We start from the raw sequence: 123,692 nt of genomic DNA on the forward strand, positions 1-123,692 counted from the left end.
TTTTATTCCTTTGATCACTGGTTTCATGTACTGAAAAAGACACGTATTGCAATACATGAAAGCTGTCAGATTACACTACCTGTCAGCGTAATCTGATCTAACAGGCCACCATACCTGGCACAGTAGAAGGTCATTTTTGACCTCAGGGTGCCATGACAACCATTTGCTCCCCGTGATTTTGTCACAAGGGGCCGAAGAATGTCAGAGACAAAGCCTCCTTCCACAACCTTCTAAGTGCTACGACTATAGCATCTAGATGGTAAAGCACAATGATGCTGTGACTGGAAAGTCAGATTCACTGACCGACATGGGTCTCCACACCTCTTCCTGTGCCAGTCAGCTGTCAGTGACCGCTGTCAGTACGGACCTGTCACTGTGTGTTTACAGGCACTGACAGTTTAAATCCATGATGGAGATAACACGTCATGGTGCAGAAACTGACACCTGCTCATAGCGTTCTATGTCCGTCATTGGTCAATAAGGGGTTAAACAGGACCTGTCATGTAAAAAGTTTCTAATAACCTGGAGGTGTGGGGTTAATCTGCAGATTAATAATGTTCTGATGCTGTGCGGCTGCTGCACCGAGAGCCGTGCTGCCAAGGGGAAATGAACATTATTCCTCCTGGCAAACTTCACTTTTAAGTCATTGAGGCACCACCGATGCGGCTTCAGTACAATAGCTGTAACTTTGTACCAGTGCTGAATGACAGAATGCGTAGCATTGCATCAGTACAAAGCCAGCTGTCAGTCACTGCCCAGATTGTGGTTATAGCTGCTGTTCACACGTTGCTTCTTTTTTTCTTGCAGTTTTTAGCGCAGCAAAAAGCAGCAAGTCAAGTATTAGTCTGTTTTTTTCCTGCGTTTTTTAATGCGTTTTATGGCCACAAGGTGCATTTTCTTTTGTGCAGAAAATTTCTGCAGCATGCGCAGCGTACGTGCCCACAATCAGGGTTCACAGAGTTTTGGTCGCAGAGTGTTTTCGCTGTGTCTAAAGTGCTGCGTTGTACACAAGCACAGTGGATGGGATTTCTAGAAATCCTATGCCCACTGTGCTTATTTTTCCCGCAGCGAAAACTGACCTGAGGTGCAGCTTCTCGAGACGCAGTATGTATAATTTTTGCTGAAGTGACACAAGCATTCTCCGCTGGGAGAACAGAGAGAGAGACTGCAACTGCCCGAGAACGGATCATGAGCACGAGCAGCTGCGGTCTCCTGCAGAGGAGACTTGCGGTCCCACAGGTTAGGACTTGCCATGTCCAGGGTCCTGATTGTGTGCACATACCCTTAAATTGTGGGTGTCACATCTCCACTAGGGCCTAGTCTGGGGACGTCTGCCTCGGTCACCAGGCGCCGCTCTACTGTCACGTCTCTATCAGGGCCTGCTCCGGTGATGTCTGCCTCGGTCACCAGGCGCCGCTCTACTGTCACGTCTCTATCAGGGCCTGCTCCGGTGATGTCTGCCTCGGTCACCAGGCGCCGCTCTACTGTCACGTCTCTACCAGGGCCTGCTCCGGTGACGTCAGCCTCGGTCACAAGGCGCCGCTCTACTGTCATGTCTCCACCAGGGCCTGCTCTGGTAACTTCTACCTCAGTCACCAGGCACCGCTCTACTGTCACGTCTCCACCAGGGCCTGCTCCGGTGTCATCTGCCTCGGTCACCAGGCACCGCCGTACTGTCACGTCTCCAAAAGGGCCTGCTCCGGTGACATCTGCCTCGGTCACCAGGCACCACTCTACTGTCACGTCTCCACCAGAGCCTGCTCCGGTGATATCTGCCCAGGTCACCAGGCGCTGCTCTGCTCACACTGTAGGCAGTGCTGGTGATGGGGTGAGAGGTCAGTTCCAGGGGCTCTGGTGAGCAGAGAAGCCCCATACTCACTAGACTTGGTCTGGCTGCAACATGCAGTACTGCTGACTGACTGTAGGGGTGTGTGCCTTCCAGCTGGTATCAGCTCCTACTCCAGCCTATGGGAAGGCACCACACCCCTTTTATAGCCTTCATTTTTCCTGGATCTTTGCCAGATATAGTCTTGTGTTGCTGTGAGCCATATCCTCCCTGGTACTGTGCACCTTGCGTTATGTCTCGCATGAACTCGGCTTTGTTTATTGATGTCTCTCCTGCCTGCTCTTTTGTACCTTGCCTGACATCTCTGTTTGACCTTGGCCTGTTTATCTGGACATTCCCCCTGCCTTCCCATTTTTGTACCTTGCTACGTTCTGGTTTAGACCTTGCCTGGAGACTATCCCCATCTCTGGACTGCAGCCTACCTTAGGCAGTAAACTCCTAGACCCTGCAATAATTCCAGATTCCTGTATAGAGGTTAAAGGGTTTCGGGGTACTTCGGTGTCCTGCTTACTGGGTGGCTTGCTGTTACAGTGGGGCAGTTTTATAGATTGTTCCGGATGTGGTGACACCAAATATGTGTAACTTTTATTCTTTTGATCACTGGTCTCATGTATTACAATAGACATGTACTGCAATACATAAGAGCGGTCAGATTCCATTGACAGAACGCCTGCTAATGTATGTTCTGATCGGTGAATGAAGCAGCGCCGTCCACATCTCAAGGACTGAAAGCTGGAGCTGCTGAGAGGCATAAAGATTATTTCCTCCGGGCAGCCGGGCTCAGTGAGGTGGCAGCATAGCACTATTAGGCTCTGTGCCAACGTTGCGTATTTGCATGCAGATACGCTGCGTATTGCACTGCAGCATAACTGCATGTGTCCTGCATCCCCAGCACAATCTATGAAGATTATGCATAATCCATGCGCACGTTGGGTTTTAGAACGCAGCGATTTGCATGCTGCCAAATCGCTGCATTCTAAAAATCAACATATCACTTATCCCGTGCGCTTTGGATGCAGCTCTCACTCTGTCTGTAGAGGGGGCTGCATCCAGAACGCATGAAATCGGCTTCATTACGCAGTGTTTCTGCAGTGATTTGACGCGCACATGTGCTGTTCCAATCGCTGCAGAAATTTCTACAGGGACACAGCTTCTAGTACCAGCAGTGGCGTAACTACCGCGGTCGCAGCGGTCGCGATAGTGAACGGGCCCGGGAGGTTAGGGGCCCGGCGGCCGCCAGGCAGATCAGCAGCCAGCTCCTGTCAGTGTGAGAGTAGCCGCGCTGATCTGTCACAGACCATGCGGCCGCTATTTGACCCGCTGCTGACAACGACACCGGGCCCCCCTGCCTGGTGTCAGCAGCGGCACTGGGGCCCCCTACCTGGTGTCAGCGGCTGCGGCGTCTCCCCCGTCACCGCGCACAGTAATGATGAAGCATAGCGCGGCCGGTGCCGCGCTATGCATCACCTTCCCCCCCCCCCCCTGTGCGGTGACGTCACTCCCAAGCGACTGCTGTGTTGAGTGCAGGATGGGAGGACGCCGACCACAGCACCGGGAGAACGAGCAGCGGGGAGAACGAGCAGCGGGGAGAACGAGCAGCGGGGAGGACAGCAGCGGGGAGGACAGCAGCGGTGGAAGGAAGAGAGAAGGTGAGAACTTGTTGTTTTTTTTGTTTGTTTTTTTTTAATATAAGTGAGTAAACGGTGGCCAGAGGCTTGGGAAGGCAGTTCTGGGGAAGCTGCATTATTATACATGGAGGCCTGGAGAGGCTGCTTTATACATGGAGGTCTGAGGAGGTTGCTTTATACATGGAGGTCTGGAGAGGCTGCATTATTATACACGGAGGCCTGGAGAGGCTGCTTTATACATGGAGGCCTGGAGAGGCTGCTTTATACATGGAGGTCTGGGGAGTCTGCATTATATATGGAGACCTGGGGAGGCTGCATTATTATACATGGAGGCTTGGAGAGGCTGCTTTATACATGGAGGTCTGGGGAAGCTGCATTATTATACATGGAGGCCTGGAGAGGCTGCATTATACATGGAGGTCTGGGGAGGCTGCATTATTATACATGGAGGTCTGGGGAGGCTGCATTATTATACATGGAGGTCTGGAGAGGCTGCATTATTATACATGGAGGCCTGGAGAGGCTGCATTATACAGGGAGGCCTGCAGAGGCTGCATTATACATGGAGGCCTGGAGATACTGCATTATACATGGAGGCCTGAGGAGGCTGGGTGCATTGTTATACATGGAGGCCTGGGGAGGTTGGCTGCTACATTATGCATGGAGGCCTGAGGAGGCTGGCTGCATTATTATACATGGAGGCCTGGAGAGGCTGGCTGCATTAATATATATGGAGGTCTGGGGGGCTGCATAATACAAAATGAAGGACACCTTATACATGGAATATAGGGGTGCATTATGCATGGAGGAGTATGGGGCTGCATAATGCAATATGAAGTTTTATGGGGTTGCGTTATATTACATATAGAACTATGGGGGCTACATTATAATATATGGAGGACTATGGAGGCTACTTTATACATGGACTATGGGGGTGCATTATAAAACATTGGGGACTATGTGGTGCAGTATAATATATGGAGAACTATGGGGTGAATTATAATATATAGAGAACTATGAGAAATTCATTATAATAATTGGAGGGCTACTTTATACATGGAGGATTATGGGGGTGCATTATAATATATGGAGGACTATGTGGTGCAGTATTATATATTGAGTACTATGTGGTGAATTATAATGCACGGAGAACTATGGGAAATGCATTATAATACATGGAGGACTATGGAAGTGTATTCTAATATATGAAGGGTTACTATTTGGAAGTCTATGTGGGTGCCATTATTGTATTTGGAAAACTATATACAAGGGGGGACAAAGATACAAGCAGGGGATGGAAACGTTTTGTGCTGAGGGAAAAGGGCTCTTTTCCCTCAGCACCCAGCTTTCCCATGCTCTGCTATACATCTTCTCTCAGCGCCCAGCTTTCCCATGCTCTGCTATACATCTCTCAGCACCCAGCTTTCCCATGCTCTGCTATACATCTTCTCTCAGCACCCAGCTTTCCCATGCTCTGCTATACATCTTCTCTCAGCACCCAGCTTTCCCATGCTCTGCTATACATCTCTCAGCACCCAGCTTTCTCCCACGCTCTGATATGGGAAAGCTAGGTGCTGAGGGAAAGATGTATAGCAGAGCATGGGGAAGCAGTGTGCCGAGGACAAGATGGATATCAGAACATAGGAAAGCTGGGTGCTGATAGAGGGATTTCAGATCATGGGAAATCTGGGTGCTGTAAGAGCCAAGTGTCAGCGTCAATATCCTGTACCCAGAGTGTCAGTGTCATTATCGTGTAGGGGGGGGGGGGCAGGTCTGAACTTTGCACCGGGGCCCATCAAGCTCTAGTTACGCCACTGAGTACCCGCCTCCCAAAAATACCTAACACAAATGCCAGGCGTGCAAATCTAGCACTGTGTCTTCTGATATCTTTATAGGCAGGTACGATAATGTCATCTATTCCCCAGCACAGCCCGTCACTAGTGTGATCCCAAATACACTGAGTCCACACAGCCGAGGAAAGAATGTGAGGAGAAAAAGCTCGCGGCCAATGAGCTGTCTGCAAGGTTCCCGCCCTCCGCCGCCATTGGCTGGCTGCTAGCTGGAGTCCCCCGTGAGGCGGGGCCGGCAGGTGGCTGTAGTTCCTGGTCTCCCACAGATCCTGGTTCTTTTCCAGTCAGTGGCTGCCGCGGACATTGCAGCGTCTCTGTCACAGGTCAGTAATTGCCTCTGCTTTTCTATCGAGATTGCGGGAGCAGGGAGAGTACAGAGAGTCACCCGAGCCCCGGACGGACCGGCGCTTCCCGGGCGTGCTCCTGGCATTTGTCATGTTTCTGACTAGATGACGTTAGTCACTTTCTGCAGCTAATGGTGGATCCGCCAGTACTACTGGTGTAAGCACTAATAGTCTGCCTGCTGCTGTTAGTGGGGCACCAGTCCTCCCTGACAGGCACCGGTACATACCAGCCACTGCTAAGCTCATATTTATGAGGAAACATTAGGTAATCACTATGTCCTCGTCATAGGAGCAGAGACTGCAGTGATTATAGCTGCAGGACCTATGAGGGTTTGGGAAGGAGCCTTCACTGGATGATTTACCTGAACACCTCCTCTAAGTGCTGCTGTTTCACTTCTTATGGAACAAGTTCCTGTTTTCCCCTTTTCTCTTCAGTTCCAAAGTTTTGCCACTGGGTGTTTGCCTCAGACATTCTCTGTGGGCATTTTCTTTATACCCTCTATGACAGTGTGCAATCAAAACACAGCTGTGCTGTAGAGGGGAATAAGCAAATGCCCACCGAGAAGGTGAGAACTACAGCCTGGCTCTGCTGTCTTCCTCAGATGAGATTTGTCTCACGTGACCGCTCCGTACACTGCTGCGTACACAGTCAATACTAAAGTTCTGCCTCTTGGTAATCGCCACCAAAATGAATATTTGCTATTCATCCATGTAGGCATATACCAAAAACGTTCTCTGTAGGCGCCTGCTTTTTCTCTATGATGCTGACAAATCAAAACACGGTTGTCATACAGTGAAAAGGCAAACGCTATTGTAATAACGAACCACAAAAGAGCCTGATCACTGGTCCCATGTGTGTTAGGCCTCTTTCACACCAGTGTTTTTTTGCTTTGTTTTTTGCATCAATCCGTCTTATGACTGAAGAGAGACTTTTCCCGACCATCCTGGAATTAACACATCTGAGCATGCTCGGTCACAAAAAGACAGATCCGTCGCTGGAATCCGTCATTTGACGGTTTGCGACGGATCCTGCGCCCATAGGCGTCCATTACAACAAAGGATCTGTTGCTGTTCGTTTTTCGACGCACATAAAAAACGTTCATATGGACATCGGCTCTGTCGGCCAGACAAACATTTTTTTGACGGATCCGTCACACAACAGATGAAACATGAGGCCATCCATCACTAATACAAGTCAATGAGAAAAAAACGGATCCAGCGCTTGATCGTTTTTTTTTTCCAAAAAACGATGGATTGCGACTGGTAGCAAAACTGATGTGTGAAAGAGGCAGCGATGCTGCTCAGCTCTGCTTCTCTCTGCTCCATGCTCCAGATAGGGACACGGTGACCACAGAGGTCTCATTGTGTTCATGTGAAATAATTCTCGTCTGAGGAGGATAGGCTGAGCCAGGCTACAACTTTTACAGTGACCTTCTCTGTGGGAATTTGCTTTCTCCCCTGTATGATGTGACTATGTGTTGATTGGCTACCATCATAGAGGAGAAAAAGTAAATTCTGTGGTATATGTCCAGTTGGGACTAGGTAAAATGTTCATATTGGATGTTCTTTATTGTTGAGGGGCATAACTTTCGAACAGAAGCGCACAGAAGAGAAATAAGGCTACTTTCACACTTGCGTTGAACGGTATCGGTTGCATTGCGTTGTATGACTGATGCAACGGATGTGTTGCATATAGTGGCACAACGGATGCTGCAAAACAACGCAATCCCTTTTCGTTTTTTTGTTTTTTTTACAGTTTTACCGTCGGCAGACTTTTGTGAACGATCAGCCGACGGTACTCACAGTAGCCGGCCGCCGGTGGTGATCAGCCGATCACTCACAGTAGCCGGCCGCCGGTGGTGATCAGCCGATCACTCACAGTAGCCGGCCGCCGGTGGTGATCAGCTGATCGTTCGGTCGTCGACAATGTGTGCGGGGGGCGGAGTGCGAAGTGAGTGGAGCCGAGTGGGGCCATGGCTGAGGACGTCAGTGCCGCGGGGACTGTATCGCTGGGGGACAGGTGAGAGAGTGTGTGTGTGTGCTCGCGCGATTGTGTGTGTGTATACATACGGAGTGCGGGAGGGGGCGGAGCTGAGCGGGGAAGTGTCGGGCTCCCAGCACACGTAACCAGGGTTCCTTGGTTACCCGATGTGTACCCTGGTTACGGGTGGAGGGAGCCAGAGAGAGCATGCGCAGTGAAATCCAAAGGATTCCGCTGCTCAAAAAAAGTTACATGCTGCGTTCCTTCCGCCCGACGCAGCGTCAAAATAACGACGCTGCGTCGTCCGGCGGATGCAACGCTGACACTTGCGTTACAGTGCGTCATCCATACAAGTCTATGGAGAATAGCGCAGTGCGTTAACGGACTGCACTATTCTCCATAGTGACGGACTCCGCTGAACGCAAGTGTGAAAGTAGCCTAAGAACTGTTCCAGAATCTGGTGCAGTTGGAGGAGGTACTCGAACTAAGTTAAAACCTTTATTGAGAAGTCATTTTTAAAGGAGTTTTACAAGGTATTTTCTCTTCTCCCTCACGTTTTTCAGCCGAACTGTATTGACTAGTATATGAAACATCACTACTGACACAAGTATATGGGCAATGCTTTAATTTTGGTATCGCCCATGTGCGATCCATGATTTCTCTTGCACATCCATCCATGTACAAGCTGGCTCTCTCATGCTTGATCCCTTCTGTCTCCTTACTCAGTCTGAGGTCGTTTTGTGGGGATTGCGCATGAATAAGTGAGGAATGTGATCACCACATTTCTTAGTGTGCTCAGGACTCCGAGAGTTAGCGGGGCTCTTGCTGCTCAGACTGGAAAGAGTGATGTGCTGAAGGATGGAGCTGTTTATTTTGGGAGCCAAAAGGAACTGATGGGAGCAGTATACTTCACGAGAAGGCTGTATATAGACAGAAATGATTGGAGCAGTATACAGCAGGCGCACGCTGGGGTGAGAATAATAATATACTGCAAGAGGGGACAAATGACATAGTGGGACAAAAGAAGCAATGTATTGCCAGAAGAGGCTAGATGTAGATGGACTGAGGATCAATGTACTGCAAGAGGAGGCTGTATATAAAGGGATGAGCTGTATAAAAAGGGATGAGAAGCAATGTACTGCAGGTTGGTGCTGTGTGTACTGGTTCGGAGAGGAGTAAAATATTAAGGGAATGACAACATGCACTTGTCTGTTCTGTATTTCTGGAAAGACCCATTCAAGTCTATGGGGCCGAATCATTAGAGTACATTTCTGGAGTAGGCTACCACTCTAAACTGGCATATCTTTTTATGTATTTGATGGGCGGCCGTAGTCACACCAATCCTGCACATTCACACCTCATATTGGTAACATGATTTACAAGTTTTATAAATATTCAAAATTAAACTGCTTATGAATGCTACAGGTATTTTGGAGGAGTTCAGGAAACTCTTTAACTTTGAATCACATATATCTAGAGTTGTTTTGTCATGTTGTGATTCTGAAAATAATATAAACAGAAACATTTTATAACAATTACCACTGAATCCAAGATTGATAAACCCTGCTATATGTTTGAACACTAAATATTTTACTGTACTTAAAGGGAACTTGTCAGGTGCAGTATGCTCCCAGAACCACAAGCAGTATTTCTAAAGATCAGTTATGATATGCTTATGAGCGTAAGGACTAGTTGCAAGGGCGTTAGTTCCTACGTTCATTCCACTCTCTTAGCATGTCCTTAGGGGCATGCTAACATGATATTCAGTACCCATTGCCCATCGTCATCAACGGTGACGTGCATACCTGTGTTCGTTGTCACTGCACCAGACACCGGCCAGTCCGTACGATCAGAGGTCCCAGCACTTTCGATCATGCACACTAGACCTCTCTGAAGCCATGACGCATACACCCAGCTTCATAATACGCATGACCGGAAGTGCGGGGCATTCTGATCATGCGCACTGCCTGGCGTCTAATACGGTGACTACGGACACAGGTGCACGTGTCACCGGTGATGACGCTAGGCTATGGGCATTGAATATCATGTTAGTACACGACTAGTCCCTGCTCTGATTTAGCATATTATAAAGGATCTTTAGAAATACTTTTTCTAACGGTCTCTTTATGTATGCTACTAGATGCAGGGACTGTTAGGCAGGGATTAGAAATATGCACCCAGTTCTGGGTGCACATTGCACCTCAAAGGTTCACTTTAATATACAGTATAAGTGAAACAAAAGATGTTCAAAAACCCTTTAAAGGGTACAAGATTTCGAAAGCTAAAGCGGGGTTTACACGCTATGCTATATCTAACGAGATGTCGGCGGGGTCACGTCTTAAGTGACGCACACCCGGCATCGTTAGTGATATCGTCGCGTGTGACAGCTATGAACGAGCAGAAATACTCACCTTCTCGTTCATCGTTGACACGTCGCTCATTTTCTAAAAATCGAACGTCCGGTTGTTCAATGTTCCCGAGGCAGCTCACATCGCTCCGTGTGACACCCCGGGAACGATAAACTGCAGCTTACCTGCGGCCGCCGGCAATGCTGAAGGAAGGAGGTGGGCGGGATGTTTACGTTCCGCTCATCTCCGCCCCTCCACTTCTATTGGGCAGCCGCTTTGTGACGCCGAACGTCCCTCCCCCTTCAGGAAGTGGATGTTCACCGCCCACAGCGAGGTCGTTCGGGAGGTAAGTGCGTGTGACCAGGGGGGTTACAGCATTGTGCGACACGGGCAAGAAATTGCCCATGCCGCACAAACGATGGGGGCGGGTGCGATCGCAAGATACATTTTTTTAACGTGTAAAGCAGCCTTAAAGATCAATTTATATGCAATAGATTAAGAAATACATTGTTATACCGTGGACTTTAAGTGTTAACAAATGATCAAATCTTGCAGCAAATCAAAGAATATACTTAAAGCTTCTATATAGTTGAAAAATCACATCTTCCAATATCTGTTTTCCACTGCAGTTTAACCCTTTAGTGACGGAGCTAATTTTCACCTTAATGACCAGACCAAATTTTGCAATTCTGACCAGTGTCACTTCATGAGGTTATAACTCTGGAACGCTTCAACGGATCCCGGTGATTCTGAGATTGTTTTTTCGTCACATATTGGACTTCATGTTAGTACCAAATTTAGGACAATATTTTTTGTGTTTATTTATGAAAAAAATTGAATATTGGCAAAAATTTTGAAAATTTAGCAATTTTCAACTTTTGAATTTTTATACCGTTAAACCAGAGATTTGTGACACAAAATAGTTAATAAATAACATTTCCCACATGTCTACTTTACATCAGCACAATTTTGGAAACAAAATTTTTTTTTGTTAGGAAGTTAGAAGAGTTCAAAGTTTATCAGCGATTTCTCATTTTTACATCAAAATTTACAAAACCAGTTTTTTAGGGACCACATCACATTTGAAGTGACTTCAATAGGCCTAGATGACAGAAAATACCCAAAAGTGACACCATTCTAAAAACTGCACCCCCCAAAGTACTCAAAACCACATTCAAGAAGTTTATTAACCCTTCAGGTGCTTCACATGAACAAAAGCAATGTGGAATGAAAAAAAGCAAAAATTAAATTTTACCTAAAAATGTTGCTCTAACCCAAATTTATTCACTTTTAGAAGAAATAACACAACAAAATGGACCTCAAAACTTGTTCCCCACTTTCTTATGAGCGCGCCGATACCCCACATGTGGTCAGAAACCTCTGTTTGGACAAATGGGAGGGCTCGGAACAGAAGGAGCAATATTTGAATTTTGGAAAGCAAATTTGGCTGAAATAGATTGCGGGCACCATGTTGCATTTACAGGTCCGCTAAGGTACCTAAACAGAAGAAATCCCTCACAAGTGACACCATTTTGGAAACTAGACCCCTCAAGGCTTCTATCTAGGGGTATAGTGAGCATTTTAGATCCACAGGTACTTCACAGATTTTGTTAACGTTACGTTGTCATATTGAAAATTTTAATAATTTTCTCAAAAATGTTGCTTTAGCATCAATTTTCTCACTTTTTCAAGAGGTAATTCCAAAAATTTGACCTCAAGGTTTGTTAACCACTTTTTTATGAGCGCGGTGATACCTCACATGTGGTCTGAAACCTTTGTTTGGACAAATGGGAGGGCTTGGAACGAAAGGAGCAATATTTGAATTTTAGAAAGGAAATTTGGCTGAAAAAGATTGCGGGCACCATGTCGCATTTGGAGGTCCCCTAAGGTACCTAAACAGCAGAAACCCCGCACAAGTGGCCCCATTTTGGAAACTAGGCCCCTCAAGGAATTTATCTAGATGTTTGGTGAGTACCCTGAACCCTCAGGTGCTTCGCAGAATTTTATAACGTTGAGCCATGAAAAAAAAAAAATAAAATTTTACCACAAAATTGTTATTTCAACCAGGTAGCTTTTTTTTTTACAAGAGTAAAAGGAAAAAATTCAGCATAACATTTATTGTGCAATTTCTCCTGAGTTTGGCGATACCTTATATGTGGTGGAAATCAACTGTTTGGGCGCATGGCAGGGCTCGGAAGGGAAGGAGTGCCATTTGACTGCAAAATTGGCTGGAATCAATAGCGGACGCCAGGTTGCATTTGGAGAGCCCCTGAGGTGCCTAAACAGTGGCGGTCCCCCACAAGTGACTTCATTCTGGAAACAAGACACCTCAAGGCTTTTATCAAGGTGTATAGTGAGCAGTTTGAATCCACGAGTACTTCACAGAATTTGATAAGCTTAGGTTGCCATATTGAAAATTTTCATTTTTTTCACAAAACTGTTGCTTTAGCATCAAATTTCTCACTTTTTCAAGAGACAACAACAAACCGTGGACCCCACAGGTTGTTATCCAATGTCTTATGAGCACAGGGATACCCCACATGTGGCCAAAAACCTCTGTTTGGATAAATGGGAGGGCTTGGAATGGAAGGAGCACCATTTGAATTCTGGAAAAGTTGAAATAAATTGCGCGCACCATGTCACATTAGCAGGGCCCCTTGGGTACCTATACATCAGAAAACCCCCACAAGTGACCCCATTTTGGAAACTGGATTTTATTCATGAGTATAGTAAGCATTTTGAATCCACAGGTACTTCACAAAAATGTTGCTGTAGCAACAAATGTCTCACTGTTGGGCTCTGTGGCCATGATCCAGCGACACGGCATCTAGTACACAGTGTCAGCCTCCTGCAGAGATGTGAGTGTTGTCCACGGGAGAACGCAGCTGCCCAAGCCCACGATTTGGGTTCAGGCCGCTGTGGAGCTCTATGCTACCTGCAGAGAACACTCTTATCTCCGCAGCATAAATTGACATGCTGAGGCTCGGGAAGCTGCGCCACAGGTCGGTTTATGCTGCGGAGAAAAGAAGCACATTGGGCATGGGATTTCTAAAAATCCTTCCACTGTGCTTCTACTGCACAACGCAGCATTATGGACACAGGGAAAACACTCTGCGCCCAAAACGCTGCAAACCCTGATTGTGGGCACACAGCGTAAAATGCTACAATGGATGAATGGATAGATGTCAAACAAATATAACGTCCCATTCCCCTGCATATTCTAAGCTGGCGCCCTTTAGTGCCTTTCATGTGGCACTAAAGGGTGCCTAGCCTTGTATTTAGCCCCCCAAAAAATTAATAATTAAAATAAACGACGTGGGGTCCCCCCTATTTTTGATAGCCAGCTAGGGTAAAGCAGACAGCTGTAGCCTGCAAACCACAGCTGACAGCTTCACCTTGGCTGGTGATCAATTTGGAGGGCTCCCCAGGCGTTTTTTAAAAAAAAAAAAAAACGTGGGGTCCCCCCCAAATTAGATCACCAGCCAAGGTGAAGCGGACAGCTGGGGTCTGGTATTCTCAGGGTGGGAAGAGCCATGGTTATTGGACTCTTCCCAGCCTAAAAATAGCAGGCCGCAGCCGCCCCAGAAGTGGCGCATCCATTAGATGCGCCAATCCTGGCGCTTCGCCCCAGCTCATCCCGCGCCCTGGTGCGGTGGCAGACGGGGTAATATATGGGGTTGATACCAGCTGTAATGTCACCTGGCATCAAGCCCTGGGGTTAGTGATGTCACGGCATCTGAACAGATACCCGACATCACTAACCCAGTCAGTAATAGAAAAAAAAAAAGACAAAAAAAAAATTTATTTGAAAAAAACACTCCCCGAAACATTCCTCTTTTACCAATTTATTGAAAATAAAGAAATTCCGGTCGCTGTAATCCATTTTGGAGGTCCCACGCCGACTCTGGATCTTCTAGAATATGGGGGGCACGTTCAGGGAACGTATCCCCCATTTTCTGGAAGAGCAAGCTCTCCATGAGCAGTGTGGGTGCAGTAATCTGAGAATACTGCACTCACACTGCCCCGGTCCAACCTAGGGCAGAGTGACCTGCAGTAACCTCATTCCAGAATATGAGGGGCACGCTCACAGAACGTACCCCCCATTTTCTGGAACAGCAGCCTCTCCATGTGAGGAGTGTGGCTGCAGATCACTGCACTCACCCTCCCCCGGTCCACAGTGGAGCCTGTGCATCAGCGACGTCAGCAGGATCCCTGCTTGCAGGGATCCAGCTGACAGCCGCTGTCTGCGCATGCGCCGCCAGCATTGAAGAAGGAGGCGGCGATCGCGGGCCCGGAGCGGCAGACAGGTAACGTATAACCGGGGGCTTGTGGGGGGGGGTGACCTAGTGGGACCTGGGGACACCTTTCTGCCGCATGTGACGTGTCACATGCGGCAGAAAGAGCAGAATGAAGGCGGCCGCGCGCTGTGCGCCGCCATCTTCCACGCTCCGGAGGGGGGAGGGGGGTGGTGGCTCTGGAGAACCGGAGGGGGCTCCGGTGACCAGAGGGCTCCGGTGGACCGGAGGAGGGGTCAAGGGGAGGACATTTCCCTCCGATCTGAAATGTTTGATCATTTCAGATCGGAGGGAAATGACTGCAGAGCCGGCGCCGGCGGCAGTTTTCTGTGCGCTTCGGCGCCATTTTGGATGTCCGGTGGGGGTAGGGGTGGGGGTGGGGGGACTCTCCGGTACCGGGGGCTTTGGGGGCACTAGGGGGTTAGATTTCTTTCTCATCTGACATGTTTGATCATGTCAGATGAAAAAGAAATCAGTTTTACCGGCCATTTCTTTTTTTTTCATGTGTTCGTCGGTATACGGTGTATACCGCCGATCACATGATCGGGGTCCAAAAAAAACACCCCGATTCATAATCTGGGGGGTCTCAGCTACCCCCGGTAGCTGAAACCCCCGAGATTTTCGGTCGCTGGGGGGCGCTACAGGGTTTTTTCGGGCCGCCGCTTTAAAGCGGCGGAACAGAATAAGTACCCTGTTTTGCCGCCGCTTTAAGTCGTACGGCCGTCGTTATGAGGTTAAGAAGATGTAAAACACTTAGCACACACAGTCTTTGTTTACTGAGGCACTTTCTAGGGTATTTTTGTGGCGTAGAACGGTTGTACAAAATATGTATGGATAATGAAAATATTAGGTGAAAAAAAAAAAAAAAGTTGAGTGCAAGACAAACTAAAATTCCACAACTGTAATTGGTGATGTTTAAGCATGCTAGTGACCAGTGATAAAGGGCAACAACCACCAGTATTTTGCTATATAGTAAAGGCAGTGCAATACTGGCACTAGGATGCTGTATCCAAGCATACCTTTGTTGATAGATCTGATGCTCGATTACTGAAATATCTGTAATCAAAGTTACAGAAATGCACTGCCCCTTTGATTGGCATGTGCAGCGGTGTGGACCTTTGCTGGTCGGGTCCTTGTATATTCCTTCTCCTGTGTTCTCTATGGTGTGCACTCTTTTCTTTATTTAAATATTGGGTTGCACCACCATTGCTGCTGTTGACGGCACATGTGCAGTGCCATAGTGATGATGTCTTCAATAAAATGGCACCGTAGTCTGCGCATGCATGTACTATAATCTTCAGCACCATTTTATTAAAGACACTGCAGAGAAGTTTTAGCGGCAGGAGATGTAAAAATAAAACTCTACACACTGGTTGATGCCACTCAACAGTGTCTTCAATAAAATGGTGCTGGAGATTGCAGCACGCAATGGTGGCGCAATATTTAAATAAAGAGAAGAGGGCAAGCTATAGAAGACACAGGAGGAGGAATTTACAGCAAGGACCCAACCCACAAGGGTCCGCCCCCGATGCACACGTCAATCAAAGGTGCAGTGCATTTCTGTAGCTATGATTACAGATATTTCAACAAACAGGCATCCGATCTTTCAACAAAATGTGTGCTCGGATACAGCATCTAGCAATATCCTGGTGGTTAGTTCCCTTTAAAGAGGTTGTCATTCCCTCATCTTGACCAGTCACGAGAGCGTGTGGTGTGCTTGTTGTCATGATTCCCTGTGCGTGTGAGGTCACGTGACCACATGTATGTGATTTTCATATTTGCGGTCATGTGCTGCTGACTATACTCAAGCTGGAGAGTGACTGCAGACTTTAGTCCCAAGTCCATACAACACCTTTAAATAGTTTAGAGTTTCTGCATGCATTGTCACATTTGTTTGCACTAATGCAGTACAGTTTTATATTAATGAAAACCGAACACTAATCAGTAAATCTCAAGTGCTCATAAGAATGTAACATTCATGGTATAATACTGTGGACATCAAGGGTTGTGCTACATGAATCAAAAAATGTTTGCGTGTTGCCCTATTCTGAATGAGAAGCTGTCATGAAAATTGCCTCATAAAACATCGCTGTCCTAGTTTTTAATGGGATGGGCTGTTAACTTTACTATAAAGCATGCAATTATAATAAATTAATTTCAAATATTACTATCGTCCACGACAAGCAAAGAATGTTGCTAAAAAATATATATTCTTAAAATGTCATTTTTTGGCATTTCTAACTTGGGAATACGGTAAATCAAATGTTGTTTTTATCTCGTATGTGAAAAAAAATCTGCGTTCTGTATCAGATTATTATCACTGATTGGTTTGTGTTCTTTTTTTTATTGCCATCAGTGTTTCATTAGTTTTTCTCATACGCAAAAATAAACAGCTTTTTCTCAAGCTTCTTCTGTCAAATAGTATTGTATGATGTCAATCCACTATAAGCTTTGTTCTTTATTGTATTTGTTTATAGATATCCTTGAGAAAGGCATGAGACTTTTCCGAAACGTTGGAATTTCTGTATTTCACAGAGCCAGAGTGATAAAAAAAATTTCTTTTTTTGCACATCCTCCTATGTTCAGTGCCGAAGATTTTCTAATTTTTAAATAGTTTAAACAGACAGCATTAGGATGCTATCCATATGCTGTACTAGTTTTTCACAGGATCACAGGGTTGTGTTGGTGAGTTTGACCTGTGACTTCATGAACGACACTGTCCATACAAAATAAAGACATGCACACAATCTTAGACTATAATGGGTTTGTGCTCTATCCATGAAAAATGGGGATAGAGAGTAGAGCCACACTAGCATATGACTCGCACGAGTACAGTGTCAGAAAATCTTGCACTGCACACTGCCAAATGTTAGTAAATGATGCAGGTCAGGTCTGCGATGTTTTCCTCAGCCCTAATCGGATTGAGTATAACAGCAGTAACCTGCAACCAGGTAGATAATGCCCAATAGTCCAATATATACAAGATAATAGCAGGGACTAAAACTTAACTTTTAATAATCCAGATAAAAATTGTCAATATTACAAAAGTGCAGTAAAATTGCCAAATGGCTATAAATTGAAGTGGTCTCACCCAGACGTTCTCCAGGGACAAAAGGACACACCGATCCAGGGTTGATCAGAAGCGGAAACAACCAGGGTAAAGCATTGGGAGATGGTAAGATATAAACCCTGTCGTGCCCTGTGCCAATGCTTCCGCCCTGACAAGGGCAGCGCCCAAGTGAGCTGTCTGCCCCACAACCAAACAAAGAAGCGTTCTCCCAACGCGTTTCCCTCTAAGTGAGAAGAGTTCTTCAGGGGAGATTAAAGAACCAATTGAACAGCCTGCAGTGGCAGGGTTCAAGAAACTGATCAACCTGCAGTGGCAGGGATCAAAGATACAGGCTATGTGTCCAAGTATAAGGTGGTGCATGGACATTAATGCCTGAGATCGCTATATACCCATTTATTAATGATTATTACCTTCAGCTGTGCAGGGAAACCACCCTGCATAAAACTCCGTTCGTGCTTACACTGCCGGCGTCTGAGATCACTTCCGGTCATGTGACCAGCAGACTCCTGCGCTCCAGTCTGGAACGCATGAGAAACCATTGGATGGGGGAAACATCAATCAATGAGGTCACATCCGGTTTAGCGATTACAATATTATAACCAACCAAAGCTTTCCCATCTCAACGCCCTGCACAGGGGGCATGTCGCCAACATACAGGGCAGACTCCCTGCATAATATTCAGTTCATGCTACAATTGCTGGCGTCGAACATCACATATAGTCATGTGACTAACAAACTTCCGCGCTCCAATGTGGAACGCATAGAAAATGATTGGATATGGGAGACGTCAATCAACAAGGTCATGTCCGGTTTGGCAGACCTCACTGTTATATATCACACAAGCTATCCCATCCAATCATCTTGCAATAGGGGTGTGTCGTCACAAATCATGTGACGTATGTTGTCCATATACAGTTAGTATCACCCTCAAATCGCAAACTAGTGCTAATAAGCAAAAACCTCTGATTTAATAAATGAATGATGACTCAAATATATACAGGGCACTGATGACCAGCAGATGGAGAACCTGAGGTTATTCATGAACTTACTGATTAATATAAAGATTTAGATCGTCAGCTCATCAGATCACAGACTAAAATATAGGATACTAGCAAACGACATCGCTGTAACGTCACCGGTTTTGTGACGTTATAGCGACCTCCCCAGCGACATTGCAGTGTGTGAAACACATCAGCGAACTGGCCCCTGCTGTGAAGTTGCTGATCGCTACAAATCGTTCAGGACCATTCTTTGGTCCTTTGTTTCCCGCTGTGCAGCAAAGTCTCAGTGTGTAAAAGGACTTTACAGCGACTTTGTTAGCGACTTCCCTTTCAAAAAGCTGCTTTACAACGTCCCCAAAGACTAGCTAGGTCGTTCTGCAGGTCCGGATCGCTGTTGCGTCGTTGGCCAGGTCTGCCTGTTTGACAGCTCACCAGAGACTTTATAGCGATCCTGGCCAGGTTGGGATCGTTGGTGGGATCGCTAGAAAGTCTCAGTGTGTAAAGGGGCCTTAAGGGTGCACGTGAAACATCGGACTGCGTTTGAATGACATCACTCCTATATACTTACAGACAAGGTAGTGGGGAGGAAGGAGAGCTTACTCTCTCCACCTATGATCCGATTAAAAGATCGGATCACAGTATAATGACACTTTCGGATCACAGTATAATGACGCTGTTCACGCATCGGATGCATTCGCTTATGTGACTCTGCTCTGAGACAGAATTTTTCAAGAGCCATATTTTTTACCTATCTGTAGACTGCAGTAGACCTATGGATTACACTGGTGTCCCATTGATTTCAGTGATAACAGTCTGATATTTGTTTCTTTTCGTCATTTCTTTCAGGAAAATCAAGCCAATTTTATCTACAGATTACAACTGACCATTGACAGCCGCTGCAATGGCTCAAATTTTGATCACCTTCTGGTCTAGGAACATTATAAAAAAAAAAACACACTTTAATTTAATGTACGTGTTTTTTGTGTGTTTTATAATCATGTTTTCTGACCTGCTACACCTCATTCAGAGGTCAGTTTTTCATGTATGTGTTCTATTCGTTGATTTAATGTACCTATTTTCTATTATGCTGTAAAAAACATGGAGATGCACCTGTTCTTGATCAGAGTAACAGATCAAAATCACCCCATAAAACTTAATTGGACCATGAAAATCAGAAACGGACATGACATCTATGTGCTGTCTGTAGCACTGGAATGGCTCGTTGAAGCTTCACAATTACTTTTTTTGTGAAAGGGGGGCATATGAGAAAGTCTCAGATGGATTGATTTCAGCATGTGCTGGATCAGATTTTCTGCATCTTTTGTTTTGAACAGTTTATTTCACATTCTGGAAAAATAATGGATATCTCAATGAGACCTTAATATAATATTAATTTGGGGTAGCCCCACCAATTATCTGGAAAAAAATGGTCTTTTGACTTCATTGCTTGACAGCGATAAACACTGACTTGCCTTTGTTCTGCTGATTGTTGGGTGTGGCATACACATTACATGTTAATGGCCTTTTGTTATTTTTTGTTAACAGTGAGAGGATCCCTCCTAACAAGTGATACTCCTGTACAATATATACATTATTTTGCCTTTTTGGGAGTGGAGAAAACAGTCAGTTCAACAAGCTATCTAGTTCAAGTAAAATACATTTGTGATATGAAAACTTCTTGTGTAGATTTTTTTTTTCTTTTAAGACTGTAGTATATGCAGTTGGGAGCTTTTAAAAGAATATAGATTTGTGTAAAAATTACAGTCAAAAGAATCACCTGTGACTAAATTCAATGAGGAAATATTATATAATTTTATAGTCATCACTAAGAAGCTGTGTATGTGTATACAATATTTATACAAGTAATTTTTTGTTTATGGTGCAACCAAACTACTTTTTTTTTTTTTTTACCTAGAAGTGCATTGTCTGACGTTTTCGCGCTTCAAAAGCCATTCTAGACCGAGGAGTGCACGGGATCTGCTGGGGCACCGGAAGAGGAGTGTGTTACTGTTTTTTATTCAAGCGCATCCATGTCTTAAAAAAAAAATATTTCTATGGTGTAGCAGACACCCTATTTAATAACCTTGGTTGCTCTTCTTTGCACCCACTCAGGTTCTTAGACCTGGCATAACTATTGACTCGCATCTACATCAAACCTAAATTGCCATTTCTCATCCAAAGCCTCCAGTGTCTCCAAATTCTTTTTCATTTATTTTCCTGTGTTTGTTGATTACTTTCCAGAGCTTGGTATCATCTTCAAATATTGAAATTTTACTCTGATACACTCTATAAGGTCATTAAGAAATATATTAGCGAGCTCCGTACTTACACCTTTGGCACACCACTGTTAACTTTATTCCAATTGGGGAGTGTTACATTATTAGCCACTCTGTTTTCTTATCACTGATTAAGTTGGTAAACTAATTTAACATATTTCTCCTAGTCCCAATGTTCTTATTTATGTACCAACCTTTTATGTCGCATTGTATCAAATGCAATTGAAAGGTCTGCTAGAGTGGTGCTATCCCAATATGTAGTAGGTGTAGTAATAATAGTAAATACCTCAACATAGAAATGTACTTTATTTCTCCTGATTGCTATATCGCTTACCTCATGTGCAGAGCATTGCAGTAGCTTTGGTATCCATGATTACAACCACTAGCAACTAATACTGAATATGAGTGGTCGTAACCATGGACACCTAAGCTACGGCAATGCCCTGCACATAAGGTGAGCAACATAACTAATCAATAACACATTTTTAACTGGAGGTATTTTTTTATTACTATTATTACATACTGGGATCTTTGGTGCCAGTCACTTGGTTGTGTACCAGTCATTGGACGTTAGGTGATAACTGTCCTCTAATATCAGTGGGGTTGGTTAATTCATTGTAATAAAATTTAAAGAGCTTTAGTGGCAGTTTCCACTTGAATTCACAGTGGTCTGTATATTACAGTATGCCTTTTATGTAAAGTATAAACTTAATCTAAATAGGACGGTTATACTTGGAGGGGCCGAAAGTGTGTGGAACATCAAGAAAGTAATTCTTGGTTTATGAGCCTAGTGACAGCCTCTCATTTTTCATGAGCTGAACTCTAAAATTTAATACTTTTTCCATGTATGCAAAAGGCCTTTTAGACAAATTGATGAACCGTATTTGAGAAAAAAACTGTTAAGGGTGCTTTACATGCTGTGACATTGTTAGCGATGTCGTGCGCGATAGCACCCGCCCCTGTCGTTCGTGGGATATTTGGTGAATGCTGCTGTAGCGAACATCATCTCTACGGCAGCGTCACACGCACATACCTTTTCAGCGACGTTGCTGTGACCGCCGAACAATCCCTCCTTCAAGGGGGAGGTGCGTTCGGGCGTCATAGCGACGTCACTGCGGCGTCACAAAGTGGCCGCCCAATAGCAGAGGAGGGGCGGAGATGAGCGGCCGGAACATGCCGCCCACCTCCTTCCTTCCTCATTGCCAGTGGAGGCAGGTAAGGAGATGCTCGTCGTTCCTGCGGTGTCACACATAGCGATGTATGCTGCCGCAGGAACAACTAACAACATCGTACCTGCAGCAGCAACGATATTATGAAAAGGAGCAACGTGTCAACGATTTTTGACGCTTTTGCAATCGTTGATCGTCGCTCCTTGGTGTCACACGTAGCGATGTCGCTAACTGCGCCGGATGTGCGTCACTAACGACGTAACCCCGACGATATAACATTAGCGATGTCGCAGCATGTAAAGCACCCTTTAGTGAGCGCTTTGTAGAAATAATACATCCACGTCACAGGTGTAGCACATAAATATGTTGCTTAGGCTACTCTAAAATGTGCAGTTTTATGAGGGGAGAGAAGTCCGGTAGGCGATTAGAAAACTAGTCCGTATCTGGTGTGACCACCATTTGCCTCACGCAGTACAACACATCTCCTTCGCATAGTTGATCAGGTTATTTGTGGCCTGTGGAATGTTGGTCCACTCCTCTTCAATGGCTGCACACAGTTGCTGAATATTGGCAGGAACTTGAACATGCTATTGTGTATGTCCATCCACAGCATCCCAAACACGCTCAATGGGTGGCATTTCCAGTGGGTATGCTGGCCATGCAAGAACTGGATTTAGCTTCCATTAATAGTGTACATGTAAGGAGAAGGAAGAAAGCTCAGCATGTAAACATGTGCACACCAGGAATTAGATATACCAATAAACCTTAAAATATGAAACTTTAAGTGCCAAACAAAACAAACCAGGATAAAAACATTTAAAATGACTCAAAAAGCCCCAATGTAGGACATAGTTGCCATAAGTAATAGCCACAATGGACAATGCAATTATACAGTATAGACCCCTACGACGAATAACAAGACAGCAGCAGAAAACACACATACACACATACATTATATATATATATATATATATATATATATATATATATATATATATATATATATATATATATATATATATATATATATATATATATATATTATATATAATGTCTCACAAGGGAGATAATGGCCTCAGATAACCACCATATAATAATGGAATATCACAATAGTTATGTTACGCTCACCGCCGGGGATAAGCCGGCAAGTGCATCCATAGGGTGAGGTGGACCCCCTCGACCACAGGGGGAACCCAGACAAGGGATGGGCAGTGTCCAGGGACTGTGGCAGCTCAGCCAGGGGTAGGTGACTGCAGGACAGGGGACAGACCACAATTCAGACAGGACTGGCATGGGAACACAGTACAGTTCAGGTAGGGTAGACTGTTCAGGAACAGATCAGGATCAGGCTGGTCCTGGGACACAAGAACAGACTAAGAATTCAGGCAAGACAGATCAAGGATTCAGGTTGGCCCCAGGACACAGGAACTCCTTCAGTACAGGTCAGGGATACTGACTGGTGTCAAGGCAAGGCTCCAGACATCGGGCAGAAGTGATCAGACACCGGACATCGGGTATGGCTCCAGACATCGGGTAGAGGTCATTAGCAGGACGGCACAGGCGCAATAAGCCGAGGTCGCCGCTGGGCTTTAGGTACAGAACACATGGAAATGGCTGGAGTCTCAGGACAGGCGGGTAACTGGATACGTTGGTCCCTGAATACGCAGGTATCTGAATACGCTGGATCCAAGGTTAGCCGGACTACAGACAGGATACCAGACTCAGGCAGAACATTGGGATTGGACCGCCACAGGGCAGTGCAGGCACAGGCGGGATTGGACCACAGCAAGGTGGTTCAGGCACTTCAGACTTCAGGTTCAAAACACAAACAGGACTTCATTCACAAATACAGTATACAGAAAGGTTATAGGTTCAGGACACAGCAGGATTTACAGTAACAGGATATAAACTGGTACCAGGGGAACACATGGACAGCACAGGTCCAGGGCAGACATCAGCATGCCAGAACTGGATACAAACAGGACTGGTGCAGAGCATGGGCAGACCAAAGCAACATGGCAGGACCAACACAGAGTTGGGTTTAGTAACCTAAGGCAGTTGCTCAGCGACACCCATCAGGGAAGAGAAACTTTATTATACCAGATGTCTCCCAGCCATAGGCAAGGTGCGCATGCCTCCTAATAAAAAGACAGGAAGCATGCAGGCGTGCCCCCTGCGCTGGAGGCAAGGAAACCCCACACAACATGTGCAGGGCCTGAGGCCCAGGCAGGAGATGAAAACAGCACGTGGGTATCCACGGGAGGGGTCAGCCGGGGACCGCACTACACGTGGATGGAAATGAAGGATAAGAGGATGGGCAGGGACATGGCGCAAGGGTGATGCATAGTGCCGGCATACTAGGGAAGCCGGCGCTGCAAGTTAGTGGGACTTTAGTGAGTTCTCACCTTGGGTATAGTATTTCCTAACCCTGGGCTGACTCTGGCCTCTCTACCACAACACACTATAGGTTTTTTCATACTACTTTGTAGTTGGGTTTCCCTATTCATGGTGATTTACTTCATAACTATTGTGATGTCCCATTATTATATGGGGATTATTTGAGGCCACGATCGCCTCCCTTGTGAGACATATATGTATATATGTGTTTTCTGCTGCTGTATTTTATTTATCGCTGTAGGGGTCTATACTGTATAATTGTTGTTGTCCATTGTGGCTATTACTTATGGCAACTATGTCCTACATTGGGGCTTTAGGGGGCTTTTTGTGTCATTTTAAATGTTTTTAACCTTGTTTGTTGTTTTTAACCTTGTTTGTTGTGTTTGGCACTTAATAAAGTTTTGTATTTTAAGATTTATTGGTATATCTAGTTCCTGGTGTACACATGTTTACATGCGGAGCTTTTTTCCTTCTTATATGTATTAACTTGTCTGCATGATGTGGCACCCGTGATTGTTATTGATACTATTTTGGTGCACCCCATTTCAAATATCCAGTAATAGTGTAGACATTCTTGCAACATGAGGTGATAGTCGTGAATAAATAGCACAACAATGGGTCTCGGGATCTCCTCACTGTATCTCTGTAAATTCAAAATGGCATCACTAAAATGCACCTGTGTTCGTTGTCCGTAACATACATTTGTTCATACCATAACCCCACCACCACCATGAACCACTAGATTCAAAACGCTGACATCAGCAAACTGCTCATTCACATGGTGCCATATATGCAGTCTGCCATCTGCACTGTACATTGAAAACCGGGGTTCACCTGTCCAACATACCAGATGCCATTGAATGTGCACATTTGCCCATTTAAGTCAGTTACGACAACTAACTGCAGTCAGGTGGAGACCCCGATGAGGACGACAAGCATGCCAATGAGCTTTCCTGAGATGGTGTCTGCAAAAATTCTTGGGTTACGCAATCTGATTGTTGCAGCAGCAGCAGGGTGACTGGTCTTAGACAATTTTGGAGGATAACATCTTGAATGTGGAGGCCCTGGGCCAGTGTGGTTACACGTGCTCTGCGATTTTGAGAACGGTTGGATGTTCTGCCAAATACTCTGAAACCCCTTTGTAGACATCTTATGGTAAAGAGATGAACATTCATTTCATGGGGAACAGCTCTGATGGACATTCCTGCAGTCACCATGCAAATTGCATGCTCCCCCAAAACTTGCGATATCTGTGGCATTTTGCTGCGTGATAAAACTGCACATTTTAGAGTGGCCTCAATTGTAGTCAGTATAAGGCTATGTGCGCACGTATGTGTATTGCATGCAGTTACGCTGCATTCTGCACTGCAGCGTAACTGCATGCGTCCTGCGTCCCCTGCACAATCTATGGAGATTGTGCAGGGGCCGTGCGCACGTGGCGTATTAGAACGCAGCGATTCGGCTGATGCCTGAAGCGTGCGTTCTAAGAAGTGACATGTCACTTCTTTTGTGCGCTTTGCATGCTGTCTATAGGGAGAGGCAGCATGCAGAGCGCACGAATTCTGCAGGCACCAGGCGCTTCAGAACGGAGCTTTTCAGCTGCGCTCTGAAGCAGACCTTTTGTGTGCGGTGCAGAGCGCACACGTGCACACATAGCCTTAGGCACACCTGTGCAATAATCATAAACAATCTAATCAACATACTGATATTCCACTCCGTATGAGGTAAATGGGTTATCCTGGCAAAGGAGACGTGCTCACGAACACTGATTTAGAACAAATTGTGAGCAATATTGGAGAGAACTCTTGTGTACATAGAAAGTCGTAATGTTTACGTTCAGCTCATCAAAATGGGAGCAAAAAACGTGTTTTTATATTTGTGTTCAGTGTGTATTTGAACTATTGAGCCCAGCCAAAAAAAACCATGGCAGCCCCGGTATTTCTGTATCATGAACGTTTGCAGTAGTCATCTATACTGGACAATGTGCTTTCACTGCGCTAAAGACTAGTGTGGTTTATCTTTTACACCTGTTAATTATGGGTGTGCCTGAAATGCCCTAAACCTGAAATGCGAAAAATGTCAACATTGGTTATGTATTGTTTGTTTGTGAGCCTGTGTGTCATATACAGTACAGTATAGATTTGTATGTGTCTTTCTTTTATTTGTGAACCCCTGGATATCGGCAAAACAGGATTTGTGAAGCTTCCTGAGTCAGGAAGGGAGTGTGTGCTGTCAGCAGAGAATTTAAAGGATACCCACCAGGGGAGAGTGGGTGATTGGGGGAGGTGTGTAGGATTCTGTGATGTTAAACACAGCTAATTCTGTAATAGAAGGTGTGGTATTTGAGATCAAAGTAAACTAATGACCCAAATTATACTTTTATATAATATGCCTTTTATTGCATTTGACAAACCTCATATTATGGTAAGATGCATGTAAAAGGAAAGTTTGTATGCAATGGAAAGCGCGAAAATAAGAAGAGTGCCATAGGATTTAATATATTACTCTGGTGTCTAGAAAAACGGTAAGGCTGTGTGCATACTTATTTTTATCTAGTTTTATTGCGTTTGCGTGCAGATTTGTCAAAAAACCTGAAGGGAATCCTGATGCCTGCAAAGTCAGTGAGAATCCTGGTGTGTCATGGACACGTTGCTTACTTGTGTCTTGCAGATTTGGATAAAAGTCTGCATCATGTCAATTCTGTTTTTTCACCTATTGACTTCAATGAAGTCAGTCAAAAACGCTATAAAAAAAACACAGGTATAAAAAATGATTGCGTATTTGATGCATTTCTTTTGCTTTTTTTTGCATGCATTTTTAGACAGCAGTGAATGCTATATAGAGGATTGTTATTATCTGTGTCAATATGAGTGTCAAATGTCCCCAAACCCAATTTACGCGCACAAATGTCCCCTGGGCATCCTAGGGGCACATTCATATGGTAACTATTCTGCTGCATTGTTTACAGGTATATCGAACATATTTATTTGTAGTTATTCGATTTTTGCATTTCGGTTTGCTAATTTGTTTGCACTCAACCAAGGAGAGAAAAGGAGTATCCACGCTACAAAGAGGCTTGATGTTAAAGAAAGTGGGGGTTTTATTTCTTTTTTTTTTTTTCTATGCGTTTTGGAGTCACAGCTCCATCAGGAAAATCAGATGTACATGTGTGATTTTCCTGATGGAGCTGTGATTCTAAAATCCATAGAAAAAAAAAATCACTTTCTTCCCCTTCTTCCCCTTTCTTCTTGCCTCTAGCAGCGTGGTTTAAACCCTTTCTCTCCTCTTTGGTTGGTTCGGCGGGGCCTGCAGCAGCCGTCTTCATACTATATATGCTTCTAAAGTGGTTATGACTGCTCACAAACACCCCAGGTAAACAATTTAAAGGGATTACAGATGGAAGTTCAATAATAATGTAAAAGGCCACTCAATATAGCAATACAAAAATAGAAAGGACTGAGTTTCTTATGGCCATACATAATAATGAAGAAATAAATAGTGCACCCACTAATGTGTATAAATATTTATTATAAACAGTAATCATACAAATAGGGGCACTGTCATAAGGATGAATTATAAAAATATGACAGTGGTTGGAGTACAGAACATCAGAGATATCCCATCCTAGGACCTAAACAGCACATATATCATAAAGTGTTTAAGCAGTATTAATGCACAGTACAAAGGGTTAATACAAAAGTAGAATCCTACAAGGTATATCAAGGACAAAATCCATTCCCTGTGTACAAATTAAAACAAGTGCTTACCCATATTAGCGGCTAGTGCAATCGCCGTAACAACGGTCCGGTGAGAAAGAGGGGGAAGCCCCGACGCATTTCGCTAGAGTGCTTCCTCGGGGGGCAGGTGTGACCCAGCATAGCGAACCCTATATATATATATATATATATATATATATATATATATATATATATATATATATATATATATATATATATATATATATATATATATATATATATATATATATATATATATATATATATATATATATATATATATATATATATATATATATATATATATATATATATTATATTATATTATATTATATTATATTATATTATATTATATTATATTATACCCACAGTAATCATTTGTAATTGCCGCCGTTTAAGCGCCGCATGCGCTGTGACAGTACCTGCGTCCCGTGTGTCACTTTCGGGTCTCCCGGCGGAAGTGACACTCACAAAGGGAACGTCATCTGCCGTCGGTCGGAGCTCCTCAGCACGCGCGAGATCACAAGCGGCACAGGGCATGCGAGACACGCGTGGCCATCTTGGATGCTGGCAAAAGTCATATAAGTAAGTACTAGGTAGTACTTCACTGCCCATGCCCGCGGCCAACGCCCTGACCGACCCGTTACCCCTGTCACCGGTAGCGGAGCCCGCAGTTTCTGTGGGAGAGGGCCCAGACCTGGGGCCCCCGGGCCTTACCTTTTGTCACCGCCCTGGCACCCGTCCCGGCAGTCCGCCCGGCCGCAACGGAGGCGACCCTCGCCCAGAAGTCCAGACACCCGGCCTCAGCTGAAGCACGGCGGGGACGCAGCTGCCAAGCGGCAGAGCAGGCCACGTCACAGCGGGGTCCCTCATTACTGAAGGTGCCGGTCGTAGCCGGCACAGAGGGACTCCAGCTGGACCCGTCCCCCACACAGGCTGATCCAGAGCAGGCCACTGATCGGTGGGGCCCACGGCAGTATGGGAGACCGGTCGTAGCCGGCACTGTGGGCACCCAAGTGGTCCTGGCTCCTGAGCAGGAGAGCGGATGTGCATGCCCGCGTTTATTCTGAAGAGAGTTGAATCGGTAGCGGTTCCCGGCTACCTTGCTGTCGGTCCCTGTGGGGACCCTGTTGATGTTCCAGTTGGCCCTCAAGATTAAAGAGTCCGGTCGAAGGAGCAGTCGTACCCGCACCTCCGGCGGCTGAAAATGGAGTCCAGTGGGACAGTGTTACCCCTGAGTGAGGGTGGCATTGGGGGCTCGTGCTGTCTGGTGGTGGACTGTGGGAAAGCTGCAGGAGGAAGCTGTACCGTAGTCAAGTGTTGTGGATAGCCCCTGGGACCCAAGAGTACAGTCCCCGTCGGGACCCTACAGCAAGTCCCAGTTGGGACTCTATAGTTGCTTTATTTTGTGGTAGCCCGTTGGCTATGAAGAGCCCCGTCCCTGTTGGGACATGTCCTGTCATCTTGGTCACGTTTATCACCTTGCTCCCCCTCCCTGTTTGCATGAGGAACTGCTCATGGACACGGCCGAGAACTTGCAGGCCAACCCAGAAACATTTGGGTCTGTAAATATTGTCCCTTCCTGCCCTTAGCCATACCCCTTTCCGCACTGCCAGTCTCCGGAGAGGCAGGTTGGAGGAAGGACCCGCAGCAGAGCAGGCTGGGGTCCGGTCACCACCAGGACCGGTGACCATCCTCCGGGGTCAGGGGTCCCCCTGGACATGGGGCCCCCTGAATGACATTCGGGTGCGAGATACCGTACCCGTTCCCGCTTGGGCAACGTGAACCAGGTTCTGTTTTCCGGACTGGGGAAAAGGGATGCTGCCCGAGTCTTAGGGGCAGCATCAAGGTTTAGGTTGTTTGGGTGGGGAAGCGGAAGAACTGGGACCCGTCCGTTATTAAGTGTTTTTTATTACCGTTAGTAACGTCAAAGTAACATGCCTCCCGTAAGGGAAGATTTAACAAAAAGCATTCCACTGTTTTTCTCTGTTATTTATCTTTTTCAGAAAAAAAATAAAACCGGTGATGGACGGGCAGCCCGCGGACGGTCTGCGTTTTACCAAGGGGGAGTGTGATGCCCTGGACACCAGGGGTCACAGAATAACATCACATACACCTCCCCCCCCTCCCCCGGTCAGGAACACCAGTCAAACAAAACCCTTGTTGCCTCCCTTCAGGGTCTAATGTCCACACCAGGTGGGGTGGAGCCAGGCAGTTGACCCCACCCACCGAGGAGTTCACAGGCCTGGAGGCGGGAAAAGTAGTCAGTTTTAGTGGAGGAGTTGAAGTGGAGAGGTGGTAGTGAGAGGGGGAAGTCTGTGTGTGTCTGGGTCGGAGCCCAGGCACAATCAGCAAGGTCGGCAGACGGTGGTGGCCGTCTGCAGGAGTTGGTGGAGGTCAGCGGAACCGTAGGACCGGGGTCGGGTGGTGGCCCGCCGGTACTGAATCGGGGAGCAGATTGAATCCAAGCACCAAGGCAGGGTACTCGGACCCCGACTAGGCTCGGAAGCCGCCGTAAAGGTCGAATTCTCTGATTGCGGTCTGGACCTCAGGGGTTCATTCCCAACCAAGTCCCGTCAGAAGGCAACAGCCCAACCAGTCCAACAGCCACCGCCAACGGCCAGAGATGCAAGGGCCAGCGCCTGCGGGCAAAACGGGCTCTCCCGACACGTACAAGCCGGGGAGCGGACTACCCGTGGAAAGCCATAGGAGTCAAACACTTACACATAGGTGCAGGGAATGACAGCCACCATCAACCCGTCCGGGAAGAGTGAAGACACTGCAGCCGACTGCGGGCCCATCCATCTAGCCGTTTGGATTACCAGAGACTCTGTTCTTGTCTACCTTAGTGAGTACACCAGTGCCATCTGGCACCGCGCTGCACCGCAACGTTGCCCCTGCGTCCACGCTGCCTCCCCGCACCGGCACCTGCACCTATCCCTCCTCCCTTCTCCCTAACCGGGGCCCCGGGACCAACCGCCCCTACCCACGGAGGGGTCAACACCTTAGCTGCTCTCCACCATCGCTCCTGGGATCCCCCGTCATCAGCAGCGGTGGTGCCTACCGTCACCACAACCCGTGGGTGGCGTCACAACCGACATCCCACCACAAACCTAACCTCCCCTTTTCACTCGTGGGCGAGGAGGCGCTGCTCGAGCCCCCGGGTCCGGCCCCGTGCTTGAGCCACCGAGGAGCAGAAGCACTGGACCCGAGCGCCAGCGATTCCCAGGCGAGCGGCGTTCTCAAACCCCTCTCCGCCCGTGACACAAACTGCAACCAAAACTGCAACCGAAACTGCACCTTGTCAGAGAGAGCCTGGAAATGTAAAGAAAAAACAAACCCGCTTGTAATGTAGGTGTATTTTTGATGCGTTTTTAGTCCGTTTTTGGCACGTTTTTTTTTTAAGCTGAAAATGAAGTTTTCTCAAGAAATTTCTTGAGTCTGAAAGATTAGTGCACTTGCGTTAAAATAAGGCTATGTGCGCACGTTGCGTACAGTCACTGCAGAAATTTCTGCAGCAATCTGAAGAGCACACGTGCGCTTCAAATCGCTGTAGAAAATGTCCGTAGTGAAGGAAAAAAAAAAAGTTGATTCCATGCGCTCTGACTGCAGCTCCTCCCATAGACAGAGCAGGGGCTGCAGTGCAGGCAAAGTGCACGGAAGAAGTGACATGTCACTTCTTAGAACGCGCGCTTCGGGCAGCAGCCGAAGCGCTGCGCTCTAAGACGCCATGTGCACACGGCTCCTGCATAATCTTCATAGATTATGCAGGGGACGCAGGACGCATGCAGTTACGCTGCGCTACAAAGCGCAGCGTAACTGCATGTAATTACGCAACATGCGTACATAGCCTAAAGCACCAAAAACGCATGCGTTTTACCGTGATTTGCCACATTTTTGCCTCGATTTTGTTGCGTTTTTCCACAGGTTGGTCCCTGCGGGGTTTTTTTACCATTATCTATGGCAAAAAACGCAGGTACCTGCAGACAAAGAAGTGACATGCACATTCTTTTTCTCAAGAAATTCTGTGGAAAGATTGTTCATGAGAAAAAAAACGCAGTGTGCGCACAGCTATTTTTTTTTCCCATAGGATTTGCTGGGGAATGTCTGCAGAAAGGTTGCAACCATTTTCTCAAGAAATTTCTGCAGCAAAAACGCAGGTAAAAAACGCAGTGTGCGCACAGGGCCTTATTGCGTTTTGTTTTTTTTAAAAAGAAACAAAATATGATAGGATAATACATATAGCTAGAATAGATGATAGAAAAAAATAGAATAGCTAGATGAATAGATGGATAATAAGAAAGAACAGATTGAATACATAGAAATAGCAATAGAGATAGCCAGCTTGGCTGGCTGGTTTTTTTTTTTTTTTTTTTTTGTGTGTTTGTTTTGGGGGGGCTTCATATCAAGCACAGGAACAGCTGCAGGCTGCAACCCTCAGCTGTCTGCTGTACTTTGGCTGGTCATAAAAAATAGAGGGGATCCCATGCTTTTTTTTTTTTTTTTTAATATTTGATTTATTAAAAAAAAAAAAAAAAAAAAAGACGTGGGATCCCCCCATTTTTCTAATACCAGCCAAGGTGCAGGAGACAACTGGAGGCTGATATTAATAGGGTGGGAAGGGCCATCGTTATTTGTCTCTTTCCAACCTAACAATAGCAGCCCACAGCCGTCCCAGAAGTGGCACATCCATAAGATGCGCCAATTCTGGCGCTGGACCCGGCTCTTCCCTTTGCCCTGGTGCGGTGGCAATCTGGGTAATAAGGGGTTAATGGCAGCCCAAAGTTGCTGCAACTAAGCCCTTAGTTAGTGATGTTAGGCATCTATGAGACACCCCACATCACTAATCTGTAAGTGAAGTAAATAAAGACAAATACCGAAAAATGCTTTATTTGAAATAAAAGACAAAAACACCCTTTTTCACCACTTTATTAAAATCCCCAAATACCCCTCTAGGTCCGACGTAATCTACACAAGGTCCCACGACTCTTTCAGCTCAGCTACATGAAGCTGACAGGAGCGGCCACAGACCATGACCTCTCTCTGTCAGCTCCACACAGCAACTGAAGTGAGTCGCATTGTCAGCAGTGACGTCACTCAGGTAGTGCCTCTGTGTGTGTACGGTGATGATGGGGGCGGTAGTGCCGGTGTGTGTGTGCGGTGATGATGGGGGCGGTAGTACCGGTATGTGTATGTGTTTGTGTGCGGTGATGATGAATGCGGTAGTGCCGGTGTGTGTGCGGTGATGATGTGGGCGGTAGTGCCTGCGTGTGTGCGGTGATGATGTGGGCGGTAGTGCTCACACTCACTCACTCTCTCTCACACTCACATTCCCATTGTCTGAATTACCAGTCTATCACATTCAGTTCCCCTCACTCCCGATTACATGACTCCAATACCCACCCATAATTTCAAGTGATAGAAACCTGTAAAATAACACATGCGTTTCTCTTTGGAAAAACAGGATCCGCTTTTGCAGCAAAAAAACGTTCAGGACGCATGTTAAAAAAAAGTAGTGTGAAAGCAGTCTTAATGATCGAACTGTGTGCACATTAGATGACTTGAACAACCTGCGGCCTTTCGGCTGTTGCTGTCCAGCCCACAGACGCGGGACAGCCAAAGGGCTGAAAAATTATGTGGACGCCCATCTACAAGTGGGGTCTCAATTTGACCAATATCTGCATCATTAGGATGCTGTTACTAGGGAATATAATGGTGGATGATTTAGTTGTCAGTTCAACTTTCACCTTTCATTCTTTGTGATTTGAAATTCAGTGCAGATAACTTCACAAGATCATGCCTGGTGCACAGAGCGTCAATCTGCACTCACCAAAGACTGGAACAATGCACTGGGGGAGTAGAGCAGGGGTGGGCAATTAATTTTCCCATGGGGCCGCATGAGAAATTGGGATTGGTTTAGAGGGCCGGACTAATATAATTACCTCAGTTCTACCCAATATATTACATCACTACACCCCCTCCATATACTACACCTGTAATAAACTACACCACTACACCCCTATATACTACACCTGTATTATACTACACTCCCTCCATATACCTGTATTATACTACACTCCCTCCATATACCTGTAATATACTACACCCCCATATACACCTGTATTATACTACACCACTATATAATACACCTCCGATATACTACATCATTACACCCCTATATACTACACCTGTAATATACTACATCACTACACCCCATATACTACACCTGTAATATAGTACACCCCCATATAGTACACCTGTAATATACTACACCTCCATATAGCACACCTGTAATATACTACATCACTACACCCCATATACTACACCTGTAATATAGTACACCTCCATATAGCACACCTGTAATATACTACAACTCCATATAGCACACCTGTAATATACTACATCACTACACCCCATATACTACACCTGTAATATAGTACACCCCCATATAGCACACCTGTAATATACTACAACTCCATATAGTACACCTGTAATATACTACATCACTACACCCCTATATACACCTGTAATATACACCTCCATATAGCACACCTGTAATATACTACACCTCCATATAGTACACCTGTAATATACTACCCCTCCATATAGCACACCTGTAATATACTACACCTCCATATAGTACACCTGTAATATACTACCCCTCCATATAGCACACCTGTAATATACTACACCTCCATATAGCACACCTGTAATATACTACATCACTACACCCCATATACTACACCTGTAATATAGTACACCCCCATATAGCACACCTGTAATATACTACAACTCCATATAGTACACCTGTAATATACTACATCACTACACCCCTATATACACCTGTAATATACACCTCCATATAGCACACCTGTAATATACTACACCTCCATATAGTACACCTGTAATATACTACCCCTCCATATAGCACACCTGTAATATACTACACCTCCATATAGTACACCTGTAATATACTACCCCTCCATATAGCACACCTGTAATATACTACACCTCCATATAGTACACCTGTAATATACTACCCCTCCATATAGCACACCTGTAATATACTACAACTCCATATAGTACACCTGTAATATACTACATCACTACACCCCTATATACACCTGTAATATACTACATCACTACACCCCATATACTACACCTGTAATATACTACACCTCCATATAGCACACCTGTAATATACTACACCTCCATATAGTACACCTGTAATATACTACATCACTACACCCCCTATATAGCACACCTGTATTATACTACACCCCCATATGTCACACACCCTGCTCCCCATACAGCCTGCACCCCCATATCACACACACTACACCCCCATATGTCACACACCCTGCCCACATATTTCACCCTGCCTGTACCCCAACTTACCCCTCTCAAACACTCTGCACCCCTTCACATCCTTCTGTCAGTCTGCAGCTCTCATATGCCACTCACCCTGCAACTCCATCTTCCCACATATGCCACTCACCCTGCAACTCCATCTTCCCTCATATGCCACTCACCCTGCAACTCCATCTTCCCTCATATGCACTCACCCTGCAGCTCCATCTTCCCTCATATGCACTCACCCTGCAACTCCATCTTCCCACATATGCCACTCACCCTGCAACTCCATCTTCCCTCATATGCACTCACCCTGCAGCTCCATCTTCCCTCATATGCACTCACCCTGCAACTCCATCTTCCCACATATGCCACTCACCCTGCAACTCCATCTTCCCTCATATGCACTCACCCTGCAGCTCCATCTTCCCTCATATGCACTCACCCTGCAGCTCCATCTTCCCACATATGCCACTCACCCTGCAACTCCATCTTCCCACATATGCCACTCACCCTGCAACTCCATCTTCCCTCATATGCACTCACCCTGCAGCTCCATCTTCCCACATATGCCACTCACCCTGCAACTCCATCTTCCCACATATGCCACTCACCCTGCAGCTCCATGTTCCCACATATGCACTCACCCTGCAGCTCCATGTTCCCACATATGCCACTCACCCTGCAGCTCCATGTTCCCACATATGCCACTCACCCTGCAGCTCCATCTTCCCACATATGCACTCACCCTGCAACTCCATCTTATCTTCCCACATATGCCACTCACCCTGCAACTCCATCTTCCCACATATGCCACTCACCCTGCAACTCCATCTTCCCACATATGCACTCACCCTGCAGCTCCATCTTCCCACATATGCCACTCACCCTGCAACTCCATCTTCCCACATATGCCACTCACCCTGCAACTCCATCTTCCCTCATATGCACTCACCCTGCAGCTCCATCTTCCCACATATGCCACTCACCCTGCAACTCCATCTTCCCACATATGCCACTCACCCTGCAGCTCCATGTTCCCACATATGCACTCACCCTGCAGCTCCATGTTCCCACATATGCCACTCACCCTGCAGCTCCATGTTCCCACATATGCCACTCACCCTGCAGCTCCATCTTCCCACATATGCACTCACCCTGCAACTCCATCTTATCTTCCCACATATGCCACTCACCCTGCAACTCCATCTTCCCACATATGCCACTCACCCTGCAGCTCCATGTTCCCACATATGCACTCCCCCTGCAGCTCCATGTTCCCACATATGCCACTCACCCTGCAGCTCCATGTTCCCACATATGCCACTCACCCTGCAGCTCCATGTTCCCACATATGCCACTCACCCTGCAGCTCCATGTTCCCACATATGCCACTCACCCTGCAGCTCCATCTTCCCACATATGCACTCACCCTGCAGCTCCATGTTCCCACATATGCCACTCACCCTGCAGCTCCATGTTCCCACATATGCCACTCACCCTGCAGCTCCATGTTCCCACATATGCCACTCACCCTGCAGCTCCATGTTCCCACATATGCCACTCACCCTGCAGCTCCATGTTCCCACATATGCCACTCACCCTGCAGCTCCATCTTCCCACATATGCACTCACCCTGCAGCTCCATCTTCCCACATATGCACTCACCCTGCAGCTCCATCTTCCCACATATGCACTCACCCTGCAGCTCCATGTTCCCACATATGCACTCACCCTGCAGCTCCATGTTCCCACATATGCCACTCACCCTGCAGCTCCATGTTCCCACATATGCCACTCACCCTGCAGCTCCATGTTCCCACATATGCCACTCACCCTGCAGCTCCATGTTCCCACATATGCCACTCACCCTGCAGCTCCATGTTCCCACATATGCCACTCACCCTGCAGCTCCATCTTCCCACATATGCCACTCACCCTGCAGCTCCATGTTCCCACATATGCCACTCACCCTGCAGCTCCATGTTCCCACATATGCCACTCACCCTGCAGCTCCATGTTCCCACATATGCACTCACCCTGCAGCTCCATGTTCCCACATATGCACTCACCCTGCAGCTCCATCTTCCCTCATATGCCACTCACCCTGCAGCTCCATGTTCCCACATATGCACTCACCCTGCAGCTCCATCTTCCCTCATATGCCACTCACCCTGCAGCTCCATCTTCCCTCATGTCCCCTCTTTTCTCATTACCAGTCATCATGTGTCCACATCTCCTTCAGCATTCAGCATGTCTTGCTTTCTGCCCGGCATCCTGTGTCTCCTCCCACACAGTCACATGGGCGTGACATCATCGCAGGTCCTACAGTGCAGGATGAATTATTCCGTCTGCTGTGCTTCTTCTCCTGCCCGGCGGGAAATTTTGAAATGACACACGCAGCGCAGTACTGACAACGTCAGAGCGCGCGCGTGTGTCACTGACAATTAGTGCCGGCAGGGAACAGAGGAAAGACTCCTGCGTTCCGCTGCCTGCACTGACTGTGCGGAGTGCGGACCTGCACAGGATCTCTCCTTACTCGGCACGCTGCAGCCCGGCTCCACTGCACCGGCTGAAGACGGGCGGGCCGGTCACAGAGAGCAGGCGGGCCGGATGTGGCCCGCGGGCCGCCCCTTGCCCAGGTCTGGAGTAGAGGCTAGATAAATGTGATTGTGTGTATGTTGTTTTTTTTTATTTTAGGGGAATATGTAGGAACATAAGACAATTTTGGGTGTCGTGGGGAGCATCAGATTGTGTAGGGTAGCTGTTGATCAAGGTACTAGGGCTGAATAGCAGTACCAGCTAGTCAACTTTTTTTTTCACTCAAACAAATTTTTATTAAATTGTCTTACTTTAGCGGGATACAGAAACAAGAAAATCCGGAGGCAGGGGAAACACATCACAATATTATTAGATTTTAGCAAGGAACGACCTTTCGCCACTGAGGTATACCTCTACCCACTCTCCGATCTCAGTCTCTTCGGGCTTGTAACTCCCCTTGATCTCCTCTCCCACCATACAATTCAAAACAACACAAACAGCATAAAGTCACACCCCCCCCCCTCCCCCGTGCGACACAGCCCAAACCATTGCTTCTTCCTTCTCTTAAGTCGGACCTGTTCCACCTAAGGAGGTTGTACTTTTAATTTACCTAGGGAACTCTGTAGAGCCTCCTTTTAGATACCATTCTGTAAACATGAATGGGGACACAATCTGCTTTATCTCTTCCTCCGAACACGTCGGCGTTATAAACGCTCTCCATTTTCCAAAAACTTTGCCGTCAGTTTGTCTTTGTTTCTTTCCACCTCCTAATTTTTCCAATCTCAGTACATTTTTCAATTGACTTAATAACCCCCTCCCTAGACGGTACTTCCTTTACCGACCATTTTTGAAGTCTTGCCTTTTTACCCAGCATTGCTATATAATGAAACAGGGACGGTAGCCTTTCCCCCCCATCTTCCCCTTCCTTACTGTCTCTCATGCTCTTTCACTATTACACCCAGATTATTTTGTGAGTATCTTTTTAAATCTTTATATAGTTGAAGAGTTTTCTTTGGCAACAAGGCTTTAACTCTGTGTGTTTGCTATGTTTTTTTCCACACAATTTATTTTTCTAATGATATTTTTTTTTCTATGCCTACTTTTTACCTTAAGTACTTTTAACTCCCCTCTTTGGTGATATGACATACGTATCTCTCATGAGCATATGTCACTTTGTCTTGCTTGATGGATATGTGTGTGTTATGCTGCTTGCATGGTACAGCTTCTGTACTGATGTGATCAGCTGCAGGAGCCTGACTGATACACACATCAGAGCTACTGCCATAACAGCTAGGACCAATGGTCAATCAATGATACGAGCAGTTTAATGCCTTATGTGCCATCGCTGATTAGTGCATGATGATGAGTTTAACAGGGAGAACACTCTCCATGGCACACAAAACGCAATCAGAGTACTGATGAGTTTTCTGTGACAACCAGAGGCCTAACAATGGCCTTCTTATCTACCATATGCTTTGGCTTATTGCATCATGCTGGATGTGGGGTTTGATAGGCTACCTGCTAGTCAAACATTGACAGGCTGGTTAGCGGTTGTCTACTACTCTGACAACTCTTATCAATCACGGTTTTCTCCAGCTAAAATAATATCTACAGTAGCTACGCAAAGTATTCAGACCTCTTTACAGTTTTCACTCTGTTTCATTGCAGCCATTTGGTAAATTCAAAATAGTTCATTTTTGTTTCTCATTACTGTACACTCTGCACCCCATCTTGACAGAAAAAAAAACAAATGTAGAAATTTTTGCAAATTCTTTAAACAAGAAAATCTGAAATATCATATGGTCATAAGTATTCAGACCCTTTACTTAGAAACTGATATCTAAGTTACATGCTGTCCATTTCCTTGTGATCCTCCTTGAGATGGTTCTACTCCTCATTGGAGTCCAGCTGTGTGTAATTTAAACTGATAGGACTTGATTCGGAAAGGCACACATCTGTCTATATCAGACCTCACAGCTCACAGTGCACGTCAGACCAAATGAGAATTATGAGGTCAAAGGAACTGCCCAAGGAGCTCAGAGACAGAATTGTAGCAAGGCACAGATCTGGCCAAGCTTATAAAAGAATTTTTGCAGTACTGAAGGTTCTTAAGAGCACCGTGGCCTCCATAATCCTTAAATGGCAGAAGTTTGGGACCAGCAGAATTCTTCCTAGACCTGGCCGTCCAGCCAAACTGAGCAATCGTGTGAGAAGAGCCTTTGTGGGAGAGGTAAAGAAGAACCCCCCATATCAGGCTGAGCTCCAGAGATGCAGTAGGGAGATGGGAGAAAGTTCCACAAAGTCAACTATCACTGCAGCCCTCCACCAGTCAGGCCTTTATGGCAGAGTGGCCCGACGGAAGCGTCTCCTCAGTGCAAGACATATGAAAGCCTGCATAGAGTTTGTGACGCCACCCCGGCTGCACCAGACATCTGCCCTGGTGAGAGACTTTGCAGCGGCGGCTGCTTACCTGGCCGCGTACCACAGGTGGCGTCATGATCCTAATACACTTTCCTAAAGGTACCGTCACACATAACGAGATTGCTAGCGAGATCGCAGCTGAGTCACGGTTTCCGTGACGCAGTAGCGATCCCGTTAGCGATCTTATGTGTGACACCTACCAGCGATCAGGCCCCTGCTGTGAGATCTTTAGTCGTTGCAAAATTGGTCCAGGCCATTTTCCTCAAAGACTATGTCCTGCTGGGCAGGACCCATCGCTGTGTTTGACACTGTGACAGGGTCACAGTGACTGCTGAGATCGTTATACAGGTCGCTACTGCAACCTGTATTGTTTTTGGATCGCTGGATCTGACTGTGTGACATCTCACCAGCGACTTACCTGCGATCCCTATCAGGTCGCATCGTTTTCGGGATCGCTGGTAAGTCGTTGTGTGTGACTGGGCCTTAAACCTCTGACTACTACCTCCATCCTCCCTGCCACCCTCCAATCCTCCTTTCTGTATGCCTCAGGGTAACTGAACCGGGCCAGGCCACCCCGTGACGACGCAGAGGATGTGCACCCCCTGACCGGCAACGAGTAAGTTACAACACCTGCCCAGTGGGGCGCTTCAGATCCATTCACTATAATGAGGCAACAGTTACTCTGGACAAAGTTTCACCTCTGTTCAGGTATCTCCTTCTTTTCAAAGGTGCACACAACCTGTTGTTAACCGCATTTTTGTGCATACCTAAAAAGATGGACAGTTCCGGACCACAGGCCAGATGGGAAATACCGTATTTTTCGCTTTCTAAGACGCACCTGATTATAAGACGCACCCCCAAATTTGGTGAAGGAAAAGAGAATTTTTTTTTTTTTAATGTTAAATGGGGTCAATCTTATAATGCCAGTGTCCCTCTAACAAATCATATAGAGTATATGTCCCTCATAGCCCCCCATCCTAAAATTAGCCCCCTTAATCTGGATATGGCCCCCTTATATTGAATATAGCCCCCTTGTGATGGCACACGTTCCCCTGTGCTGCCTATGGCCCCCTATGGATTGCATACATTCCCCTGTGCTGCCTATGGCCCCCTATGGATTGCATATATTCCCCTGTGCTGCCTATGGTCCCCTATGGATTGCACACGTTCCCCTGTGTTAGATAACGCCCCCATGCTGCTGCCCATGGCCCCTATAGATCGCAAAAGTCCCCCTGTGTTAGATATCGCCCCCATGGTGCTGCCCATGGCACCTATAGATCGCACAAGTCCCCCTATGTTATCGCCCTCATAGTGCTGCCCATGGCCCCTATATAGCTCGCACAAGTCCCCCTGTGTTAGATATCGCCCCCAGGGTGCTGCCCATAGTAAAATAAAACACTCTTTCCTTATCTCCTGCAGCGTTTATCTCCCTCCTGTCTCCCTCCGTGCTTCTGTTCCTTCCTGGTTCTCAGTGCGTCATGTGATTGGCACAGCAGACTGAGATCTCTGCCTGCCTGATCACAGTGGAAGCAGGGACACGGGCAGAAACGCTGGAGGGGGTAAGTAAATCTTTTTTATTTTAGAATGAGCAGCAGCCTGGGGGCCAAATCTAACACAGGGGGGCATGTGCCATCACAGGGGGGCGCAGGCTCATATAATATGCACCGCTGCCCCAGCCCATCACTGCGGTGCGATTTCAGCACCATTGGAGATGGACAGCGGCTGTGCATATTATATGAGCGGGAGGAGGAGATCAAAGGCTGCAGCCCGCAGCGTTCCCCTGCACTCCAGAGCTGCTGCCCCCACCTCCCCTGGACCCTGCAGTGTACATATATATTTACCCCCCCCCCCGTATATTCGGCTTATAAGACGCACCCCCTACTTCCCCCGAAATTTGGGGGAACAAAAGTGCGTCTTATAAAGCGAAAAATACGGTAAGTGACTCCCAACAGCCTCCTTACATAGATTTTTCCATAGGGAATTTTGTTTGAATCACATTTTTCAGAGATTTATACTTAAACCCTGATGTAAGCCCACGGCAAAGGATAAATGTGAGCCTCACCGTGCTGCGATCAATGGGGAGCAGAATCAACAGTAGTTGAAGAATTGGCTTTATTTCTTTTTCACGCCATTGACCTTAAGGTAAAATTGATTAGTCAGCTTTGAGTCAGGTCAGTACAAATAAAGCCATACCAGGTTTATTTTATTTTTTTTTTTTCAGGTTTGGCTGCTATCACACTTAAAAAAAAAAAAAAAAAAATATATTATTTTTTTTAAATGAAGGTTGTTTGAATTGCCGAATTTTGAAGGCTATAGGTTTTTTTGTTATTATTTTTCTGCTAACAGTCATGTGCCTGCTTTTTATTTTTTGTTGGAGTTTTTTATTAGTACCATTTTGGGCCACGTTAATTTTTTTTGATCGCTTCCTATTCTGCTTTTTGTAAGGCAGAATGGAGAAGAAACAGCAATTCAGGAAGTGGTTTTTATTTTATTTTTTACGCAGTTCACCATGTCATAAAATTAAAAAGACCACTTTAGTCTTCGGGTCAGTGCGAACACAGCGATACCACATTTATATTTTTGTGGTTTGGGTTTTTTTTTGTTTTTGTGTTTTTTTTTTTTGCTGCTTTTACACAATAAAAATCTTATAGAAAATAGTTTTTGCATTGCTGTATTCTCAGAGCTATAGCTTTATTGTTTTGCTGACTAAGCTGTATGGCGGCTTTTTTTTCTGCGAGACAGAAGTTTTCAGCGATCACCAGGTTATTTGCATGTGACTTTTTGATATTGTTTTATTCCATTTTTGTCAACTCTATGATGAAAAGACATGATTTTTTTTTTTTATTTTACAGTATTTACTGAAGGTTAACCATTATAATATTTATTCATTTATATAGCGCTATTAATTCCACAGCGCTTTACATACATTGGCAACTATTGTTACAGTTTTATAGATCAGCAGCAATACTGATACCAAATATTGTACTTTTTTGTTTTACATATACTCATTTATCGGTATAATGTTATTACATTTTTTCAGTTTTTAATTTTAGTCTCTCTATGGGATATTAATTTTTATTCAATTGCTGATAATGTATTACAATGCATCAGCATTGCAATACATTATACCTGTCAGTTCTGAACTGAGAGAAGCCTCTTTGGGTACGTTCCCACGATCAATGTTTGACTTTTCGGCACTGCAGAATTTCTGCACCAATTCCGCATCTTAATTTATTTGCGTTTTTAATGTGTTTTTGACTCGTGCATTGTTGTCTCGAAGTTGGTTGAAACACAAGCAGCAGAGTAAAGAGGAAGTTGCCCAAAGCAAAGAAACAAGTTTTATTATTACAGATTATAGTGATATAAAATCATGCATAATTATAACCTTCACCATCTCATAAGAAACATTATAACCATCCACATCCCAATACCCACAAAAACACATATACAGCTACAAAATAATAAAGATGTATAGCTTTATAGATATCCTGCAGATATCTAATTTCCCATTCCCCCCCCCCCCTACATATTATACACTTGCAGCATTTAGTGCCTTTCATGTGGCACAGAAGGGTGTTTAGTAGGGATGGGCGAACCCGAACTGTAAAGTTCTGGACCCGTACCGAACACAGTGTTTGTGCACAAGGTCCCGAAAATGGGTTTTCCTTGGAAACCCGTGTTACAGTTCGGGTCCAGGGGCTGTAAAAATTAAAAAAAAAAGCACATTAATAAAAAATATTATGACTATACTTACAGGTCTAGCAACGCGTCATGCAGACCCGCTATCTCCCGGCCGCTTCTGCTTCCGGGTCAGATCATTTAAATTCCAGAGGTATTCACTGCACTGCTCGTCACTCGACAGTCTTCGGCTTTTTTCAGCTGTGTTCGCAGTGACGTCAGGGTTCAACCGACTCCATGGCGTAGCCATGGACTCGATTGAACTTTCACTATCACTGTCAGAGTACGGTTCCACTAGCGTATAGCTTCCGATGCGAGTATTAGTAGTATTCTATAAACAGTAGTTTATGGAATAAAAGAACAATTTAAATTTTTTACTCCAAAAATATACCTATAAAGAGAAAAATCAGAAAAACTGAAAATTTTACAGTGGCCTCTTAATTTTTGCCAGAGGGGGGTGTGTGTGTGTGTGTGTGTGTGTGTGTGTGTGTGTGTGTGTGTATTATTTACATATATATATATATATATATATATATATATATATATATATATATATATATATATATATATATATATATAATATAAATTTTAACTTTTATTTTCCACTTTTCACAGCATTTGTTAGACCCCTTAGGGAACTGGAACCTGTAATTGCTCGATTGTTTGTGCAAAACTACTGCCTCCTATGAACACCGGCCAGGTCACATCAGTACCATCATTACAGGTATGGGGGTCTTCAGCAGACCCCCGGCTTTCATTGACGCTCTAGTATTGCATTACTTGGGCACAGGGAATGATGCCTCTGATGTGCTATAAATGCCTCTATCAGAGATTAACAGTGGCATTTAACATGTTAAGTTTTGGGGGAACCTCTGCTCCGCCCACTGGTGTTAGAGGCAGATGTTGGCTGAATATCATAGCCATCATCTGCCGGGAAAGATGCAGACTCCAAGATAAGTTATTCTTGTGGCTGTATATGATTACGCTTTCATCAGCCTATACCAGCGCGTTGTATTGATATTTTAACATAGCCCAATTAACTTACCTTGTGGTTGCATATTATCGGGCAAACTATACAGCACTATTATACTGTATTATATACCTTGGCTCTTTAACATCTTGCCATTGTATTCAACCAGGTAATATAATTCTATCCTGTTTTTTTAGATATAGCGCTCATATCAGCATATACTAGTGTGTTGTACTTCTATATCATTCAACCCATTCAATTGCCTTTGCGACCTTTATGATCGGGCAAATTATAACAATTACTTACTGCATTACACCATCTACCGTTTTGAGATCTTATCATTATATCTACATATATTAGTAGCCTTGTGAGTTCAGTGGTTTTTTAACCCTTACCTCAATCAATCCTAGTGAATTGTATAGCAATGTACTGACATAACATTTAGTCTTATATTATAAATCTGCTATGCAATAGGTTGTTTGACTAATTTGTATAATATCATACCTTGTATAATTATGGCATAATTATGGTTAGTGTGTACCCAGATACTTATGTACTTTTATGGTGTTTTAACCCTTCACTTGTTCAATAAAATAGTTTGCACATATTTTGGACAGTTTGATCGCCTTTTCTTTTCCTCTTTCTTGTTTATGTTGTTGTGATTGTCCTTTGATAGTCCAGATAGCCCACATGTTATAAATCACTCCATTGAATATGGAAATAATTATGAGAATATATGGTTAATTATGTGGTTTTTCGGTATGTCCTCAATGTATAAATACTCTGCAGGTTAGATCAGGTTTCAGATTAGTACATTCTGAATACTTGAAAGGTGACAAGCCACTGAATGTTTTGTCTTGCAGTGTCAAACTACTGTTGTCTGACACACTTTTCTGTATGTTTCTTTCAGTAGATGAGCGAGTCCTAATGGCACCAGAAACTCCAGACCAGAGTATTACATCCCCAACATCTACTGTTTCCTCTTCTGACAGCGATTCAGGCTGTGCCATGGAAGAGTATGTTGACCTTAAGGTGAGACAGGTAATGAATAGTCATGAATGAGCACTAAAATGCTTGAGTGCTCGATACTTTACTCGAGGACGTCGGATGCTTGGACGGGCTCCCTTCGATTAATGCGTATAATGAAAGTCAATGAGAGACTGGAGCTTTTTTTTTTGGAATATCCTACTTGGAGAGCTGGGGGAGGGGCAGGAAAATTGCTGAAATAGATGGAAGCAATAGTCAAATGAAATGGGAACAGCTTGGGCATATCTCTGACTTCCAGGTTGTTGCCGGGAATAATGTTGTCAGAATATTACTCCACTTTTACAGACTGACAGTAAAACATACAAAACTAAGGCTTAAATGGATTATACAGGAAAAAATGTAAGAAAACATGCTTTCCTGTATAATGGCTTGTATATAAGGCAAAATTTAAAGCGAACAAAACAACTCTGTCCCAGCCTCACACAGTGTGCCATTTGGGAATTGTAACGTCTCTGGCCACAAATACATGTTCATGGTCATTAAGTGAAACTTCCTGTAACTGCATTGGTCAGGACATGGTGATGTTATGGGACATGTGCTGGTGTAAGACTGGAACGGCTAGGGATAGAGTACCCAGGGACAGCTGCCACCATGAGGTTGAGGAAAGCCTCAGTGTCCATAAGACTAAGCGGCAACATTTCCAGGCCAAGCAGTCTGGAAATGTGACAGATTAGTGATGGGGCCTGTGAGTGGATGGCTGGGTATTTGTTTGTGATCCAAAGCTTGGGGTAGGGACAGATGAATGCTGCGCTGGGACAAAGAACCGGACGTGGTTGCTGATGGTGCTTGCTAATGTGCAACGACGGGCATCCGCTCATGTGTCCTGGACAGTGGATTGCCTAGCACTTAGCATATGGGAATAGGCAGTGGTGTCACCCGTAGACATTGATTTTGGACCCAGGTGTTTGACCCACCTAGTTAGGTGCTTTGATGACATGTGCCAAAGCATGTTGTTAGTGGTCAGGCTGGTAGTGTTGATGCCCCTGTTGATCTTGGTACAGTGAAAAAGAGGCAGACTGGGGAACATCTAACCCTTGGCCTGGAGCTTGCCGCGTGTGGGTGCTATAGGGAACAGTTGCCCACTTTCTCCCTCTGGCCACCCCACTGCTTCTTCCTGCCTTTGCAGTTCTGTATATCTCTTCTCCTCTGTCTTCGTTCTGCATGGCACCTTCCCAGGTTGGGTCAGTGACTTCATTGTCCACCACCTCATCTTTCCAATTCTCCACTCTGTTCCTGATTTGTTGACTTAACAACATCACTTGTTGGCAACTCAATCTCATAATCCTCTACCTCTAGTCCTAAAAAGGACTTTTGTTTTACTGGTGCAGTAGTATACAATTACTGCAATAGCAATTAAACACTAAAAACCTACAAAAAGGACACTGAAACACATACTGTAAAAACAATAATTTTTATTATTGAATTTTTTTTAAAAAATATTAGGAATACAGAAGAGAAATGGGGATGAAGGGGAGGAGGAAATAACAGTGATTGTACAAAATGACCCCCAGTTGGTCACCCAAAAATTGTAAAAGGGTAATATAGATAATGAATGCAAAGTATCAGTTACTATACCTATGGAGTGATATGGAATAAAACAGTCCATACAACTAGATGTAATTTAAGACATATATAAGTCAGGAAGTCCAAGTATATACCAGTAATGAGAGTAGCATGTATCGTTAATCTATAAGGTCTGAGGTTCAACAGACACGATGTCCAAAAAATTGGAATAAATACACCGAACTAGGAAATAGTGGGCTTTGTATTATACAATGAACAATAGTTCAATTATATGAGACAGAATGGAATATGAGATTATATAGAGAGTGCTCAGTGCCCTGGACTGATAAATTATACTAGTTATAGTCCTGTATGGTGGACTGAATAGAGGAAACTTGTAGGTATAAATCACATCTAAATCATTAGTGATATATGAATCAACAATATAGTCTCAATGTCTAAGGAGTAGAGATGGAGTATATCAATTATAAGTGAATTAAGTACGATTAAGGCCTAAGATGGCAAGTAAAAGACCGGTGCTTTGATGTGTGAATAATCAACCTGATTTACACAAGTATATACAGTCTAGGCAAATACATATGTGAGGACTCCATGTGTACTCCGTTTGACCAGAGAACTTGCATCAATTGTTAGAAGCAGATATGGGGTATACTCAGCAAAGGTGTTCATCCAAAGCATAGTATATAGTAATTAAGAGTAAAGGTATAAATGACCAGGTAAGTATCTAGTTAAATGTAAAGTGCCCAGTGCACCAATTATTACAAAAAAGCCTATAGCTAAAAAACACACACATATATATATCCTATAGATTATGGAGGAACAGTGTCTGAGGAGTAGAGATGGAGTACATCAAATATAAATATATTGAATACAGTTAGAGCCTAAAATAGCAAGTAAGAAGACAGTGCTTTGATATGTGAATAATCAACTAGATTTGCACAAGTATGTACAGTCTAGGCGAATACATATATGAGGACTCCATGTATACTCCGTTTGACCAGAGGACTTACATCAATCATTTACAGCAGGGAAGCGTCCCAGTGGTCCCCTGCTTGTAAGTACTTCTTATTGAATATGTGATGCATCTATACACATACGTATACCCTGGCGTGTTCTATGTATGATATTCTTACCAGCCTATCTGTTCATCCATAACCTACAGGATATATATATGTAATTCATAGTTATAGGTTTTCTTGTAACATTTGGTGCATTGGGCACTTTATATTTAACTAAATACTTACTTGGTTATATATACCTCTACTCTTAATTACTATATACCATGCTTTGGATGAGCACATATGCTGAGTATACCTCATGTCTGCTGTAAATGATTGATGTAAGTCCTCTGGTCAAACGGAGTATACATGGAGTCCTCATATATGTATTCGCCTAGACTGTACATACTTGTGCAAATCTAGTTGATTATTCACATATCAAAGCACTGTCTTCTTACTTGCTATTTTAGGCTCTAACTGTATTCAATATATTTATATTTGATGTACTCCATCTCTACTCCTCAGACACTGTTCCTCCATAATCTATAGGATATATATATGTGTGTGTTTTTTAGCTATAGGCTTTTTTGTAATAATTGGTGCACTGGGCACTTTACATTTAACTAGATACTTACCTGGTCATTTATACCTTTACTCTTAATTGCTATATACTATGCTTGCTATTTTAGGCTCTAACTGTATTCAATCTATATATATAATTGCCTTATTCTGTCTGTCTGTCTGTCATGCTCCGAAATTGTGTCCTTACGGTGACACAAAGCTGATTGGCCGCTGGGCTCGCCATGGCCCCGCCCCCCCCACGGATTGGCCTCTCGCCCCGGCTCTCTGCAGGCCCCGCCCCCCTCACGCAATGCACGCTCGCTCTGGCCCAACTGACATGGAGCTCCGATTCCCAGGTGAGTACACACACACATCAGATCACACTCACTCTCACACTCACTCTCACACACACCTCACACATCACAACATGCTGGGATATCGCTTGCTTCTACACCGGCTCCGTCAGGATCCCGGCAGCGCCAGACATAACCTTGCGATGCTGGGATCTTGACGGAGGCCGTGAAAGCTGGTAACCATTATACACATCGGGTAACTAAGGTCCCTTAGTTACCCGATGTGTATCATAGTTACCAGTGTACACCGGCTCACACTCACTCTCACACACACCTCACACACACATCACATCGCATCCACACATCAAGGTCCTGCAGCTGCGGAACATACACACACATAACAGCACACACACACATACACACACAAATCAGATCACACTCACACACACCTCACACCTCACATCGCATCCACATACTCACAGCATCCGGCGATATCGCTTGCTTCTCGGCGGCGATACTGTGCTGTTGTGAGCTTCCAGGACCTGCCGGGGGATCACATGGCCAGAAGCATGTGATATCCCCGGATGTTGTGAGTATCAGCGCGTATGTGCAATATCGTCAGTGTGTGTGTCTTTGTGTGTGAGTGTATGCGATCGGGTGTGTGTGAGTGTATGCGATCGGGTGGGTGTGTGTGGGTGTGTGTGAGTGTATGCGATCGGATCTGTGAGTGTCGGCAGAGGAGCACGGCGTGCTGGAGGAGGCTGAGAGGAGAGAGGCTGAACCTGGGGAAGGCTGGGATGGGGGGGCTGATGCTGGAGACGGAGAGGCTGATGCTGGCGCAGCATGGCGGATGGAGCACATTTGGGAGTGCGCAGCATGGCGGATGGAGCACGTTTGGGAGTGCGCAGCATGGCGGATGGAGCACGTTTGGGAGTGCGCAGCATGGCGGATGGAGCACGTTTGGGAGTGCGCAGCATGGCGGATGGAGCACGTTTGGAAATGCGCAGCATGGCGGATGGAGCACGTTTGGGAGTGCGCAGCATGGGGGATGCAGCACGATGGGGAGTGCGGAGTATGGCGGATGGAGCACGTTTGGGAGTGCGCAGCATGGAGGATGCAGCACGTTTGGGAGTGCGCAGCATGCGAGATGGAGCACGATGGGGAGTGCGCAGCATGGCGGATGGAGCACATTTGGGAGTGCGCAGCATGGGGGATGGAGCACGATGGGGAGTGCGCAGCATGGCGGATGGAGCACGTTTGGGAGTGCGCAGCATGGAGGATGCAGCACGATGGGGAGTGCGGAGTATGGCGGATGGAGCACGTTTGGGAGTGCGCAGCATGGCGGATGGAGCACGTTTGGGAGTGCGCAGCATGGCGGATGGAGCACGTTTGGGAGTGCGCAGCATGGCGGATGGAGCACGTTTGGGAGTGCGCAGCATGGGGGATGCAGCACGATGGGGAGTGCGGAGTATGGCGGATGGAGCACGTTTGGGAGTGCGCAGCATGGAGGATGCAGCACGATGGGGAGTGCGCAGCATGGGAGATGGAGCACGATGGGGAGTGCGCAGCATGGGGGATGGAGCAAGTTTGGGAGTGCGCAGCATGGCGAATGGAGCACGTTTGGGAGTGCGCAGGATGGGGGATGGAGCACGTTTGGGAGTGCGCAGCATGGCGGATGGAGCACGTTTGGGAGTGCGCAGCATGGGAGATGGAGCACGTTTGGGAGTGCGCAGCATGGCGGATGGAGCACGTTTGGGAGTGCGCAGCATGGGGGATGGAGCACGATGGGGAGTGCGCAGCATGGCGGATGGAGCACGTTTGGGAGTGCGCAGGATGGGAGATGGAGCACGATGGGGGGTGCGCAGCATACGGGATGGAGCACGATGGGGAGTGCGCTGCATGGGGGATGGAGCACGATGGGAAGTGCACACCTCCCCCCAACACACACACACACACACGCGCGCGCGCACTGCACAACACAACACACCACACCACACACACACACACTGGGAACCACAAACAACTGCCCTACACAGACACCCACATACACAGACAACGCTGCACACACAAATATACGCACATACCGCACAACACGCACATTGCACAAAACATACCTCCCCCCCAAAACACACCACACACACACAAACTGCGCAACACACACACAACGCTACAGACACACAGCGCTCCACAAACAACGCAACACACAAACAACACCGCTCTCACCCCCCGCCACACCCAGACAACGCCCAGAACATGTACAGCGGCCTACACAAACACTTGGTAACTACACACAACAACATATATATATATATATATATATATATATATAATATATATATATATATATATATATATATATATATATATATATATATATATATATATATATATATATATATATATATATATAAACAAAAATCATACATGAACTACACAATACGTAAATTCTAGAATACCCGATGCGTAGAATCGGGCCACCTTCTAGTATATTTATATTTGATGTACTCCATCTCTACTCCTCAGACACGGCTCATCCAAAATCTATAGGATATATATATGTGTGTGTTTTTGAGCTATAGGCTTTTTTGTAATAATTGTGCACTGGACACTTTACATTTAACTAGATACTTACCTGGTCATTTTATACCTTTACTCTTACTTACTATATACTATGCTTTGGATGAACACCTTTGCTGAGTATACCCCATATCTGCTTCTAACAATTGATGCAAGTTCTCTGGTCAAACAGAGTACACATGGAGTCCTCACATATGTATTTGCCTAGACTGTATATACTTGTGTAAATCAGGTTGATTATTCACACATCAAAGCACCGGCCTTTTACTTGCCATCTTAGGCCTTAATCGTACTTAATTCACTTATAATTGATATACTCCATCTCTACTCCTTAGACATTGAGACTATATTGTTGATTCATATATCACTAATGATTTAGATGTGATTTTATACCTACAAGTTTCCTCTATTCAGTCCACCATACAGGACTATAACTAGTATAATTTATCAGTCCAGGGCACTGAGCACTCTCTATGTAATCTCATATTCCATTCTGTCTCATATAATTGAACTATTGTTCATTGTATAATGCAAAGCCCACTATTTCCTAGTTAGGTGTATTTATTCCTATTTTTTTGGACATCTGTCTGTTGAACCTCAGACCTTATAGATTAACGATACATGCTACTCTCATTACTGGTATATACTTGGACTTCCTGACTTATATATGTCTTAGATTACATCTAGTTGTATGGACTGTTTTATTCCATATCACTCCATAGGTATAGTAACTTATACTTTTGCATTCATTATCTATATTGCCCTTTTCCAATTTTTGGGTGACCAACTGGGGGTCATTTTGTACAAATCACTGTTTTATTTCCTCCTCCCCTTCATCCCCATTTCTCTTCTGTATTCCTAATATTTTTAAAAAAAACTTTTTCAATAATAAAAATTATTGTTTTTACAGTGTGTGTGTTTCAGTGTCCTTTTTGTAGGTTTTTCATGTTTATGCATACTGGAACCACTAATATGTTTTCTTGTATATTGAGCAATTAAACACTGCCAAATAGGCCTGCTGTAAGGTCAGCCTTCCTCCTACATCAACCTTACCCGAACTGAATCCAGAGGACAGTGTGCCGAGTATAGTGCTACCAGGTCTTGTATAAGACTATGGCCGACCAATCACCATAATGCCAGTAGCCAACATGGCTATGGCATAATCGTGTATGGCAGGCAATCCCCAAATGTTGATTGGCTGTCTAAAAGCCATGAAACATGCAAGGCAGGGACTCGAGAGTGAAGGTTGAGCATCTGCGATGCTTGATTAACTAGCGTTCCAGAGCAACCTGATGCTTGATTATCAAGCAGTGGCGAGTACTCGCTCATCACTAGTAATTAGTGATGGGTGGACCCAGTCTGTAAAAGTCTGAATCCACGCAGTTTCAAAGGAACCCAAGTGCTGGGCCTGGAATTCTCTGGGAATTTTGGGTATTGATCTGGATCCGGCAACTCTGGAAATAAAAATAAATAAATAAATAAATGAAAATGAAGCAAGCTCTTAATACTTACTGAGTCTCCCGCACGCCTACCGTATTTTTCGCATTATAAGAAGCACTTTTGTTCCCCCGAATTTTGGGGGAAAGTAGGGGGTGCGTCTTATAATCCGAATATACTGATTATACTGCAGGGCCCGGGGGGGGGGGGAGCTCTGGAGCGGTGCTGGTGGCTGAGGCAGGCTGGTGGAGGGTGCAGGAGGCAGCGGGAGATGATCTGCTCCACTCATATAATATGCATGCTGCTGTCCATCACTGTGGTGCTGAAACCGCACCGCGGTGATGGGCTAGGGGAGCGGCGCATATTATATGTGCCTGCGCCCCCCTTTGATGGCACATGGACCCCGTGTTAGATATGGCCCCCATGCTGCTGCCCATCCTAAAATAAAAAAGCCTTACTTACCTCCTCTAGCGCTGATCTCCCGGTATCTCCCCGGTCTCCCTGCTGCCGCTGTGATCAGGCATGCTGTGCCGATCACATGACCAGAACCGAGAAGCAGGAAGTGGAGGAGCTCAGCAGCACGACTAGCGGCTAAATGATCAAGGGGCTAGAATGAGCATCGCTTACTGCGCATGCGCAGCTACCGCCTCCTCCTCTCCTGCCACGCCTCCTCTCCTGTTGATCCGCCCGCCTGCTCCTGGCCGCGTTCCCGAGCTTCGCGCACCCGCCGCCTGTCATGCACCCGCCAGGAAACCCGCCAATTTTCAAGACTGTAGTGGAGTGTCACAGAGATTAACACTTACACTGCCAGCGTGCCATAGTGATTAACCCTTACACCGCCAGACCGCCGGGAAACCCAATATTCAAGGCTGCAGTGTAGTTACATGGTGATTAACCCTTACACCCACAGCTGTATACAGCAAGCTGTATACAGATAGGGGGGCTCTATACAGTTAGGGAGGAGGAGAGCTCTGTATACTGTTGGGGAGGAGGAGAGCTCTGTATACTGTTGGGGAGGAAAAGAGCTCTGTATACTGTTGGGGAGGAGGAGAGCTCTGTATACTGTTGGGGAGGAGGAGAGCTCTGTATACTGTTGGGGAGGAGGAGAGCTCTGTATACCGTTGGGGAGGAGGAGAGCTGTATACCCTTGGGGAGGAGGAGAGCTGTATACCCTTGGGGAGGAGGAGAGCTGTATACCCTTGGGGAGGAGGAGAGCTGTATACCCTTGGGGAGGAGGAGAGCTGTATACCCTTGGGGAGGAGGAGAGCTGTATACCCTTGGGGAGGAGGAGAGCTGTATATCCTTGGGGAGGAGGAGAGCTGTATACCCTTGGGAAGGAAGGGGAACTGTGTGCATTGGGGGAGCTTCATATGGAGAAATGGGAGGACCTATATACCGACACATAAGGGCTGAATACATGGGGGGGTCACAAACATGGGAGGGTCGCATATGTGGTGTGGCTGCATACATGAGGGGCTTGTGGCCTTGTTTGTTCATGAGTGGCATAACACAGGAAATGCGACACTTGTAGCCCATGTCTGGAAAAGCGCTATGAAAAGCGCCCATGTTGCACCTAGCAAAGCGCTTGTAAAAAGTGTTCAAAAAAGCGCCGGTGAGCTTGAAGAACATGGACTTTTTTCCAGCACTTGGCAGTGGAAAATAGTGTCATGGCACAAAGATTTTTAAGTGCTAGGGCTTAAAAGGCCATAGGAAGCAATATTAAAAAAAAAAAAGCCCATTCACCAAGCGTTTTTTGCGAGCGCTAATCGCCGCTTGCAAAATCGCAGCAATTAGCACTCTGAGAAGTGCTGATGTGAAAGAGGCCTTAGTCTAATTTAACATGAGTGCTTTTTCCATCGCTATTTGCTGCACTTTGGCTGGAAAATAGAGCCCAGGAAAAGATTTTAAATTCCCGCCATGAAAAGCGGGCATTTTTACCAGCATTGAATAGTGCGGGGGCGCTCCGTGTGGAGACGTGCGGCGCTTGTGAAATAGTGCTAGTGTAAAAGCCCTCTAAGGTGGCTTTCACAGTACCGCTTTTTCATGGGTGCTTAGTGCTCGGGACAAGCACGTCGTTTGCCCGCTGGAGCGTGCTTGCTTAAGGCTACTTTCACACTTGCGTTGTGAGGCATCCGTCAGTGCTTTGTGTGACGCATGTGACGGATGCGTTGTAAATAGTGTGATAATAAAGGCAACAGATTCCTGTGAAATAACACGTTGCGTTAGTTTTCTTTAGCCGAGAGAGAGAGAGCCCCCATCATCACCGTAACACACCGGGACTACCGCCCCCATCATCATTGCACACACTCCGGCACTACCGCCCCCATCATCATTGCACACACTCCGGCACTACCGCCCCCATCATCATTGCACACACTCCGGCACTACCGCCCCCATCATAACCGCACACACTCCGGCACTACCGCCCCCATCATCACGGCACACACCCAGGCATTACCGCACCCATCATCACCGCACACACCCTGGCACTACCGCACCCATCATCATCGCACACACCCTGGCACTACCGCCCCCCATCATCATCACCGCAGACACCCCGGCACTACCGCACCCATCATCACCGTACACACCGGCACTACCTGAGTGACGTCCCCGCTGACAGCGGGATTCACTTCAGTTTCTGCGTGGAGCTCACAGTGAGCAGCAGTGTTTTACGACCGCTCCTGTCAGCTTCATGTAGCAGAGCTAAAAGCATCGTGGGACCGCGTGAGGATTACGCCGCACCTGGAGGGGTATTTGGGGATTAATAAAGTGGTGAAAGAGGGTGGTTTTTTGTCTTTTATTCCAAATAAAGGATTTTTTCGGGTTTATGTGTTTATTTACTTTCACTTACAAGTTAATCATGGGGGTGTGTCTCATAGACGCCTGCCATAATTAACCTAAGACTTAGTGGCAGCTATGGGCTGCCATTAACTCCTTATTACCTCGATTGCCACCGCACCAGGGCAATTCGGGATGAGCCACGTAGAGTCCCGGGACTGTCGCATCTAATGGATGTGGCAATTCCGGGCGGCTGCTGGCTGATATTGTTAGGCTGGGGGGCTCCCCATAATCTGGAGCTCCCCATCCTGAGAATGCCAGCCTTCAGCCATGTGGCTTTACCTTGGCTGGTATCAAATTTGGGGGGAGTAACCTCACGTTTGTTGTTTTTTTTTTAATTAATTATTTATTTATTTTGCTGCACAATATAGACCCGCCCACCGATGGCTGTGATTGGTTGCAGTGAGACAGCTGTCACTCAGCATGGGGGCGTGTCTGACTGCAACCAATTATAGGTGCCGGTGGGCGGGGAAAGCAGTGAATACGAGATGGAATAATGAGCGGCCGGCATTTTTAAAAGAGGAAAAGCCGCCAGAGAAGTGTGACAGCCATGCAGTGCCGCGCCGGTGATCGGCGAGTATTAGAGAGGGGGTGAGAGGGAGAGATCGACCAACAGAGAGAGAGAGACCAAGAGAAAAAGAGACCGAGAGAGAGACTAGGAGTGATTTTAAACGATTTAAATTGTCATGCTCAGCATGCTCAGTAGAACTTGACGGAATCCTGCACTAGAATCCGTCGCCAAATGCATGGCGACGGAATCCAGCACCATAGTAATTCATCATGCCTATTAACGGAATCCTGCGGAGTGCGGTTTTTTTTTTTTTTTTTTTTTTTTTTTTTACAGCAACAAAAAACGCTACATTCAGCGTTCCTTCCACCCGACGGTCACTGATGGTCCCCGACAAAACAACTGATGCGCCGCGGGGCGGATGCAACGCAAGACCACCCGTTGCAATCCGCCCTAAATAGAAGCCTATGAGGAATAAACAGCTTCCTTGAATGGTTACCGTAATTCCTCAAGGCAGCGGATTGCAACGGATGCCGCACAACGCAAGTGTGAAAGCAGCCTTAGTTAATGCTTCCTTCAGATTTTTTTTATTTTTATTTAAAAATCCCATGTTCTATTTTGCAGCCCCAATCGCCACTGGAAAAGCACAATGATTAGCGCTGAAAAAAAAGCACTAGTGTGAGACTGGCCTTGGGGCTCATGCGCACGTAACTGCTGAATATTCTGCAGCGATTTGACAGCACATGTGTGTGTCAAATCGCTGCAGAAAGACTGCAGAATGAATGCAGTTTTTTTGAGAAAAAAAAGCAGATTTCATGCGCTCTGGCTGCTGCCCCCACCATAGACAGAGTGGGAACTGCATCCAAAGCGCACAGATTAATTGACATGCTGCTTTTATGAACGCACGGATTTGGGTCAAAATTTTAGCACCCAAATCGCTGTGTCCATAAAAAGCAACGTGCGCACGTCTCATGCACATCTACATAGATTGTGCAGGGAACGCAGGATGCATGCATTTACGCTGCAGTGCAATATGCAGCATTAATGCATGCGAGTACGCAACGTGTGCGTGAGCCCTTAGGCTGTTTTCACAACAGCGCTTTTCAAAGCACTTTTCACAGGTGCTTTTACAGTGCCTGAAAAAAGCACTCAGGAACTGTGCTGATGTGATTGTGGTCTTAAGCGCTAGCGCTTTTAAGTCCATAGGCATTCATTGTAACAAGAAGACTATTTTCCTAGAGATGGTCTGAGCGGTTTTCCAAGTGATTTAAAATCGCACAATTTAGCAGTGAACAAGCGCTGGTGGGAAAGTCTCCTCAGGGACCATTTTAAATGCTTAGGAAGCCTTTGCAGTTGTTTGTGCTTCATTTTTCTAATTTTTTTAAATACAGTGGAACCTTGGTTTACGAGAACAATCCGTTCTGGCAGTGTGCTTGTAAACCAAGTTACTCGTCTAGCAAAGCAAGATTTCCCATAGGAAATCATTGCAATGCAGACAATTCGTTCCACAACTTGTTCAATGTCCGTAACCATCGCGATGATGAAGGAACTTCCGCTGCCAGAGCGCGGACTATAAAACACCCCCCCATGATTAACATGTAAGTGAAAGTAAATAAACAAATACACCCAAAAAAATCTTTTATTTGGAATAAAAGACAAAAAAAAACACTTTTTCACCACTTTATTAATCCCCAAATACCCCTCCAGGTCCGGCGTAATCCTCACGCGGTCCCACGACGCTTTCAGCTCTGCTACATGAAGCTGACAGGAGCGGTCGTAAAACACTGCCGCTCACTGTGAGCTCCACGCAGCAACTGAAGTGGATCACGCTGTCAGCGGGGACGTCACTAAGGTAGTGCCGGTGTGTGGTGTGTGATGATGGGTGCGGTAGTGCCGGGATGTGTGCGGTGATGATGATGGGGGCGGTAGTGTCGGGGTGTGTGCGATGATAATGATGGGGGCGGTAGTGCCGGGGTGTGTGCGGTGATGATGGGGGCGGTAGTGCCGGTGTGTTACGGTGATGATGGGTACTCTCTCTCTGCTAAAGAAAACTCACGCATCGTGTTATTTCACAGGAATCCGTTTGCCTTTACTATCACACTATTTACAACGCATCCGTCACATGCGTCACACAACGCACTGTGACGGAAGCCAAACGACGCAAGTGTGAAAGTAGCCTTAAGCAAGCACGCTCCAGCGGGCAAACGACGTGCTTGTCCCGAGCACTAAGCGCCCATTAAAAGTCGGTACTGTGAAAACCCCCTTAGGGGTACTTTGCACGTTAAAGCCTAGAAGCACCGATAAACGATCGCAAAAGCGTCGAAAATCGGTGATCTGTGTAGTGTCGGTTATTTCCATAATTTCGCTGCAGCGACGGGTACGATGTTGTTCCTCGTTCCTGCGGCAGCACACATCGCTGTGTATGAAGCCGCAGGAGCGAGGAACATTTCCTTACCTGCGTCCCGCCTGCAATGAGGAAGGAAGGAGGTGGGCGGGATGTTTACATCCCGTTCATCTCCACCCCTCTGCTTCTATTGGCCGCCTGCCGTGTCGCAGGGCAGGTAAGTGCGTGTGAAGCTACCGTAGTGATAATGTTCGCTACGGCAGCCATCACAAGATATCGCATCTGCGGCGGGGACTATCGCGCTCGGCATCGCTACAATCGGCTAGCGATGTCGCAGCGTGCAAAGTACCCCTTAGAGGGCTTTACACTAGCGCTATTTCACGAGCACCGCACTTCTCCACACGGAGCGCCCCCACATTATTCAATGCTGGTAAAAATTCCCGCTTTTCATGGCGGCAATTTAAAATCTTTTCCTGGGTTCTATTTTCCAGCCAAAGTGCAGCAATTAGCGATGGAAAAAGCGCTCATCTTAAATTAGCCTAAGGCCTCTTTCACATCAGCACTTTTCAAAGCGCTAATTGCTGCGATTTTGCAAGCGGCGATTAGTGAAATTGGTGAAAGGGCTTTTTTTTTTAATATTGCTTCCTATGGCCTTTTAAGCCCTAGCACCTAAAGATCTTTGTGCCATGACACTATTTTCCACTGCCAAGTGCTGGAAAAAAGTCCATGTTCTTCAAGCTCACCAGCGCTTTCTTGAACACTTTTTACAAGCACTTTGCTAGGTGCAACATGGGCGCTTTTCCAGACATGGGCTACAAGTGTCGCATTTCCTGTTATGCCACTCATGAACAAACCACGCCACAAGCCCCTCATGTATGCAGCCACACCACATATGCAACCCTCTCGTGTATGTGACCCCCCCCCCCATGTATTCAGCCCTTATGTGTCGGTATGTAGGTCCTCCCATTTCTCCATATGAAGCTCCCCCAATGCACACAGTTCCTCTTCCCCCCAAGGTATACAGCTCCCCTCCTCCCCAACGGTATACAGCTCCCCTTTTCCCCAACGGTATACAGCTCCCCTTTTCCCCAACGGTATACAGAGCTCTCCTCCTCCCCAACGGTATACAGAGCTCTCCTCCTCCCCAACAGTATACAGAGCTCTCCTCCTCCCCAACAGTATACAGAGCTCTCCTCATCCCCAACAGTATACATCCTCCCCACCAGTATACAGAGCTCTCCTCCTCCCCACCAGTATACAGAGCTCTCCTCCTCCCCACCAGTATACAGAGCTCTCCTCCTCCCCACCAGTATACAGAGCTCTCCTCCTCCCCAACAGTATACAGAGCTCTCCTCCTCCCCAACAGTATACAGAGCTCTCCTCCTCCCCAACAGTATACAGAGCTCTCCTCCTCCCCAACAGTATACAGAGCTCTCCTCCTCCCCAACAGTATACAGAGCTCTCCTCCTCCCCAACAGTATAGAACCGCCCGGTCTGTGTACAGTTTGGTGTATACAGCTGTGGGTGTAAGGGTTAATCACCGTGTAACTACACTGCAGAGTTGAATTTGGCGGCTTTTCCAGCGGGCTGGCGGTGTAAGGTTTAATCACTGTGGCACTCCACTGCAGCCTTGAATATTGGGTTTCCCGGCAGGCTGGCAGTGTAAGGGTTAATCACTGTGGCACGCTGGCGGTGTAAGGGTTAATCTCTGTGACACTCCACTACAGTCTTGAGAATTGGCAGGTTTCCCGGCGGGTGCATGACAGGCGGCGGGTGCGCAAAGCTCGGGAATGCGGCCAGGAGCAGGCGGGCGGATCAGCAGGAGAGGAAGCGTGGCAGGAGAGGAGGCGGCGGTAGCAGCGCATGCGCAGTGAGCGATGCTCATTCTAGCCCCTTGATCATTTAGCCACTAGTAGCAGCACGGAGGGAGATACCGGGAGGACAGCGCTGGAGCAGGTAAGTAAAGAGATTTTTATTTTACTATGGGCAGCAGAATGGGGGACATGTGCCATCCATAGGGGGCTATGGGCAGCACAGGGGGATGTGTGCCATCCATAGGGGGCCATGAGCAGCAGAGGGGGACGTGTGCCATCCATAGTGGGCCATGGGCATCACAGGGGGACGTGTGCCATCCATAAGGGGCCATGGGCAGCACAGGGGGACGTGTGCCATCCATAGGGGGCCATGGGCAGCACAGGGGGAAGTGTGCCATCCATAGGGGGCCATGGGCAGCACAGGGGGACGTGTGCCAGCTATAGGGGACGTGTGCCAGCTATAGGGGACGTGTGCCAGCACAAGGGGGCTATATTCAATATAAGGGGGCCATATCCAGATTAAGGGGGCTAATTTTAGGATGGGGGGGCTATGAGGCACATATAATCTATATGATTTGTTAGACGGACACTGGCATTATAAGACGGACCCCATTTAACATTAAAAAAAAATTATCTTTTCCTTCACCAAATTTGGGGTGCGTCTTATAATCAGGTGCGTCTTATAAAGCGAAAAATATGGTATATATATTCCCACGGCTGCTCATTCACTTCCAGGGCCGCTTATTAGCCTCATGCATATGCACTGTTTTCCCCGCCCACCGGCATCTGTGATTGGTTGCAGGCAGACGCACCCCCGCGCACCGTGACAGAATGTCTGACTCTTCCAATCACAGACACAGTCTGCAGGTCTGTCGTACAGTAAACATAAATAAAATATTTGGCATAGGGCCCCCCCATATTATGATACCCAGCACAGATAAAGCATATGGCTACAGGCTGCAGCCCCCAGCTGTGCGCTTATCTTGGCTGTGTATCAAAATAGGAGGAACTGTATGCACACACACACACACACACACACACATATATATATATATATATATATATATATATATATATATATATATATATATATATGGTATTCTTACGTGTGACACCCTGCCAACGACTAACAACATCAAAACTACCGCCTTGGTCAAACAATATATCCGCTGAACGATGTTCTGTCGTTTGTGAGATCGTTACGTGTGACCGCTAATAAACGACCTATGTGCGATCTCGGCAAATCATAACTACGATCTGGGCGTGTGACATCGCTAATGAGATCGTCAGATAAATCGTAGCGTGTAAAGCGGCCTTAAGCCCTAGATTAGTAATTGGAGATATCTTTAACACCCCCCCCCCCATTACTAATCTGTAAGTGAAAAGAAATGAACACAAACATCAAAAAAATCCTTTTTTTAAAATAAAATACAAAATAACACTTTTTTGCCAGGAGGTATAGATTGCGTGCATGAATATGGTGTAGAAATTTTATCACCGAATTTGCATCTCTTGGACCCAAAATGCAAAGAAAAAACGTTTTGGTGCTGAAGGCTGGTGCAGACATTTCAACACCAAATTTGCACCTCCTGGCAGAAAACTGCACAAACCTTTTTTTGCATCTTTTTTGGCCAATAGATGCACATTTGGTGATGAAGTTTTTATACAATATTCATGCACACAATCTACACCTCCTGGCAAAAAAAAACACATCAAAACCGCATGCGGTATGATGTGATAGTGATGCGTTTTTTTACCAGGAGCTGTAGATTGGGTGCAAGAATATGGTGTAAAGGATTTCGGCACCAAATCTACATCTCTTGGCAGAAAACATGGTTTTCTGCCAGGAGATGCTGGTCTCACCTGAGGTGAGGTCAGGTTACCTGTGGTCACAGGTGGAGGACCATGGGAACCTGCAGCTGTGCCTGCAACTAACCTGAGTGAAGTCACCGCTGATCACGCGGCTCACTCAGTTTCTGCCTCAAGCTTACAGTGTGCAGTCATGTTCTATGGCGTTTGCTGTGAATTCAGATGTAGCAGAGCTGGAATACTCATGGGACCTCATCTGGATTACATTGGACATACAGGAGTTTTTGGGAAAGAGGGTGTTTTTTTGTATTTTATTTCAAATGAAGTATTTTTCCGCAGTTTAGTAATGGGGGGTGTCATAGACACCTTGTAGTATGTTTTGCTATGTAGGGGCTTCCATAAGTTTGATATTACTGGCCTATTATTAGCCCATAATATTTTGGTGGGGTTGCAAAGTCCAGCACCTGCACTCTGTGGAACTGAAGTTGTTATATTCTGTCTATATAAGCAATGAAAAAGCAGCGTCTCGATGTAACTATGGTACTTTATCCAGATTTACAAAAGAATGTACATGAAAATGGCAGCAGTGAAAGGAAAGATTTTAGCATCCTATTTTCTTGTCTCCTCAGCCCCTTTCCAGCTGTTTAAAAGACCCATCCACCAATGACCGCGAAAAACTGAAGTTTGTCCAGACTCTGCTTCAATTGCTGCCGCCACAAGACTGTGATGTAAGTCAAGTGACATGAGAATAAAAGTACGCAATCTCGTTGATTAAATGTTTTTATAACAAACCTTTTATCACCAGGACCAAGATGCACAATGGATCCAGCTTTAATGTTTGGATTTGAAAAAAAAGATAAAGATTGTATAATTTTATCCATGTGAAATCTAATCTATTAGTAGATATTTGTGTTGGCTACTACATAACTGGGCATCATTGGAACCACATGGCTCTCCTTTGTTGTCCTGTTAACTGAAGGATCTTCATTGTACAGCAGTACAACTGTTCTTTGACTGATAAATATGGTGGCAAGGCTCCTTAGGCCCCTTTCACACTGCGTTTTTACTTACCTTCAGTGGTCCCGTCGGGGCATCCGTCCGAACCGCCCCTCCCCCAGCCAGTCGACTACGTTCGGGTGTCCATCTGCAGAAAACGTATATGTGCAAAAATGGTGCAAGACGGAGCACACGCTAACGGAGCCTGCTCCATTATAGTCAATGACCCTGTCTGCACATGCATCCGAAACACGCGGGGTGGCGGAGGGGGCGGTTCAGGTGGATGCCCCGATGGGACCACTGAACGCAAGTAAAAACGCAGTGTGAAAGTAGCCTTTAAGTGTTGATATTGACTTTTAAGGATTGCTACTACTAGGTGGCACTTTAGTTCAAGTCCTCTTCTTCCCTGAAGAGGCATTTTGCAAAATGCTAAATATCTGATCACTGGGGCTCTCTGGAACACGAGAATGTAGGAGTGAAGGAGTGTGAGATGAGCTGTGTTCACACATGTACCCCCTGCTCCACTCAGTGTCTATGGCACCAGTGCCAAAGAAAAAACTATTTTGTTTTATGTTTAAAAACTAATAACCTTGATTTTCATATATCATATACACAAATGTGCACACCACCTTTTTAATTGGTGAATTAAGGTTTTTCATTCAGTCCCATAAACAGGTATCTAAATCCATCCCTTAATTATGCAGTCTGCCTTCATAAACGTTTGAATGTTATAATTCTTTACATTCTATAATGTAAAGAATGTTGTTATGAAGAGCATATTGAATTTGAGCACTGTACTGTAATAGTATGCCCCTTTTTGTAAGTCATTTCATGAAATTTCTTTCTTTTTAAATATGACTTAAGTTGTATTACTGAAAAGTGAGCATTTAGGAAATGCAGCAACTCGCAACAGTGTTAGAATGGGGTCACTAAATGGTGAGGGGCATAGAATCTGTCAGTGCTCTGCTGATTCCATATATACACAATTCTAAACCTCCGCTGGCATTAATAGCAGCACATCTTTGCACTGAGACATTTGAGCTATGTGCACCCAGTGCGTTTTGTGATGCAGATTTGATGTGTTGTTGAGAAATCTGCACGCCTATCCTGAAACGAACAAAGTCTGAGATTTCTGAAGTGCTACTCCACGTTTTTTTTTTTGTTTATTTTGTTTTTTTTCCCACTCTGTGTCCACTTAATTCCCTTGCAAAGAATCCCTCTGACTGCCTAGAGAATGGAGGAGAGCAGCAGAGTTAGGGCTGCTTCTCACTTGCGAGTTTCTCGCAGTAGAGCAATGCGAGAAAATCTCGCATTGGAATCGGACACATGTTAGTGAATGATTCAGCTCTCATCTGCGATTTTTTTTTTCTCAGTCCGAATCGGACTGAGAAAAAATCGCAGCATGCTGCTTTTTTGCGAGTTTCTACTGCGAGTCTCTCCAATGCAAGTCTATGGGAGCGTGTAAAAAATCGGATGTCACGGGACGGCACTCACACCATCCTAGTGACATCCGATTTTCTAAATACATTTCTCGCAGGTTTCCTAAAACACTGGAAACGAGCGATGTCTCACAATGTCTGTCAATCACTATTCTCTGTCAGTCGGTCTCTCCCTCTCGGTCTCTATTCTCTCTGTCGGTCCGTCACTATCTCTGTCCCTCTCTCACAGTCTGTTGGTCATTTTCCCCTCCTCTCTCATACTCATCGATCCCCGGCGCGGCGCTGCACGGCTTTCTCACTGCTGCGGCGGCTTTTACTATTTTGAAAAAGCCGGCCGCTCATTAATCAATCTCGTATTCCCTGCTTTCCCCGCCCACAGGCGCCTATGATTGGTTGCAGTGAGACACGCCCTCACGCTGAGTGACAGGTGTCTCACTGCACCCAATCACAGCAGCCGGTGGGCGTTTTTTATACTGTGCAGTGAAATAAATAAATAATTTAAAAAAATGGCGTGCGGTCCCCCCCAATTTTAATACCAGCCAGATAAAGCCATACGGCTGAAGGCTGATATTCTCAGGATGGGGAGCTCCATGTTATGGGGAGCCCCCTAGCCTAACAATATCAGCCAGCAGCCGCCCAGAATTGCCGCATACATTATATGCGAAAGTTCTGGGACTGTACCCGGCTCTTCCCGATTTGCCCTGGTGCGTTGGCAAATCGGGGTAATAAGGAGTTAATGGCAGCCCATAGCTGCCACTAAATCCTAGATTAATCATGTCAGGCGTCTATGAGACACCCTCCATGATTAATCTGTAAGTTACAGTAAATAAACACACACACACATGAAAAAATCCTTTTTCTTTGTCGCTCCATTGGGAGACCCAGACAATTGGGTGTATAGCTATGCCTCCGGAGGCCACACAAAGTATTACACTAAAAGTGTAACGCCCCCCCCCTTCTGCCTATACACCCCCCGTGCTCACGGGCTCCTCCGTTTTTATGCTTTGTGCGAAGGAGGCAGACATGCACGCATAGCTCCACAGCTTGGTCAGCAGCAGCTGCTGACTAGGTCGGATGGAAGAAAAGAGGGCCCATAACAGGGCCCCCAGCATGCTCCCTTCTCACCCCACTTTGTCGGCGGTGTTGTCAAGGTTGAGGTACCCATTGCGGGTACACAGGCAGGAGCCACATGCTGTTTTCCTTCCCCATCCCTTAATGGGCTCTGGGCGAAGTGGGATCCGGATCGGTCTCCAGGCACTGGGACCGTGCTCCCTCCGCAGCCCCTGGGAATCTGCTGGATAGGAGCTGAGTATCGTCAGGGACAAGGCCCTGCTACTATGAGGTACTCTGTGTCCCCGTGGGGACCGCGCATGGAGCGCTTGTGCCAGACACTTTCCAGCTCTGCTGGGTGTGTTAGTGCGCCGGACATGGAGCGCTTGGGCCAGACACTTTCCAGCTCGGCTGGGTGTGTTAGTGCGCCGGACATGGGGCGCTTGTGTCAGTCACTTTCCAGCACTGCTGGGTGTGTTAGTGCGCCGGACATGGAGCGCTTGGGCCAGACACTTTCCAGCTCGGCTGGGTGTGTTAGTGCGCCGGACATGGGGCGCTTGTGCCAGACACTTTCCAGCACTGCTGGAGGTGTTAGTGCGCCGGGGGACTACGCGCGGCCGCGCTTATTGCCGGCCGCGCTTATAACTTTAGTCCCCGGCTTCTGCGGCCTAGTGTCGTTTATTCCCGTCCACAGGCCTGCCAGTCAGGGGAGGGGCGGGACGCTGCACGGATCGTCAGCGGAGGGCTGGAGCATACATTAGTATCCTCCTCCCTCCTCACTCAGTACAGTGGGGCACTGGGTTCCCGCACTTTTCTTGGGCACGCCCACGGTCTCCTCCTCCTCACAGAACGCCGGCAGCCATTCCTGTCAGCGATTCAGACGCTGGAGAGGAGAGACAACAGGGAGACCCAGGCAGGGAATTTGGTGACCACACAACCGCTCTGAGCGGTCGGTAAGCAGCACCTGTGGTGCTGGCCCCACTGAGTACCGAAGTGTGTATATATATATATATATAGGCTTATAGGCTATACATTGCACTGTACGGTCGCTCTGTTGATTCTTGGCTATATACCCTCCTGGTTGTTCTCAGAGGAGACAACATGTCATCTGCAAAAAGCAAGGGTGCCACAGCACAGGCGTATTTTGCAACCTGTACCTCATGTACAGCTGTACTACCGGCAGGTTCCACTGACCCTCATTGTGTGCAATGCTCGGCTCCTGTAGCACTTACTCAGCCGGAGCCTCTGCTACAGGTGGCCCAGGTGGATCCACCTGCTACCACTGTCCAGGTGACAGGGACGGAGTTTGCAGCCTTTGCTGACAAACTGTCTGAGACTATGGATAAATGGTCTGCTAAAATACTGGAAGCATTGCAGTCCAGACCGGTGATTCAGGCCCCGGGCTCTGTCCGATCCTTGACCCCTGGTCCCCCTCAATTGGAACGGCAAAGTGCCCCGGGGGTAAACCATAGGTCCCAGGGTGAGGTCTCTGACACGGACTGCAGTCCCAGGCCGCCCAAGCGGGGTCGCTGGGAAATTCCCTCCACTTCATCACACTGTTCAGGGTCCCAGCAGGGGGACTCTCTAGAGGATGAAGCGGAGGTATCAGATCAGGATTCTGATCCTGAAGCCGCTCTCAACCTAGATACACCTGAAGGTGACGCAGTAGTGAATGACCTTATAGCGACCATCAATCAGGTGTTGGATATTTCTCTCCCAGCTCCTCCAATTGAGGAGTCTGCTTCTCAGGAGAAATTCCGTTTCAGGTTTCCAAAGCGTACATTAAATATGTTTCTGGATCACTCTGACTTCAGAGACGCAATCCAGAAAAACCGGGACTGTCCAGACAAGCGTTTTTCCAAGCGCCTTAAGGACACACGTTATCCCTTCCCCCCCCGAGGTTGTCAAGGGCTGGACTCAGTGTCCTAAGGTGGATCCTCCAGTCTCCAGACTGGCGGCTAGATCCATAGTTGCAGTGGAAGATGGGGCTTCACTCAAAGATGCCACTGACAGACAGATGGAACTATGGTTGAAATCCATCTATGAAGCTATAGGCGCGTCTTTTGCTCCAGCATTCGCTGCCGTATGGGCACTCCAAGCTATCTCAGCTTGTCAGGCGCAGATTCATGCAGTAACACGTACATCTGTCCCGCAAGTGGTGTCCTTAACCAATCATACGCCATTAATGCTATCCTGGACTCTGCGAGCCGTACGGCGGTGGCATCCGCCAACTCGGTGGTACTCCGCAGGGCCATGTGGCTACGTGAATGGAAGGCAGACTCTGCTTCCAAAAAGTTCTTAACCGGTTTGCCATTGGCTGGCGACCGCTTGTTTGGTGAGCGATTGGATGAAATCATTAAACAATCCAAGGGAAAGGATTCATCCTTACCCCAGTCCAAACCAAACAGACCTCAACCACGGAAAGTACAATCGAGGTTTCGGTCCTTTCGGACCGCGGGCAGATCTCAATTTTCCTCGTCCAAAAGGCCTCAGAAAGATCAGAGGAACTCCGATGCATGGCGGTCTAAGTCACGTCCTAAAAAGACCGCCGGAGGCACCGCTCCCAAAGCGGCCTCCTCATGACTTTCGGCCTCCTCAAACCGCATCCTCGGTCGGTGGCAGGCTCTCCCGCTTTTGCGACGCCTGGCTGCCACAAGTAAAAGACCGATGGGTGAGAGACATTCTATCTCACGGTTACAGGATAGAGTTCAACTCTCGTCCTCCGACTCGTTTCTTCAGAACATCTCCACCCCCCGACAGAGCCGAGGCTCTTACGCAGGCGGTGGGCACCCTGAAGGCGGAAGGAGTGGTGATCCCGGTTCCTCTTCAGCAACGGGGTCACGGTTTTTACTCCAACTTGTTCGTGGTGCCAAAAAAGGACGGATCCTTCCGTCCCGTTCTGGACCTAAAGCTGCTCAACAAGCATGTGAAAACCAGGCGGTTCCGGATGGAATCGCTCCGCTCCGTCATCGCCTCAATGTCCCAAGGAGATTTCCTGGCATCAATAGACATCAAAGATGCTTATCTCCACATACCGATTGCGCCAGAGCATCAGCGCTTCTTGCGCTTCGCCATAGGGGACGAACACCTTCAGTTCGTAGCACTTCCTTTTGGCCTGGCGACAGCCCCACGGGTCTTCACTAAGGTCATGGCAACAGTGGTGGCAATCCTACACTCTCAGGGACACTCGGTGATCCCTTACTTAGACGATCTCCTTGTCAAGGCACCCTCTCAAGGGGCATGCCAACACAGCCTGAACATTGCTCAGGAAACTCTCCAGAGTTTCGGGTGGATCATCAATTTTCCAAAGTCAAATCTGACACTGGCCCAATCACTGACATATCTTGGCATGGAGTTTCATACTCTCTTAGCGATAGGGAAGCTTCCGCTGAACAAACAGCGTTCACTACAGACAGGGGTGCAGTCTCTCCTTCATGGTCAGTCACACCCCCTGAGGCGCCTCATGCACTTCCTAGGGAAGATGGTGGCAGCAATGGAGGCAGTTCCTTTTGCGCAGTTTCATCTGCGCCCACTTCAATGGGACATTCTCCGCAAATGGGACAGGAAGTCGACGTCCCTCGACAGGAACGTCTCCCTTTCTCGGGCAGCCAAAGCTTCCCTTCAGTGGTGGCTTCTTCCCACTTCTCTGTCGAAGGGGAAATCCTTCCTGCCCCCATCCTGGGCTGTGGTCACGACGGACGCGAGCCTGTCAGGGTGGGGAGCGGTCTTTCTCCACCACAGGGCTCAGGGGACTTGGACTCAGACAGAGTCTTCCCTTCAGATCAATGTTCTGGAGATAAGGGCAGTGTATCTTGCCCTAAAGGCGCTCCAGCCGTGGCTGGAAGGCAAACAGATCCGAATTCAGTCGGACAACTCCACAGCGGTGGCATACATCAACCACCAAGGCGGGACACGCAGTCGGCAAGCCTTCCAGGAAGTTCGGCGGATTCTGCGGTGGGTGGAAGCCACAGCCTCCACCATATCCGCAGTTCACATCCCGGGCGTAGAAAACTGGGAAGCGGATTTTCTCAGTCGCCAGGGCATGGACGCAGGGGAATGGTCCCTTCACCCGGACGTGTTTCAGGAGATCTGTTGCCGCTGGGGGAAGCCGGACGTCGACCTAATGGCGTCCCGGCACAACAACAAGGTCCCGACATTCATGGCACGGTCTCAAGATCACAGAGCTCTGGCGGCAGACGCCTTAGTTCAGGATTGGTCGCAGTTTCAACTCCCTTATGTGTTCCCTCCTCTGGCACTGTTGCCCAGAGTGTTACGCAAGATCAGGGCCGACTGCTGCCGCGCCATCCTCGTCGCTCCAGACTGGCCGGGGAGGTCGTGGTACCCGGATCTGTGGCATCTCACGGTCGGCCAACCGTGGGCACTACCAGACCGACCAGACTTGCTGTCTCAAGGGCCGTTTTTCCATCTGAATTCTGCGGCCCTGAACCTGACTGTGTGGCCATTGAGTCCTGGATCCTAGCGTCTTCAGGATTATCTCAAGAGGTCATTGCCACCATGAGACAGGCTAGGAAACCAACGTCCGCCAAGATCTACCACAGGACGTGGAAAATATTCCTGTCGTGGTGCTCTGCTCAGGGTGTTTCTCCCTGGCCGTTTACCTTGCCCACTTTTCTGTCCTTCCTTCAATCCGGATTAGAAAAGGGTTTGTCACTGGGCTCCCTTAAGGGACAAGTCTCTGCGCTCTCTGTCTTTTTTCAGAAGCGCCTAGCCAGACTTCCACAGGTACGCACGTTCCTGCAGGGGGTTTGTCACATCGTACCTCCTTACAAGCGTCCGTTAGAACCCTGGGATCTGAACAGGGTACTGATGGTTCTTCAGAAACCACCGTTCGAGCCAATGAGGGATATTTCTCTCTCATGCCTTTCGCAGAAGGTGGTTTTCCTAGTAGCAGTCACTTCGCTTCGGAGAGTGTCTGAGCTAGCAGCGCTGTCATGCAAAGCCCCCTTCCTGGTGTTTCACCAGGACAAGGTGGTTCTGCGTCCGGTTCCGGACTTTCTCCCTAAGGTGGTATCCCCCTTTCATCTCAATCAGGATATCTCCTTACCCTCTTTTTGTCCTCATCCAGTTCACCAATGTGAAAAGGATTTGCACTTGTTAGATCTGGTGAGAGCACTCAGATTCTACATTTCTCGTACGGCGCCCCTGCGCCGCTCGGATGCACTCTTTGTCCTTGTCGCTGGCCAGCGTAAAGGGACACAAGCTTCCAAATCAACCCTGGCTCGGTGGATCAAGGAACCAATTCTCGAGGCTTATCGTTCCTCCGGGCTTCCGGTTCCCTCAGGGCTGAAGGCCCATTCTACCAGGGCCGTGGGAGCGTCCTGGGCTTTGCGGCACCAGGCTACGGCTCAGCAGGTGTGTCAGGCGGCTACCTGGTCGAGCCTGCACACTTTCACGAAACACTATCAGGTGCATACCTATGCTTCGGCAGATGCCAGCCTAGGTAGGCGAGTCCTTCAGGCGGCGGTTGCCCACCTGTAGGACGGAGCCGGTTGCGGCTCTATTATGAGGTATTATTTACCCACCCAGGGACTGCTTTTGGACGTCCCAATTGTCTGGGTCTCCCAATGGAGCGACAAAGAAGAAGGGAATTTTGTTTACTTACCGTAAATTCCTTTTCTTCTAGCTCCAATTGGGAGACCCAGCACCCGCCCCTGTTTTTTGTGTACACATGTTGTTCATGTTGAATGGTTTCAGTTCTCCGATATTCCTTCGGATTGAATTTACTTTAAACCACTTATAATTTTTTCCTCCTTCTTGCTTTTGCACCAAAACTGAGGAGCCCGTGAGCACGGGGGGTGTATAGGCAGAAGGGGAGGGGCGTTACACTTTTAGTGTAATACTTTGTGTTGCCTCCGGAGGCATAGCTATACACCCAATTGTCTGGGTCTCCCAATTGGAGCTAGAAGAAAATGAATTTACGGTAAGTAAACAAAATTCCCTTCTATTAGAAATAAAAAACACAAACACATTCCCTCATTACCAATTTAATAAGCCCCAAAAAGCCCTCCATATCCGGCGTAATCCACGGACCTCCAGCGTCGCTTCCAGCATGAAGGTGACAGGAGCTGCAGAAGACACCGCCGCTCCGGTCACCTCCAAGCAGCAACTGAGGTGAGTAGCGCGATCGGCTGAGCTGTCACTGAGGTTACCCGCTGTCACTGTTGGAGGATCCAGCGGTGGCTGCGATTAACCTCAGTGACAGCTCAGCCAATCGCCTAACGTGAACTAAAATCAGCCGAGTTTTTTTCAGCCCAGTCGGACCGATTTTACTCGCATAGATGTGTTTCCACCCTTAAGCAGAGAATGAATCCTCTATAGCAGCGGTCTCAAACACCCTGTGACTTCTTCTTCAGGCCTGCTGGCACTTTGACCCCTTGATGATCGGGACCAGTGCATGGGACCACGGTCGCAGTCAGCGCTTTACTTCAGTTCAATGATTTACAGCGCCACACAGAGAATCTCTTTACATCTATACCAATGGCAGCTGCCGGGCAATTAGAGGCCAGCCACCGAAGTCTATGTATGACGTCAGCTGCTGGCCTCTGATAGCCCGGCGGCTGCCATTGATATAGCTCCAGAGAGCTTCTCTGCGCAGTGCCGCAAATCAGTCATCTGAAGTAAAGCGCTGACTGAGGCAGGTCCTGCACTGGCTGCGATTATCGATTTGTCTATGAGCCTGCGGGCCGCAAGAAGGAGAAAAGAGAACACCGAGGGAATGGATGACAGGTGAGAAGAATTTTTTTTTCTTTGTTGTATATATGAACAACGGCATAATAGGGGTTAGTACTATAGGATGTACACATTACTACAAGAGGACCAGCATGGGCACTTTACTACAGTATGGGGACAAGGATGGGGCACATTACTAAAAGTTTGGGGCACATTCCTAAAGGATAGCGATAAGGAGGGTCATGTTACTACAGGATGAGGACCAGTATGGGCATATTACTACAGGATGAGGACCAGGATGGGCATATTACTACATAATGCGGATCAGGATGGGAACATTACTACAGAATGAGGACCAGGATGGGAACATTGCCACAGGATGGAGACAGTGATGGGCATGTTACTACAGGATGGGATAAGGATGAGCACATTACTACAGGATGCAGACCAGGATGGGCATATTACTACAGGATGCGGACCAAGATGGGCACATAACTACACGATGGGCACATTACTACAGGATGGAGAAAATGATGGGCACAATACTACAGAATGAACACATTACTACAAGAAGGGGATAAGGGTGGTCACATTACTACAAGGGGACAAGGAACGGCACATTACTACAGGATTGGTTGGTCAAAATTATTATATGGTGCCAATAGTAATACAATATTACTTCTCAGGAGAGGATAAATTGTAAAAAAAAAATCTAAATAAAGCATGAAATTTATCTTTTTAACATTAACAATTATATAGTGTGTGTGTGTGTGTGTGTGTGTGTGTGTGTGTGTGTGTGTGTGTGAGATCCAGAGGTGTATAGAAAAAAAGATCACAAAAATGTCACTTTGTCCAGCAAAGAATGTGGTCCCCCGGATAGAAATGTTTTCTATACTCAGCCGAGTTTGAGACCCCCTGCACTATAGAGAAGCTGGTGCCACTAGCAGCTGGGTTGTGCTTCATGATGCGTTGGTTTTGAGCAGCAGCACTGTGTGTCTATGCGAGAGGAGCAGGAGCCTAGGACTCCTCACCAACCTTAGACACATACTTTACTTTTCCAAGCGAGGGCTCTTTGCTCACCATTTCCTGGAGAGAGTTCCCTTCCCCAGAGCATAAGGAGACCTCTGTGATAGCTGGAATTCCATGCTCAACCAGGACTTCAAAACGGAGAGAATCAGAGCCGGATGCTGAGAGCGGTGAACATTTTGGAGACCTCACAAGGAATCGCAATACTCTGGTTTGAGGGACTGTAGAACGACCTCTACATGAGAGAAAGGTATTCCTGTGTCTTTTTGACAGTATTGGGATAAAACTGGCCAGAAATGGAGTCTCAAGCGGGGCCCACAGTTATCCCTGATTCATCTCTCTGAATGTCCTCACTCCTCCATAGCCAGGTCACTCCACTGTGCCTAAAACCTTTGTACGGTACTGTATGTGATCTCATGCCTTGACCTTTTTCATGTCAAATTATGGAAGGGACATTTGTGCTTACTTGGATTGGCAGATGATGAGCGGTTGGTTTTTTTTTTTTTTTTTTTTTTTTTTTTTTTGGAACTGTGTAAAATTTTATTAGCACAGAGGTAAATTAACCAGTAGATTACAGAATTGGTGGAAACACACTTCTGTATTATGAGATGGCATAGTGTGGTAAATGTTCCAGCCAGACCCAAGGGTAGAATCCAACAACTAATACCAGAAGGAGCGTGCACCCTTCTACTGTGAAAATCTATGACCACCCTGGAATAGCCTTTCCTTCCATCAGAACTTATGACCCTTTCCCCAGAGCTAGTGCTAATAATCTTTCAATTTCCATACTCTACAAGCCAAGATTTAATTTCGTAAAAATATATATTTTTTTTTTTTTTCTGTTTTCTAATTTTAGATATTCTGCTGCATATTATAGTAAGAAAAAATATGGTATCTTCTCAAAGTAAATATAACCAGGTGCTGCAGAAATCTTATGGACAAGATTATGAAATCTATAAATATAACATTTTCCCCACCGCTGTGTATTTCAGGAAAGGTTCTGTACTGTTTTGGGAGAGTTTGAAAGGAAGGAACTTCGAAAATTCAGTGCACATCGGAGAGCCCATTCAATGAGACATGGGTCCATCATTCACATCACTGCAGACCTTTCTGACAGCTGTTGTATGAGGGTAAGTGCATAGTGCAAGTCTATTTGCCAGCAATAATATATTGAAACTGTTCTGAAAATAGTAATTCATAAAGAACGGTACCTATGTTTGTATGTTAGAGCAAATGTAAGTATGGTCTTGTAACTTAATTTCATGAACAAGTATAATGGAAAGAGTGCTTTACAGTATATTTAAGAAGTGATTTTATTCCTTGTAGTCAATTCAGTTTTTTTTCATAGAATTAAACAAAAAAAATTGTGGTGATTCATGACGTTCCATGACTAACAGAGCAGCTGTGGAGGTAACTCCCACTGTTGTGCTATAGATCTGCTGTATAGTGGAACACAATACAGTATGATGAGCTATAGAATCGTTTCCAAGGACGGTGCTCCATACAAACATACAAAAGCTGCACATCATTCTGTTTAGTTCATTTCCACAAACAAGTATGACTAATTATTTTTTTTTTCTAATTTAGTGAGGGTTTGGAGGCTAAGGTTAGAAAGAAGGGAATTTTGTTTACTTACCGTAAATTCCTTTTCTTCTAGCTCCAATTGGGAGACCCAGACAATTGGGTGTATAGGCTATGCCTCCGGAGGCCGCACAAAGTATTACACTAAAAGTGTAAAGCCCCTCCCCTTCTGCCTATACACCCCCCGTGCTCCCACGGGCTCCTCAGTTTTGGTGCAAAAGCAAGAAGGAGGAAAAAATTATAAACTGGTTTAAAGTAAATTCAATCCGAAGGAATATCGGAGAACTGAAACCATTCAACATGAACAACATGTGTACACAAAAAAACAGGGGCGGGTGTTGGGTCTCCCAATTGGAGCTAGAAGAAAAGGAATTTACGGTAAGTAAACAAAATTCCCTTCTTCTTTGTCACTCCATTGGGAGACCCAGACAATTGGGACGTCCAAAAGCAGTCCCTGGGTGGGTAAATAATACCTCATAATAGAGCCGTAACGGCTCCGTCCTACAGGTGGGCAACCGCCGCCTGAAGGACTCTCCTACCTAGGCTGGCATCCGCCGAAGCATAGGTATGCACCTGATAGTGTTTCGTGAAAGTGTGCAGGCTCGACCAGGTAGCCGCCTGACACACCTGCTGAGCCGTAGCCTGGTGCCTCAAAGCCCAGGACGCACCCACGGCTCTGGTAGAATGGGCCTTCAGCCCTGAGGGAACCGGAAGCCCAGCTGAACGGTAAGCTTCGAGAATTGGTTCCTTGATCCACCGAGCCAGGGTTGATTTGGAAGCCTGTGACCCTTTACGCTGGCCAGCGACAAGGACAAAGAGTGCATCCGAGCGGCGCAGGGGCGCCGTACGAGAAATGTAGAGTCCGAGTGCTCTCACCAGATCTAACAAGTGCAAATCCTTTTCACATTGGTGAATTGGATGAGGGCAAAAAGATGGTAAGGAGATATCCTGATTGAGATGAAAAGGGGATACCACCTTAGGGAGAAATTCCGGAACCGGACGCAGAACCACCTTGTCCTGGTGAAACACCAGGAAAGGGGCTTTGCATGACAATGCTGCTAGCTCAGACACTCTCCGAAGTGAAGTGACTGCTACTAGGAAAACCACTTTCTGCGAAAGGCGTGCGAGAGAAATATCCCTCATTGGCTCGAACGGTGGTTTCTGAAGAACCATCAGCACCCTGTTCAGATCCCAGGGTTCCAACGGACATTTGTAAGGAGGGACGATGTGACAAACCCCCTGCAGGAACGTGCGTACCTGTGGAAGTCTGGCCAAGCGCTTCTGAAAAAACACAGAGAGCGCAGAGACTTGTCCCTTAAGGGAGCCAAGCGACAAACCCTTTTCCAATCCGGACTGAAGAAAGGACAGAAAAGTGGGCAAGGCAAATGGCCATGGAGAAAAACCCTGATCAGAGCACCACGACAGGAATATTTTCCACGTCCTGTGGTAGATCTTGGCGGACGTTGGTTTCCTAGCCTGTCTCATAGTGGCAATGACCTCTTGAGATAATCCTGAAGACGCTAAGATCCAGGACTCAATGGCCACACAGTCAGGTTGAGGGCCGCAGAATTCAGATGGAAAAACGGCCCTTGAGACAGCAAGTCTGGTCGGTCTGGTAGTGCCCACGGTTGGCCGACCGTGAGATGCCACAGATCCGGGTACCACGACCTCCTCGGCCAGTCTGGAGCGACGAGGATGGCGCGGCGGCAGTCGGCCCTGATCTTGCGTAACACTCTGGGCAACAGTGCCAGCGGAGGAAACACATAAGGGAGTTGAAACTGCGACCAATCCTGAACTAAGGCGTCTGCCGCCAGAGCTCTGTGATCGTGAGAACGTGCCATGAATGCCGTGACCTTGTTGTTGTGCCGGGACGCCATTAGGTCGACGTCCGGCATCCCCCAGCGGCAACAGATCTCCTGAAACACGTCCGGGTGAAGGGACCATTCCCCTGCGTCCATGCCCTGGCGACTGAGAAAATCCGCTTCCCAGTTTTCCACGCCCGGGATGTGAACTGCGGAGATGGTGGAGGCCGTGGCTTCCACCCACATCAAAATCCGCCGGACTTCCTGGAAGGCTTGCCGACTGCGTCTTCCTTCTTGGTGGTTGATGTAAGCCACCGCTGTGGAGTTGTCCGGCTGAATTCGGATCTGCTTGCCTTCCAGCCACTGCTGGAACACTTTTAGGGCCAGATACACTGCCCTGATCTCCAGAACATTGATCTGAAGTGATGACTCTTGCCGAGTCCACGTACCCTGAGCCCTGTGGTGGAGAAAAACTGCTCCCCACCCTGACAGACTCGCGTCTGTCGTGACCACCGCCCAGGATGGGGGTAGGAAGGATTTCCCCTTCGATAATGAAGTGGGATGAAGCCACCACCGAAGGGAAGCTTTGGTTGCCTGAGAGAGGGAGACGCTCCTGTCGAGGGACGTCGGCTTCCTGTCCCATTTGCGTAGGATGTCCCATTGAAGAGGACGCAGGTGAAACTGCGCGAAAGGGACTGCCTCCATTGCTGCCACCATCTTCCCCAGGAAGTGCATGAGGCGCCTCAAGGGGTGTGACTGATCCTGAAGGAGAGATTGCACCCCCGTCTGTAGTGAACGCTGCTTGTTCAGCGGAAGCTTCACTATCGCTGAGAGGGTATAAAACTCCATGCCAAGATATGTCAGCGATTGGGCCGGTGTCAGATTTGACTTTGGAAAATTGATGATCCACCCGAAACTCTGGAGAGTCTCCAGAGTAGCGGTGAGGCTGTGCTGGCATGCCTCTTGAGAGGGAGCCTTGACCAGCAGATCGTCTAAGTAAGGGATCACCGAGTGACCCTGAGAGTGGAGGACCGCCACTATTGCAGCCATGACCTTAGTGAAAACCCGTGGGGCTGTCGCCAGGCCGAACGGCAGTGCCACGAACTGAAGGTGTTCGTCTCCTATGGCGAAGCGCAGGAAGCGCTGATGCTCTGGAGCAATCGGTACGTGGAGATAAGCATCTTTGATATCGATCGATGCAAGGAAATCTCCTTGGGACATTGAGGCGATGACGGAGCGGAGGGATTCCATCCGGAACCGCCTGGTCTTTACGTGTTTGTTGAGCAGTTTTAGGTCCAGGACAGGACGGAAAGACCCGTCCTTCTTTGGAACCACAAACGGGTTGGAGTAAAAACCGTGACCCTGTTGCTGAAGAGGAACGGGACCACCACTCCTTCTGCCTTCAGAGTGCCCAGCGCCTGCAGAAGAGCATCGGCTCGCTCGGGAGGCGGAGATGTTCTGAAAAATCGAGTCGGAGGACGAGAGCTGAACTCTATCCTGTAACCGTGAGACAGGATGTCTCTCACCCAACGGTCTTTTACCTGTGGCAGCCACATGTCGGAAAAGCGGGAGAGCCTGCCACCGACCGAGGATGCGGTGTGAGGAGGCTGTAAGTCATGAGGAAGCCGCCTTGGTAGCGGCACCTCCAGCGGTCTTTTTAGGGCGTGACTTAGACCGCCATGGATCGGAGTTCCTCTGATCCTTCTGAGGCCTTTTGTACGAGGAGAATTGGGACCTGCCCGCACTCCGAAAGGACCGAAACCTCGACTGTCCCCTCCTCTGTTGGGGTAATTTTGGTTTGACCTGGGGTAAGGATGTTTCCTTTCCCTTGGATTGTTTGATGATCTCATCCAGCCTCTCACCAAACAAACGGTCGCCAGAAAATGGCAAACCGGTTAAGGACTTTTTGGAAGCCGAATCTGCCTTCCATTCCCGTAGCCACAAGGCCCTGCGTATTGCCACCGAATTGTCGGCTGCAACCGCCGTACGGCTCGCAGAGTCCAGGACAGCATTAATAGCGTAGGACGCAAATGCCGACGTTTGAGAAGTTATGGACGCCACTTGCGGCGCAGACGTACGTGTGAGTGCGTCAATTTGCGCCTGACCCGCTGAAATAGCTTGGAGTGCCCATACGGCTGCGAATGCTGGAGCAAAAGACGCGCCGATAGCTTCATAAATGGATTTCAACCAGAGCTCCATCTGTCTGTCAGTGGCATCCTTGAGTGAAGCCCCATCTTCAACTGCAACTAAGGATCTAGCCGCCAGTCTGGAGATTGGAGGATCCACCTTGGGACACTGAGTCCAGCCCTTGACCACGTCAGGGGGGAAGGGATAACGTGTATCCTTAAGGTGCTTGGAAAAACGCTTATCTGGACAAACTCGGTGTTTCTGGACTGCCTCTCTGAAATCGGAGTGATCCAGAAACCTACTCGTTGTACGCTTGGGGAACCTGAAACGGAATTTCTCCTGCTGAGAGGCTGACTCCTCCACTGGAGGAGCTGAGGGAGAAATATCCAACATTTGATGTATGGACGCGATAAGATCATTCACTATGGCGTCACCATCAGGAGTATCAAGGTTGAGAGCGGCCTCAGGCTCAGAATCCTGATCAGCTACCTCCGCTTCATCATACAGAGAGTCATCCCTCTGAGACCCTGAACAATGTGATGAGGTCGAGGGGATTTCCCAGCGAGCTCGCTTAGGCGGTCTGGGGCTGCGGTCCGTGTTAGAGACCTCACCCTGGGATCTATGAGACACCCCGGGGGAACATTGTTGTTCCAACTGAGGGGAACCAGGGGGCAGTGATTCCACAGTGCCCATGGTCTGAGATACCGGTCTGGACTGCAAAGCTTCTAGAATCTTAGCCATAGTCTCAGAAAGTCCGTCAGTAAAAACTGCAAACTCCGTCCCTGTCACCTGGACAGTGTTAGCTGGTTGTTCCCCCTGGGCCCCCCTTAGCAGAGGCTCCGGCTGAGTAAGTGCCACAGGGGCCGAGCAGTAAACACAATGAGGGTCAGTGGAACCTGCCGGTAGCGAGGTTGTACATGCGGCGCAGGCAGCATAGTAAGCCTGTGTTTTGGCACCCCTGCTTCTTGTGGGCGCCATGCTGTTGTCTCCTTTGAGCAACACAACAGGGTATATAGCTAGAAATCAACTGTGCACCATACAGTGTAAAGTATAGCCTATAAACATATAATCTATAATTACACTTCTGCACAAGTGGGGCCAGCTCAGGAGCTGATTACCGCCCGCTTAAAGCGGTTGTGTGGCCACCAGAATCCCTGCCTGGGTCCCCCAGAGCTTGTCTCCCCTCTGCAGCGTCCGAGGAGCTGACAGGAATGGCTGCCGGCGTCCTGAGGAGAGGAGGGAGCCGTGGGCGTGACCCAGAAAGTGCGGGAACTGGTGCCCCACTGTGCACAGTGAGGGGGGTGGAGTATGCAAAGCATGCTCCAGCCCTCAGTGCTGCCGTGCTGTACAACGTCCCGCCCTTCCCCTGACTGGCAGGGCTGGGGGCGGGAAGAAAAAGAGACTAGGCCCAAAAGCCGGGGACTCTAGTTATAAGCGCGGCCGCCGTATAAGCGCGGTCTGCGCGGAAGTCCCCGGCGCACTAACAGTCCCAGCCGCGCCGCAGTGTTAACCATGGCAGCGGCGGTCAGCGCGGTAGTCCCCATACACAAACACACTCAGCGACGCTGCAGTGTGTAATGGCACAAACGCGGTCAGCGCCGCGGTCCCCGGTGCACTAGCACACCCAGCAATGCTGGAGTGTCGCTGTGCGCAGTCCCCACGGGGACACAGAGTACCTCAAAGTAGCAGGGCCATGTCCCTGAACGATACTCGGCTCCTATCCAGCAGAGTCCTCAGGAGCTGTGGATGGAGCACGGTCTCAGTGCCTGGAGACCGATAGGATCCCACTTCACCCAGAGCCCTAAGGGGGATGGGGAAGGAAAACAGCATGTGGGCTCCAGCCTCCGTACCCGCAATGGATACCTCAACCTTAACAACACCGCCGACAAGAGTGGGGTGAGAAGGGAGCATGCTGGGGGCCCTGTTAAGGGCCCTCTTTTCTTCCATCCGACATAGTCAGCAGCTGCTGCTGACTAATCTGTGGAGCTATGCGTGCATGTCTGCCTCCTTCGCACAAAGCAAAAAACTGAGGAGCCCGTGGGAGCACGGGGGGTGTATAGGCAGAAGGGGAGGGGCTTTACATTTTTAGTGTAATACTTTGTGCGGCCTCCGGAGGCATAGCCTATACACCCAATTGTCTGGGTCTCCCAATGGAGCGACAAAGAAAAAATGCAACATAAACTTGTAGTGTTATCATGGATAGATGGAAAAAAAGTAGATTTGAACACTTTTTAAAGAATCTGAAAGAAATAATCAAAATTGAGAAAAAAAAGCTAGAGTTTCATCAAGAGTTGTGCCTCGTCATTCATGGGCCTGTATGAATTGGCTATTTTAATAAGCTTAGTTTATATAGATAATTCATTTTAAAATGTATACACTCTGTATTTTCATATCTCTCGGTGCATACCATGTGCTGTTGCACTATGTTGTTTGTGTGTGTGTGTGTGTATATCTAATATATAAAGCTAAATGTGTGTGTGTGTGTCCGGGATTGTGGCGAATAACTGTAAAGCGCGGGGTTAAAATTTCCCCTCAAAACATTAGCCTATGATGTTCTCGGGGTCCAGACATGTGAGTGTGCAAAATTTTGTGGCTGTAGCTGCGACGGTGCAGATGCCAATCCCAGACATACATACACACCACACACACATTCAGCTTTATATATTAGATATATCTAATATATAAAGCTGAGTGTGTGTATATCCGGGATTGGCATCTGCACCGTCGCAGCTACAGCCACAAAATTTTGCACACTCACACTTCTGGACCCCAAGAGCGTCATAGGCTATGTTTTGAGGGGAAATTTTAACTAAGAGACAGACACGGAAAGAGACAGACACGGATATACAGAGCTGGAGACAGAGAATGGGAGAGAAACAGAGAGATATATACAGAGGGGGAGACAGAGAATGGGAGAGAAACAGAGAGACAGTTACTATCCTGGGCGTTACTACATTCAATTTATACATTCTATCCCGGGAATGTTAATACATTTTATTAACAACAGTTATTAACCTGGGCGAAGCCGGGTAGTACAGTGTATATATGTATGTATGTATGTATGTATATATATATAATATATATAATATATAATTATAATATATAATTATAATATATAATATATAATATGTATATAATACACACACACACACGGTACAGAAAGACAACAGAAATGTAGAAATTTTTGCAAATTTATTAAACAAGAAAACTGAAACATCACGTGGTCAGAAGTATTCAGACACTCATATTTAAGTCACATGTAATGATGAGCGAGTTTCGAAATACTCGGATTCGTAGACTATGGCACACAATATTTTTCATATTGAGTCACTGTGAAATGCTCACTGCTGACTTAATAGGCAGCTTCTTAGACCTTTTGTAATCGTATAAATTCACTCTCAAAATAATTTTGTCCTATAAAAAAAATAATGTATATTATAATTCCAGCAAGAACAGGGAACCATGTACAGTGGGGAAAATAAGTATTTGATACACTGACAATTTTGCAAGTTTTCCCACCTACAAAGAATGGAGAGCTCTGTATTTGTACACCTCACCTGTGAGACACAGAATCTAAAAAAAATCCAGAAAATCACATTGTATGTTTTTAAATACTTTGCATTTTATTGCATGAAAAAATACGTATTTGATACAATAGAAAAAAGAACTTAATATTTGGTACAGAAACCTTTGTTTGCAATTACAGAGATCAGACGTTTCCTGTAGATTCTGTTTCTCTCAGTTGAAGTGTACCTATGATAAAAATTTCAGACCTCCATTCTTTGTAGGTGGGAATCGACAGTGTATCAAATACTTATTTTCCCCACTGTATAATTTTAGATAGAAATAAAACAAACTTTGCATAAATCAATAGTTCAGATGACAAATATAAAGTTTGTAAAATATGTCATTAGATAGCTTTACATTGAATTTCCAATCTCAGGCTTTTCTTAGGTACAGCTCACTAAGGGTACTGTCTCACTAAACGACGTACCAGCGATTCCGACCACAATATGACCTGGTCAGGATCGCTGGTGCGTCGCTACATGTTTGCTGGTGAGCTGTCAATCAGGCAGATCTCACCTGCGACTCTGCACTTGGTAACCAAGGTAGATATCGGGTAACTAAGCATAACGCTTTGCTTGGTTACCCGATATTTACCTTGGTTACCAGCGTACACCGCTTAGCGCTGACCAGACTATAAGAAATAAGATTCTCTGGTCTGATGAGACGAAGATAGAACTTTTTGGGGATTAATTCTAAGCAGTATGTGTCGAGAAAACCAGGCACTGCTCATCACCTGCCCAATACAATCCCAACATTGAAACATGGTGGTGGCCGCATCATACTGTGGGGGTGTAGGGACAGGATGACTTGTTGCAATTGAAGGAAAGATGAATGCGGCAAAGTACAGAGAGATCCTGGAAGAAAACCTCTTCCTAAGTGCTCTGGACTTCAGACTTGGCCAAAGGTTCACCTTCCAACAAAACAGTGACCCTCAGCACACAGCTAAAATAACAAAGGAGTGGCTTCAGAAGAACTCTGTGACCATTCTTAACTGGCCCAGCCAGAGCCCTGACCTAAACCCAATTGAGTTTCTCTGGAGATACCTGAAAATGGCTATCCACCAATGTTCACCATCCAACCTGATGGAACTGGAGAGGATCTGCAAGGAAAAATGGCAGAGGATCCCCAAATCCAGCTGTGAAAAACTTGTTGCATCATTCCCAAGAAGACACATGGCTGTTCTAGCTCAAAAGGGTGCTTCTACTCAATACTGAGCAAGGTCTGAATACTTATGACCATGTGATATTTCAGTTTTTCGTGTTTGTAGAAATATTTGCAAATTTATTAATTTCTGGGTTTTTTTGTCAAGATGTGGTACAGAGTGTACATTAATGAGGAAAATAATGAACTTTTTTGAATTTACCAAATGGCTGCAATGAAACAGAGTTAAAAATTTAAAGGGGTCTGAATACTTTCCGTACCCACTGTATATCTATTATAAACACACATGTATAATTATAATAATTGGCATCACAGTAGTTTCTGCTTGTTCAAACATCACCAGAATGAAGCAAATGTGTTTGGTTATTTTGTTTTTAATATGCATTTAGAGCTGGTGACTACCTTCATAGTTGCCTGAGCACTCCTGCCATGAGGCTGGAGTCACACTTGTGTGGAGCTCTGATCAGAGTTTGATCAGTGTCATTAACCTAATCAGATTTTCTTGGATGAGGGAATCTATGGTCGTGTGTGAACCTAGCCTTAAGCTGGTGTCACACTAAACGACAGCGACAACGACGTCGCTGTTACGTCACCATTTTCGGTGACGTAACAGCGACCTTGTAAGTCGCTGTTATGATCGCTGCTTAGCTGTCAAACACAGCAGAAGCAGCGATCATAACGTCGCTGTGCTACATGTTCAGAGAGCAGGGAGCCGCGCTTAGCGCTGGCTCCTTGCTCTCCTGCAGCACACATCGGGTTAATTAACCCGATGTGTGCTGCAGCTACATGTCACAGTTCAGAGAGCAGGGAGCCGCGCTTAGCGCTGGCTCCTTGCTCTCCTGCAGCACACATCGGGTTAATTAACCCGATGTGTGCTGCAGCTACATGTCACAGTTCAGAGAGCAGGGAGCCGCGCTTAGCGCTGGCTCCTTGCTCTCCTGCAGCACACATCGGGTTAATTAACCCGATGCGTACTGCAGCCACATGTCACAGTGCAGGAGCCGGCACTGGCAGCAATAGCGGAGGCTGGTAACCAGCGTAAACATCGGGTAACCAGGGAAAGGTCTTCCCTTGGTTACCCGATGTTTACGCTGGTTACAGCTTACCGCAGCTGCCAGTGCCGGCTCCTGATCGCTTCATTTCGTCGCTCTCTCGCTGTCACACACAGCGATGTGTGTGTCACAGCGGGAGAGTGACGACCAAAAAATGAAGCTGGACATTCAGCAACGACCGGCGACCTCACAGCAGGGGCCAGGTCGTTGCTGGATGTCACACACAGCGACAGCGACGGGACGTCGCTGCAACGTCACAGAAAATGGTGACGTAGCAGCGACGTCGTTGTCGTCGTCGTTATGTGTGACACCAGCTTTAGGCTGTGTTCACTGTGTCTGCACACTTAGCCTAATGAATACTTGGGAGCTTTTCTTTTTGGCACAAATTCAGCAGACAATTGTTAAGTGTGGTGTTTCGGCCTCAGTCTGGCAGACATGCGTATGGATACCGTTTGTTTTACTGTATAGAAAAACACAGCAGATGATTTTTCCTATGAAGAGGGCCATTTCAAACAAACATACATCATGCGTTCTGCTTTATTCTTATTATTATTATACATTGTGTCCCTATTGTGGACAGATGCATTCATCTTTACTGTGTACACTGTCGGGCAAATATGTAGCCGAGCTGTTTTTAATCAGTGCTGTATGCTACCTGCTCTTTAAATGTGTATGGTTTGAAGCAGGGCTGTGGAGTCTGTAAGCCAAACATCCGAATCCGACTCAAACGCCTCAATTTCCCTTGCAACGACTCCACGACTCCGACTCCCACATATATATTGCTTATATTTAAGTGAAAAATGTATTGTAGTACAATGTGAACATTAGACATTTAATCATTTTTATGATACAATAATCAAGATATTTAGATAGAACATAAATGTATTTATTGGAATGCAACTTTAGAACACAAAAAACTAATAAATTGTGAATATGTAATGCACTATGTAATATATAGATTTTTTTTTATAAATATATAATATAATATACTAGCTGTACTACCCGGCTTCGCCCGGGTTTATAACTGTTGTTAACAAAATAGAAAGTATTAACATTCCCGGGATAGAATGTATAAATAGAATGTATTAACGCCCGGGATAGTAACTGTCTCTCTGTTTCTCTCCCATTCTCTGTCTATCTCCCCCTCTGTATATATCTCTGTCTCTCTCTCTATCTCTTTCCCTGTCTGTCTCTGACTGTCTCTGTCTCTTTCTCCGTCTGTCTCAATCTCTTTCCCTGTCTGTCTCTTTCCTCTTTCCCTCTGTCTCTTTCCCTGTCTCTTACCCTGTCTGTCTCTTTCCCTTTCTTTCCCTGTCTGTCTGTTTCCCTGTGTCTGTCTCTGTCTCTTTTGCCTGTGTCTGTCTCTTAACCTGTCTTTCTCTTTCCCTGTCTGTCTGTCTCTTTGCCTGTCTCTGTCTCTTACCCTGTCTATGTCTGTCTCTTTCCCTGTCTGTGTCTGTCTCTTTCCCTGGCTGCATTGTGACACGCCAACATTCCATATAAGGGCGTGGCAGCGCATTCTTCTGAAGTTCTGGCTGCACACACTTCCGGTTCCGTCCATATACCTCGCTCTGACCCGGACTTGCAGTCCACACAAACACACACATTTACGCACAAACACGCACGCACATACAGTATTATGCTCACCTTACCTTCCGTTCCATCACCGGCCTCATGGTCACATGATCACAGTCCCAGGAGAGCGGCGATGGAACGGAAGGTAAGGTGAGCATATAATATGTTCGTGTGCTTGTGTGAGTTTGTACATGTTTTTGTGTGTGTTTGTGCATGTATGAAATGACAGAATAGGGGACCAGGATGGGACATTTTAACATTTATATATATATATATATATATATATATATATATATATATATATATATATATATATATATATATATATAAAATATATATATATATATATATATATATATATATAAAATATATATATATATAATCTCTCACTATGTAGTAAATAGGGATGAGTGAATGTTTTCGCCACGATTCGGTATCCGATGGAGATAACGCACCATTCGCTATCCGACGGATAAAACAACATCCGCTCCGATATTTTCATTTCTGACTTCCTGGCGCTTGCCTTCCAGCCAATGAACACATCTGATGTTGCTTGCCCTCACAGTAATGCCACAGCTATCTTTCTTGTGGTGTTAGTGTGATTGGCTTGGCCGCACAGCATCATAGGGGCTATATAAGCCAGTGGCCATTTTGTGAACACACAGTGATAGACTGTATTGTGTGCGGGAGAGCGTTCGTAGATCCTACTAATAAATAGTCCTTGTAAGAGCTGAACACAGTGTCTAGTAGCTAATGGATGTGGCAATTCCGGGCGGCTGCTGGCTGATATTTGTAGGTTGGGGGGGGCTCCCCATAACATGGGGCTCCCTATCCTGAGAATACCAGCCTTCAACCATGTGGCTTTACTTTGGCTGGTATCAAAATTGGGGGGGACCGCACACCGTTTTTTTTAATTATAGATTTATTTTACTGCACTACATAGACCCACCCACCGGCGGCTGTGATTGGTTGCAGTGAGACAGCTGTCACTCAGCGTGGGGGCGCGTCTGAATGCAACCAATCATAGGCGCCTGTGGGCGGGGGAAGCAGGGAATACGAGATGGAATAATGAGCGGCTGGCTTTTTCAAAAGCTGGAGAAGCCGCCAGAGCAGTGTGACAGCCGTTGCAGCGCTGCGCCGGGGATCGGTGAGTATGAGAGAGGAGGGAGAGACCGACAGACCTGCGTTCTGTTTGTCAAAAAAGCGATTTGGTTTGAGAGCTGTTCTGGCAACTACGTAAAAGCCGCGTGCTGCTGTGAGCACGTTATTCCAAGACACTAGAAATGCAGTCACGCACCTTCTACAGGCTGTGCCCATACTTTTTCTGCACTTTACCATCCATTTCAGCCTTTTCCTCAGTCACCATAGCTCGCCGTAAGGTCCAACGTGAAATTATTCGAGTTTCCCCTAGACTTACATTGCGTATCAAATATTCACGAATAGTGCCAACCTATTTGTCGGATATTCGTCAAAGCGGATATTTTCCTATTCGATCATACCTAGTAATATACTATGTAAGTGGCAAAAAACAGTTTTCAACAAAAACATACTAAATAACATTTGTACAGTCTATGAATTTGTTCTAAGAAATAGAATTGCTTCCTTCAGATCCTCATTCATAGATGACCTCAAATCTGACCTAATAATTTTAAGGCTAGAGAACAACCTCTCTACACTAACTTGGGTTGGAGGCAAAGTCGTAACCACATGGGCAACATTTCTAACAATTTCCGGGTATAAAAGAATTGCCTCATGCACAGTCAGTTTTGATGAACGGTTGAATTTTTCTATTTCTTTGAGAGCAAGTGAAAACTTTTGCTGAAATCTGGTCAATCTGCTGCTATAGGAGACAGAGTGAAATATTTTTCCTTGCGGCAACGCTTTGCTGCTCCATGTTAACCAAATACTTGTCAAAGTTAAACTCCTCATCTGATGAGGATGAAGATATGGCAGCAGTAGCACCGTCAGGACCCAAGTCCTCTTGCGCCTGCCAATCCTGTAGGCCACTCCTAACTGCTACCTCAGTCAGAGCTTCTTTTCCTTTAATAAGCTGTTGATTATCAAGCAGTATAAGATGACTTGGGTCCACATAAACAGCTGCCAGAAGAATTTTATTTTTAAATAGCTGTGTCTCGGTTTCATTGAAGCAGAAATGCCATCTGCGACTAAACCTCCTCTTAGGGACAGGCAAAATAGTAAGTTCTTCTACTCCCTTATGACCATGCCAGGAGTTAAATCCTCAGATTGTAATTTTTTAGTCACGGTAAATGGGTGATTTAAGCAATTCCTTCAATTCAGCCACCTGTGTCCATTGACCTTCATTTAGGGTTACCTGAGGGTTCGCCATATCTATATGAAATGGTTTTAGTTCAAGAAATCGCTCAATCATTAAATAAGTGCTGGCCCACCGAGTGGCTTGATCGACAATTGCCCCTTTCCCAGCACGTCTCTTCAAGATGGAATCAATTTTAGGGGTTCTGGCGGCAATAACCAATATCCTCACTTTTCCAATCAGATTTCCAGCATGTCCCTCTTGCAGACGATCTCTTATTGCCAGCTGCAGCGTGTGCACAACATGTGATGTATATGAAAGTGTTTTGAAGCAGCTTCATCAAGATCATCTAATTCTAAAGTATCATATTGCTGTGCTTCTGTTGTAATATCTGTTTTTTCCTCAGTTACATGAACAGCACTGTGGCCTTCCATCTCAAACATACTGAATCCTAAATTTTCTTCTAGCTGTTGTGAACTGTCATTCATCAGTTTAATTGTACTTATCATGTTTGAAGCATTGTCCGTTACAATAGCAAGAACCTGTTCTTTTTTGAGTTCGTAATCTTGCAGAACTTTTTCCACTAAGGCCTGTAGAAACTGGCTGGTGTGATGGGCTTTAGTATCTTTTACTGCCATTGTCTTGGTAACCGTTTCTTTGTTGTGACAAACATATTGAACATCGATGGCAAAATAGTTCACTCTGTGATGTGTGCAGACATCCATTTTATGAAACATGCAGCGTCTTTTGAGAGTCTTTTTAAGATCTTCCTTTTTTTTTTAGGGCTTCTTCGATCACTAATTTTCTAATACTTTCTCTTTCCAGAGAAACACCAAGTTTGCGGGCCATTTCTCCATTAAGAGCTGTAAAAGCTGGTCGTGCAAATAATGATAATGGTACACCGTCCTTCACAACAAGCTGTATGAGCTGTCTTCTAAACATATCTGCTGTCATTGTTACAGTGACTTTGTCATTTACAAAATATCTTGTTAATGATGTTTGATTTGCTCTTTCCTCCACCTTTGTCTGGCAGGAACTGCTGGGCACTGGTTTCTTGGTGCTGTTGGCGAACTAGGGAACAGGGAGCCGGCACTGGCAGTGTGAGAGCGGCGGACGCTGGTAACGAAGGTAAATATCGGGTAACCAAGGTAAGGGCTTCTTGGTTACCCGATGTTTACCGTGGTTACCATGGCTCCTGCTGCCTGCACACGTAGCAGAGTACACATCGGGTAATTAACCTGATGTGTACTCTGGCTAGGAGTGCAGGGAGCCAGCGCTAAGCGGTGAGCGCTGGTAACCAAGGTAAATATCGGATTGGTTACCCGATATTTACCTTAGTTACCAAGCGCAGCATCGCTTCCACGCGGCGCTGGGGGCTGGTCACTGGTTGCTGGTGAGATCTGCCTGTGTGACAGCTCACCAGCAACCTGTGTAGCGACGCTCCAGCGATCCCTGCCAGGTCAGGTTGCTGGTGGGATCACTGGAGCGTCGCTTAGTGTGACATCTCACCAGCGACCTCCTAGCAACTTACCAGCGATCCCTATCAGGTTGTATCGTTGTTGGGATCGCTGGTAAGTTGTTTAGTGTGTCTGGGCCTTTAGCAGCTCACTGCGTGTACAGATAAGAGCTGTGTACACGGAGTACAGTTATCTACACACTAAACAGTCTTATATTACACAAGTCTGTACAAATTTTTGTGTTATCACATTACAAAACAGTCGGGTTTTACACGCATATGTCCGTACTTGCTAAGCCAAAAAGCTTGCTCATTTAACCCCACAAGCGAGCATTTTACTTGTTCATTGGGTGATCGGCAGCCTATGTGGACTGCAAAATTATCTTGGGCTTTAATAAGGGCTCTCTGGGGGGATGTTTTTAGGTTGTTGTGCAGTATAAACTATGAGCACTACCTTTTGTTGGTTAAAAATATAAACAAAAGAAGGAAATAACAATACCCATATCTCTGGAACCATGTGGCAGATTTAAAAAAAAAAATAAAATCTTTAAATACTCTATGTAACAATGAAAGTAAAAACTGTTATTTTTAACCTGGTCAGGTCCACATACTCAAATTTGCAGTGTTTACTAGATGTTTGGGTTTTTTAATGCATAGCAATCAGTACTTAAAGGGTTCTCCACCTTTTTGAGGACATTTTTTTGTTTGTTTTCTTAAATGCATGCAGTTTGGGCTAAAAATCATTTTTTGCATTTGGGTTTCATTGAAAATTTTGCAGTTTTCCTCTTAGGCTGAAGCCCCACGGGGTTATGTGCGAGTCCTCGCATGACACTCGGCTCACGCTCGCAGCACAGCAGGAGCCAAGTGTCGTGCGAGGGTCATGCGACTGGTCCGATCGTGCGATCAGACCACAGCTGCGGAGGAGAGTGAGGGATTTATCTCCCTATCTCCTCTGTTGCCGGCTATTGCGATTCTCGCACTGCACTCGCATTACACCGGTGGTCCGCGAGTGGAGTGTGATGTTTCTCTCGCCTCATAGACTTGAATGGTGCGAGTGAAACAGGATCGCATTCCACCCACAGCATGCTGCGACAGTTTTCCCGGTCCGATTAGGGCTGAGAAAATAATTGCTCATGGGAGCGGGCCCATAGAGTAATATTGGTCCAAGTGGAATCCGATTTTTATTTTTCTTTGTCGCTCCATTGGGAGACCCAGACAATTGGGTGTATAGCTTCTGCCTCCGGAGGCCACACAAAGTATTACACTTAAAAGTGTAAAGCCCCTCCCCTTCTGCCTATACACCCCCCCGTGCATCACGGGCTCCTCAGTTTTTATGCTTTGTGCGAAGGAGGGTGGGGAGCGGTCTTTCTCCACCACAGGGCTCAGGGTACCTGGACTCAGCCAGAGTCCTCCCTTCAGATCAATGTTCTGGAGATAAGGGCAGTGTATCTTGCCCTAAAGGCGTTCCAGCCGTGGCTGGAAGGCAAGCAGATCCGAATTCAGTCGGACAACTCCACCGCGGTGGCATACATCAACCACCAAGGCGGAACACGCAGTCGGCAAGCCTTCCAGGAAGTCCAGCGGATTCTGCTGTGGGTGGAAGCCACAGCCTCCACCATATCCGCAGTTCACATCCCGGGCGTAGAAAACTGGGAAGCAGACTTTCTCAGTCGCCAGGGCATGGACGCAGGGGAATGTTCCCTTCACCCGGACGTGTTTCAAGAGATCTGTTGCCGCTGGGGGATGCCGGACGTTGACCTAATGGCGTCCCGGCACAACAACAAGGTCCCGGCATTCATGGCACGGTCTCAAGATCACAGAGCTCTGGCGGCAGATGCCTTAGTTCAGGATTGGTTGCAGTTTCAACTGCCTTATGTGTTTCCTCCTCTGGCACTGTTGCCCAGAGTGTTACGCAAGATCAGGTCCGACTGCCGCCGCGCCATCCTCGTCGCTCCAGACTGGCCGAGGAGATCGTGGTACCCAGATCTGTGGCATCTCACGGTGGGCCAACCGTGGGCACTACCAGACTGACCAGACTTACTGTCTCAAGGGCCGTTTTTCCATCTGAATTCTGCGGCCCTCAACCTGACTGTGTGGCCATTGAGTCCTGGATCCTAGCGTCTTCAGGGTTATCTCAAGAGGTCATTGCCACTATGAGACAGGCTAGGAAACCAACGTCCGCCAAGATCTACCACAGGACGTGGAGGATATTCTTATCCTGGTGCTCTGATCAGGGTTTTACCCCCTGGCCATTTGCCTTGCCCACTTTTCTTTCCTTCCTTCAATCCGGATTGGAAAAGGGTTTGTCACTGGGCTCCCTTAAGGGACAAGTCTCTGCGCTCTCTGTCTTTTTTCAGAAGCGCCTAGCCAGACTTCCACAGGTACGCACGTTCCTGCAGGGGGTTTGTCACATAGTCCCTCCTTACAAGCGTCCGTTAGAACCCTGGGATCTGAACAGGGTGCTGATGGGTCTTCAGAAACCACCTTTCGAGCCAATGAAGGATATTTCTCTTTCACGCCTTTCGCAGAAAGTGGTCTTCCTAGTAGCAGTCACATCACTTCGGAGAGTGTCTGAGCTAGCAGCGCTGTCATGCAAACCCCCTTTCCTGGTGTTTCACCAGGACAAGGTGGTTCTGCGTCCGGTTCCGGAATTTCTCCCTAAGGTGGTATCCCCCTTTCATCTCAATCAGGATATCTCCTTACCCTCTTTCTGTCCTCATCCAGTTCACCAATGTGAAAAGGATTTGCACTTGTTGGATCTGGTGAGAGCACTCAGACTCTACATTTCTCGTACGGCGCCCCTGCGCCGCTCGGATGCACTCTTTGTCCTTGTCGCTGGCCAGCGTAAAGGGTCACAGGCTTCCAAATCAACCCTGGCTCGGTGGATCAAGGAACCAATTCTCGAAGCCTACCGTTCTTCTGGGCTTCCGGTTCCCTCAGGGCTGAAGGCCCATTCTACCAGAGCCGTGGGGGCGTCCTGGGCTTTGCGGCACCAGGCTACGGCTCAGCAGGTGTGTCAGGCGGCTACCTGGTCGAGCCTGCACACTTTCACGAAACACTATCAGGTGCATACCTATGCTTCGGCAGATGCCAGCCTAGGTAGGCGAGTCCTTCAGGCGGCGGTTGCCCACCTGTAGGAAGGGGCCGTTTTATGGCTCTATTACGAGGTTTTATTTTACCCACCCAGGGACTGCTTTTGGACGTCCCAATTGTCTGGGTCTCCCAATGGAGCGACAAAGAAGAAGGGAATTTTGTTTACTTACCGTAAATTCCTTTTCTTCTAGCTCCAATTGGGAGACCCAGCACCCGCCCCTGTTCCCTTCGGGCTGTTGTTCTTTGTGTACACATGTTCATGTTGAATGGTTTTCAGTTTTCCGAACTTCCTTCGGATTGAATTTACTTTAGACCAATTTATAAGTTTCCTCCTTCCTGCTTTTGCACCAAAACTGAGGAGCTCGTGATGCACGGGGGGGGTGTATAGGCAGAAGGGGAGGGGCTTTACACTTTTAAGTGTAATACTTTGTGTGGCCTCCGGAGGCAGAAGCTATACACCCAATTGTCTGGGTCTCCCAATTGGAGCTAGAAGAAAAGGAATTTACGGTAAGTAAACAAAATTCCCTTCATTTCATTCCACTCGCACAGTTTCTCTTGCCGTGTGTCCTAGGCCTTATAGCCGCTGTATCGCACTGTCTATTGCTGGCAGCAGAGTTTGAAAATAGTGGGTTTGGCCACATTATCTTTGAGATATATTTTGGGGACATGATTTTGTGGCATTTACTCCTATATCAGTATAACAGGTTCTTCTCCTACTCTTATTACTGTAGCTTTCCTCATAGGCTATGTGCGCACGTTGCGTTCTATTACGCAGCGTAAATGGTCACTTCATGTGCGTCACAGAACGCAGCCGAAAAGCTGCGTTGAGACGTGTTCGGCAGAACGCAACGTGCGCACATTCCTGCAGAATTCATGCATTCTGGATGCTTTCTCTGCCATGGGAAAAGCATCCAGAGCGCACATTTTTGACAGTGCGGTCCCACTCGGTTGTGCTGCATCCCCATAGACGTGCAGCAGAGCCGACTGGGACCGGAATGTCAAAAAGAGCACATGGCTGGCTGCGCGAGACAGCTGCGCGATCAGAATGAACTCGGGTGAACTTCACCCGACTTCATTGTGATCGTGCGGCTGTGTCCGTGTGCCGCGGCTTCATTTGCGGTCACACGTGAAGGACTCACCTGTGACCGCAAATCTGAGTGACTGCAGTGAGCCATGCGATCACCGGTGCCGTCACTCAGCTTACCCGCGGCCAGCTCGAGTCCTCCATCCGAGACCTGTGGCCGCGGGTAACCTGAAAGACGTCCCCGCACACATCCTGACATTACCACCAACGTCCCCGCACACATCCCGACATCCCTGCACACATCCCGACATCCCCGCACACATCCCGATATTACCGCCTGACATCCCCGCACTCATCCTGACATCCCCGCACTCATCCTGACATCCCCGCACTCATCCTGACATCCCCGCACTCATCCTGACATCCCCGCACTCATCCTGACATCCCCGCACACATCCTGACATCCCCGCACACATCCTGACATCCCCGCACACATCCCGACATTACCACACACATCCCGACATTACCGCCTACGTCCCCGCACACAACCCGACTTTACCGCCTACATCCCCGCACACATCCCGACATTACCGCCTACATCCCCGCACACATCCCGACATTACCTCCGACATCCCCGCACACATCCTGACATCCCCGTACACATCCCGACATTACCGTACACATCCCGACATTACCGCCTACATCACCGCACACAACCCGACATTACCGCCTACATCCCCGCACACATCCCGACATTACCTCCGACATCCCCGCACACATCCCGACATTACTGCACACATCCCGACATTACCGCCTACATCACCGCACACAACACATTACCGTCTACATCCCCGCACACATCCCGACATTACCTCCGACATCCCCGCACACATCCTGACATCCCCGCACACATCCCGACATTACCGCCTGACATCCCCGCACACATCCTGACATCCCCGCACACAACCCGACATTACCGCCTACATCACCGCACACAACACATTACCGTCTACATCCCCGCACACATCCCGACATTACCTCCGACATCCCCGCACACATCCTGACATCCCCGCACACATCCTGACATCCCCGCACACATCCTGACATCCCCGCACACATCCTGACATCCCCGCACACATCCTGACATCCCCGCACACATCCTGACATCCCCGCACACATCCTGACATCCCCGCACACATCCTGACATCCCCGCACACATCCTGACATCCCCGCACACATCCTGACATCCCCGCACACATCCTGACATCCCCGCACACATCCTGACATCCCCGCACACATCCTGACATCCCCGCACACATCCTGACATCCCCGCACACATCCTGACATCCCCGCACACATCCTGACATCCCCGCACACATCCTGACATCCCCGCACACATCCTGACATCCCCGCACACATCCTGACATCCCCGCACACATCCTGACATCCCCGCACACATCCCGACATCCCCGCACACATCCCGACATCCCCGCACACATCCCGACATCCCCGCACACATCCCGACATCCCCGCACACATCCCGACATCCCCGCACACATCCCGACATCCCCGCACACATCCCGACATCCCCGCACACATCCCGACATCCCCGCACACATCCCGACATCCCCGCACACATCCCGACATCCCCGCACACATCCCGACATCCCCGCACACATCCCGACATCCCCGCACACATCCCGACATCCCCGCACACATCCCGACATCCCCGCACACATCCCGACATCCCCGCACACATCCCGACATCCCCGCACACATCCCGACATCCCCGCACACATCCCGACATCCCCGCACACATCCCGACATCCCCGCACACATCCCGACATCCCCGCACACATCCCGACATCCCCGCACACATCCCGACATCCCCGCACACATCCCGACATCCCCGCACACATCCCGACATCCCCGCACACATCCCGACATCCCCGCACACATCCCGACATCCCCGCACACATCCCGACATCCCCGCACACATCCCGACATCCCCGCACACATCCCGACATCCCCGCACACATCCCGACATCCCCGCACACATCCCGACATCCCCGCACACATCCCGACATCCCCGCACACATCCCGACATCCCCGCACACATCCCGACATCCCCGCACACATCCCGACATCCCCGCACACATCCCGACATCCCCGCACACATCCCGACATCCCCGCACACATCCCGACATCCCCGCACACATCCCGACATCCCCGCACACATCCCGACATCCCCGCACACATCCCGACATCCCCGCACACATCCCGACATCCCCGCACACATCCCGACATCCCCGCACACATCCCGACATCCCCGCACACATCCCGACATCCCCGCACACATCCCGACATCCCCGCACACATCCCGACATCCCCGCCTACATCACCGCACACATCCCGACATCCCCGCCTACATCACCGCACACATCCCGACATCCCCGCCTACATCACCGCACACATCCCGACATTACCGCCTACATCACCGCACACATCCCGACATTACCGCCTACATCACCGCACACATCCCGACATTACCGCAGACATCCCCGCACACACCCCGACATTACCGCCGACATCCCCGCACACACCCCGACATTACCGCCGACATCCCCGCACACAACCCGACATTCCCGCACACACCCCGACATTACCGCCGACATCCCCGCACACACCCCGACACTACAGCCCTAATCATCCCCGCACACACACACCGGCATTATTTCAGTGACGTCCCCGCTGACAGTGCGACTCACTTCAGTTGCTGCATGGAGCGGACAGGAGCGGGGGTGTTCTACTGCCGCTCCGGTCAGCTTTGTGTAGCAGAGCTGGATGTGTCGCGGGACCTCGTGGATTACGCCGGACCTAGAGGGGTTTTTGGGGATTAATAAAGTGGTAAAAGAGGGTGGTTTTTGTCTTTTATTTCAAATAAAGGATTTTTCGGGTGTTTGTGTTTATTTACTTTCACCAGGTTAGTCATTGCGGGTGTTTCATAGACGCCTGCAACGATTAACTAGGACTTCGTGGCAGCTATGAGCTGCTGCCATTAACTCCTTATTACCCAGATTGCCACCGCACCAGGGCAGTTCTGGATGAGCCGGGTACAGTCCCGGGACTGTCGCATCTAATCCATGCGGCAATTCCGGGCGGCTGCTGGCTGATGTATTTAGGCTGGGGGGCTCCCCATAACGTGGGGCACACCATCCTGAGAATACCAGCCTTCAGCCGTGTGGCTTTACCCTGGCTGGTATCAAAATTGGGGGGGGACCGTACGCTAGTTTTTTTCAATTATTTATTTTACTGCACTACATAGACCCGCCCACCGGCGGCTGTGATTGGTTGCAGTGAGACAGCTGTCACTCAGCATGGGGGCGTGTCTGACTGCAACCAATCATGGGCGCCGGTGGGCGGGGGAAGCAGGGAATACAAGATTGAATAATGGGCGGCCGGCTTTTTCAAAAGCAGGAGAAGCCGCCGGAGCAGTGTGAACACCGTGCAGCTGATCGGTGAGTATGAGAGAGGGGGGAGAGGGATAGATAGACCAACTGAGAGACAGTGACAGACCGACAGGGAGACACAGAGACAGACAGAGAGAGAGACCGACATTACCACTAGTACGCACAAAAGAAGTGACATGTCACTTCTTAGAACGCGCGCTTCGGGCAGCAGCCGAAGCGCTGCGCTTTAATACGCCACGTGAGCACGGCTCCTGCATAATCATCATAGATTATGCTGGGGACGCAGGACGCATGCAGTTACGCTGCGGTGCAGATCGCAGCGTAACTGCATGCAAATACGCAACGTGCGCACATAGCCATAGACTGCACAGCAATTATGTCTATAAAATGGCTGCTGGTGGAGGAGCAAGAGACCAGACATGAACATAAGACCAGTGTTCCCCATCTCCAGTCCTCACCACCACCAGTGCATGTTTTTAGGATTTCCTTAGCATTGCATAGATGTTGACTTAATCCCCTGCACAGGTGATGATTCTAACATCTATGCAATGCTAAGGAAATCCTAAAAACATGCACTGGTGGTGGTGAGGATTGGAGATGGGGAACACTGGTCTTATGGACAGGTCTGGCCACATGCTCTTCCACCGTAATAAGAGTAGGAGATGAACCTGTCATACCAATATGAGTAAGTGCCACTAAATCATGTCCCCCAAAACATCTGTGAATATAAAGGTAATTTGGCCAAACCCTCTAACCCATTCTGCAGCCAGTAATAGATAATGTAATACAGCGGCTATAACAGCCAAACGGTGCAAAACATTTAATGAAATCCAAATGATTTATAGCCCCAAATGCAGTAAGTAAGAAAAGAGAATTGTTCTTAAAGGTGGGAATCCCTTTAAATGGGTTGCTTTGAGTCAGACCAACAATATAAAGTTGCTGTCTCCGTACTTTGTAATTGGGTTCTAAATTGTGGTGACATATGCCAAAGTCACTATGGCCAAGGCGGATGGCATGATTCAGCTGATTTGAATTAAAAGTTCATAGAATATGTATTATAATTTTTGGTTAAAATAAAATATCTATAATCGTACTAGCGTACAGATATTAAGTACGGGTTTTTAAGGTGCATTTAATTTGCATTCATGTTACGGAAATTTTGCTACCTAGACGCTTGTCATATTAAAATTTGACACCAGTTAAACATTAAGACATTTGCTCTTTGGCTTGAATTGTTAACTTTTTTTGCTTATGATTTGTCTTTTTAGTGTGGTGGCAAGATTCTTGTGGGTGACACAGCAGTGTGTACAGAAAGGTTTCAAGATGAGAATCTTTGGTGGCATCTTAAATGTTTTGTCTGTGAGACATGCCACCTTCCCTTGTCACAGTTCATATACTTTATGCAGGACAGAAGAATATACTGTGGTCGTCACCATGCAGAACTTACTAAAGCACGTTGTGCAGCCTGTGACCAGGTAATAGTGAAACTAATGATAATCCTTAATGCCGATTTTCTTGTTCTTTAATTGATTTATTGTTTGAGATGATAATTGTAATGGAAAATGTATTTGATAGGACTTTGTTTTCCTCCTTTCAGAACTATTGAAAGGACGCGCCTAAAACCTAATGAGGAAAATGTTTTAGGCTATGTCCGCACGTTGCTTTTTACCTGCTTTTTTGCTGCTTTTTCAACTGCAGCGTTTAATGCCAAAATGGTTGTGTTCTGCTTTTCAAGCTTAGCCTATGGGAATTTGGGTTTCTTGTCCGCACTATGCAGTTCAAACTGCAGCCTTTTTGTTGCAGACCTTTGGTCAAAAACTCAGCTTTGCAGTGCAAAACCCAAATGGCAAAAACAATTGACATGTCAATTGTTTTTGCCATTTGGGTTTTGCACTGCAAAGCTGAGTTTTTGACCAAAGTTCTGCAACAAAAAGGCTGCAGTTTGAACTGCATAGTGCGGACAAGAAAAACAAATTCCCATAGCCGTTGCTTGAAAAGCAGAACACAACCATTTTGGCATTAAATGCTGCAGTTGAAAAAGCAGGTAAAAAGCAATGTGCGGACATAGCCTTAGAAGAGAAAAAAAACCTGACAGCTGATACATGCTGCCCTATCCACAGGCAGCATGTATCAGCCACTGGCTGTATTATGTCAGCCAGGTAGGTATGACTCAAACGCTGTGGCGTGTCCAAGGAAATCCTATCATAAATTGCTGCTGGGGACTGAGCCGTGCTGTAGACTAGTCGGTATGTCCCCAGCTGCTTCTCCCCACCCGCTGCCTTAGATTGACAGGTCTCTGTGTCACAGCCATAATGCCCAGAATAAAAAAACAATGAAAACCACCAATCTTTCTCTCCCCCATAATAAGCCAGCCAGGTATGTGGTAGAGGCCGCGAAACGTATACGTTGGGCTCCTTGCCTGCCCAAGGCCCAGAAATCATTTCTATTACTGCAAGTTCTACTTATACCTTTTGATGTTTCCCTTCCCCTTCTTTCAGCCTCTGTGCTTTTTTATTCTGGGCATTATGGCTGTGACGCTGGTATTTTTAATTTAGCTGGCCACTAATACAAATATTTCTATTTTGACAAATATCACTTGAAAATTTCCACATTGAATCTGCTGGCTAATTTGCTGTGTACCTGTGAAGTGGACATCTCTGCCTTGGGGTCTGGTTTTCCTTTTCTAATCTATTTGTCTGGTACTCTGTGTATGCACTGTGCATCTTGATATTTTATAAATATGTTTATATTCAGCAATTTTGCTCCTTATTCTCCAGTTTTTGATATTTACTCCACTTTGTAGCATAAATTATGAGGAACTTATTGGGCACGCTTTGCCAAGTTTCATACCGCACTAGTTTAGCCCACTTTTCCCAAATTTGGTGGAAATTGCCAGTGCTGGCATAAAAACACCAGAAGTCATAACATTTATTGTAACATTTCAATCAGTTTTACACCAGAATTCTAGCTAAAACTGTTGCTGAAGCAGCCCTTAAGAGTTCCCCATAATAGCTAATCAGATTGCAGTTCTGTTTTAAAATGAGCATCAGTTTTTAATCAGACCATAAACAGCCTATGAAGGGGTTGGCCACCATTACTTATCACATCCACTGCATAGATAATAAAAAGTAAGGGATATTTCATTGTAGAATCCAATGGAGCCTTCTGAGCTTTTATTCCACCTATGTGTCCCAATCCTTTAATAGTAGATCACCTCACAGCACTCAGCCATTAAAGAGAGAGGACTGACTCTGTGAGATGACAGGGAGGTGACAAGAGTAGCTTCTAGTCATGCAATTTTAAACACAGCACTTAAAGGGTAACACTGCCTTCAAGTAACTTCTGAATAAGCTGCCCTATGTAATAACTTGGAAACTAACAATTTCTGGCTGATGTGTGACTTATCCTGCATTTTCACCAGTTTTCCCCTCTCCATGCTCGATCTGCAATTTGCAGTTCACTTGAAGCCTGGGGGGGGTGCAAATTAGCTGCAGTGATTTCTCTGGGTGTCGTATTACATTCATTATTTATTAATTTTTATATATATTTTTTTTTTTTTCATTTTGTTTTTCACGCCATTAAATAATTAAGAAAACACTAGCATTTAGACTAAAACTATGGCAAAACACTTAAAACATCCGGGTGTCTTGCGGTTGTCTTTTGAGTATTCCCATGGACGTGCATTTAGGGATGGGCGAACGCGAACTGTAAAGTTTGGGGTCCGTACTGAACACATGGTGTTCGTGCACACGACGCCAAACAAGAGCTTTCTGGGACGTTCGTATTACAGTTCGTGTTACAGTTCGGGTCCAGGGGCTGTTAAATAAAAAAGCACGTTATTAAAAAAACATTATGATCATACTTACAGGTCCCACAACGCATCCTGTAGACTGTCTCCCATCGCTTCTGCTTCCACGTCCGTCCAATCATTGCTGTTTCCCCCGGCAAGCACCTCTGGCTAGAGGGACCTGCTGTGATCGTGATGTCATACCCATATGACCAGTCACGTGTGAATGTTGTATTGCCTCATTGGCTACAGACTGGGCACATGAGTATGACATCATTAAAGGTCCTGGTGCACCGTGATGCGAGTGTCATCGCATCACTGCGCACAATCTCCCAAAGGCAGTGGGTCAGCTGCATGTATTTCCATGCAGCTGAGACGCTCCTGTCCTGAGAGTGGGGTGATGCAATGTGAGACGTAAGTGCAACCATCCCCTCACTGTCAGCCTCTGCTTCATCATTCTGTCTCTGTGCTTCTCACTGTGTATAGACTGTGTCTGTGCACAGTGATGAAGTTGACATTGCTGTCCCAGTGGATTACGTCCGACTAAGGATTTTTTTTATAATAAAGATGGAGTCTAAATGTTTTTTTTTTGTTTTATTTCTAATAAAAAAAAATGGGTTTTTTTGTTGTTGTTTTTACTGTTTCCTAGAAATTCATGGTGGTCATGTGTAATCTGGCGTGACACCATGAATTTCGGGCTTAGTACCAGCTGAGAATACAAAGCTGGTATTAACCCCTTTATTACCCAGCGAGACACCGCCATCAGGGCTGCTGGACGAGTCTGGTATGGCGCTAAGAAACAATGCGCCATTTCCGGGGACGACTGCGGGCTGCCGAGAAGCAAAGCCCCCAGCTGCCTGGTTTTACCTGACTGGCGATCAAAATACGGCGGGAGCCCACACATTTTTTTTTTTTTTTTTTTTTCAATCTTTTTAAATAAAAAAAATGTATGGGCTTCCCTGTGTTTTGATTGCCAGCCAAGGTAAATCGGGCAGATGGGGGTGGCAGCCCCTAGCCGTCCACTTTATCTGTGCTGAGAATCAAAAATACAGCGGAGCGCTACGTCATTTTTTTTTAATGATATATTTATTTTTACAGTACTGTGATGTCAGGCAATTAAAATAAAGGGAAGCCCATTTTTTTTTTTTTTTTTTTTTTTTTTTTTTTTTTTTTGCCAAAAAGCTAAAAAAAAAAACTAAAAAAAAAAAATGACATGGACTTTGCCATAGTTTTGTATGCTAGCCAGGTACAGTAGGCAGACACGGGCTGCCCCCAACCCAAAGCTGCCTATTTGTACCCAGCTGGGAACCAAAAATATAGGGAAGCCCTTTTTTTAATTATTTCATGACATAATTAAAAAAAAAAAACCACGACATGGGCTTCGCCCAATTTTTGTGTCCAACCAGGTCCAACTAAGCAGCTGGGGATTGGAATCCACAGTGCAGGTTCGCCCAAGCTTTCTGCCCCCCCTCCTCCCTGCTGTAAATTGCAGTCCACAGCCGCTCCAGAAAATGGAGTTTCAAGAGGTAGTCACCGGAAAGGGTTTTCACTTCACAGGTGTGCCCTGTCAGGTTTAATAAGTGAGATTTCTTGCCTTATAAATGGGGTTGGGACCATCAGTTGTGTTGTGCAGAAGTGTGGTGGATACACAGCTGATAGTCCTACTGAATAGACTGTTAGCTGCGTTTTTCTTGCTATAATACAAATTTTAAGTAAAGAAAAACGAGTGGCCATCATTACTTTAAGAAATGAAGGTCAGTCAGTCCGAATAATTGGGAAAACTTTGAAAGTGTCCCCAAGTGCAGTGGCAAAAAACCATCAAACGCTACAAAGAAACTGGCTCACATCAGGACTTCCCCAGGAAGGGAAGACCAAGAGTCACCTCTGCTGCAGAGGATAAGTTTATCAGCGTCACCAGCCTCAGAAATTGCAGGTTAACAGCAGCTCAGATTAGAGACCAGGTCAATGCCACACAGAGTTCTAGCAGCAGACACCTCTCTAGAACAACTGTTAAGAGGAGACTTTATGCAGCAGGCCAACATGGTAAAATAGCTGCTAGGAAACCACTGCTAAGGACAGGCAACAAGCAGAAGAGACTTGTTTGGGCTAAAGAAAACAAGGAATGGATATTAGACCAGTGGAAATCTGTGCCTTGGTCTGATGAGTCCAAATTTGAGATCTTTGGATCCAACCACCGTGTTTTTGTGCGACGCAGAAAAGGTGAACGGATGGACTCTACATGCCTGGTTCCCACCGTGAATCATGGAGGAGGAGGTGTGATGGTGTGGGGGTGCTTTGCTGGTGACACTGTTGGGGATTTATTCAAAATTGAAGGCATACTGAACCAGCATGGCTACCACAGCATCTTGCAACAGTATGCTATTCCATGCAGTTTGCGTTTAGTTGGATCATCATTTATTTTTAAACAGGACAATGATCCCAAACACACCTCCAGGCTGGGTAAGGGCTATTTGACTAACAAGGAGAGTGATGGGGTGCTACGCCAGATGACCTGGCCTCCAGTCACCAGAACTGAACCCAATCGAGATGGTTTGGGGTTAGCTGGACCGCAGAGTGAAGGCAAAAGGGCCAACAAGTGCTAAGCATTTCTGGGAACTCCTTCAAGATTGTTGGAAGACTATTTCTGGTGACTACCTCTTGAAGCTCATCAAGAGAATGCCAAGAGTGTGCAAAGCAGTAATCAAAGCAAAAGGTGGCTACTTTGAAGAACCTAGAATATAAGACATATTTTCAGTTTCACACTTTTTTGTTAAGTATTTCATTCCACATATGTTAATTTATAGTTTTGATGCCTTCAATGTGAATTTACAATTTTCAGAGTCATGAAAATAAAGAAAACTCTTTATAATGAGGTGTGTCCAAACTTTGCGGACTGCAAAAGAAAAACGGAAGAAGCATTACAGTCCGCGGTATCTGGCCAGATGCTCGTCCCTATATAAAGTCTATGGGGAACAGAATCCGGTGCAAAGGGGTAGAAGCAAGCACTACATACTCACCGATCACCGGGGCGGTTCACATGAGGGCTGCTCCTGCGGCAGCTGTTTCTTCTTCCTGAGCCGGACGCTCATTAGGCTCATACATATTCACTGCTTCCCTTGCTCACCAGTGCCTGTGATTGGTTGCATTGGGGCGCTCCCATGCTGAGTGACAGCTGTCTGACAACCAATCACAGCCACCGGTGGGCGGGTCTATATCGTACAGTAACATAAATAATTATTATTAAAAAAAAAAGGAACAGCGTGTGATACCCCCAATTTTTATACCCAGCTAAGATAAAGCATCACAGCTGGGGGCTGGTATTCTCAGGCTGGGGAGACCCATATTATTGGGAGCCACCCAGCCTAAAAATATCAGCCAACAGCCACCCGTAATTGCTGCATCCGTTAGATGCGAGAGTCCTGGGACTTTACCCAGCTCTTTCCAACTAACCGGGTGCGGTGGCAATCGAGGTAATAAGGAGTTAATAGCAGCCCATAGCTGCCACGAAGTCCTATATTAGTGATGGCAGGTGTCTGAGACACCTGCTCATCACTAATCTGAAAGTGAAAGTAAATAAACACAAAACACCTAAAAAATACTTTATTTCAAATAAAGATAAAAAAGCCACCCTATTTCACCACTTTATTAACACCCCAAACACTCCTCCAGGTCCAACGTAATCCACACTAGGTCCCACGATGATTCCAGCACTGCTACATCTGAATCTCACAGCACGAGCCAAAGAACATGACCACCTGCTGTGAGAGTCAGGCCACAAGTGAAATGAGCCATGCGGTCAGCGGAGACGTCACTCAGGTGATTTTTCGGTCACCGGTGGAGGACTCCCAGCTGTGACCGCATATCACCTGAACAACGTCACCGCCCGCGATACTTAATGTGATGCGGCAGACCATGGAGCTCAGTAACGAGCACTGACGTCACGGGTTTAGTGGACCTCATCACCGCAGGTAATTTACTTGCCTAACCTCATGATGTCAGCACTCATCATAAATAATGAGAAAGACATATATACCATGTTCCAAATTATTATGCAAATGATATTTTTCTATGATTTTCCTAAATGGTCGGTGCAAATGAGTCAATCTAATAAGTCATCTCCCGTTAGAGTATACATCGAATTTTATTGAAGAAACCTCCCAATATATATAATATATTCTTCAAAATTAAAAAAAAATCAAAATGTACTGTTTCAAATTATTAGGCACAATAGAGTTTCTAAACATTTTATGTTTTAAAGAACTCAAAATGCTCATTTGTGGAATTTGCAGCATTAGAAGGTCACATTCATTGAAATTAAAATCTATTTAAATCCAAAACATCCTAACAGGCCAAGTTACACGTTACCATAGGAAACCTTCTTTGATATTACCTTCACAATTCTTGCATCCATTGAACTTGTGAGTTTTTGGAGAGTTTCTGCTTGAATTTCATTGCATGTCAGAATAGCCTCCCAGAGCTGCTGTTTTGATGTGAACTGCCTCCCACCCTCATAGATCTTTTGCTTGCTGATACTCCAAACCTTCTCTATAGGGTTGAGGTTAGGGGAAGATGGTGGCCACACCATGAGTTTATCTCTTTTTATGCCCATAGCAGCCAATGACACAAAGGTATTCTTTGCAGCATGAGATATCTTCATGCATGACAATGCACTGATTTTGCTCCTGAAGGCACATTTCTGCTGTTTGTACGATGGAAGAAAGTTGTTAGTCAGAAACTCTGTTTACTTTGCAGAGGTCATTCAGGAACCCTAAAGGGGCCTACCAGATGTCTCCCCATGATTCCAGCCCAAAACATGACTCCTCCACCTCCTTGCTGACATCGTAGCCTTGTTGGGACATGGTGGCCATCCACTACTCCATCCATTTGGACCATCCAGGGTTGCTCGACACTCATCTGTAAACAAGACTGTTTGAAAATTAGTCTTCATGCATGTCTGGGCCCACTGCAATAATTTCTGCTTGTGAGCACTGGTTAGGGGTGGCCAAATAGTAGGTTTATGCACCACAGCAAGCCTTTGACGGATCCTACACTTTGAGGTTCGATGGACTCCAGAGGCACCAGCAGCTTCAAATATCTGTTTGTAATGTTTTTTTAGCAGCTGCTCTCTTAATCCAATGAACTTGCCTGGAAGAAACCTTCCTCATTCTGCCTTTATCAACACAAACACGTATGTGCTCTGAATCAGCCACAAATCTCTTCACAGTACAATGATCACACTTAAGTTTTCATGAAATATCTAATGTTTTCATCCCTTGTCCAGGGCATTGCACTATTTGATGCTTTTCGGCAGCAGAGAGATCATTTTTCTTTCCCATGTTACTTGAAAACTGGCTGCTTAATATTGTGGAACATCCAGTTTTCCTTTTATTGGGCTCACCTGACAAACTAATTATCTCAGGTATCTGATCAGACTCCCTCCATTTCGGAATATATTAGTTAGGTGGATTGTGATAAAACCGAGAGAAATACTGGGCACTATCCACATTCAGTGGTTAATGGTCTGCATTCTGAAGTCATATACACAGAATCAGTCCATTAAGTACTGGCTCATGAGAGGGAAAAAACGTGGTGCTCTTTTCACAAGAAAAACACTTGTAGAACATAAAAGTGGAATGGAAAGGCACTCACTGAGTTTATAGTGTCCAAAAATCCTTTATTCCATCATTAGATAAAACAGTGTAGGAAATGGGGGAGGGGGGTGCACGAGGCACGTCGGACGACGACCGTTTCGCGTCTCTATACGACGCTTCTGCAGGTCCACACACTGTGATGCCATTTCTTGTTCTATTTAACCATCCGGTTACCATAGCCGACATCACATGATTTAAAAACAATGTTAAAAACAAAGGAAAATAACAGAAGAGCCTATTACTTATTTATACGGCATGTATATGGGGAGTCTACTTTACGAACAAACTAGCAGATCATTTTTTTCATTAAATCCCAACGGGCCCAATGCATTTAATGATATACTGTGATTCTTTTTGTAGCAAGATCTTATGAGTGTCTCCTCCTCCTGCTGTGAGTTCAACTTTCTCTAGCCCAGCAAATTTTAACACATTGCGGTCTGTATTGTGTACCTCTCTGACATGCTTGATCATTTTAGTCGCACCTACCCCTGTGATAATACAGTTCCAATGTTCCCTAAAGCGGACAAATAGTGGGTGGATGGTTTTGCCAATATAATACATCCCGCAAGGGAAAAAAATAATATAGACAACCATTTTTGTTCTGTAGGTAATTAGGTGTTTTGTTGTGTGCCATGTATCTCCTATCTTTAGGGATTTTTCTGTCAGGTGGAATTTGCAGAAGGAGCAACTTCCACATTTATGATTCCCTGTGTGACCCCTAGTATATAGCCACGTTTTAGGGGGAAGGTATCTTTTATGAACTAACTCATCCTCTAGATTTTTACACCTTCTGTAAGCTATAATAGGTCTTTGCTTAGCAATTTCTCCTAAATCGTTGTCTCTTTCTAACAAAAAACAGTTTTTATTAATTATCGTTCTAATTGTTTTGTCCATTGGACCATATTTGAAATTAAAGACAAATCTAGATGTTTTTTCTTTTTCCTGATCATTATTAGAAGGTTTTTTTAACTGATTAGTTCATTTGTGCCCGCTTCTGTGCATTATCAATATCTTTCAATGGATAACCCCGTTCTGAAAATCGCATCCTCAAATCCTTTGTTTGTTTAATTTAATTTCAGTGCATTATTCGTTATCCTATTTAAACGCACAAATTGCCCATAAGGGATAGATTTTTTTTTTTATGTGTGCTGGATGTGCACTATTATAGTGCAACAACATGTTAACTGATGTCGGTTTCCTGAACAATTCACATTCTATTCTACCTTCTTTAGATGTTAATTTAACATCCAAAAATTCAATGGAATCACTTCTAAACACATAGGTGAAGAACATATTGTAATTGTTCACTGAGTTTAAATAGGAAACAAATGATTTAAAAATCTCCTCTGAGCCGTCCTGGATAATTATGACATCATCCACATATCTTATCAAGTTTATAGTGTCCAAAAATCACATCAGAAAACTCCGGAGTGCCTTTCCATTCTACTTTTCTATGTAGTAAAGTGAATTGGATGATTAACATGGAAATTTGCAATTTGCTTGAAAAGAGGCTGTATCGGAAAATTTGAAAAGGTTTGGGCGCCCTGGATAGACAGCTCGGGCCTTGCTTCCAGAGAGCTACAGAGATTCCGATTAGGACTCATATGAGTATACCTTCATTGAATTAAAGAGAATTCTTATCTACATGTAGCACATTTAAAAAAACAAAGAGAAAAATTGTATGAAAAATACCCTGAATAATAATGAATAAAATGCAAGTGCTTAATAACAGGGTACTTAGTATATACATTTTTGCAAAAACGTAAGAAGCCGTCCCACCTCGTCACGGTGTACCCATCTGGGATGGTCCCTAACCAACTAAAGTTAAAACAATTATATATACCTGACTTGTGTCTATCAAAACTCCAATGTGGATGGTAACAAGTGGTCAGCTGGGTCCCAGATTAAATACACAACAAAGTGGGAAGCAATTGGTTGTTCAGCCTCAGTATAAGGAGGGCTGCACCCCCAACTTGCAGTAAAGCAAGATAGCAGACAAAAAACACCAAAAAATTTAGTAACTCTCTTATATATCTACTTTATTTTTATTTAAGGAGACATGATTCTGATGTTATATAATAAAATATTCATTTTTGATAAGTTGGGGGATAATTCAGGGGGGGGGGGAAGGGGACTGCGAAATATCTGATTTAAAAAAAAAATATCTCAGGTATCTGAGATTGATTTCAGTGATACAAAGAACCCTGAGACACAATACCGTCAATGATGTTTCATTGAAAGAAAAAAAAATAAAATACTATGACTCTTTTAAATTCAATTTGCAAAATAATTTGGAACATAGTGTAATGTCCCACTCCCCTGCATTTTGTAAGTTTGCACCCTTTAGCGCCTTTCATGTGGCACTAAAGGGTGTTTAGCCTTCTACTTAGCCAAAAAACAAATGATTAAAAAAAAATCTACGTGGGGTCCCCCTATTTTGTTTTTAGCCAGCAAGGGTAAAGCAGACGGCTCACTGCTGGCAGCTTCACCTTGGCTGGTAATCCAAATCCAAATCAGAGGGCACCCCACGCTGTTATTTTAAATTAAATTATTTAAAACAAAAAACATGTAGTTCCCCCAGATTAGATCACCAGTCAAGATATTCTCAGACTAGGTAGATCCACGGTTATTAGACTCTCCCCAGCCTAAAAATAGCAAGCCGCAGCCGCCGCAGAAGTGGCGCATCCATTAGCTGCCCCAAACCTGGTGCTTCTTCCCAGCTCATCCTGTTGCCCTGGTGCGGTGACAAATAGGGTAATATATGGGGTTGATACCAGCTGTGTAATGTCACCTGCTATCAAGCCCTGGGGTTATGGATGTCACAGCGGCTATCAAATACCTGACATCACTAACCAAGTCAGTAATAAAAAAAACAGACAAATTTCTTATTTGAAAATACACTCCTGTACCATGCGGTCCTATGACGTCTGTATCCATGGGTATTTATACCGGCTTATCTCTCATGATAACCGATTATCCTTGTCATTGCTGTCAGCCCTGAGGAAGGGGGCTGCGACATCTGAAACGCACTAACCTGTACTTGCCAATTTCAATACAGAAATGGAATAATTTATTCGGTCTGAATGGTGATAAGCGCAGCGTGACACCCTGTTTTCATTATATATCTCCTTCTGAATACTTCGGGGCTGCAGCTGTTTTCACCTTGCGACTACGCAAGTATAGGAGTTGTGACTGACACAACCCCTATAGGTGAGTTTACCCATTTATCAATCTTTGGTGTTTTGTCTGATTATTGTGCTCCTTCTCCACAGCTTCTATATCCAGCACTGCTGTGCGGGCAGATGCTGACACACTGCAGTGCGAGCAGCTGCGAGGCTGGCATGAGAATGGGGGACAGACTGCAGGGGAACCCGACGGAAGTCACATGGAAATGCTTCCATGTGGCTTCCAGGGATTTTGCGGACCCATTGACTTGTATTGTGTCACAGTCCGTGAGTGATTACGGAACAGAATAGGACATGTTCCATAATAACGGAACGGACATACAGACACCAATGTTTTGTTTTTTTCTGTATGAACTGATGACAAACGGAAGTGCTTCCGTGTGCCATCCGATACTACACAGAAGACATTGAAAAGATGGTCTTGTCAGTATGTCCGCAAAAAAAGAGGAACTGAACAGGACAAACTGAATAGTCAACTGAATGAGCTCTAAATGTGATATTGTTTTTTTATTTTTTTTTTTACATATCCAGTTCTAGCATTTATTATTCAAAGATGTGTTAATTAAAATGTATTTTGTTTCGTGGCAACCCTTTTAAGAAAACTTTTAGCAAAAACACTTGCCTGCCTTCTCACGCACTTTCTCCAATGTTTTTTTTAAAGTGCATTCTTGTCTTTAGCTGTAGTACAGCATACCATTTGCTCCTCTGTGAGGATTATTGTATTGAACACCTTTTTTCACTAGTTGAATGTTATGGTTTTTTTCTGTTTTAGCTGATTATGTCAGAGAGATGTACCATAGCTGAAGGACTCTGCTGGCATGTGGAACACTTCTGTTGCTGGGAGTGTGACATCGCATTGGGTGGAAGTCGATATATTATGAAATGTGGAAGACCTTTCTGCAGTAACTGTTTCCAGCGTCTTCATGCTGAAAGTTGCAAAGCATGTGGTGAGCCTGTTGGTAAGTTTTCATGCCAATAAAAAAGGTTTTCATTCTACACTGCTCACAAAAAGTTAGGGATATTCGGCTTCCTAGTGAAACCTCAGGACTTAAGTGCACTCTAACATTTTCAGGTGATCTCTAAATTTTTGCATGCACAAGTCTAACTTACGTGTTTCAGTACTTTTTGCACAACTTTATGTTCTCTAACGTGGAGCTTTATCGCAAATTTCACAACAGTTGTTTGAGCTATGAATCGCCAAATAAATTTTGGGGTTCAATTAGAATTGGTATTTAATCAGTCCTCCTCCTCATGCTGTTCACATCTTGACATCTTGAGACCAAAAAGACACCTAACAATTGATCAACAGTATTTCGCCATAGCGTGGCTTCAAGTAGGATCTTTTCAGACAGAAGTGGTCACTGAGCTTTAGAGTGTCATCAGCAGCTTGCAACAGAAGAACTGGAGGAGTCACAGAAAGGCATAGAAGTGGACGTCCTTTGACCATTTCCCACACTGATGACTGCTTAATTGTGAACAATGCCCTTTGGAACCAGATAATGAATGCCACACAACTCCAGGCACATTTTAAGGGAAGTGAGAGACACCCAAGTGTCATGTCAGACTATTCAAAACCATTTCCATCAGCTTCTTCTGTGTTCTAGGCTATCTGCATGAGTACCTGACCACACCACCAAGCACAGGCATCATAGTCTTGCTGGACGAGTGACCAGTGGGCCTCTGTTTTATTCACTGATGAAGGTTTATTCCTGCTGAGCAGAAATGATGGCTGGTAACTATGTTGGAGACATCAAGGAGAGCACTATGCATTTGAAACTTGTCACCAGACGAACCTTTATGTGGTAGTGTTTAATGTGAGCAGGAGTGTCTGGTGTATACAGAACTGTCCTACACTTTGTGAATGGTATAGTGACAAGCCTCTACTACTTGAGAGGTAATTATTCCCCTATACTCTGCTTTGGTCAGAGCACACCTGGAATACTGTGTACAGTTCTGTACGCCCCAATTCAAGAAAGACATCGATATATTGGAGCAAGTCCAGAGAAGAGCAACCAACATGGTAGAAGGTCTGCAAACCATGTCCTATGAAGACCAGCTAAAAGAACTAGGAGTTTTTGTAGTTTGCAAAAAAGAGAACGCGAAGAGGAAACTTAATAGCGGTCTACAAATATCTGAATGGTCACAGTGCAGAGGGAACTACCTTTGTTGTGAATACTGTCTGGTGGAGCTCCGCTCTTGGACTCCCTCCTGTGGTCATTGATGTTAGTGGGTTGGATTATGTTCCTCTGTTCTACTCACCTGGTTGGCAGCTCAAACCTTGATTTTGAATATAGGCGTGTGCTGGCTGTTTGTCTTTGCCAGTTGTCTGAAATTCCTGAGACTATAGGAATCTGTTTCTTGTCCTCCTGGATTCCCCGCTATCAAGCTAAGCTAAGTTTTTGGTTTTGCTTCATACTTTTTGTGTGTTATTTCCTTATTGCTTCTGTGAATTATCTCTGAAGGTTTTTTGTATTGAATCCTGTTTTGTTTGTGCCTTCAGATAAGGAAGATTTATCTTCCTAGTCTGTTTATGCTATTAGTCTTAGCAAGGGTTAGTCGGCAGGGTAATTCCTATTTTTTTCCTACCAGAGTCTTGTACGGATTGTGAACATGCGAGTGTTAAGGCCCCTTTCCACACTGAGACTTTCTAGCGATCCCACCAGCGATCCCAACATGGCCGGGATCGCTACAAAGTCTCTGGTGAGTCGCTGGTGAGCTGTCAAACAGGCAGACCTGGCCAACGACGCAACAGCGATCCGGACCTGCAGAACGACCTCGCTAGTCATTGGGGACGTTGTAAAGTAGCTTTTTGAAAGTGAAGTCGCTAACGAAGTCGCTGTAAAGTCCCCTTTACACACTGAAACTTTCTAGCGATCATGCTGCACAGTGGGAAACAAAGGACCAAAGAATGGTCCTGAACGATTTGTAGTGATCAGCAACTTCACAGCAGGGGCCAGGTCGCCGATGTGTTTCACACACTGCAATGTCGCTGGGGAGGTCGCTATAACGTCACAAAACCGGTGACGTTACAGCGATGTCGTTTGCGATGTTGCAGTGTGTAAAGCCACCTTTTAGATTACTCTTCTTATTTGCACATTCCGTGTAGGAAGTTTTTATAGGGTTTTTTATGCCTACCGCAAGAGTTCCCTATCCTGTCTTTCGCATTTAGTATAGTGTGGCCTCTCTTTACTCCATCTTGCTCTTACTGTGTATGTCTTTTCATCGTTGCTCACAGTCTGTACATGTGGGAGGCTGCCTATTTTCTTTGTGGAAATCTGCTCTGAGGCAAGATAGTTTTTCACTTTTTGCCTTGTAGGTTATGTAGTCCTCCGGCTGGGTTTTAGGCATCTAGGTTGTTAGGCATGCTGCCCAGCTACTTCTAGTGTGGTGTTAAGTTCAGGGCTTGCGGTCGGTACTGTATTACCTACGACTCTGGTGAATTGTGTTCATGGTAGTCATTGAACATCGGATCATAACACACCCTATTCTCATTAGCACAAGGAATTACAAGAAACTAAAAGAAATGAGATTCAGATTAGACATTTAGGAAAAACTTTTTGACAGTGAGGGCAGTCAGAGAGTGGAACAGGCTACCACGGGTGGTAGTGAGCTTTCCATCAATGGAAGTCTTCAAGCGGAAGTTGGATAAACACATAGCTGGGATGATTATGAAAACCTGCACTTGCAGGGGGTTGGACCCAATGGCCCTTCAGGTCCCTTCCATCTGTACCATTCTATGAATAACATTAGTAATCCAGTCATTGTGTCTCTACATTAACACAAGCCTAATTTCATCTATATGAATGACAATGCTCCAACTCATCGAAATTGCATCATTAGGGAGCAGCTACTGGAAACTGGGGTATCTTAAATGCAGTGGCTTACTCTTTCACCAGACCTGAATTCCATAGAAAATCTATGGGATTAGCTGAGTCGCTGTGTATAGGCTCGTAACTCTCGTACCCTAGAACCACAATGACCTGAGGGCTGCGCTTCAAGAAGAGTGGGATGCCAGGCCTCAGTAGACGACAACTATAATTGTGAACACCATGAGAGACCATTGTCAAGCTGTAATTGATGCTCAAGGCCACATGACAAGTTTGACATTCCCATTTTTAGGATAATGGGAGGGGGGTTTCTTTCAATAAATTGTTTGAGATGAGAAAATCACCATTGCAAGCTTTTACTTACCGGATTTATAATAAAATTTGGGGGAAAATCGGGGGGGCGTCTGTTAAGCCGAATGTACTTTACCGGTGGGAACGGTGGAGCGGAAGTCCTAGGGAGCTAGTGGCGGAACTAGTGGGGTGATGCTGCTAGCCCTCAGCTGGGAGGAGGCTGTGTACTGGTAGCGCAAGGCAGGTGCCTTTTTAATCTCCCTGCGATGGATGCAATGGACCTCAGGAAAGTAGTGGCAGAGGCGGCGCATGTGCTTATTGAGATCTCTGGGGGCTGAAATCTTAATTTGCGTATGCGCCGCCTCCACCATTTCCTGAAGTCCATCACCCGAAGATAAATGGCGTTTGCCGCCAGTTTCCTATGACCCAGCTCCAATGCCCACCCCCGCCCCCTGATAAGCTACATTCGCCTTATTTTTACATAAAATTTTTATTTATTTTCTTCCTCTTTCCTCCACTAATTTTGGGGTGCGTTTTATAATCTGAAAAATACGGTGAATGCCCTACTTTCTCTAATAAAACCATTATTGCTTGAACTTTTTACATTTTCCAGATATTTTACCCAAAAGCCAAATATCCCTAACTTTTTGTGAATAGTGTATATATAACTAATGGTGCTATTGTGTTTTATGTATAATATATCAATAAATCTTCTAGCCATATACATGGTGTGTAAATAGATAGATTAAACATATATTTGAGCATGTCAGTCCACTAGTGCACAAAAATCTATTTTTACTATGAAGTATTTGTGATATTAGTGTCTACTATTTCACAATTCCCGTAATAATGTTTTCATTCCTTACAATTAGAATTGTATGTTCCTGAAAAACTGAAATTGAATACATACGTTATCTACATTATCTCTTCCAGATCCTGATGGAGAACTTGTGACATTAAAAGGGCAGTACTGGCATACAATACCCTCTTGTTTTTGCTGCTCCAGTTGCAGGACACCTCTCCACAGGTCAAAATCTGTGATTCATGATGACCATCTTTATTGCTCCCCACACTGTTTGTCATCTGGTCCTACAATTCATGTTCCCTCCAAGCATAACTATGTGATAAGAGCTTCAGCTGCAGGTTTCAGCCCTCCGATACATTGCACAACCAGGAAAACAATGACTGGATCAAGCAACAAGCAAATAAAACCCGGTCTCCGAAAAACATGTTCTGCCACAAGGTGTCAAGAACTGCTCCCAAAACTATTTATAGGTGCAGAGACAGAGGCGAGTAAATCCTGGTTGTCAGAATACAGCCAAATTATGGAAGGGGAGGAGGAGACTTCATGTTCATCATCGGACTCTGAGCCAGAAGGATTTTTCCTGGGCAGGCCTATTCCAAATTACTCACTTAGTGGGGAAAGAAATTCACAAGCCCATGCAAAGAGCACATCCATAAAAAGACATAACAGTGTAAAGAGCTGCAAGGTGTCCTAATATCCTTATCTGTTAGATAATGTCTTTAAAAAAAAAAAAAAAAACATGTAAAATCTATTTTGCAGCTATAGGAAATTACCTGATTTGTATATTTAAAAGGCAACAGAATGTATCCTAATTATGCTCACATTAAATTGTTCGCAAAGAAAAGTTATTTATTGGTGTAGTTGCATTAGAAGATATTCTTAATATTTTACATTACAGTATATTACGTGCACAGACTTGCAGTCACTATAGTTCTCTATTCTAGTACTTTGTACAATGCTTGTACAGGTCAATATCTAAATGTTATGAGATGGCAAAATTCATGTGATGTTTGTTTGTTTTCATCAGAGAAAAACTCACTAAACCTAATCAAAAACACTGATGAAACTGACCATTTTTTGCATACAAGAAAAAAAACACTACAATGACTAAGGAAGGGCTCACTTTGCTGTCAGTTTTAAAAGTTTGTACTCTGAGACTTTCCAGTTTTATGCAATTAAAGACTATTTAATTTATTAATGATATCTATGTTACACATATGACACTGCCACCTGGGGGTTAATGCAGTGCACCAAACATGTAAACAAGGGGCTCAGGATCAGAGACCACACCATCCACAGATGTTGGCTATATATTACAGCTGACCCTCTACTACCACCTCCAGTACCGTTGATGAATCCAACACTAGAACTGATCAAACGCCCAAAAAAACGGGACCGGCGGATTACTGCCAGATTTTAAAAAGAGTCCGATCCACTCCGGAATCCGGTGCCCATATAAGTCAATACGGACCGGAATTCGGAGATGAAAAACGTTTGTGGAGTGGGTAGGAGCGCACGCGGTATACTCACCGAGGCGCTGTCATGGCGGCACACTCCTTCCGGGTCACGCTTTTCCCTTCCGGAGCCGACAATTCAATATTCATTGTTTTGCCTGCCCACCGGCGCGTGGAATTGGTTGCAGCTAGACGCGCCCCCACCCTGAGTGGCAGCGTGTCAGCTGACTGCAACCAATCACAGGTGCCAGGATGGCCGGTGGGTGGGGAAAGCAGTGCAAGTGTCTGCAGGTCAGTATCGTGGTAAAAATTAAACAAATCGGCAGCACAGATATAGCCCGCAGCTGCAGCCCCAGCTGTTGGGCTGTATCTGTGCTGTGTATCCTGTCACACGTGCGAGGCTTTGCCGAGTGATGCCATGGCAGACTCGCGTGAGTCCCTTGCAAGTGTGATTCCAGTGATTTTATTTAAATAATAAAAAAAAAAAATGACGTGCAGTTCCCCCTAATTTTCTTTCCCAGCCAAGATAACGCCGACTGGGGGCTAGTATTCTCAGCCCGCAGCCGCCCGGTATTGCCGCATCTATTAGATGTGACAATCCCGGTACGATATTGGCCCTTCCCGGTGGCCTGGTGCGGTGCCAATCGGGATAATAGCAGGGGTTAATAACAGCACACAGCTGCTACTAAACCCTATGTTTGTGATGGCACAGGCGTCTATCAGATACCTGCATCACAAACCTGTAAATGAGTGTAAATAGACACACAGAAAAATCCTTTATTTGAAATAATGTACAAAACGCGCCCTCATTCACCACTTTATTAACCCCCCAACACAGCCCTCCAGGTCCGACATAATCCACACGAGGTCCCACGCCGCTTTAGCTCTGCTACATCTGAATATCACAGAGAGAGGCCATAGAGAACGACCGTTCTCTGTGAGCTCCAGAGAATGAATGAGCTATGCAATGAGCTATGCATCCAATCTACATCTGGCAAAAAAACCCGCAGTGTTTTGACACATTCTTTTCAGCAGTTTTTGCTGCGGGTTTTTTTTTTCGCTGTTTTTGCCCCGATTTTTAAATAATTTAACAAAAAAAGACCGTGCGGCCCGCCCCAATTTTCATCCCCAGCCATGATAACGCCGGCTGGGGGCTGGTATATTCTCAGCCTGCAGCTGCCCAGTATTACCGCATGTATTAGATGTGACAATCCCGGTGCATTACTGGCCCTTCCCGCGGGCCTGATGCGATGCAAATCTGGGTAATAGCAGGGGTTAATAGTGGCACATACCTGCTACTAAACCCTAGGTTTGTGATGGCATAGGCGTCTATCAGATACCTGCATCACAAAGCTGTAAATAAACACAGACACACAGAAAAATCCTTTATGTGAAATAAAATACAAAACGCGCCACTTTATTAACCCCCCAACACAGCCCTCCAGGTTCGGCGTAATCCACACAAGGTCCCACAACGACATATTCAGCTCTGCTACATCTCGGAGCTAGCAGCCATAGAGAAAACTGCCAGCTCTGAGTGTAGCCTGAGCCAGGATAAGCGATGACTGCAGCAGAGACTGTCACAGGCTGGGGGCGCGTCAGCCTGTAATCAATCACAGATCAGAAGATGGCCGGTGGGCGGGGAAAACACAGAACGCTATGTGATTGCATGCACAGTACAGGAAGTGAATGCATGACCCGGAAGCAGTGTGCCGCCATGACACAGAGTCTCAGTAAGTATGAAACTGACGCTTATTTGTTTTGTTTAATTTTACTTTATATGCCGAATCTGGATCGTAAACCCGGAATCCCGGGCCCACGTCCGGCACCTAGATGTCATTGAAACCGTGCGGATCCGGACTTTTAGAGTCCGGATCCGCTCAGCCCTAGTCATAACCTGACTGAATCATCATCTAAGACAAATGTATAAAGGGACTATCCTGACATTTTTTTTATTGTATCTCTGTAGGTGAAAACAGAAAAAAAATGTTTATGATGTTGAAATAAAAAACAAGTTTTTTTTATGTGCTGTATTTACTACTTTTTTCTACTTGGACTGTTCCTCTTATGCTACATTGCCTTCACACTGTCTTCTATTCAATATTTACTCCACACCGTCCATCTTTATGAACTACTAGCTGTAGTACCTGGCATTGCCCGGGATAGTAACTGTTTCTCTGTCTCTCTCCCTGTCTCTGTATCTGTGTGTCTGTCTCTGTCTCTTTTTCTCTGCCTCTCTGTATCTCTTTGTGTGTGTGTTTGTGTGTGTGTATATGTCTGTCTCTGTTACTGCCTGCCTGCCTCTCCACCAACATCATAATGCCTCACACACAAGCTTCTTATACTATTAATGTCCTTTTTTCCTATAGCAACCAATCACAGCTCCTATTAATAATCTGTAGCTCCCAGCTCCATTAATTTTAATGGAGGCAGGTTTTTTCGATAGTAACTGTAAAGCATGGGGGCTTACATTTTCCTGTCAACAGTCTATGACGTTCCCTGAGTCACATGGCATGTCTGTGTGGATTTTTTTAGCGGACGTACATACATACACACACATACATTTAGCTTTATATATTAGATATGACATCACCACATTTTATCGATTTATATTCTTCAATATGAATAGAGAAGCTAGGCAGAGTTAATAAGAAGATGGAGCTAAATACTGGACAATCCTGAATTAAAAAGTGTTATAGGTTGCAAAAGACATGCGACTGGGGTGCAAGTTCTTCGAACTTGTACGTAGGAAAATGAACCTAAACTTACTCCCAGAGCTACTATGTGCATGGTTTTCAAAGGTGTGTGTGTGTGTGTGTGTGTGTGTGTGTGTGTGTGTGTCTTAGTGTCTTAGTCAAAGTCCAGATCTAAATCCCATTGAGAATCTGTGACTAGACTTGAAAATTGCTGTTCAGACGCTCTCCATCCAGTCTCACTGAGCTAGAACCATTTTGCAAAGAATGATAAAAAATGTCAGCCTTTAGATGTGCAAAGTTGGTAGAGACAAACCACAAAAGACTTGCAGCAGTAATTGCAGTGAAAGGTGGTCCTACAATGTGTTAACTCAGTTGAGCTAAATACACATGGACATCACAACTTCCAGATTTATATATTAAAACAGGGTTTTTGTAAAAAAAAAAAAATTCTTATTGACGTTCTTACATCGAACATCACAGCATACACATACCAAAAAAAAAAAAAAGTCACAGCATCCAATTAGCTATCAACTGAACAGAGATAAAACGTAATTACATTCCATTCAGTACCGAATGGAAAACAGGGCTTAACCACTTTGTTAATAACAGAGCTTTTCTATCCTAATTCTATTCCCTATCTAAAATCCCACTAATCATAAATGAAATATCTCCAAAGTATAAGACCTTGTATCCTATCAGATCAGTCTTAGTTGAAACCTACCAATTCTCAGGATGCCAACCCCGATTTGCCTATATATGCCGCCCACAGTTGATCAAATGTTAACAGCCCCCCTCCTTTTATATATCCTCTTCTTCAAATGTATGAATTAATTAATTTTATTAACGTATTCCTTTCTAGTGGGGCCTCTTCTGTCCAGCCAATGTTGGGCTATCAACTTCCGAGCCAGATATAACATTTGGGCACCAGCCATTGTATCCATTTGTTTAGTTAGCAAATCTTCCACATATCCAAAGATACATACATACCAGTGGTGTTCTCTCAATAGACACTTTAACCCCTTCACGACCTTTGACGGATCTAGCCGTCATGGTACCCTGGTACTTAAAGACCCATGACGGCTAGATCCGTCATGGCGGAATCGCGGCACCGGGCACCGCGATCGGTTTTAAAAAACTGTAGATTCGGGAAGGAGAGGACTTGTACCTGACCTCAGGAGGGGTGGTGTCTCCTTCCCGGACCTACGGAGGCTGTGATTGGCTGAACGGCGTTCGTCAGCCAATCACAGCCAGTGTTATGTTTCAGCCATTGAAAATGGCTGAAGCATTGAAATCCAGCTATGTCAGTGCAGCTGCAGCACTGGCCATTGGCTGGAGCTCAGTGAGCTTTACTGCACCCGCCCCCAGCTCTGATTGGAGAGATCGGCCTTGTGACCGATTTCTCCAAGCAGCACCGTGCCTCTGGAACCGGGTGAGCTCGCTGTAGGAGATCGCTCTCCTTAGCTTCTCCCTCCGTGGAATCTGAGGAGAGCGATCCCTGCAGGCGCCCATCTGTGAGTCACAGCCCCCGATCCACCGCTGCCCTGCTCCATGTGCTTCGCCCCTGCTCTCCCACTGCGCCCCTGCATCTGACGCCGCTACTCTCCCCCTGCATGTGACGCCGCTACTCAGCAGTAAGAGCAAGCGGCGTCAGATGCAGGGGGTGGCGCAGCGGGAGGAGAGCGTCACGGCGGCCGCTGCACTCTCCCCATCAGCCGCTCCACCGCCCCAGCATCTGCCGTCCCCTCTCCCCATCAGTCACTGCTGTCGCCCCATCTGCTGCTCCACCGCCCCAGCATCTGCCGCTCCCCTCTCCCAATCAGTCACTGCTGTCGCCCCATCTGCTGCTCCACCGCCCAGCATCTGCCGTCCCCTCTCCCCATCAGTCACTGCTGTCGCCCCATCTGCTGCTCCACCGCCCCAGCATCTGCCGCTCCCCTCTCCCCATCAGTTACTGCTCTCGCCCCATCTGCTGCTCCACCGCCCAGCATCTGCCGCTCCCCTCTCCCCATCAGTCACTGCTGTCGCCCCATCTGCTGCTCCACCGCCCCAGCATCTGCCGCTCCCCTCTCCCCATCAGTCACTGCTCTCGCCCCATCTGCTGCTCCACCGCCCAGCATCTGCCGCTCCCCTCTCCCCATCAGTCACTGCTGTCGCCCCATCTGCTGCTCCACCGCCCCAGCATCTGCCGCTCCCCTCTCCCCATCAGTCACTGCTCTCGCCCCATCTGCTGCTCCACCGCCCAGCATCTGCCGCTCCCCTCTCCCCATGAGCCACTGCTCTCTCCCAATCTGCCGCTCCACCGCCCCTGCATCTGCCGCTCCACCGCCCCAGCATCTGCCGCTCCACTCTCCCCTGCATCTGCCGCTCCACCCTCCCCTGCATCTGCCGCTCCACTCCCCAGCATCTGCCGCTCCACTCCCCAGCATCTGCCGCTCCACTCCCCAGCATCTGCCGCTGCACTCCCCAGCATCTGCCGCTGCACTCCCCAGCATCTGCCGCTGCACTCCCCAGCATCTGCCGCTCCACTCTCCCCAACAGCCGCTCCACCGCCCCTGCATCAGCCGCCACACTCTCCCTATCAGCCGCTCCACCGCCCCTGCATAAGCCGCCACACTCTCCCCATCAGCAACCGCACTCTCCCCATCAGCCGCTCCACCGCCCCTGCATCAGCCGCCGCACTCTCCCCATCAGCTGCTCCACCGCCCCTGCATCTGCCGCCGCACTCTCCCAATCAGCCACAGTTCTCTCCCCATCTGCCGCTGCGCCCCTGCATCAGCCACCTCACTCCCCCATCAGCCTCTGCGCCCCTGCATCTGCCACCTCACTCCCCCATCAGCCTCTGCGCCCCTGCATCTGCCACCTCACTCCCCCATCAGCCTCTGCGCCCCTGCATCTGCCACCTCACTCCCCCATCAGCCTCTGCCCCCTCCCTTATCTGCTGCCTGCTCTCTCTCATCCCCTTAATCCTCTGCCCCCTCCCCCCCCCTCCCGGATCTGCTGCAATCCTGCTGCCTAGATGCATTCTGTAAGGTAGCTATCCCCAATCTCACCTCCCACTCCCCTTCCACCCTTCCCCTCGCCCCCCCCCTTCCTCCGCCACTCCTGCATCCGTTGTGCCCTCACCCATCCTCCACCGCTCCTCCATCCGCCACGCCCTCCCATCCTCCGCCGTGCCCCCTCACCAATCCTCCGCCGTGCCCCCTCACCCATCCTCCGCCGCTCCTGCATCCGTTGCGCCCTCTTCTATCCTCCATCCATCTTTTTTCCATCCCACCTAGTCTCCCCCCTTTTTGCAGTACATCTGTGCGTTCGTCCTAATTTATTTTTCTGTAAACTAAGAAAGAAATACAAATAAACTTAGTTTAGGGCCAGTAAAATTATACTGTAGTAATCATCAACTACAGTATTTTTTACTGAATATTGTAAGGGTCAGCCCAGTGCCACACATGAGAGCGATGCTCGAGTCTCACACCGCATCATCCGGCACGGTCGCTCTCTTCCAGATAGGAGTGTGCAGCTGTGCCGGATGATGCGATGCGAGATTTGTGCATTGCTCTCACGTGTGGCACTTGCCTTAGTGTCAGTTGCAGGTGCATATATTTTTTTTTTTTTTACTGACGTCTGTATTTTTTATTATGCCAAACTAATATTTCTTTGTATTGGGGGGGGTCTAGTTTCCAACATGGGGTCACATGTGGGGGAGCTCCACTGTTTGGGCATATCAGGGGGATCTCCAAAAGCGACATGGTGCGGCTAGCGATTCCAGCTAATTTTCCATTTAAAAAGTCAAATGACGCTCCTTCCCTCTGGAGCTCTGCCGTGCGCCCAAACAGTGTTTTTCTGCCACATATGAGGTATCAGCGTACTCAGAACAAATTGCCCAACAAATTTTGCGGTCCACTTTATCCTGTTACCCCTGTACAAATTAAAAAATGGAGCCTAAAATAACATTTTGTG

At 46.5% G+C, this 123,692-nt stretch overlaps 1 protein-coding gene across 1 annotated transcript; it reads left to right on the top strand.

Moving 5' to 3' along the window:
* The first annotated feature begins 5,461 nt into the window (after nt 1-5,461).
* Nucleotides 5,462-119,063, top strand: PRICKLE4 (prickle planar cell polarity protein 4). The gene is made up of 7 exons (XM_075335782.1): nt 5,462-5,647; nt 45,816-45,937; nt 63,288-63,386; nt 74,852-74,989; nt 99,308-99,514; nt 111,435-111,621; nt 115,714-119,063. Exons 2-7 carry the CDS (start codon nt 45,833-45,835, stop codon nt 116,277-116,279), a joined length of 1,302 nt encoding a protein of 433 aa, XP_075191897.1. The 5' UTR covers nt 5,462-5,647; nt 45,816-45,832; the 3' UTR covers nt 116,280-119,063.
* The last annotated feature ends 4,629 nt before the right edge of the window (nt 119,064-123,692 follow it).

This window comes from Anomaloglossus baeobatrachus, chromosome 2, assembly GCF_048569485.1.
Source record: "Anomaloglossus baeobatrachus isolate aAnoBae1 chromosome 2, aAnoBae1.hap1, whole genome shotgun sequence".
Taxonomy (NCBI): Eukaryota; Metazoa; Chordata; class Amphibia; order Anura; family Aromobatidae; genus Anomaloglossus; species Anomaloglossus baeobatrachus.

What these genes read in the sequence shown, in the direction of transcription:
- PRICKLE4 (XM_075335782.1), top strand. Translation starts at nt 45,833, where the DNA reads ATGGCACCAGAAACTCCAGACCAGAGTATTACATCCCCAACATCTACT. An exon ending in AAGAGTATGTTGACCTTAAG is followed by an intron (nt 45,938 to 63,287) that starts GTGAGACAGGTA and finishes TTGTCTCCTCAG; the next exon opens with CCCCTTTCCAGCTGTTTAAA. An exon ending in TGCCGCCACAAGACTGTGAT is followed by an intron (nt 63,387 to 74,851) that starts GTAAGTCAAGTG and finishes TGTGTATTTCAG; the next exon opens with GAAAGGTTCTGTACTGTTTT.